Source organism: Hemiscyllium ocellatum, chromosome 39 (genome assembly GCF_020745735.1).
Source record: "Hemiscyllium ocellatum isolate sHemOce1 chromosome 39, sHemOce1.pat.X.cur, whole genome shotgun sequence".
Classification (NCBI taxonomy): Eukaryota; Metazoa; Chordata; class Chondrichthyes; order Orectolobiformes; family Hemiscylliidae; genus Hemiscyllium; species Hemiscyllium ocellatum.
Genome location: NC_083439.1, coordinates 6,705,904 through 6,827,799, shown reverse-complemented (window position 1 = coordinate 6,827,799; position 121,896 = coordinate 6,705,904). Strand labels below are relative to the sequence as shown.

The 121,896-nt window shown below is 41.9% G+C and overlaps 1 protein-coding gene across 2 annotated transcripts; it reads right to left on the bottom strand.

Moving 5' to 3' along the window:
• Window positions 1-1,098: 1,098 nt before the first annotated feature.
• smad3b (SMAD family member 3b) lies at window positions 1,099-109,079 on the bottom strand. 2 transcript variants are annotated; one of them, XM_060853043.1, is made up of 10 exons: window positions 108,919-109,079; window positions 108,362-108,593; window positions 38,831-39,024; window positions 31,199-31,333; window positions 28,366-28,440; window positions 26,241-26,294; window positions 18,143-18,355; window positions 13,733-13,870; window positions 12,479-12,623; window positions 1,099-7,564 (listed from the first exon to the last, which is right to left on the bottom strand). In XM_060853043.1, the coding sequence occupies exons 2-10, from the start codon at window positions 108,565-108,567 to the stop codon at window positions 7,441-7,443; spliced, it is 1,284 nt and encodes a 427-aa protein (XP_060709026.1). In that variant the 5' UTR covers window positions 108,568-108,593; window positions 108,919-109,079; the 3' UTR covers window positions 1,099-7,440. The 2 variants fall into 2 exon arrangements, with proteins under 2 accessions (XP_060709026.1, XP_060709027.1); XM_060853044.1 differs by lacking the exons at window positions 108,362-108,593; window positions 108,919-109,079 and adding an exon at window positions 67,296-67,343.
• Window positions 109,080-121,896: the final 12,817 nt, after the last annotated feature.

Below are 121,896 nucleotides of genomic sequence, written 5' to 3'. Positions count from 1 at the left end.
TTCCAAATTTGATTTTGGTTAGTGGAATTGGGTGCACTTACTCTGTCATTTGTTTATGGTATGGGGTGAGGAAAAATTAACTTTGCCACTCTTGATCACAATCTCTGATGGCTCCACCCTGTGCCAGTTTAACTATCGGAATAAGGTAAAGTTTTTAGTTTTGAAAACGTGCCCTTCGTTTATGAAGGGGCTCATCATATGGTGTTTTGACTTTCAATAACAGGGGAATAGAGTTTAAGAGCTGCGAGGTTTTGCTGCAGCTCTACAAGTCCCTGGTGAGACCACACTTGGAATGTTGTGTTCACTTCTGGTCGCACTACTATAGGAAAGATACTGAAGCTTTGGAGAGGGTGCAAATAAGGTTTACCAGGATGCTGCCTGGACTGGAGGGCCTGCCTTATGAAGAAAGGTTGAATAAGCTCGGACTTTTTTCTCTGGAGAAAAGGAGGAAGAGAGGAGATCTGATCGAGGTGTACAAAATAATGAGTGGAATAGATAGAGTCAATAGCCAGAGACTTTTCCCCAAGGTAGGACTGACTGGTATGGGGAGTCATAGTTTGAAGATATTAGGAGGAAGGTATAAAGGAGATGTCAGAGGTAGGTTCTTTACGCAGAGAGTTGTGAATGCGTGGAATGTGGTGGTGTGAAAGCAAAGTCATTGGGGACATTTATGCGACTGCTAGACATGCACATGGATAGCAGTGAGTTGAGGGGAGCATAGGTTAAGTTACTATATTTGACATTAGGATTAAACCTCAGCACAACATCGTGTGCCAAAGGGCCTGTTCTGTGCTGTACTTTTCTATGTTTTATTCACTAATTAAGCAAATAGTTGCCCATGTAAAATATTGACTGTTTTTAACACCCATGGAATTTTGGCCTACAGTGTACAAAGATTAACTTTTGGGTATAGGAAATGGGTAGGTGTTCACCACTCCTATGAAGTAGAGGTTTCCTTTGAAATCCATGAACACCTTATGTAATGACTATTACTCCAATTTTGTTGGTTAATATGATAAATTGAACTTTAATAATATTGAAACATTTACATAATGGAAAAGGATTTTTGGCCATTTCTGAACATTAAAGTAGAAAACAGAAACAATGTACAAGAAAGCACCATTTTTTTATGTAAAATGTGAAAGTAATGCAGTATTATCTGCTGGAACTAAAAAGTTTAATGTTACTTTGAAAGATTCACAAGGTACCTCTACAGAACTTGAAAAAAAACGCTGATGCGAGTCACAAGTTAATTGATCTAAACTGCATCTGTGGGATAGAACACAGCAAGCAATAATGGTGGACTTGTGTTCAATTGCCAACATTTTGTAAAATAAAAAGGCATACTTGCATGAATCACATTACATTTCATTAAATAGAAAAATACACATAGCATGGGACATTTTTTTTTAATTCCATTGATCATTATTCCATTGTTGTAAGCATCACAGATGCTGTGTGGAGGGTGCCTTATGCCATGATGCACTGCACCACAAAGCAAGCTAGACTAGAGAAAATACCAAAGTAGACCCATTGAAGTGGATTTCTATTTAAACCTCAACAATCAGAACCTGTTCAATAGTGCTTTAATCCATCTTGCAAAATATGATGCCCTTTTAGTAGTAAAAGATACTTTGTCAAAGCTTTTTGTTTTGAACTCAACAATTTACAGGAATGCCAATTGAAATGGGGGAAAAAAACTATTGTATGGGATGATTGCTGACTGGCTGGTAAGTGGACTTTAATTGGTAGAGGTGGTACCATGGAAATGCACCAGTTTGATGATGACTGACAGCTAACATTCAACCTTGCTTAAATTTAAAATCAGACAGTTTGACTCTAAGGCATTGCCCTGAGAAATTATAAAGAAACTACTTGTCACCTATTTTGTTGAGTTGAAACGGTGTAGTGTATGCACACTTTTTCTGTCTATAAAGAACAGGGTCCTGTGTATTAATACTTAGCTTCCAGTTAGTTCATCTGCACTACAATGTGGGCCCAAATGAAATCCTAAATTGGTTTTAAAGTAATTATTCTCAATTATTTGTTATTGTCCAATCATAGAATCACTTCTAATGTTCTGGAAGAGTAGGTTGGTTGGATACGGTCAATATCTTTGATATTATTTGATACAATCCACCAGTCTTTTGGACATATGGCCGATATACCTAGCATCACCCTGGCACTGAAATTCATAAACAACATTTATTTGTGATATGGGCTGAACATCTTTTGACTTGTGAGAGACACAGTTGCCAACAATCCTAGAATTCTGTACTACCAAATTACTATTCCAGAGGGTTCTGTTCTAATTAAAAACAACAAAAATTACATATGTAGTTTGTCTGCACAGAGCTTGTTTTCCCAGATATACTGGGCCAAGTTTGAGGTGCCATGGGCTATGCCTTTTATTCCTCAACTATAGGTTCCTTGATGGAGGGAAGCAACATACCCTAATTCTTCCCTTACGTAGATAACACCCTGGACGACATACCTGCTGGGGTTATCATATAGCTCATTTAGCACCAAGTCAATTGGACGTGTTCGGTTGTCCAACCAGACAGGAATATAACCTGTAGTTTACACAATCTGTACAGTACAAAGATGGTTGTTGAGGTGTTTGCCTTTTGCTAATAAATGTCTAAAGACGTACAGACATTAAGATTTAAACATTTCACGTTTTTTAATATTTGTACCTGGTTATAGGCAATTTCTTCTTTCTCTCCTAAATCATACTTGATTCGTGGACTGGTGATAAAAACCAGGTTATGACTTCAGTACAGATTTCTCTTTTTAAAAAGTATCATGAGTACCAGGAATCTAAAATTAAGCCAACACTGTCATTCATAGTTTTTGTTTGTATACTGGTGTTTCCCCAATTCTCTGACCATAGTTACAGGGTGAATCTTGGACTTCCCTAAGTATACTGTTACAATCCTGTATTTTCTGTTGTTTAGGTAATGGAAATACCTGTTAGTTGAGAGAAGTAGCAGATTCCAAGGTAAGCATTACACTGCCTACCTGTAACTGCAGTCACAAGTCATGGAGTCTGCACTGTAATAGGTACGATGATGGGTGTCTGAATCTTAAAGTTTTTATGCCTGGAACTACAGCCTTCTAGCACAGTATGTTGGATATACGTAAACTAGAAGCCAAGAATACTGGAAATAACCTGGGCAGTATTGATGTAGAATAACAAAATCACTATAGTCCAAGGGGCCATATGGCTGCTTTTTTGTTAGAGATGACTGGTGGTGGTTTAACCTGAAGGTCACCACACTGCAGGAGAGGAGCACAGCTGAGAAGGCAGAACCTTCATGGTTTGCACAGAATTTGAAACCATGCCTATTGGCATCACTGTCACAAATCAACCAGCCATTCAAGCTAAGCTGTGTAGAGAGAAATGGAGTGATGATTTCTGGTTGATAACCTTTCAGGGGTTCTGATTCTCTCTCCACAGATGCTGACTCACGTGAGTAATTAATGTACTTTGCTATTGCAGTACTAAATTATGAATGCATTGCAGAGCTTCTTAAATTATTTAGGGAACTGAAAATTAATGAGGGAGCGGCATTGTGGAACATGTTAATTCAATGTGCTGTTTTCTAGGCATGATATGGAGGTGCTGGTGTTGGACTGGGGTGGACAAAGTTAAACATCACACAACACCGGATTATAGTCCAACAGGTTTATCTGGAAGCACTAGCTTTTGGAGCACTTCTTTATTAGGCAAGTCCAAAAGCTAGTGCTTCCAAATAAACTTGTTGAACTATAACCTGGTGTTGTGATTTTCTAGTGGGGTTTTTAGAAGCATTCATTCCCCAGTTACACGGCTTTTAGACAGCAGTCAACGATAATCATCCTAGGAAATCCTGAGCAGACTGGTTTTAATCTTGCGTGTAATTTTTATTTCAAATGAAAGCATAATTCCACTCCTTAGCAGAACTTACATGTTTTTGAAAAAAAAACTGATACTAAAAGGTCAGTTATTACAGTCTTCTGTTTAAACCTCAGTTAATCAGGCTGGAATTTTCCTCCACAAAGAATAAGTGTTACCAGCTGCTTTAAAAAAAAAACACATGGAAATGTCTGTGACAGGCATACAGTAGTTTAAGGGGAGGTATAGAATTGAAGCCAGCTGCTTTTCCGACAGAGATGTCAAGAAAAATGGTAGAGAGAGTTAGTCTAATGCACACCCCCAAACATTGACTGCTGGCTGCACAGTGTGGATCCATCTCTCAGATGAGCCTGAATGCTAACTCCATTCCTCTGAAAGCGTATGATTTTTCTGCTGGGGAGAGAGGAGCTTGGTGTTCCCGTCAGCTGATGCAACTGGGATCTTAATCCTAATCCCAATTGCTTTATAGCTTTCCTCAATGCTGCCAATTTGAGTATCCCAAAAACAGTTGAGTTGAAATGCTGTATGATGTATTTATAGACATACTTTGCTGTGCCACTGCATTTTCATCATTCCACATGGAGCATGGTGATTGACCATTTAATCTGCTTTTTGTGGTGATAGTTAAGCAAGGAATGTTGGTACAAACAACTTTTGAATATGAAGATAGCCTCTGCTTAACCTTCCCTTCAAAAATAGGTACCTCCAAACTCTACTTACTGTACCAACGTAGCTATGATCTATTGGTGCAGGGCTTGAATTCAAATATTGACGAAAGCAAGCAAAGCTGACACTTAATGAATCTCAATAAAAATGTCTCAGGTCTGTCAGTTACTTGATATTCTTGGATTACGTTATAGCTTACTGATTTGGAATACATTGATGTAAATCTTATTTAATATGTACAACCCATCCCTAGCTTCCAATTAATAAAAAGTTGATCTGAAAATCAAGATTCCTTGCAGGCAGCAGAGAGGCAGAGGGAACCGGAAACATTCCATGCCTGTTCAGTGTGGACAGGGAGCTGTGAACACGAGATTAGGACCAAGAACGCAAAGGACCAAAAAAGCAGAAAATGAATAATTAATATTCTTACCCCTTCCCACTCCCCTTCATGCACTAGCTCACAATTAATCTGACCTCCCACCCCAACTTAATCCCCAAACATAGGTGTAAATTTGTAGGCAAACATACACCTATAAAACATACTCCTATAAAAAAAACACCATCAGAGCATTTTACAAAAGAGGAAGACATGAAGTCTGAGCAGGAGATTAAACACTGGGAAATTTTAAATGGTAGCAGTTGGATGAAAGCTACAAAGACTGGCTAGATGGAGGAAACAAAGACAAACAACAAGCTATTACAATAAATTGCCCTATAGATCCATTTGTTACCCTTATATTGAATGTAAATAGCCTCTTTCCAATAGGTTTAGTCCAAGTGGTCTAAGAAGCAAAGATAGTCATGAAGGTAGTTTCCCCGACCAATGCTGTAAGTTGCTTTTGAAACACTAGAATTTCTTACAGCTAACATAAGGCAAAAGTCAGAGTTTCCCCTCTGTATTGGCATCCAGTGATACTTACACAGAGACAATATAACTTATTGTGATAGAGAAATAATTCTCTATACTCATGGATTAACAATCTCCAGTAAGATTACCACTGGAATAGGGGAGGAGAATCATTTAACATCGTCTTTGGAGTAGAAATATTAATATAAAAATGAAAGTGAGGTTCCCATACCCATTGCTGAGAAAAGAAGTAGTATCAGTTAGCATCAGCAGCAAGTGTCAAGGTTGAGATTTGCATTTCTAACTTCCAAGTTCCAGTCCAGGACCAGGAATTACCACCATTAGATGAGGATACACTGACGAAAGCATGGATAACAACACGTGTACACTCCAGCTAAACCAAAACTATGCTTTACCATTTAAAATATATGTTTAATTGAATATATTGATTGTTTCAGTTCAGTCAGAGTCAAATGATGGTAACTTAGCTTTTGTTGTAAGTTTGAATTGGACCTCAGAGACAAAAACAAAGTTATAAACAATTACTATTAAGGCAGCAAGTTAGAAAACAAAGTCAAAATAAATTGCTGCATTTGTTTCTCCTCCTCATGCACACGGACTGTTTCAAGGATGCAGTTCCACAGATTGTTGTTTATCTATTTTCTTGTCCAAATAGTGGGAGCCTAGGTGGGTAACAATGCTACCTCATCATTGGTGAAGGATGGAGTGTTTGCAATCACAACACAGTTCCTCCTTGCCTCACCCCACTCCTCTCCCCAGTAATAGAATATCCCAGGGGAAAAATCATCCAAAGTCAACTATTGTGAACTAACCACTTCAGTCAACACCATTTTGGTTTGCATAAGCCTTTGAGTGCAACTCAGTGCCTCATTTTTCCAGGCATTAAAATGTTAGACAGCAATGATAGGCATACAGGAGACTGGAAGAACACAGCAAGCCAGCTGTGAGGCAGGGCCCAACTTTGTTTTTTGGGGGCAATTAGAGTTGGGTTAAGAAAATTAACATTGGATGCTACACACACATTTCCACAGCTGGCATTTATATAGCGCCATTTAAAAAAAAATCCCAGGCGGTGTATCAAATCCAATGAAAAGTTATCAGCCGAGGGGTTGGATTGTTCAAAAATAACAGCTGCCAGCTATAACCAAGTGCTCAAAATCTGTTTCGACTCTGACTAGAAAGCAAAAGCAGGTGGCCAATGTACAAGTCAAACTTTCATGATACAAAATATAAACACAATAGGAAAAATGGGACAGACAGAGGAAAAAAGGAAATCACAAGCTTCCAGTACATTGATGATGAGAATATGCTCTGGGAAGGACAGCTCCATTCTCCAATCCCCAACAATTGGTGCTGTACAGTGATGCAGCCTGCAGACCCATTGTGGGCTCAAAGCCACTGAATTTTGAGAGAATGGGCTAATCAGAACAGAACAGTTGTGATAGTTTCTCTCTTCGGAGTATAAAAAAAATGGCTCAAGTTACCATGGTAATCGCAGGCAGGAACGGACCTTCTTCCCTGGTGCAACCATCAACAGTTTCAGAAGGATGGTAAAGAATAAAAACTAGAGAGAGAGAGAGATCAATCTGTCTCTAGGCAACTGTACTATTCAATCTAGTTCTAGAGACAGGACATTAAAGTAGTCAATAATACAAAATGGTCAGATCTACAGTTGGCACAAAACAACCACTGACAAAATTGCCATCTGGTAGCAGGGTGAAAGTCTTTTCTCCAGTAGAAAACAAATGAAAAATTGATGTTTTTCTTCCTTTGTTTCTCAATCATTATGCAGTTTTCCCTTGTAACTATTTCCCAACAACATTGCCACAGAAAGTGCTTACAGTTATCATGGGAAGTGGCAATGATCATACCTGGTATCACTGCAGAAGAAGCCAGTTGTTGTTGTTTTGTTGATGATGATGATAATGAATTACATTTCTATAAATTAAAAGCTATAGCTCGACTGGTAAGATTTGGCAGGCATCTTCCCTGAGATAAATCCAACCTTTTACGACATGCTTGAGCATCGAATGGCTGGTGATCCCATTTGGGTGAGGACTTTGTCCAGCCACTGCAGAGGTCCGTTCAGGTGAAGCTCAATCCAGCAGGGAGTACTGGTCACTGTCTGGCGTCTACAGAGATAAAAGGCAAGTCATATTAACCTGAACCTTGTTCCCCATTTCTTCAAAAATATGTTCTATCCCATTCAATAAGGTAGCTTAACTTTGGTACTTAGGAATCAGTTCTAGCCAACAGGTCTTGCTTGTATAAACTCATTACATCTGAATCAAACCAATTATATTGTCATTATCACTATGTTATATATCAAAGCATGGAAAAATTGGTAGACAAGTTACCACATTACTGACCACACTCCAAGTACCTCACTAAGTTTAAAATGCTTTTGGTGTTTGCATAATGGCAGGCCATTCAGCTCCTAACATGTGCTCTGTTATTCTAAATCATGATTGATATCCATCTCAAACCACTTTCTCGTGCTATGCCTGTACCCAGTCTTTAGAGTGAAGAACGTACTCAATGACTAAGTCTCCACACCCATCTAAAGTAGAGAATAACAAGGATGCCCCACCTTCTGCATGAACAAATTTCTCTTCATCTCAGTCCTAAATAGCCTATTCTTTATTTGCAGACTGGGCTCTTGGTTCTAGACTCCATTAACAGCACTATCCTTTCTATATCCATCTTGTCCAACCCTTTAATCATTTTGTAAGTTTCAATGAGATCAACTCTCATTCTTCTGAACTCTGGAAAATACTAGATGCAGCACACTTTATAAATGGCATTTTTTTATTCTTTTCAATGCTAATTGAATGAAAAGTATCTTCAACATCCCCAACAATAGAAACTTTGATGGCTAAACCACATTGTATTCATGTTTCTCAAGTTGCAGTTAGAGGAATGTTATCAGATTATCTGCCAAAATGAAAAAGTCAAAAATCTCAGTTTGTTGGAGAATCAGGGAAATTGACTGGTATGATTTTTAAGATCCAAAGCAAAGGACTGGGGGAAACAGCTAACAACAGATACTACCAGCAGTATGAGAGCTGGTAAGAGACCCACATTGCTTTTCATGCAGAAAGTCTGCTTTGTTGGCCTTCCAAGACCTACAGCCACAGGTGTGGAAACCTTGCAACACTGGGCTTTCAGTGTGACTCTTTATGTTTAGACATTACCTGTTGAATTATCTTCTGTCTTGGGGCTGCATGACTTTTGCAAGTTGTCATGTACATTACTATGAAATAGAATAGGATAGCCACTTTGCTGTGTTCTTTCATAAAAATATGTAATAAGATGATTAGTATTTAATGGTGCTGCTAGAGATGTCAATATTAGCCAAGACACCAGGTCTTTGAGCAGTCCTGTGAAACTTTACTTTACCTGCTCTTCCCAAAGGATCCCTTACATCAAAATTGATCAAGTTCTGACGAGGTGTTTGATCTTGTGCTCCCTCCTTTCAATTACATGGTGTCTGGCTCCTTTTGTTTCCAGGAATGAGTTAAGGGAAATTTTTCAATACAACACGAGCTGAAAGTGTTGAGAGATCCAGTGTTCTATTTATGTGACAGTGCTACATACAACAATACACATCCTACCATTCCTTGATAGTGCAACCACCTTATTTTCCAGACCTGGTCTGACTCAATTTATTGAGTTATGACCCACACATGTCACATACTCATTTCTTTGAGAAGTAGTCAGCCCATTTGCACAAGGCAAAACACTGAATACAAACTGGCAAAATGGTGTGGCCTTGTCCAATGTTGGAACCAGCATCAGACGTCAGAGCCAGCTTTACTATCACTTGCCCTAGGCCCGCTGTAATGCCTCCCAACATGTGTGTCCGTGATCAGTTAACTCAGCATGAAATCTGAGCTGAAGCGTTCTAGCTTTTACAGAGCAATCACAAACTAAATCAAATTGTCTTTTACTCAGAAGGTCATCTAAGGTAGCAGCACTAGTAGCAACGTGCATTGCTGCACTGTTTCTCACATAGGGAGAGATAGCTCCAGGCACATTCAAAGGTAGCGAGTGAGAAAAATTAACACATAGTGGGGAGAAAATGAAGTTCCACTCCAGAGTTTTGACAGCAGCATTTCAAAGTAGCAAGGAAATGGGAGGCTGAAAAACAAATTAGGACAATGGTTCCAGAGAACGAGAGATTTGGAGACCGGAAAAGTGATCTGAGATGTGGGCAAAGCAACAACATAGAATCACTGAATCCCTACAGTGTGGACGTAGGCTATTTGGTCTATCGAGTCCACACTGACCCTCAGAAGAGCATCCCATCCAGACCTATTGCTCTATTCTGTTCCTGTATATCCTGCGTTTCCCAAGCCTTACAGTAAGTGCAATTCAGCATGGCCAATCCACGTAACCTGCACATCTTCGGACTATGGGAGGAAACCAAAGTACCCAGAGGAAATCCATGTAGATATGGGGAAAACGTGCAAACTCCACACAGTCACCCGAACCTGGAATTGAACCTAGGTTCCTGGTGCTGAGGCAGCAGTGCCAACCACTGAGTCACCCGTGCAAATATTGCTAGGGAAATTCATTATTTTGTTTTTAAAGAAAATGCTTCAATATTAGATTTTAAATTACCGTCTTGCACAGAGGTGACTTCCACTGAACGTCCAAATTAGACTTTTAAAAAACGTAACTAGAAAGATCAATTTGGGTTAACATGGAACAGAGAAAGGACAAAGCAGAAAACTGGGGCAAACCTCCTCACAGTTAATGATGAATTTACATACAAGACACAAAAAATTAATGGATTTTTTTTATTTGCCACCACAACACCCCTTCCTAACTTCTCAGTCCTAACAGAGTGCGTGTGTTTGTGTGTGTGTATACATTTAGCATCTGGTTGTGATTATCTAACTGGATGGGAGCCAACGCTCTCGAGTTTGGCTGTTATTTGAATGTGGGGAGAATCAGCAAAGTCTCTAAACATCTGGTGATTTGGAGGGTGGGTGGGAGTTGCTAATCAGAGGCAAATCAGAGCTGTTGCTGTCCCTCCTGTCTGCTAAACATGAATGTGCAAAAGAAAATATATATCTTGAATTACTGCGCTAATTTGGAGACATTACTGTGCAAAATTACAGTTTAATTTAGCAGAAGCGGTTCCCCCTTTCCTCAAAAGACTGGCATGAATTTTTTAAAATGCTGATGAAATTAACATCCTCCAATCGGGGTGCGCTGACAGGATGGTGTCACATTTGTGCACATACAGCTTCAAGTCCATCTGTTCCTTTAGGTCAATATTCTGGGCTATTTATTTTAGCAATAACTTCCTACAATAAAGGCACTGTAAATGCATTACATCTCAATGCATATCACAGGAGTGATTATCAAACAACTTTTGACACAGTCATTCAAGGAGATATCAACTGATGATTAAAATTTTGTACATTTTAAAGAAGTGGTGGGGTGGGGGAGTGAGAGAGATGGAAAGAATTACATGAGAATTCAACAGCTTATGGGCCTGGGTAATTTGAACCATGGCTGCCAATTGTTTAGGCTCCATTACTGCACAGTGTTGTGTCGATTGAGTGGTTTTGGTCGCATGACAAAATTATTGTGTGTTACTGCTACTTTTTTTTTGAAAAGATAAATATTTGGATCCTATCTGCTAGTGGTAGCAAAGGTGTCGGTTTATTTGGGGATTTCCACTGTGAAACCTGCCCTGGTAGCATACATTCAACCATTCAGTAATCTATTCCATCCTCAGGAAACCACCACGTAGGTTAAAGATGCAAGCTGTGAAGGCCACCCCTACCACAATAATGGGTACAATATAAAGACAGAGAAAGTGAGGACTGTAGATGCTGGAGATCAGAGTTGAAAAGTGTGGCGCTAGAAGAGCGCAGCAGGAGAGTAGACATTGAGGATGAGCTCTACATCAGGAATGAGGGGTGGCCCAATGTGCCTGAGAGATAAAATGGGAGGGGGGTGGGGCTGGGAGGCAACAAGGTAGCTGGGAATGCAAGAGGTAGATAAAGTGGGGGTGAAGGTGATAAGTCCGAGAGGAGGGTGGAGAGAAGAGGTGGGAAGGAACATGGACAGGGTAGGACAGGTCAAGAGTGTGGTGCCAATCTGAAAGATTGCATCTGGGATAGGGTGGGGGGGGGGGGGGGGGGGGGAGGAGGAGGAGAGGAGGGAAATGAAAAAACTGGTGAAATTGACATTGATCCCATGGGGTTGGAGGGCCCCAAGGCAGAAGATGAGGTGTTCTTCCTCCAGCCGTCAGGTGGCTAGAGTTTGGCAGTGGAGGGAGGCCCAGGACTTGCATGTCCTTGATGAAGTAGGAGGAGAAGCTAAAGTGTTTGGCAACAGGGCGGTGGGGTTGTTTAGTGCGTGTGTCCCAGAGATGTTCTCTGAAACATTCCGCAAGTTGGTATCGTGTCTCTCCAATGTAGAGAAGACCAATTTGGGAATAACAGACGCAGTAGATGATGTGTTTGGAAATACAGGTAAATCTCTGTTGGATGTGGAAGGGGTCTTTGGGGCCTTGGACAGAGGTTGGGGTTTGGGGGTTGTGGCTGCAGTTTTTGAACTTTTTCCGGTGGCAACCCCACCTTCATCTACCTATCCCACTTCCAGCTACCTTTCCCCAGACTACCATCCCTGGTCCCTGTCCACCGCCCCCCAACCCCCAACCCACCATTTATCTCTCAGCCCCCTTGGGCCACCCCCTCATTCCTGATGAGGAGTTTATGCTCAAAGTGTTGTCCTGCTCCTCTGATGCTGCCTGACTGGCTGTGCTTTTCCAGCACCACACTTTGACAATTATAAATACAGCCTTTTCTAAAAAATCTCCAAGCAGTCAGCCATCCCCCAAATGGAATTGGGGTGTAAACACCCCAACTGTTTTCTTCAACAAGCACTGAGACTCCTTGAGCTGCAAGATGTACAAACCTAATCACATAACCATTAGCACCTGAAGCACCAACTCCCTCCATTGCCAAAGCCCACTGTTATAAAAAGGCTAAGATACATCGGGCATTGAAAATTGTAAACGATACCTGTATTCTGCTCCCCAGCCTTTGACAAAGCTCATTCGGATCGTGCACATCCTGGTCAGCTGGTACACTGCTTCAAAGCCCTGGTTGACTGACTGAGCTAGCAAGGCTGCAAACTCCTGGTTATTAAAGATCTTGAGGTTGCATCCTGTCAAGGGAGAGAGCAAACCCACTGCAGATCAGCATGCACATCACTTGCCAAAAAACTGCCATTTCCCTCCCACAAAATTCCAATCCCCACCACCCTGACTCTCGCACGTACCTCCCTGCCAAGTACTTGTGTTTACCCATTCAAACCTTCTAAACCTTTTGATTAAGTGCCAACTCATAGCTCAGTCCTGGGTGACTGTTATTCCTGTAAGGCACCAAACAAATCCCTTGATTAAATTCCAGCCATAGTTTACTCTTAGGGAACCATTATTCTACTCAAAAATCATCTGAATCCAGTCTGCTGGGAATCTGTTACTCAATGGCATAAATTGTTAAACCATCTGTCTTTAAATTTAATGTCTGTTAGATTCCCCTACAGTGTGGAAACAGGCTCTTCGGCCCAACAAGTCCACACCGACCCTCCGAAGAATAACCCATCCAGACCCATTTCCCTCTGACTAATGCACCTAACACTATGGACAACTTAGCACAGCCAATTCACCTAACCTGCACATCTTTGGACTGTGGGAGGAAACCAGAGCACCTGGAGGAAACCCATGCAGACACGGGGAGAATGTGCAAACTCCACACAGACAGTCGCCCGAGGCAGGAATTGAACCTGGGTCCCTAGCACTGAGAGGCAGCACACTGAGCGACCGTGTCTGATCAGTAGTTTGCAACAGATCCATTACTGAGTGCACCAGAAACCACAAAGTGTACAGAATGTTGTGAATCCAATCTCATCACAAATTAGGGGGTAATTTGTGTCTTTGAATTACACTTGCAATAATTATTCCCTCTTGATACTCAGGGTGGTTGACCCTGGTTATGCTTTCCAGGTGATTTAACGTCACAGGCGTTTGACAAAGAACAGGCAGCTCTTGTGGCACAACAAACAGTTCCACAGCCAAATGTATGGCTGCCTTAATCAGCAAGGCTCAGTGAGGGCTACATGAACTTGTCAGATCATGTTACTAAGCAAGCAGAGATGAATAGATGACGAGGAAATACAACTAATAGAAAGTGCTCCTTTCCCCAGCTTACACCCAAAAGTTTGTTTTCTTGTTTAACAGGCAGCACCATATGAAAGCCATTCCATCGTGTTACCTGGCGGGATCTTGCAAACAGTTGCAGGGTGCCACCCGTAACGTTGGTTGCAATTCGGACTCTGGACAAAGATGGCGCTGTCACTCAGGCATTCAGCAAAGACCTCTCCCCCAATGTAGTATAGCCTGACTCCCCTGCCTGAAACGGACAGGATACATAACCATCAGCAGTCAAAAAACAAAGACAAAACACACGGTCTTTTTCATCCAGGTGAAGCAGTGTGTCCTTAAAGAACCCGACTGCAAACCGTATGGCTCTGTTCGCAAACTCAAGCTTGAAAAAACTATAATCATCAAGCATTTGGAAAGCACCAGAAAGGAATCAAAATGAGATAAGAAATAAAAACACTTTATATTGCCTGCAATTTTTAAAATAAAAATTAAGTCTTTAATGTGCCACAATGCAGGCCTTGAACTGCTGGAATGTCCTAAGTTGGAGCGTACATGTTATCTTGTTCTAAGGTAGGTAAATTCTCTCTGCCCCACAGTCAATACCTTAAATATACACTTGAAATGGGGTCAAAATCTCTACGTTGGAGTCAGAATCTCTCCTATATTTGTGAGTTCATCAGACCACAACCTGACGCATCAGATGACAACCCAGTCATTTTCATGTGAATGGACCATGCTAATGTATGTTACATACATATACCTGTACTGCATGTAAAAATTGCAAGCAGAGAAACTGACCGACGTTTGAGCATGTTGATTTAATGGATGGCTCTTGCTATTACAACAAATGTTGGGATGCTACAACTCCACAGCTACTGCAGAAAATGCTAGTGTATCCCATAATCAGATGAACTGCAAAGTGAAAAATTTGCAGTAATAGGAAAAGTTGAGGAACAGAAGTATTAAGTACCACCTGGCCATTCCCCAAGTTCGAGATAGGTATAACTTGTCACTTTTAATAATCAACTTTATGCCTTGGCCTCATGAAGTTTCAGCTACAGAATTCAAATTCTGATAATTACTAATTGATCAGCGCTGGTGAATGTGTGTTTAATAGGAAAGTTTAGTCAATTAACCGGTACAACAAATTGAAATTAAATACTACAGATGCTGGAAATGTGAAATAAAAGTTAAATGTTGGAGAAAGTGAGCAAGTCTGGCAGCATCAATGGAAAAAGAAACAGGTAATGTTTTGACTTCAGTACAACTCTTCAGAGTGCTGATGGACTAGAAACATTAACTCAGTTTCTCTCTCCACAGATGCTGCCAGACCTGCTGAGTTTCTCAGTACTTTGCATTTATTAATTGTACAAAAGCATAACTTTGTGCTTTGCAACATTATAAAATAGGAAAGATTATGAAGAATTTTCTGCCCGTCTTCAGGAGAAATTCTGCATACTACAAAATGCTTCCTCCCAGGTTGTCTCCACTCAGCACTCGTAAAATTACAAGATTTTTTTTAAAAAATCACGACGAATACTCTTTATTCTATGTTCTATAAATGCTGGCCAGAGCAAAGGTCTCTTCCCTTAATGGAACTTAGTGAAACAATCCCATGTTTAAAAGTTGGTTCCTGCAGTTGACTTTAACAAGGCGACAAACAGAAAAACTGAGCTTGCATTTACATATTAAATAGCGAGCCAGTCTGTTTGTGGAGATGTTGGTTAATGAAGAATGTTGGTGAGGAGTCCAGAAAACTCACTGTCCTTGTTCAAATATTGACTGAGAAAATTTATTTTCATTTTGGGCATATGTGGACATTGCTGCCCAGGCTGACATTTATTGCCCATCATTAGTTGCCTTGAAGATATAGTGGTGGGCCACCCTGTTGAACCACAAAGCCACTTGGTTCAGCTGAGTGGCTTGTTCGGCCACAACAAACAACAGTACAGAATCAACAACATCACAATCATAAACACTGCCTTTAAATGTAGTCAAATACCCCAAGGCTCTTCACAGAAGCATTATCAAGTTCAAAAGTATCTCAAAGAGAACAGAGGGCGAAGAGATCAGATTTTTGGGGGTAAGGGGTTGGAATTATACAACATGGAAGTTAAACAGCTGAAGGCACAGCAACCGACGATATCACTATACACAGAAGCCAGAACTGGGAGGTGCACAGATATCTCAGAAGGGCAGCTGTGCTGGAGGAGAAAGACATTTTAAAATGGAGAGATGGCTTAACCAGTAGCCAAAGTAGGTCAGCAAACAGTGGGCAAACATTACGCACCGATATTTTCTACATCTCACTGTTAGTCAGAGAATGGCTTCCATTTCTTTGAAAATCTCAATGATATTCCAGTTGCTATCATACTGGGAGATATAGAATAGTGGCAGCAATCCTTACAGACAAAAATGGAATCTGCAATACTGTTTGTGCTCTTAGCCTTTTCCACCCACCTACCTGGCTCTTGCAGGGAGATATACCCATGTATTCTGGCACCCTACCACCTCAGCCAATAGGTCATTGTTTTTGGGTACGGCTCTGGATAGCAAGTGTCAGACTGCTAACAATTGAATTCATCACAGCTGACTGCAGCCTCAACTAACACAACATTTAGGTTTCTGTTGATCACATTATGCAAATCCTTCAGGAACAGGAATGTTGGTTGATTGTATTGGCTTTCAGATCTTAAAGTGGTAATATGATGGGTTCATTCTAGCGAGCCTTTTGAATGAAAATCTCTGGTTACTCAAAACAAACTGACAATTAAACTTGGGACTGTGCCATGCATTTACCCACTGAGCTCTTAGAGTGGAACCCACTAGATCCATCTCTACATTATAGGTCATCAAGTCACAGATACACAGCACAGAAACAGACCCTTCAGTTCAACTCGTCCATGCCGACCAGATATCCTAACCTAATATAGTCCCATTCGCTAGCACTTGGCCCATATCCCTCTAAACCCTTCCTATTCATATACCAATCCAGAAGCCTTTTAAACGTTGTAATTGTACCAGCCTCCAACACTTCCTCTGATAGCTCATTTCCATACACATAATACCCTCTGTTTGGAAATGTTGCCCCTTAGCTCTCTTTTAAATTTTTCCCCTCTCACCCTAAATCTATGCTCTCTTGTTCTGGACTCCCCATCCCAGGGAAAAGACCATGGCCATTTATCCTATTCACACCCCTCATGATTTTATAAGTTCACCCCTCAGCCACTAATGCCTAGTCAGGAAACAGCCCCAGTATATTCAACCTCTCCCTACAAGGTCAAATCCTCTAACCTGGCAACAGCCTTGTAAATCTTTTCTGAACCCTTTCAAGTTTCTCAACATCCTTCTGTCTTTCATTGTAAGAATGATCATTTCAGCAGGTTACGTCTTGTTTAACTAGCGCTAACCACATAAATGTTGGCAGAATATGGTGACGAATATGATGCAAAGCAGGAACAATCCATGGGAGGTGATCTCCTTTTGCTCCAATTACAATGATCACGAGTATGGCCAGAGGCACTGCCTTACTTTAGCATGGAGCAGAGGAACAAGATTCTTCAAACGAAGAACCTCATTCTGATGAGTCATGGAATCAAAGTCAGGCTTTGATAACAATTTATAGTCTCAGAACAGTACTGGTGCAAAGCTGAAACCACAAAGTGAAGTGTGAATCCACCCTATAGCATTTCCAAGGCAACACATAAGAGTGTGTTACAAGTACAACCCACATTCATACAACTACAATCTAGCAAAACATTCCATGGAGAATGCATAACGTCTTCTACCATGATCCCAATGGTGACTGACTGTTTTTTGACCTATATCTGTTCCAGCTCTATGGACCTTTGAAATCCTTATGCTCTTCCAGTTCTGGTCTCCTGTGAGTGACCGATTTTAATCATCCACTGTTGGTGGCTGTGCCCCTTGCAGGGGTGTAATCAGACGAAATCTGACACTGAGTTGTACAAAGGGATATCAGGACAGGTGATCAAAAGTCTGATTAAAGATGTGGGTTTTACGGGAAGACTTAAAGGAAGGAATGAAAGATAGAGGGGTGAAGATGTTTAGGGAGGGAATTGCAGAGCTTAATGTTCAAGGCACAGCCACTATCGGTGGCAAGAAAAGCAATCAGGAATGTTCAGAGGTCAGAACTTGAGGAGTGCAGTAATCTCAGGAAGGCTGTAGGATGGAGGCAGTTACGGAGATAAAATGTGTGACGTCGCAGAGTTGAATTAAACAACAGGTTGAGAATTTTTAAATCCCAGTGGTGCTGGTGCAAAAGCTAATACAGGTCATTAAGCTCAGAGGGTAATGGGCCATTGGGATTTGAGTCAGAATACAGACAGCAGAGCTTTGGGATGAGCACAAATTGATGTAAGTAGATGGGAGTGATGGTTGGTCAAGGGTATGCTAGAATGAGGCATTGTCAATGTGCAACATCTAGGTGTCGAGTTTCGAGGACATCATTCTAAGGTGTATGAGGAAGAGGAATCACAATAGCGGTATGATGTATTACCAATGTGCCTTCTTGTCAGCTCCACAGCTGCATTCCTGTTCACATTCGACAGCAGCCCTAAGCAGAAGCGTTCAGAGTTTGATGGATCAGTAAAACCGTCGACAGTAAGAGAAGGCTGTGAAGCGTGGAAAGTTTCTCCCACTCGCTGGTTCAGTTCATAGTAAGCGATGGAGCACCAGAAAGCTGGCTCACAGTAGGTGACTGGCTGCAGGTCTGCAAGAGAGAAGAACAAAATAAAGGATTGTACAATGAGAGGCTACACTTGCTAGCTTTCTCCTTCCAAGCCCATTTGTTGTATCTCTACCAAATGTCTTGATGGCACCATCGATTGCACTACGATTCTCACTATCACTCACTTTCAACATCAGGAAGCTGGTACACAAATAGCACAAGATCTCAAAGTATCACTATCCGATTATTTTGAAATAGACCATTCATCCCATCCAGTCTGCAGTACAGACTTTAAATCCACAAGTTATCCAGACCAATTCCATTCTCCCTTCTACTTAATACTATTCCTATTTAGTGCAGTCAACAAATTTCCCTTCTCAGGAGTGGGCATTGATTAATGGAAGAAAGTTATACATTTGCACAACTCTTTGAAGACTTTTTTATCCCCCCTCAATCACTCCTTTAATAACATTTCACGATCACTTTAAATTTACGACTGTTCCTTACTGATCGTAGTGAACAATCCCAATGGACACTCCCTTTAACTCTCCTCAGGACCATCTGCTCCATTGAAAACATAGAAGGTGCTAGAAGCAGAGTGGTCAGCTTGAGTGTAGCAAGATCCCGCAAACAATGAAATAATTCACAAATTCACCTGTTTAATTAAGCTAGTCTGGGGTTAAATATTGTCCATGGCATTGGAGAATTCTCCTGTTCATCTTCAAAAGTGTCTCCATGGGACATTTAACACTTAAAATATCCATTTGCTACCTCATTCCACACCCCAACCACCCAGCTACACACACACACACACACACACACGGAACTCTTCCTCACTTACACATCTTGCACTAAATTCTCTTGCACACCATCCGACACACCTCACTCACTCTTTTACACCCAGTTATACACCCACACAGACACCCTCCTATAGACATGCGCCTGAAAATGTGTTGCTGGAAAAGTGCACGTCAGACAGCATCCAAGGAGCAGGAGAATCGATGTTTCGGGCATGAGCCCTTCTTCAGGAGCTCTTCTTTCGGACTCATGCCCGAAACGTTTATTCTCCTGCTCCTTAGATGCTGCCTGACCTGCTGCGCTTTTTTAGCAACACATTTTCAGCTCTGCAGTCCTCACTTTCTCCTATAGACATGCACCTCTCCACATTTCTCACTCTCACACCTCTCAATCTTGCTCTCTCAGACACCTCTCCATCTCCCTCATACACACAGACACCACAATTCAATGAAACAGCTGTTCTCCGTTGCAGAACAACTTCCTAGCAGAACAGGTGATTCCCATTTAAAGGTAAAAGCTCTTAACTCCAGAACAATGGATGCCTTTCTACAAGCTCTCCCTCCATATCGCCTCTTCAAAAAGCACAAATTCTCACTGACGTACAGGTGGGCAGGCCAACAATATCTTGAAGATGAACTACCTTCCTAACAGCATTGTGGCTGCTTCTACACCAAATGCACTATTGCAGCTCACCACCACTTTCGCAAGGGCAATTAAGGAGGGGTATTAAACACTGGCACAGCATCAATGAAGCCCATATCAATGAGAGAAAATTTTAAAAAGACAACTTTTTGCCCATTAGGACAAGGGACTGAGCTTGGCAGTAGCGAAGGTAGGGGTAGCAAACACAAGAGTCTGGAGCACATTCACACTCTCACAATCACACACTTGTTTGCACACACTCACCCAATGTCAACAAATATGTTGTCCGACAGCATTCAAAAGCAGTAAACCCAGCTGATATTTTAACCCCATCACACAGAGTCACCAATTTCTGAATAAAGAAAATTTGAGGTATGTTGTTACTGAATTGGAGATGCCGGTGTTGGACTGGAATGGGCAAAGTTAAAAATCACAACGCCAGGTTATAGTCCAACAGGTTTATTTGGAGGCACTAGCTTTCAGAGCACTGCTTCTTCATCAGGTGATTGTGGGTGAAGGAGCAGCGCTCTGAAAGCTAGTGCTTCGAAATAATCCTGTTGGACTATAACCTAGTGTTGTGTGATTTTTAACATTGTTTCTGAAGTTGGCATGGCGGCTCAGTGGTTAGCACTGCTGTTTTACAGCACCAGGGACGCAGGTTTGATTTCACCACTAGCAGCTGTGTTGCGTTTGCATGTTCTCCCCACCTTTGCGTGGGTTTCCTCTGGGTGCTCCGGTTTCCTCCCACAGTCCAAAAATGTGCAGGTTAGATGGATTGGCAATGCTAAATTGCCCCATCCAGGGATGTGTAGGCTAGGTGGATTAGCCATGGGATATGCAGGACTACAGGCATAGAGTACAGGGAGGAGCAGGTTTGGGTGGGATGCTCTTCGGAGGGTCAGTGTGGACTCAATGGGCCAAATGGCCTGCTTCCACACTGTAGGGATTCAATGATATAACACCAACTCTCTAGCTATGACACACTGCAGTGTTGCAGTACAAGCTATAAATGGTAAGGAAGAATTGTAGTTGCAAGTTACGAACAGGAAATGTAGTATTTCTGCCTAGCTTACTGAGTCATCACATTTCATTACCACATTTCCTGTTTACATTTTAAACATATACTGCACTCAGTTTTAGCACACACATGCATTCTATTTTGTGTTCTCAACCTGCCTCTCCACTCCATACTATCCCAGAGCAGCCATTCTTTAGATGGATAGCGAGCTTCAAGGGCCATACTCAATCCTGTAACTACATCCCAGTGACAGCCTCAGGATACTGATCAGGAGTTCCTCAATACAACCAGGTTATAATAGGACACAAGCATCATTGTTCTTATGATTCCTGATGAAGGGCTTATGCCCGAAATGTCGAATTTCCTATTCCTTGGATGCTGCCTAACCTGCTGTGCTTTAACCAGCAACCCATTTTCAGCACAAGCATCATTGGTAAGGTCATGCATTTATAGCCCATTCCTCATTGCCTTTAAGACGTTGGTGGTAAGCTGTCTTCTTGAACCACTGCAGTTAGGTACATGGGTACATTGGTACCCCTCATTGCTCTTTTCACTTGCAGTGATTTGATATAGCTGAGTGAAGTGCTGGACCATCTAACAGGGCTGTGGGACTGGAATCACATGTAGAGCAGAGCTACTAAGTACAGCAGATTTCCTCCCCTGAAGAAGGACAGAGAAGCAGATGGGTTTTTACAACTCATGATTGAGGAAACTAGCAGTTTATTCCAGATTAACAAATTCAATATATTTTAAATTCACCCAGCTGCCATGATAGTATTTAAATGGCACTCTGGAGGATTACTGGGTTAGTAACATTACCACTGTTCTACCATCTCCCTCTTATCTCCACTGGGACCAGCAGTACAACTGCCTGAGTGACCTCATGGTCACTCAGCTCCACAGCAAAGGCTTGTGAGTTTGGAGCAAGCCTGAGATGGAAGGACAGCAGGAATAAGGAGGTCCAAATAGGAAACAGAATTCAACAAAAGAGAGTGGTAGTCTATTTCAAACGGAACTATATCAATGTGTTGACAGCTGGATAACAAGGGATGTGCTTGAATCTAATTTAAATAACAATCACAAATACAAAACACGTTCAGCATGACATATTATTGATCAGGAGTAACAGCTAATGGGGACTGAGTGACAGGGTCTCAGGAGAACACCCAAGCTGCAAATGGTATTTCTAATACATCTGAACAATTTTGAAATACTTTTAAAATTTCTGATCCTCAGGCCGTCTCCTCACAAACAATCTCAGATCAGTTCAGGTTGGTGAGAAGGCTAGGATTCTGCACCTTAAAACGGTTTGTGGTTTGCTGCAAATGATGAAGGTTCATTAAATATCTGAACATTTAGCATCTCCATCCCACAAGGCACATGGGGAAATGGCATTTTCCATGGTAGCTTACAACTCTAAAAACTTGCCTGACAGCTAGCTCCAAAAAGTCAGACATTTAGTTCCAAGTGGAGTTCAGGTTACCCTGCTTTGCCCCACACTGCCCCCCCCTCTCTGATTCGCTGGCTGCCCATCTCACATGTCACGCAATTGCAATATTTCTACTCACTACAGCAAGAGCTAGTCACCATCTCCAGAATCCCCAGTGAACACAGATTGTTTCAAGTTGCTATACCTGCTCTTGGGAGACCCAGAGTACGAAGAGTACCCCATATGCTATAAAGCTATTATATCAGATCAATTCCATTCCTGCTCAGCCCAAAGTTAGACCGTAACTGTTTCATCTGTTCCTCAAACCCTTAGGTCATGGAAATGAGAACAATATCATCCCTAACCTCTATTCTCTCTCCAGTATTTGGGCATCGAAGTGGAAAGCTAAGATCTTCGAATATTGGATTCTATGCTCATCCAACCAGTTCAGTTGATTCGAGTGCAGTCAAAGACAGGTAAAGATCCTCTAATCCACACAACCTATTTGGCATAGTTACCAGATTTCTGTAAAATCTCAGTCTTCACTACACCCAAAATTTGGTAATCTCCTGGAAGAGACAAAAATCCAACAAAAAAGAAAACCTACAAAAATACATTTGTGACAAATACTACACAGAGATACCAAATAATAATCACCCTCCGTGAGGGAGAATCCAACCATCTCCCCTTGATATTCAATGGCATAACTACTGTTGAACCCCCCCATTATCAACTTCCTGGGGGTTATCATTGACCAGAAACTGAACCGAACCAGCATTTAAAATATGGTGGCTACAAAGGCAGGTCAGAGATTGGTCAGTCACTTCTGAACTCCTAAAAACCTTTTTACAAGGCACAAGTCAGGAATGTAGTGGACTACTCCCCACTTACCCAGATGACTGCAGCTCCAGCAACACTACAAGTTTGCCACCATCCATGACAAAGCTGTCCACTAGATTGACCTCTTTAACATTGATTTCCTTCACCACTGATGCACTATGGCAGCAATTCACCAAGGTTCTTATGACAGTACATTCCAAACCTGTCACCTCAACCACCTACAGACACCAGGGCAGCAGACATATGGAAACATCACCACCTGAAAAGGTCCCCTTCAAGTCACACAGTCCCCTGATTGGAACTCTATCAACGCTCCTCACTGTCACTTGGTCAAGATGCCGGAACTCCCTCTCTAACCATTTGCTGAACACCCACCTTTTTCAGGGCAATTATGAATGGGCAATAAATGTTGGCCTAGCCAGTGAGACACACAGAATTAATCAAAATAAAGCCAGCATTGATTGTCCACCCCTCATTGAGGGCGCCAAGACACCTTCTTGAACAGCTGTAGTCTGAGTGATGTCAAAACACCACAGTGTTGTCAGGTAGGGTGTACCACGGGTTTGACAATGTCCATCAGTCTCACTAGGGAATCAGGGGGTAAAAAATGAGGTCTGCAGATGCTGGAGATTACAGCTGAAAATGTGTTGCTGGTTAAAGCACAGCAGGTTAGGCAGCATCCAAGGAACAGGAAATTCGACGTTTCGGGCATAAGCCCTTCATCAGGAGTAAGGAAAGAATTTTATCTTAGCCTGCCTGGCACACTCTCCTCATTCCTGATGAAGGGATTATGCCCGAAACGTCGAATTTCCTGTTCCTTGGATGCTGCCTAACCTGCTGTGCTTTAACCAGCAACACATTTTCACTAGGGAATCATCCAATTCAAGCGGCTCTTCTCCAAGTGCAACACAAAGACAGTGAATGTTTGCAAGCAGAGAGCAACAATAGAGCATGTTACCAAACATCTACAGACATGTACTTTCCGGGCTGGATCAGCATAAGCAATGCCAAGTCCATAGATAGCAACCAACTCAATAAAGTCCAACAATCAAGCTGGAGTTCATGCTCATCTGTAAAGTTAGTGGAACAGCAACACAATCGAGGAACCTCCAAGCTACACACTGCTCTTTGATGACATTGTGGAGTATGAAATACGAATTTCACCATGTCAACATGCATTAGATCTTTAACTCAAATGTCAATTAAACAGACTTGGTGCATTTACATTGCTGGAAGCAGCAGTTTTCAGACAACATGCCCTGCCCAGCAGCGGTTGGTAAAATACAGGGCTGCCTTGAAACGTCTCCCTTCAGCCGCTGCTGTTCAACATCAAACAACGGTCTCTTGTTCACCGTGGGACGATGCACTGTAGCAGCATTGAGTCATGACAGGCAAACAAAGCTTAAACTGTAGGCCAGCTGCCAAAGTAAACTCTGTGACCCGGACGTGAACTTCCAACCTCTCTCGATTTTCTGGTCACTTGAAAAATACCAACTCTCAGGCATACCCTGTCAACTCATCCTGATATGAGCAAATGAAATGCACTACAAGTTGGTGCCAAGGCCACAGCTTCCAATTTCAGTCTCTGTTAGGCTGGGCAATGTCAGACAAGACAGTGTTTGTGTTGCACAATTAGAAAGATAGAAGAAATAAAGACTGACTTGTATTTCCATGTCACTTTTCAAAACCACAGGCAGAAGAAAAAGTTGTAGAGATTCTGATGTGTTTTCGGAAATGTAATTTGAGCAACGTGATCAAATTTGTACAGAGAAAGTTCCTTCTAGATCCTAACGGAGGCTTGAGGTGTCGACTGAGGGATACATTTTTAAAGATCACTCCTACTCGTCTTTAAGTAGAGCTGCTGAATATTTAAGCTTCAACTGAGTGGGTGGAGGGAGTTTCGTTTAAATATCTCATCCAAAAGACAGCACCTCAGACAGCGTACACTCCCACATTATTGCACTGGAGAACATAATTCAGACTGATGCTCTCAGTATTTGAAGTTGAAGTTGTACACAATATTCTATCTCAAAGTGAGAGAACTACTAACTGTGTCATAGCTCAGGGTTAAGCAGTTAAAGGCAAGGCCACCAATGATGGAAAAAAGAAAATTGGGATTCCATAAGAAGTCTTAACCGGAGAAGTGCAGAGGTTTCAGAGCATTATCTCAGAAAAAAAGGAGGGGCAATCCATGGCCTGAAAGGTGAGAATCTTAATACAAGGTGTTGCCAGGTTGGGATCAAGTGTAGGTCAGAAAGCAAAGAAGTGATGAGTCAATGGGACTTGTGCAAGATATGATCAATGGGTTTAGACTTCAAAGGAGGAAGGAACAAAAATGGAAAAAAATGTTAGTACCAAGATAGTGAAGTTGAAAGAAATATAATACCTTTGGCAACAGAACTGGATTTGACACTGCAGAGTTTTACTAAATTAAACACACACTTCCTTTGAAGAAAGTGTGGACTGCAGATGCTGGAAAAGCACAGCAGATCAGGCAGCATCCAAGGAACAGGAGAATCGGCGTTTTGGGTATAAGCCCTTCGTCAGGAATGAGGCTTGAGGGCCAAGGGGGCTGAGAGATAAATTGGGGGGAATGGGCCTGGGGGGTAGGTAGCTGGGAATGTGAAAGATAGATGAATTCACACTACAGGGTAAATTCATTAAGGCTGCATTCCTCATAAGCCACCTCTCTGTTCAACTTGTGGAGAAAATCAATAGTAGATTGAAGAGCTAAGTGTTTTCTCTTTGTTCTGCAAAGCAATATCTGCATCAGTCCAGGAGGACAAAGACCAAAAGCTGTCCTTCAGATCTCATCTCAGTGTGACACTGTCTAGGGCACACAAACAAGCATTTAGCCCAAATGATCTGTGCCGATGATGCTTCACATGAACTTTCTTTCACTCTTCATCTCACCAAATCATTATATCGTCCTACTCATTTCTTCTTTCAACTTTCTCTTAAATTCATCAATGTTTTTCACCTAACCAACATTCTATGGTAGTGAGGTCCACATTCTTTTCAGTCTCTTTGTAAAGTAAGTTCGCCTGATTGGATTGTGAGCAGCTATGCATTTTTGGATTTCCCCACCCATACAAATATTTTCACTACATCTATCACGTCAGACCAGGAAAACTTAATCCTTTAATCATCACGTGTTGGATTGACGAGCCCGAGGCCGATTCAGCGACAGGAGAACTTACCCAAGTTACTGTGCGTGGGCGACAAAGGGTTTGGAGATAAATCAGCTGCAGAACCTAAAGGGAGACATAGCAACAGTAAAGATCAATGCTAGCGGGCAACTGATTGCCTAAAAATATTGTTTCAGTTGATTTAAAGTATTGGAAATGCAATCTTTCTGTCTTTGGAAAGGCAATCTATAAGAGTGATTGGCTTTATTGTCTATTATTTCATATTTACATATTTAAGTTTGAAATTGAAAATAATGCCAGTGATTCAATGTATGTAATATACAAACAGTATTTTCATATTCCAGGGATTGATTAACATTATTGCTTTTGCCTGCTATCTTAGTCACCACCTCAGTCCTCTGGCTATCACTTTCCTCTAGAATCATCCTCACTCCCACTTTCTTCAATATTGATTGACCGCCTACACTCATTACCCTCTGCAATAAAATAAACTAGTTCCATTCAATTATGAATCATCACTCAATTGAGGAAATAACCACTAGCAACTAAGGAGTGGGTTGTGTGTCATTTCCATGTATTTGCTGATCTTAAAACCTTTTTAGAAAAAGGATATGATCATCATACTTTATTCTTTAATGGGTTGTGGTTATCCCTGGCAAGCCAACATTGGTGGCCCATTTCTATTTGCTGCTGGACGAAGAAGCTTGCTCAGCCATCTCAGACAGCAATGAAGAGTCAACCACATCACTATGGGTCTGGAGTCACATGCAAGCTTCACATGATAAGGCAGGAGATATCCTTCCCTAAAGAAAAGTAGTGACCCAGATGGGTAATTATAACAATCAACAATTTCACAATCCCAGTTCCAGAGATCAGCTTTCATTGCCAGACTATTTAATTAAATTAAATTTAAATTCCACATGGTATGGTACAGTAGAATTTGAATGTGTTTCTTTGCGAGAATGAGCCTGGCCCTCTGGATTGATGGTCAACAATATTACAACATATCACAGTCCTGGTCACAAAATATATCAATCTTAATACACTGGTCGAGATTTGAAATCAGCTAGCATCCCCTCACTCCAATTTCATGACTAGTGAGGGTCCATTATTGAGCTGGGGTGGAGGGTAGGTTAGTCAGTATTCCCCTTCCATTACAATATGACAATTGGGCTTTGGCAGCCTCAATTCTGGACAAAGCTGCAGCATCCTCCCACGTGGTCAATCTTAGTGAAGTAGCATAGAACGGTCTCCACATTAACAACCAATGCCCTCTAGGGTCAAACCTGCATAACTGTCCTGCAGTAATGTTCCCTGTGGGCTGGATGGGCGTGCAGTGATCTGAACATACCATGGTGTGCAAGAAACAGGACACATACAACAATGAAAACAGAGAAGGAACAAAGCCCTGGATTTAGTAGGAAGTCGAGATCCAGAAGGAACAATCAGTGGCATGGAAGGCAATGAAGGATGGAGACGTTGCCTAACCACTGACAAGTGGGTATGAGGGATGGAAAGAAGAGAGAGAGAGCGCGAGAAGAAAGAGGAAAGAAAGTGGGCGGGGGGGGGGGGGGGGGCGGAGAGAAAGAGAGGAGCCTTCAGGCATTTTGACACTGCACATGAGAAAAACAAGATTAGATTAGATTACTTACAGTGTGGAAACAGGCCTTTCGGCCCAACAGGTCCACATCAACCTGCACCCACCCAGACCCATTCCCCGACATTTACCCCTGCACCTAACACTACGGGCAATTTAGCATGGCCAATTCACCTAACCAGCATATTTTTGGACTGTGGGAAGAAACCCACGCAGACACGGGGAGAATTTGCAAACTCCACACAGTCAGTCGCCTGAGGCGGGAATTGAACCCGGGTCTCTGGCGTTGTGAGGCAGCAGTGCTAACTGCTGTGCCACAGTGCCGCCCATAGATGTAAAATAATTTTCCCTCAACCCTGCCAATGCAAGGAGCCCAATGTTTTAGGTAAAAATCTGATTTCAGAGGGAGAAACAGTGTTAAACCACAAGCTCATATTTCCTCCAATTCCAACCACACGTGAATTATGACTACAAAGTCAGCAGTTAGAATACTTGATTTGAATTGGTCAGTACACACCCACAACTCTCTTCTTAATTTGAGTCTCAGAGTTGACGTCCGACTGCCTTGTCACACATTACCTGTATCCATGCTATGATTCATCTGATGGTCACTAGTTTCTCCATCCTCACTTATGTAACCTGGAGGTGGTGTCTCTGATCAAGAGAAAAGGAAGTAGCATTTTAAACGCTTGAACAAACACACAGATCCACACTTTGAACATCAAGATTGGGCGAGATCTTATTTCAACAAGTTTCAGTTATAGAGTCATACAGCACAGAAATAGACCCTTCAGTCCAATTAGTCCATGCTGACCATATTCCCAAAGTAAACTAATCCCACCTGCCTGTGTTTGACCCATATCCCTCAATCTTTTCTATTCATGAACTTATCCAAATGTCTTTTAAATGTAGCAACTGCACCTGCATCCACCATTTCCTCTGGCAGTTCATTCCACACACCAACCACTGTGTAAAAAAACATTGCCCCTCATGTCCTTTTTAAATCTTTCTCCTCTCACCTTAAACATATGCTCCTTTAGTTTTGAATTCCCCCACCTTAACAAAAAGACCTTTGCTATTCACCTCATGATTCTATAAACCTCTATCAGGTTAGCACATGACCTTCTGCACTCCAGTGAGAGAAGTCCCAATCTACCTACCCTATTTTTATAATTCAACCTCTCCATTCCTGGTTAACACACTGGTAAATCTTTCTGAACCTGCCACACTTTAATAATATCCTTCCTATAACAGGGCAACCAGAAAACTGCATGCAGTACCCCAGAAGAGGCCTCACCAATGTCCTATACAGGCTCAACAGGATGTCCCAGTTCCTATACTCAAAAGGTCTGAGCGTGCTAAACACATTTTTGACAACCCTGTCTACCTGTGATGGAAATTTCAAAAAGTTATGTACTTGAACCCTTCAGTCTCTCTCTTCTACAACACTATCCACTTCAATAGTTTCTGCTCTTTTATCAGAAGCTCCAGCATCATCATACTGCACCTGACAATTCCAAAGTTCATCGTGACCCTATTATATTTAGACATGTGACATCCTGAAATGGTTACTTTACCACTGTCAAAGTTGGTTTACTGATGATGCATTTAATAAATTGGGTTTTATATTCCATGTTTATATACAATGAATTTGTTTAAATTATTCACATTCAGACTGAAATACGATCTGCTTTGTGCGTCATGCTTAAGCCAATTTTTAGCTCAATGCATTAGTTCAAGCAAGGTGTTCATCATGATCAAGCACTTCTCAAGCCCTGGACATCCTCTGGATTTGCGTGTCTATTTTTCATCTTAGAGACCAGTTGCCAGCATCTTATGTAAGCTAAAAACATAATCAGACGTGGAAAGAATACACTGCTTTGTACACAGTATTACGAAGACTTCTGCCACCCACTTACATTTTGTACAGTAACCATCAACTGCATGCTCATGATTACTTTCAAGTGTTATTTGCTGTTACTGAACAGAACCCTGAACTTGATATAAAAGATGGAAATGCTGATAATTTGAAGTAACAACAAAAAATAAGAGACATATATGTGAGTTTTTGAGTGGAAATCCTGTATCAGGGCAAATCTGATGCATGAATCATCAATTTAGGTTCTCAAGTGAAGAGAGGTTGAGGGGAAAGTTGTAAATTCAACAAGTAGGAAGAAAAATTGTCAAGAAGTCACTCCTCAGTGAGGTAATGTAGACATCAGACATTGTTAACTGGTGAGGAAAAGGAGTGAGGAGGATATATTGGAACACAGTGCTCCTTTGATGCCTTGTTCACATAGAATTATAATCTTTAAATGTTGGCTCAGTACTCAGTCCAGGTTGTGCAATAGCTGTCATAGATCTAATTTGTTACTTGTTGATTCATTCTGACCAACAAGTAAGTTGGCCATTTGCAACTCCTTTGCCCCTTCCATAGATATTGACTATTGGTGGGCTCCATGGTGACTGGTCACAGCCCAGCCATTTCTCATGTAGCAATTATCTCAGTGTCGCTGGATCGTAATCAGGAACAGTAAACCTCAACTATTTCGGTTCTCTCAGCTCAATTGTAGAGATTAAGCCACTTCTAGGACCAGACAACTCTGCATAGGTCAGGAACTGAACCCGGAACCTTAGACATTGAATGGCTACCACAGTTAGCTATTATGACAGTAGCTTGGTATACTTAACTCCCAGTTAGTCTGGATTTTCATGCAATCACCAACTTACAAATACAACACACATTACAGTTAAAAATGGACAGTGGTGAAAAATATTAGGCAGCTTCTTGCAGTATGGAGAGAATCAAAATTAAGGCTCCCTGTGATGTGTATTTACAAGCACCTCTGGACAGTGGAGCTTGGTCTAAGAAAAATATCATTCACCATATCAGAAAATACAGAACTTGAAAACTCTCAGCATAGAATAAATAAGCATCTTTTCTGTAGATTTTCAGGCTTACACATCAAAAGTTGAGATAACGGTGAGTGATGACCCCATTTTCTTTGCAGTCATACCTTAGATTAGAACACCAGCCCCAGTCTTGAAAGAAATGCTGCACCTCTTTTAACACTAAGTTTAAAAGACTCACCAAAAGCTGTAGTGCACCACAACAGCTGTGTTCCTTTTATCAATTTATCACAGAGAGAGATTTTAAAAACATTCACAAACTGTAGGCAATATCAAATATCCCATGCAAGTGCACAGCCGCTGCTTCACGTACTGTAATGTGTTGCAATCTGATAACAAGCTAAAAAGGTAAAGTTCTTCATATTCTGCTCCAAAACTGAGCCAATTATTTTCCTCTGTATTTATATTTTTTTCTGCCAAAGGAATAATTTCCATTTCTAATGTCGCAAATAACAGGAAAAAATAATTTACCAGAAATATTTTGTTAAGCACCATTTAGTACCTGGTATATAGTTGCTCTGTGGTTCGATACCTGCTGGGAAGTTTGTGTTCTCTGGGATGGAATGTGTGTAGTCATCCAAGGGTGGGAATTCAGAGGGCACCTCGGTGTGCCTTGGCACAAGAACAGGAGGCAAAACTGTGAAAAAAAATACACAAACAATAGAAAGGACTCTATCTTCTTTATATCTGAGGCCAACACCTCAACGTCTCTAAAGTCATGTTCGTTCCAGTCTCTACTAGGGCGTTCCAGTGACATGTGGGTGTAAGTTTGGCAAATCCTCATCTCAGTCATAATATTTTGGTTTAAGACCCTACTTCAAAACCTGAGTCATGGTATTGAGACTGGTGCAATACCGAGGCGAGTACTTAAAGTACCGCCCCACCAATTTGAAGGGCTGTCTCTTCAAGTAAATGTTTAAGGTCAATTGAAGCTATTTACAAAAGCAGGCGATTATTAATTAAATGGCATTCGAAATTACATTCAAAATAAGCATTGCTAAACTTACGGCACTAAGAGAATTAGGGGATATGGGGATTGTGCTGGAAGGTGGGATTGAGGCAAGTGGTTGGAAAAGCAGACCCCAAAAGGGCAGATTGCCCCATTCTGCTCCTATTTCATCTGCTCCTTGCATTATTTGTAGAACTTTGTTATGTGTACCCTGGTTAATACAGTTACCAACCCAACTTCAGCGAGTGCTCTTGAAAATAAATATGGGTAACCAGAGGGTCATGATAAGGGACTTTACAAATTATTTCTGCACATTATTTCTTCATTTCTTTCCTGCTCCATTCTTCAACCCCATATAAGGGTAGTCGGCATCAACCCAGTCCACACGGCAGATTGTCTGTGCATTACTATCTTTGTTCTGAGATATAACCACTTGTGGTTTTATAGTTTGTAATCATGTTGCCTGATCTTCACCCAACCATCTAAACTCAGTTTATCAATACAAGTGAGGTTGGTTAATGACCGAAAGGAAAGACTAAATTGACTGGAGCAAAGCAGTTATAGAGGAGTGGCCTGTAAAATTATGAAAGAATTCAAATACAACAGAGATAAATAGGATATTTCCATTTGGGGCAGATTCCAAAACCAGGAGGTTATAAAGCATTTTAACACGTAGAACAACAGTGGCAGGTATTTCTGGATATTATGCAGAAGGTGCAGGATCAGTTCATTCCCAAGAAGAAGAAAGATCCTAAGGGGATGCAGGGGCGGCTGTGGCTGACGAGGCAAGTTAAGGACTGTATAAAGATCAAAGAGAAGACATATAACATAGCAAAGATGAGCGGGAAGCCGGAGGACTGGGAAACATTTAAAGAGCAACAGAGGATAACTAAAAAGGCAATATGTGGAGAAAAATTGAGGTACGAAGGCAAACTGGCCAAAAATATAAAGGAGGATAGTAAAAGCTCTCTTATGTATGTGAAAATAAAAAAAAGGCTAAGACTAAAATTCGGCCCTTGAAGACAGAAACTTGCTTGACGTAGCTGACGTTCCTGACTCTTACACTTGCAAGAAGTGTGTTCAGCTGCAGCTCTTGTTTGACCACATGACGGCTCTGGAGCTACAGATGGACTCACTGTGGATCATCTGCGATGCTGAGGTGGTCGTGGATAGCACATAGACTGAACTGGTCACGCCGCAGATTAGACTTGTTGAGGGAGTCAGTGAATGGGTGACCAAGGGACAGAAAAATAAAAGAGTAGGAAGGCAGTGCAGGTGTCCCCTGCGGTCATCTCCCTCCAAAACGGGTATACTGTTTTGGATACTGTTGGGGGAGATGGGGCAGCAATTGCCAAGATCATAGCACCATGACAGGCACTGCTGTTCAGGAGGGCGGGTAAAAGACTCATAGGGCCATAATCATAGGGGATTCTATTGTGTTCTGTGGTTCTGTTCTGTTTTGGGGCTGAAAACGGGACTCCCGGATGGTATGTTGACATCCCTGACCCGAGTACCTGGGAGGCATCAATTGGCTGCACAGCATTCTGAAAGGGGAGGGTGAACAACCAATTGTCTTGGTGCATATAGGCACCAACGATATAAGTAAAAAACGAGATGAGGTCCTGAAAGATGAATCAAAGGTAGCGATCTCAGGAGCTACAAGCTAGCCAGTGGAGAAACGAAAAAATAGGCAGGATAAACACCTAGGTTGAGGGATGGTGTAGGAGGGAAGGGTTCAGATTTGTTGGACATTTGGACCGGTTCTGGGGAAGGTAGGACTACTACAAAATGGACGGTCTACATCTGAACTGGACTGGAATCAATGTCCTTGGGGAGGTTTTTGCTACTGCTGTCGGGGAGGTTTTAAACTAATGTGGCAGGGGGCTGGAACCAGCGGAGAAGACTATTAGACAGCGAGGTGGAAACTGGAGACTGTAAGAATCATGAAGATAACATTAATAAGGGGAAGAGTAGGCAAAGAGCAGATGAACACAAAATAACTGGTGGCCTGAAGTGCATCTACTTTAATGCAAGGAGTATAGTGTGTAAGGCAGACGAGTTTAGGACTTGGATTGGTGCCTGGAAGTATGACATTATTGCAATTGCAGAAACTTGGTTGAAGGAAGGGCATGATTGGCAACTAAATGTTCCAGGATATAGACGCCTCAGACAGGACAAGGAGGGAAGTAAGAGGGAGTGGAGTTGCATTGCTGGTCATGGATGATATCATGGCTGTGCTAAAGGAGGACACTATGGAGAGCATGAGTAGTGAGGCATTATGGGTGGTGCTGAGAAATAAGAAGGGTGCAGTTACATTGTTGGGGCTGTATTACAGACCTCCCAACAGTGAGCGTGAAGTAGAAGAACAAATAGGTAAACAGATTGTGGAAAGATGTAGAAGCAATACGGTAGTGGTGGTGGGAGACCTTAACTTTCCCAACATTGACTGGGATACACTTAGCGTCAGAGGTCTGGATGGGGTAGAATTCGTAAGGAGCGTCCAGGAAAATTTTCTAGAGCAGTATGTCAATAGTCCGACAAGGGAAGTGACCATATTGGACCTGGTACTGAGGAATGAGTCAGGCCAGGTGGTAGAAGTTGCGATGGGGGATTTCTTTGGGAACAGTGACCACAATTCTGTAAGTTTTAGAATACACATAGACAAAGATGAGAGTGGTCCTCAGGGAAGAATATTAAACTGGGCCAAGGCCAATTATATCAAAATTAGGCAGGAGCTGGGAAATGTGGATTGGACACAACTATTTGAAGGGAAGTCCACATTTGATATGTGGGAGACTTTCAAAGATAGGTTAAAGATAGTGCAGAATAAGCATGCCAATTGAAGGCAAAGGATAGGAAGGGCAAGATTCGTGAACTGTGGATGACCGGAGAAATCGTACAACTAGCCAAGAGGAAATGGGAAGTGTATACAAGATCCAGACAGCTAAGAACAGAACAGGCCTTGGAGGAATATTGGAAGAGTAGGACCAGTCTTAAATGAGAAATCAAGCAGGCTAAAAGGGGTCATGAAATAGCTTTAGAGAGCAGCATTAAGGAGAATCCCAAAGCATTTTATTCTTATACAAGAAGCAAGCGAGTAATTAGAGAAAGGATTGGTCCACTAAAAGATAATGAAGGAAGGCTGTTTGTCAAACCTGAGACAATGGGCGAGATTCCTATTGATTACTTTGCATCAATGTTCACGGAAGAGAGGAACATGATGAATGTTGAGATTAAAGATAGAAGTTTGATTAGTCTGGATCACGTTGACATAAGTAGGGAAGATGTGTTGAGTATGCTAGAGGTTATTAAGGTGGAAAAATCCCCAGGGCTGGATGGAATCTATCCAGGTTACTGAGGGAGGCGAGAGAGAAAATAGCTGGGCCCTGACAGATATCTTTGTGACATCCTTAAATACAGGTGAGGTGCCAGAGGACTGGAAGGTTGCTTATGTTGTACCTCTGTAGGGTAGTAGGGATATTCCGTGTAACTATAGATCTGTGAGCCTGATATCAGTGTGGGGACGTTGCTGGAGAAGGTACTGATGGATAGGATCTGTTTATATTTAGAAATGAATGGGCTGATCAGTGATAGACAACATGGTTGTGTGTGGGGGAGATCATGCCTTACCAACTTAATAGGATTCTTTTTGCAAGTGACCAAGTTGACAGATGAAGGAAGGGCTGTTTATGTCATATACATGGACTTTAGTAAGGCATTTGACAAGGTTCCTCATGGTAAACTAATAGAGAAAGTGAAGTCACATGGTATGCAGGGTGCTCTAGCTGGGCGGATAGGGAACTGGTTGAGCAACAGGAGACAGAGTAGTAGATTAGATTACTTACAGTGTGGAAACAGGCCCTCCGGCCCAACAAGTCCACACCGACCTGCCGAAGCGCAACTCGCCCATACCCCTACATTTACCCCTTTACCTAACACTACGGGCAATTTAGCATGGCCAATTCACCTGACCTGCATATCTTTGGACTGCGGGAGGAAACCGGAGCATCTGGAGGAAACCCACACAGACACGGGGAGAATGTGCAAACTCCACACAGTCAGTCGCCTGAGTCGGGAATTGAACCTGGGTCTCTGGTGCTGTGAGGCAGCAGTGCTAACCACCGTGCCACCCACAAGTAGTTGAAGGGAGTTTCTCGAAATGGAGAAAGGTGACCAGTGGTGTTCCACAGGGGTCAGTGCTGGGGCCACTGTTGTTTGTAATATACATAAATGATATGGAAGAGGGCACAGTTGGTATGATCAACAAGTTTGCAGATGACACGAAGATTGGTGGAGTAGCAGAAAGCATAAGGGACTGTCAAAGAATAAGGAGAATATAGATAGACTGGAGAGTTGGGCAGAGAAGTGGCAAGTGGAGTTCAATCCAGACAAATGTGAGGTGATGCATTTTGGCAAAGCTAATTCTAAAGCGAATTATACAGTGAACGGAAGAGCCTTGGGGAAAAGTAGATGAGCAGAGAGATCTGGGAGTACAGACCTATTGTGCCTGAAGGTTGCTGCATAGGTGAATAGATTGGTCAAGAAGGCATATGGTATGTTTGCCTTCATTGGATGGGGCATTGATTATAAGAGCTGGCAGTTCATGTTAAAATTGTACAAGACATTGGTTCGGCTGCATTTAGAATACTTTGTACAGTTCTGGTCGCCACATTACCAAAAGGATGTGGACACTTTGGAGAGGGTGCAGAGAAGGTTTATGAGGATGGTGCTTGGTACGGAAGGTGCTAGCTATGAAGAGAGGTTGAGTAGGTTAGGTTTGCTTTCATTAGAAAAAAGGAGATTGAGGGGGGAGCTGATTGAGGTTTTCAAAATCATGAGAGGTATAGACAGGGTAGATAGCAATAAACTTTTTCCCAGGGTGAAGGATTCAATAACGAGAGGTCAGAGGTGGAAAGTTTGAGGAGGATACATGCGGCAAGTACTTCACACAGAGGGTGGTAGGTGTCTGGAATGCATTGCCAGCGGAGGTGGTAGAGGCAGGCACGGTAGATTCATGGACAAATACATGGGTAGGTGGGGAGCAGAGGGACGCAAATGTTTAGGAATTGGACGACAGGTTTAGACGGTAGATTTGGATTGACTCAGGCTTGGAGGGCTGGAAGCATGTTCCTGGGCTGTAAATTTTCTTTGTTCTCTTTTGGGTGAATTTATTATGGCGGAACAAGGAAATAGCAGAAGAGTTGAATAGGTACTTTGGATCAGACTTTATTGGAGAACACACTAGCAAACTCCCCAGGCTGAAGGACCTAGGGTAATGGATGAACTGAAGGGAATTTGTATTAGGCAGGAAATGGTGTTGGATAGAGTGTTAGGTCTGAAGGCTGCTAAGTCCCCAGAACCTGATGGTCTGCATCCCAGGGTACTGAAGGAGGTGGCTCCAGAAATCATGGACGCATTGGTAATCATTTTCCAAAGTTCTATAGATTCAAGATCAGTTCCTGTTGATTGGAGGGTGGCTAATGTTGTCGCACTTGTCAAAAAAGGGATGGAGAGAAAATACAGGGAATTACAGACCGGTTAGCCTGACATCAGTGGTGGGAAGGATGCTGGAGTCAATTATAAAAAAGATGAAATTACAACACATTTGGATAGCAGTAACAGGATAGGTCAGAGTCAGCATGGATTTATGAAGGGGAAATCATGCTTGACTAATCTTCTGAAATTTTTTGAGGATGTAACTATGAAGATGGACAAGGGAGAGTCAGTGGATGTAGCGTACTTGGATTTTCAGAAAGTCTTTGATAAAGTCCCACACAGGAGATTAATGAGCAAAATTAGGGCACATGGTTTTGGGGGCAAACTACTGACTTGGATTGAAAATTGGCTGGCTGACAGGAAACAAACAGTAGTTATTAAATGGGTCCCTTTCAGAATGGCAGGCAATGACCAGTGGGGTACAAAGTTCAGTGCTGGGACCTCAGCTGTTTACAATATACATTAATGATATAGATGAAAGTATTCAAAGTAATATTAACAAATTTGCTGATGACACAAAGCTGGGTGGCAGGGTGAAACGTGAGGAGGATGTTCTGAGAATACAGGTTGACTTGGACAGGCTAGGTGAGTGGAAGGATGCATGGCAGATGCAGTTTAATGTGGATAAATGTATGGTTCTTCACTTTGGTGGCAAGAACAGGAAGGCAGATTACTGCCTAAATGGAGTCAAGTTAGGTAAAGGGCGAGTACAATGAGATCTAGGTGTTTTGTGCATCAGTCAATGAAAGTAAGCATGCAGGTACAGCAGGTAGTGAAGAAAGCTAATGGCATGCTGGCCTTCATAACAAAAGGAATTGAGTATAGGAGCAAAGAGGTCCTTCTGCAGCTGTACAGGGCCCTGGTGAGACCGCAACTGGATTATTGTGTGCAGTTTTGGTCCCCAAATTTGAGGAAAGACATTCTGGCTATGAGGGAGTGCAGCGTAGGTTCACGAAGTCAATTCCCGGAATGGCGGGACTATCATATGTTGAAAGATTGGAGCGACTGGGCTTGTATACCCTTGAGTTTAGAAGGATGAGAGGGGACCTGAATGAGGTTATTAAAGGATTGGACACTCTGGAGGCAGGAGGCATGTTTCTGCTGATGGAGGAGTCAAGAACCAGAGGACACACAGTATAAAAATAAGGGGTAGGCCATTAGAACAGAGTGGAGGAGAAACTTCTTCACCCAGAGAGTGGTGGATATATGGAATGCTCTGCCCCAGAAGGCAATGGAGGCCAAGTCTCTGGATACTTTCAAGAAAGAGATAGATAAGAGCTCTTAAAGATAGTGGAATCAAGGGTTATGAGAATGAGGCAGGAACAGGATACTGATTGTGGATGATCAGCCATGATCATAATGAATGGTGGTGCAGGCTCAAAGGCCAAATGGACTACTCCTGCACCTATTGTCTATTAATACATGCAATATAGTGACTAACAAGCCAATAAAGGAATCTAGGAGAAACTAAACTACTCAGACAGTGGTTATAACATAGAATTTGTTACTACAGGAAGTAGCAGAGGTAGACATAAAGCATGAAGCTACATAGGTGCGAGGAGGAGAAAGGAATGGCAGACTATTCTGATAGCATTCGATGAAGTAGGGCTTTGTAGAGGTTCGTGTGGAGCATAAACATTAATATGAACCTAATAGATTGAATGAGTTGTTTCAGCATTGTACACACACCTGGTGTTTCCACTCTTTGGTAATGGTAAGGATTCACACAGACCTCATCCTTCTTCATGTGAAAGGCAAACTCACACATTTCCATGGCTCGAAGTTCATGGTGACTGTGGAGATCTGGCCAACGCCAAAGGCGACAGTAGATGACATGGGGCAGACCCTTCCGATGGGAAACTTGGAGCCTTCCATCAAGGGACCTAAAAAGCAAGTGTTACAAGTCAGTCACAACTCAGGTTCAACAACAGGACACTTGCTCACAGCAGTGTGTGCACCTACACCAGATGACTGCCATGGTAGAAGGTGGCAGCACACTATCAACCTCTCAAGGGCAATAAATGTTGCCTTTGCCAGTGTTGTTCATATCCCACGAAAGGAAAAAAAAAATCTTAACTTGCATCAAATTTTATGATTCATATGAGTAACTCTTAAATAACAATAAAGATGTGATTTGCCCAAAAATGAGTCACAAAAATACCAGTCAATTACTGCTGCTTAAAACAGACATAATGTAAATTACAAAATACATTGGAATGCTGCAGACACGCACCATTTCTTTCCATTTTAGTTTTGTTTGGGAGATTCGTGCTCAGAGGTGAAGAAACGTGGTTCCTGAAAAAGGAACACGTTTATGGCAACATCTGGACTACGTCAGGCACAGCAAGGCTCACACCTTCCATGCACCACAGGTGTAGAATTGTAATTACAGTGTGACATGTTTACATATGTAATTCCCCTTATAAAGCTAACTATAATCATGGAAGAAGTTGTCAAGCATGTAGATAAATAGTAAACGGAAGCAAGCAAGTGGAATTAAATGAGGTGTCTCAGAAAAATACAATGGCACACTCTTGAAGGGTTGAATGGTCCAATTCTGTACTGTAACATCCTGTGATTCTATTACCAGTGCTGATCTTCCAATGCACTGAATGGTCATTGAGACACTTTTAAAAGCAGGAATGCAGCCAGATGCAAATACGGAGTTCGCCCTTCCCATGGCTACACGTTTATAGTGTAAATAAACCCAGAGTTCCTGGAACCAACAGAATATTAGCCCAAGAATCTGCGGGGCTACAATTCTTAATTGGAAATTGGGCGGCACAGTGGCTCAGTGGTTAGTACTGCTGCCTCACAGCATCAGGGTTCCAGGATCAATTCCAGCCTCGGACGACTGTCTGTCTGGAGTTTGCACATTCTCCCAGTGTCTGCGTGGGTTTCCTCCAGGTGCTCCGGTTTCATCCAAAGATGTACAGACCAGGTGAATTGACCATGGTAAATTGTCCAGAGTGTTCGGTGCATTAGTCAGAGTGAAATGGGTCTGGGCGGGTGTGGACTGGTTGGGCTGAAGGGCCTGTTTCCACACTGTAGGGAATCTAATCATAATAGCAAGTGGTTCTATAACATCATGAATATGAATGAAAAGCACACAATGTCCTGAGTGGAACCCGGGAAGCCCTACTAATCTGTATTGCCAACACATTCAATGAGAAGGGCAAGATTGGGTAAAGAAGTCCCTCTCCACAATGAAATGCAAAATGCATCACCTTCAGCATACACTCTGCACACCATAACAACTCTCAACTTATTACTGTGCCCTTTCTCTGGACAGTATTAAAGCTAACAGTAGTGTATAACTACCAAGATTAAGTTCTACAATGGCAACAAACCCATTTCAGCAGAAATCTCAGATTCTTCCTTAACGAAAACTGATCCCTTAAAGAAATGACATTGCTGAACTAAAGTCAGTACAATTCATGGTGAAGTGGTTAGATATAGCTCAGGGTTAACACACCTGCATCTAAGTTAGAAATATGTGGGTCAAACCCCTCTCAAGAAACTTGAGCATCTAAGCAGTATTGAATAAAAATGAATTCTGAGCAAGGCTGCACTGTTAAAAATGCCGTTGGACAACCTGTTACATAGATGACCCATCTTCAAATCTCAGGTGGACAAGTAGTCTGAAGAGTGGAGGACTTTTTCCCAATGTCTTGTCCCATACTTATCCATCATTCAATACAATGAACAGAGACTATCTGATCATTTTCTCATTGCTGTTTGTGTGCATAAATTGGTTGATACTTCAAAAAGTGCTCAATTGGCTGCAAAGTGATTTGGGTCACCCTGGGGTGATGAACAACATTTACATCTTGCAAGTCTTTCTATTGAACAGAATCAGGTGGTCTCATGGTTCATTATTCAATGAGTAAAAAGTAATTCCATCAGCACAACAGAGTCACTGTTCATTTAGTTAAAAAAAAAGTGAGAGAGAACATTTCAAGTCCAAATGACTCTTCGCCAGACCAAGAGCACAACTCTGTGCCAAAGATGACTCATGCTGGGCTAAAAAAAATGAATCTTGTTTCTCTTTATTTTGAAGAGTGTGCGTGTGTGTGGATGGAATGACAATGGTATAGTGATAAATTCAATGCACTAGTCATTGCAGGCTAATGGCCTGTCAGCTTGGGCTTCAATTCCATCACAGAAACTGGTGGAATTTAAATTCCATTAGTGAGTAAAATAAAGTTAAATTGCAGTAATAGTGACCATGACTGATGTTGATTCGTATCAAACCTCATTTCATTCACCAATGCCCTTTAGGGAAGGACATCTACTGCCATTACCTGTTCTGCATTACGTGCCACCTACGTGACGTGGTCAACCCTTAGCTGTCCTCTGAAATGAAGACAGACAGACACTCAATGGTCCACAAATTCTGACCATCACAAATATGAGGCCAGCATCAGGAGCATTTTTTGATGGGGTAGAGGAAGGAATCAGATGTATCTCAATGTCTTTTGGAAAGCTGCAGAAACTTTATGTGGGGCAAAAAACATGGAATTAATGGTTTGAATGGCCTCTTTTTATGCTGCAAAAGGCTGTGTGACATCCTCATCAAGCAGCACCAAAACTCAAAGCATAACTTCTGTTGTAGCTGACATGACATTACATCAAAGTGCATAAACTAGGAACACAGCCAGCGCACAATTAGCCTGCATAGCTGAGGCCCGTACAATTATTGAGTCACAGCAAGTTTTATTCAGAGATAAGACAACAAATATTTTTCTCCTTAGTAACAGGGGAAACAAAACTACAGAATGTGTACACATCACCGGCATTTTTCAGGCAACATACAACTGAGCCAAACTAACCAAGAGCTGACCCTCTGCAGGTATTAACTGATAGTTAATAAGAATTCATCAGAGTTACCTAATCTCTCATCAGGGAGGAGAATTAAAGGCATTAGTTTCAGAAGTACTATTTATTTATTTTTCATTCATTCACAGGGCTGTAGGCATTGTTGGCAAAGCCAGCATTTATTACCCCTCGGTAATTGCCAAGAGTTCAGTTATGAGTCAACCATGTTGCTGTGGGTATGGAGACACATGTAGGCCTGACCAGGTAAGGCCAGCTGATTTATTTCCCTAGTGAACCATTTTTGAACCAGATGAGTTTTTCAACTATCACTCCACGGTCATCATTAGACTCAATTTCAGATTTTATTGAATTCAAACTTCCACCTTCTGCCATAGTGGGATTCAAACCTGGGTGCCCAGAACATTACCTGGATCTCTGGATTAATAGTCTAGTCATAATACCACTTAGTTGTCATCTCCCCCATTGGTCAGGTTACCAATATCTGACCACAGTTCAGCATCCTTGCTCAGAAAGGATCCATGTGTGGACAGACCGAGTTGTCTACTCCTGCAAGACACAGTTTGTCTCAAGTCAGTGCTTTTGATCTGTGTCTACTGATATATTTACAATTTGCAGAAGCCTGATAACACTCACCATTACCCATTGGACAGCACTTAACCTAACCCAAAAAAATCAACACATTGATAGGAGAATGTGAGACGGAAAAAAAAATCTTATGGACAACTTAAGTCACACAGAGAACAACCAGATATTAAGGTAGCAATCCACCTCATTGAAGCTAGATCAAGTATTTCAAAGCAAGAATGCGCAGGATATGGGCATAACACAAATAAATAGAGATTTAGATTTCCATCACACCTTTTATAAGTCCAGGACATCGTAATGCATGTTACAGCCAAGTAGAGATTTTGAATTTTAAGGACAATAAATAGGAAATGTAGTAACTCATTTGTTTACAGCAAGTTCCTAAAAATAGCAACTTGATATAAAGACCAGATATAATCATCGAAAATCACTTGCCAACAAGCCAGATATGATATCACTTGGGGTATAAATGTTAGGCAGGAAACTGGAGAGAACTTCCTTGCTCTGGTTCAACAAGCGATCAGGAGACATTTATATCCAGGTGAGGAGACGCACAAGGACTCAGTTTAACAAAAGTTCAGAAAGATGGCATCTCCATCAGTGTAGCAATCCCTCAGCCTCGAGTTTTGTGCTGAAATCTCTGAAGCGGTTTCAGAGAATGCTACCCACTGAGCCTCAGATAACGTTAAACCAGTGAGCCAAATGGCCTCCTTCTGTGCTTTGAAACCCACATTCCTACAAATGTTGTAGGACTAGCCATCAAGGATATGTAGCACTGACCTGGTTTCCTTTGAGCAAACACAACAGAGTGCAAATCAGTGTTTGCTGATACACCACAAAGCAAGCTGTCACACATCATAGGAGCTTAAACTCTTTCTCAAATGTTGCCTAATTATTAGGTTCTTTAGTGCTCTGGGATTTGTGCCAAGTCTGGGTCAGAGTTTGAAACATTTTTCAATATTTTTAAAGAAACCAGGAACCCAGACAAAAATATATTTTCTTCACATTTTAAATAAAAGTGAGACTTGAAGTGTCAGAGTTAAGTTGCACGAGAACTCATCCTTGCAATCTAATCTATGCACCTTTGTATTCATCTTGGTTCACCTTTTGGTGTTTTGTTCCAAGCTCATTGATTAAAAAAAGCCATTGCCTTTTCCTTTGCTGTCTCCTGCAGCATTCCCCAACGCCAGCATTGAAGGCACTGGCGCATGTTGCAAATTGGAATTATGGAGTTTAGCTTTCTGTACTTCGCACAAAAAGATGTTCTCCACTTGTAATCCTGGACATTAAGTGATGATGTGCTATTCAGCCAGGAAGGACATTGCAATCATTCATACTTAAACTTAAAAAGGAAAACAAATTAAAAGAGTCATTTAGAAAGTGTGGGACTTATGGCTATTCAATTAGCAGGCAGCAGCACAATCGGCTGACTGGCCTCTTTCGGTGCTCTGATTCTATGTCCTCACCCTCCATCCACACAACATAATTTTCACAGCTGAGCCAAGGTGACAGAGATCAACTACTTCAGCTGACAAAGGAATCAAAAGCACAGCTAGGCATCACATTGCAGAAACCAGCTGCTCTGCTCTCACTCAAAATGGCTGAAGTAAAAATACATATAGTGACAAAAAGAGAGAATGAAATAAGGAGAGAAAAAACTGAAACGAGAAAGGGAGAGTTGAGAGAGATGAGAATTAGGAGAAAAGATAGAGGTTAGCAGGGAGAGAAAGGACAACATATTTACAAGGTGAAAGATGAAGAGGAGAGAGAAGTCAAGAAGTGAAGGAATGTGAGAGAGAGAGAGAGAGAGAGAAAGGAGCCACAGAAGAAATATATTATTGCTACAATGATTTCTTTTGCAAACCATGTTACACGTGCAGCCGCAACTTTTACAACAATGATATGTGCACACAACTCACTGCTGAAACCAAAAGGATAGAAATTACTGTGCCACGCAATAACACAAAAGCTCAAATTGTTCAATTGGCATTCCTTTGTTCTCCGTTTTAGCAGCAGCATGTAACCCAGCCTGTCTGCCTCAGCAGCCAGAATTAATCCAATACACATATCTGGTTCATTCCAACCATTTAAATATTGAGTCACCACCCATCCGGTTTTGGATCAGACACCCAGAGTTTTCTCAAGACTATTCTGAAAATAAGAAAATCCACTGTTTCCATGATTTGGAGATGCTGGTGTTGGACTGGGCTGTATAAAGTTAAAAATCACACAACACCAGGTTATAGTCCAACAGGTTTAATTGGAAGCACACTAGCTTTCGGAGCGACGCTCCTTCGTCAGGTGATTGTGGAGGGCTCGATCGTAACACAGAATTTATAGCAAAAATTTGCAGTGTGATGTAACTGAAATTGTACATTGAAAAATTGATTGTCTGTTAAGCCTTTCAGCTGTTAGAATACAGTGATAGTTTCACTTCTTTCATGTGTAAATCACAAAACCCTTTTTTTAAAAGTTGCATTCTCGAGTTAGCTGTTCACAATGGTGATAGCTAAACAATATGTTGAAGGTGTTAGCCCCCTGTGTTCTCTGTCTATGGCCTGATGTTTAGATTGATTCTAATCTAAAAAGTGAGATAAAGGAGTTTTACATAAATTCCTGCAGTTTTTGAGCTCAGAGTTCTACCTGAATGTATGCAGTTTTTGAGCAATGTGCAATGTAACTCTGCAAGTACAAATTCACCCCACAAAATATATGTGTGTGCATGTGGGTCTTTGTCTGTCTGTGTGCGTGTGCGTGTAGTGAGTGCAGAGCGTCTGTGAGGGGGTGCATGTGTGTGTGTGGGTGGGTGTCTGTGTGCGCGTCTGTGTGTACCTGTGTCCGTGTGTATAGGAATGTGTGCGCGTCTGTGTGTACCTGTGTCCGTGTCCGTGTCCGTGTCCGTGTGTGTGTGTGTGTGTGTAGTGCAATGGTGACCACCTGTAATGTGACATGAACCCAAGGTCCCCTTTGAGGCCCTCCCTATGGGTACCGAACTTAGCTATCAGCCTCTGCTCGGCCACTTTCCTCTGCTGCCTGTCCCGAAGTCCACCTTGGAGGATGGTCACCCAAAGGTTCGAGGCTGAATGTCCTGGACCACTGAAGTGGAACACTGTTTCCACAGCGGCAATAATGGAGATGCTCTTTCACAAAATTTATTTTAAATGAACGGGAATGTAAATTTTGTGAAATCACACCACAATGGGTAAACTTCCCTCATCCAGTCACTTGATTCTAGATTTGGCTGAAAGGTGGAAGTTCAGAGACTCATTCCGGGGTGAAGGGGTTAACTTATGAAGGAAGCTTTGAACAATTCGGACCTGAATCCACTTGAGCCAAGTAGAATGCAATTTACAGATCCTGAGGGGACATAACAGAGTATACCAAGAGGACACTTTCTCTTGTGGGGAGACTAGAACTAGAGGACCTGGCTGAAGAGGTCTCCCTTTTAGATGGAGATGAAGAGAATTTGTTCTTCCTGAGGGTAGTTTTGGTGGAACTCTCTCCTCCCAGAAAGCAGTGGAGGCTGGATTATTGAATTAGGTAGATTTTTGATAGGCAAGGGAATCAAGGCTCATGGGAGGGTGGACAGGTAAGTAGAATTAAGACAATCACCAGGATTAGCTACAATCTTGTATCGAACAGTAGAACAGGCTTGAATAGCCAAGTGACCAAAACCTGCTCCTAATTCTGATGTTTCAATTCAAACTAAATGAACCACAATTTGCTCCAATAATCGACAAAGAACTTCACAGGCAATTGCACAGGATGGGACACTATCCATAGACACAGTACAAACAGACAAGCACATGCTGAACAACATACCAGTTCATTTGACTCGAATCACATGTACATTTCCCAAAATCTGGGTAGAAAAACACTCAAAATTGGTGGCAGATATTGATCGCTACTTACACGCCTTGAAACTGACATGCAAACAAATAGCAAGAATACTTGGGGTAGACTTGGAGAAGCTAATTCTATTATTTGGGAAATCTGTGGAGGGTGGAGGGATGGTGAAGCAGAGAGAAGGTGAAAAATTAAATGTTTAGATTCAGAACTTGCAGTAAGTTAAAAAAAATTTGTACACAAAACAGGTGACAGATCTTCAGAACTCTTCCGCAAATAGTAACTGGCTCTCGATCAACTAAATAAAGTTCAAAACTAAAAATGACAGGTGTTTCTTATCCAAAGGTATTAAGGGATGGGGCAAGGGAATGGAGTTGGGTTGTAGCTCAGACACTGTTCTTAGGGAACTTCACAGAGTAAATATGGAAAGATTACGGGTGAGTCTTGGACCAGGGGCATTACCAGAATATGGAGTCACACATTTAAGACTGAGATGAGGAAGGTTTCTTCTCTCAGAGGCGAGTGAGTCTTTGGAATTCTTTCATGCAGAAGGCGGTCAAGGCTGGGACAGACAGATTTTTATTCAGGAAGGAAATGAAAGGTTTCAGCAAATTGGAAGTGAAGTTGAAGATTATCAGATCAGCCATGATCACACTGAATGGCACAGAAAACCTTATGGGTTGAAGGTCTAATTCTGCCCCTACTATCCTTATCTTATTAGTGGAACAGGCTCAAGTGGTTAAAGACCTATGCCTTTCCATGTTTTCCTTTGTAACTGGGCAAGGAGAAAATGAGGACTGCAAATGCTGGAGACCAGAGTTGAAACATGTGGTACTGGAAAAACAGCTGGCCAGGCAGCATCAGAAGAGCAGGAGAATCGATGTTTTGGACATAAGCCCTTCTTCAGGAATGAGGCTGGTGTGCCAAGCCCCTATCAGCATTCCAGAGAGACCACTCCCTTCGCGACTCCCTCATCAGGTCCACACCCCGCACCAACCCAACTTCCATTCCCAGCACCTTCCCCTGCAACCGCAAGAAGTGGTGCAAAATTTGTGCCCACACCTCCCTCCAAGGCCCCAATGGATCCTTCCATATCTGTCGCAAATTCACCTGCACCTCCACACACATCGTTTACTTTATCCACTGCACCCAATGTGGTCTCCTCTACATTGGGGAGACAGGCCGCCTACTTGCGCAACATTTCAGGGAACACCTCTGGGAGTAAAAAGTGAGGTCTGCAGATGCTGGAGATCAGAGCTGAAGATGTGTTGCTGGTTAAAGCACAGCAGGTCAGGCAGCATCCAAGGAACAGGAAATTCGACGTTTCGGGCCAGAGCCCTTCATCAGGAAGGGCCTCTGGGACACCTGCACCAACCAACCCAACCGCTCCGTGCTGAACACTAACTCCCCCTCCCACTCTGCCAAAGACATGCAGGTCCTTGGCCTCCTCTATCGCCAGACCCTGGCCACACGACTCCTGGAGGAAGAGCACCTCATCTTCTGCCTAGGAAGCCTCCAACCACACCGGATGAATGTAGATTTCTCCAGCTTAGCTCCATCACAAGGAGATAGGGTGGATTCTCTGCTGCAATGGATGCTGGGTAGAAACTTCCCAATTTTTATTCATGTGGCATATACAATGACCATTTTGGAAATAAGGTTAAATTGAAAAGCTTTGTATTTTGGTCCTTTGCTTTACAGAAAAGTGCTGTTTGCCACAAAAGATAGTTCATAAATTACTGAAGGCCAGGAAAGCCAAAAGGCAGTTGGATGTTTTCAGGATACAAAGAGATAGTAGGATAGGAGAAGCATAAACACCAATCTGGCTGAATGGCCTGTTTCTGGGCTGCACTTCAGGAGCCTTCCAGGCATTTGAATATTAAAAGTAGCTGAGGACCTCTTGTCTAACTTTAGATTAGATTAAATTTACACCCATATCCTGTTCCTTCCACCAGGAATACAACCCCAGATTCATGTGACTAGTGCTATCTAAAATCTTTTACACTATACACCTACAATGATTACAACCAGCTCCAGGTCAACACAGATGACCAAACCGCCTTAATCCCTCCTGAAAACTTGAGTCTGATGGTGAGTTGGACCTGCATTGAATGGAAGCTGAGTTAGTCACATTCAAATAATTTTCAATGAGGTTCAATCAACATCAATAATAAAGGGTTTACCCCATTAACTTTTCAAGATGTTGGTTTGAGGTGGTCAGAGATCAACCACGATACACCAAATGGCATAGTGGGATTGAAGAGCCAAACGGCCCATTGCTGTTCCCACTGCTTAGCCTGATGCATGTTTTGAAGATATTGTACTCATAATGATTACCTATGATTAATTAAATGGGATGGGAAGGGGTTCGCATGGAGCCCAAATACTAGTGCAAAGAATAGCCTATTTGTATGCTGTAATTTCAATGTACTATTAAAACGCTAAAGGCAGAAGCAGAAGTGATTGTTGGCAGCAATAGTCAACCAGGAGAAAAAGTGAGGTCTGCAGATGCTGGAGATCAGAGCTGAAAATGTGTTGCTGGAAAAGCGCAGCAGGTCAGGCAGCATCAAAGGAACAGGAGATTCGACGTTTCGGGCCTGAAGAAGGGCTTATGCCCGAAACGTCGAATCTCCTGTTCCTTGGATGCTGCCTGACCTGCTGCGCTTTTCCAGCAACACATTTTCAGCAATAGTCAACCAACACAGTACATTTATTGGACAAATTTCTCTAATATTAATGGAGTTGCATTAAAATGAATAGAGCTCAATAACAAACAGGAACGTCACTCCAATTTGTCACCCAACAACAGACAATTAATTGTGCAATTTTAACCCTTTTGAACAGGTTTAATTTTTTTTAAAAAACAAAATTACACACTGCTTTTTTTTTAAAAAATGTAGAAAACTTCACACTGATGCTCAAGGTGCTTTCTGGAGCTGGGACTCCAAAGAGGGAGAACCCATGATTGGGCAGAGGTCAGGTTGATTGGTAAGACCCTAAGACAACAAAGGGAGCAGACTGTCTCGAAGATGTCTGCCAATCTTTGAGATTGCATAAAGAGCTTTCTGGAACTAAAACAATTTAAACCATGCAGCCTCACCCTAACCCAATTCTTCCTCATGAATGTCAATATATCTTTCCCTTGCAATAACATGAGTAACTGCATTTCTTCAAAAGACTATGAGGAACACTTGGCTAATCATTAAGCCAGCCAGTGCAAGGATCGGAATGACAACGTATCCTGAGGGCCCAGCCACTAGTGGTTCAATAACACTATTTTTAAAATGTTCAAACATTGTAACTTCTATTTTAAGCTTTCAAAGAGTTGGAAAAATAAATACACACATACACAGAATCAGCACTATTTAAAGACTTCAAACAACCTTTAGGGCTGAAAAGAACACAGTTCACTGTTTGTAAAAATAAAGCAGCTTTGAAGTGTTCATCTTCTAAGTATCCTCAACTGGACCACACATCTGTTCCTGAATTTGCACCCCCTCCTTTCCTAAAAGCATTGACTCATGTGGAGGCCTAATAACAGGCAACAGCACTATTTCCAGTGGTCAACCTGCACACACTAGCCAAGACGGTCACCTGGCAATTCAACTGTGCCCAGAATCAGAATCAAGTTCAATATAGAGCTCACTAAAAAGTGAACGTGTCAAACCACTCTACACCTGCACCCGGGTCAGACAAGGTCTCTTGTCAATGTCTCATTTCCAAGATTTTAGAGTTGGAGAGTGGGCAAAGCCAACGTGGGGGCCATTGACTCTACATTCAAAGATGCATTCTCGAAAGAGAATAACTCCAGGGGGAACAAGGAAGGAAACACTTTCTTCCCCACCCTACAAAAGAATCTGTAGCTTCCTCAGACGATTTCAATCTTGGACAAGCTATACCAGCCACTCAGCTCATCAAAACTTTGACGTTTGTGCTGTAGCAGGTTGACTTGTGGTAACTAGGATGGCAGTTTAAGTTGCTCCTCCTTCCTTTCAGAGCTAGAAAGTAGCGAAATAATCCAAATTTCAACTTCGAATCACTGCCCAATTGTTTTGATCAATTCGTGCACAGGATTGAGCATGCCTCTCCTAGAATCACTAGAATCATAGAACTCGTACATTGTGGAAAGATGCTATTCAGCCCATTGCATCTGCACCAACCCTCCAAAGAGTATCCCATCCAGACCCAAGCCCCACTCCATAGCCATAATTTCCCGAGGCTAAGCCACCTTACCCACACATCTCTGGGAGGAAACCGGAGTACCCAGCAGAAACCCATGCAGACATGGGGAGAACATGCAAACTCCACAGGCAGTCACCCAAGGTTGGAATCAAACTCAGGTCTCTGGTGCTGTGAGGCAGCGGCGCTAACCACCGAGGCATCCAATATTTCATGAGTAAAAGAGATTGAGGGTTGACCAAGTTTGACAGAATGAACACTTCCCCCTTGAGAAGGACAGAAAAAACCAGAGGTCATCAATACAATATAGACATCAAGAAATCCAGTAGAGAGTTTAAAAGGATTCTTCTCTACCCTAAAAATGTTGAGAATATGGATCTTGATACCACAGGAGTGGTTGAAACAAACAGTACAGATACATCAAAAGCTTGTTTAGCTTGTAAGGGAGAAGAGAACAGAGCTTATGGTGCTGGATTTTTATGAAGAAATAGGAGAATAAAAAACTGGTTGGGCTGCAGGCCTTTTATATTGGGATGTCCCATATCAGGTCAGCGTGGGCGAGTTGGACGGAAGGGTATGTTTCCGTGCTGCATAACTCTCTGCTTCTATGCAATCCTACCTATTTGTATTCCTTTACTGTCAAATATCCCTCCATACCCACAGGGCTAGATTAAGCAAGGACCAATAGGCCAGAGAAATATATCATGGGAAACATTGGGAAGTTACGAAAGAGAAAAACTTTCAGATGAATTATTTGCAGTCTGAAATCGATAATATACAAAGCTTTGTAGACACTGAAATATAAATCTTATTGGCTTCTGATGGGGACAGATCTCTCTCTACCCTCCAAAGTCAGTTACCTTAAAAGAAAAGTAACAATTGGAAAGCAGATAAGTGGTTTTGTGGTCTGAACCTCTGACAGTTCAAATACCTTGGAATCATTCCACTTTCCACAGATACAGCAGTGTTGCTAAGCACAGTTCTATGGGAACATGCGGCAGAGTCCAACAGGCTCAACCATGTTCATCGTTTATCTCTGCATCTGATCTTGGCCAGAACACAGGCCTCCCAGGAGCTTCTGGACAAAGTAGGCAATATTCTAAATTTATGCCGATGGCTATAATGATGTTGGCCTCATTATGCTGCTAATGGATGCTTGTAGAATCTGCTGAAGTAAGGAAAATATTAACTTTATCTAAAAACCATCTTACTGTGGCTTCATCTTACCACAAGGCTGTTAGAGGCAACAAAATCGTATGACAAAATATCACTTTCTGTGATGATGTCATCTTGATCCCATCTGATGATATTACTGGACAAGTTCGATCCCAGAATTAAACCTGGCTTGATAAGATTTTTTTCATGTTTTAGATACCGTGGTGATCAGTCACCAAAGCAGTTACACAAGGCTGCAGTTTCTTTAACAGAACAGATGTTTATTACGCAAAGAAGATATAAATAATAAAAACCAAGCTAAATATAGAAGTTCAAAAGATCTTAAAACACACAGCAAAACAAAGTTTCAACCTGTTCCTCAGCACCATCTGTTACAGAAATTCAAATCCAAAGAAATTACTTCCCTAGATTAAATTTAAATCTGATTAAATGGATCTTCTTTTGTGTCCTTTGAGCTGTGGGGTCTTACTTAAATACTTAAAACTGGAAGCTTAGACTACCTCACTTTTAAAAACCTAGAGATCACTAACTGAATACTTCTGATTTGAAAGCTGAATTTTCTAAACCAAAAATCAGTCTGTGATTATACTAAACTGAAAACCAGCCAATGGCTATCAACGTTTACTCCAACTATCTTAAATCTTGCTAATATATGCAACTTTCCCTGCTTTCTATCATATACTGGATAAGGTCTCTGTTCCAGAAAGACTAAGTTAGGAAAAAAAGAATTCCACAAAAGTATCCAATGCCCATTTGCCACTACTTTGAAATCCAAACCGTAAAACGATATTAAAAATGTTACTCACATATTTAACCGAGTCAGACTTAACCCCTTCTACAACAATGGCAGCCTGTGATACAATTCTCATTCTTACACTCAAATCTCTCTCACTTCTCTTCTACTCCACCTCAAAAAGAATCATGTCACTCCTCCCAATCTCTGCAACCTCATCAGTCCTACAACTAACAGAAATCCCCAAGCTCCTTAAAGCCTAGCTCCTGGATCATTTGAGTCCTCCACCGGTGGCTATGCTTTCAGTTACCCAGAATTTAAGTCCACCACCCTCTCCCCTTTTAAAGGCGCTCCTGCCTCTGATCACATTTTTAGACACTATCCTTTAGATGACCCTAACCCTACTACACAGATAATTTTTGTCTCATAATATTCCAGTGAAATGCGTTTGGATGCTTGCCATATTGGAGTTGGAATTTACTATATTCTAAAACAGTCGGTCATCTGCTTATGGAGAAATTGTTCATTTATACAATTATATACTTGGGAATTTTGAAACTACCTCACCACCAATGGTAAGCACTCTGAAAAATAATCTGCTGTACATCGGTTTGAAATTCTACAGCCCTGTGGTTATGAGGTGAGAAAAGGAAGAGGAGGCTGCACCTAATGGCACTCTTGAGACTTTTCTATCGTGCAAATTATAGTCTGTTGAAGTATTCTGATTCACAAAGGGCAAAGGGATGCAAGGCAAAAGGAGATGGTAAAGGACAAGTAAAAGCTGGTCAAGAGGAAATTTTGATAACAACAGAGTTATCACCAACAACTGCTGTCCAAAAAAAATATCAGGGGTGGTTATGATGCAAATTCTGAAAGACCGCAAGTGATAATAGAATTGTTATTCCCATCCCCACTTCAAGCACATTAACCTTGGTCACTGATGTTATCCCAATAACTCAATAAACTCTAGGGACAGCACATCATCTTTCAACTCCCACCCTCAGACCCACCATTTGTTTCATTTCCCATTACCATCCTTCCCTCTCTAGCACCACCACCGCAACCTGTTTTGACATCTCTATGCTCCTACCTTCTATTCTCTTACAGTAGTTTATAGGGAGAACGCAGGTCATATCAATAGCTTCCTGAGCCACAAAATGAATGGGCTCTTTAATGGAAACAAAATGGACCATTCAACTCCTCATGCTCATGCTCATTCTATCATTCAATCAGAGCATAGATCCTTTGTTCCACAGCCTTCAGTGGACAGAAAAAGTTACCAGTCTAGGTTTGGAACTTTCCTGTTGACCCAGCACCCTCATGCTATCCTAGTAGTGTGCGCACATGTGTGGTGGTGTTTTGGGTGGGGGGGGGGGCAGATTCCCACTGCTCTGTCTGAAATGCTGGGATCTGACTTCACTCCTGATTATTTACAGATATCTATCTATCCTATTGAATATTCCAGTTGTTTTAAGAAAACTTTTAAAAGGACAGGAGAGATGTGGGTATTTTGTTAATGCACAGAACCGACTGGATGGACTCTTGTGGCACCATTGCAGTGTCACTGCCTCCATACCAGAAGGACAGGGTTCAAATTCCACATGTCCTGGAGGTGTGTCAGCACATGTCCACACAGGTTGGTTGAAAACCAATCAGAACCCACTGACTATACTACTCTCGCCCAGCAGAATAATTCACAACCAATGAGGTTTAGTCAACTGCAGCGAGCATAGGAAGTACTTCCTGAAGTGGCAGAAAGTGACAAAAATAAATTCTTCAATACAAAATTCTACCACAAGGCTAGTTGGCCATTCAGAGCACAGGAAGTGCTTCCCAAATCAACAGAAAACTATTCTAGAACAAACACACGTTATCAACGCACCAAATTTCTAATATTTCAAAAAAAAGTGTACTCTATTGTAGCAGAACCAAATTAAATATTCAATAAATCTGTCTGAATTAAAGAGAGAAATACAAGCTAATGGCCAAAGGTTGGAATGCAAAGATGGTCAACACTGCTTAATGCTCACCAAGCAATCTCAGCACATGACCTCCCAATTTCCACTGGCCCGACCCCAAACATAACTTTTCTTTTCAACTCCAACATTCTAAATCTATTCTATGAAAGACATTCCAAGGAAACAATAAAGAGTTTTTACAAATATTTTGTATTCATCTCCTGGGGGTTTGCCCACCTTAGCATCCTGGAGATCAATCACAAATTCTGCAATTTTTGGGGCATCTTCAAAAGTCCTTCCAAGTCATAAGACTGTAAACACAGTTCTCAGTTTGTACGGGTTTGTATTTCAGCCCTTTTTGCTGGATATTGTGGTCACCTTTGTGTTGAGAATAGATTTTAAGACCATAAGACAGTGGAGTGGAAGTAAGGCCATTCGGCCCATCGAGTCCACTCTGCCATTCAATCATGGCTGATGGGCATTTCAACTCCACGTACCTGCATTCTCCCTGTAGCCCTTAATTCCTTGTGACATCAAGAATTTATCAATCTCTGCCTTGAAGACATTTAGCGTCCCGGCCTCCACTGCACTCTGCGGCAATGAATTCCACAGGCCAACCACTCTCTGGCTGAAGAAGTGTCTCCGCATTTCTGTTCTGAATTTACCCCCTCTAATTCTAAGGCTGTGTCCTAGTCTCCTCGCCGAACGGAAACAATTTCTTAGCGTTCACCCTTTCCAAGCCATGTATTATCTAATAAGTTTCTATTAGATCTCCCCTTAATCTTCCAAACTCTAATGAATACAATCCCAGGATCCTCAGCCGTTCTCCGTATGTTAGACCTACCATTCCAGGGATCATCCGTGTGAATCTCCACTGGACACGCTCCAATGCTAGTATGCCCTTCCTGAGGTGTGGGGACCAAAACTGGACACAGTACTCCAAATGGGGCCTAACCAGAGCTTTATAAAGTCTCAGTAGCACAACGGTGCTTTTATATTCCAACCCTCTTGAGATAAATGATAACATTGCATTATTTTTCTTAATCACGGACTCAACCTGCATGTTTACCTTTAGAGAATCCTCAACTAGCACTCCCAGATCCCTTTGTACTTTGGCTTTATGAATTTTCTCACCGTTTAGAGAGTAGTCCATGCTTGTATTCTTTTTTCCAAAGTGCAAGACCTCACATTGAATTCCATCAGCCACTTCCTGGACCACGCTCCCAAACTGTCTAGATCCTTCTGCAGCCTCCCCACTTCCTCAGTACTACCTGCCTGTCCACCTAACTTCGTATCATCTGCAAACTTCGCTAGAATGCCCCCAGTCCCTTCATCCAGATCATTAATATATAATGTGAACAGCTGCGGCCCCAACACTGAACCCTGCGGGACACCGCTTGTCACCGGCTGCCATTCTGCAAAAGAACCTTTTATCCCAACTCTCTGCCATCTGTCAGATAGCCAATCCTCAATCCATGCCAGTAGCTCACCTCGAACACCATGGGCCCTCAACTTGCTCAGCAGCCTCCCGTGTGGCACCTTATCAAAGGCCTTTTGGAAGTCTAGATAGAGCACATCCACTGGGTTTCCCTGGTCTAACCTACTTGTCACCTCTTCAAAGAATTCTAACAGGTTTGTCAGGCACGACCTCCCCTTACTAAATCCATGTTGACTTGTTCTAATCTGACCCTGCTCTTCCAAGAATTTAGAAACCTCATCCTTAATAATGGATTCTAGAATTTTACCAACAACCGAGGTTAGGCTAATTGGCCTATAATTTTCCATCTTTTGTCTTGATCCTTTCTTGAACAAGGGGGTTACAACAGCAATCTTCCAATCATCTGGGACTTTCCCTGATTCCAGTGACTTTTGAAAGATCTCAACCAACGCCTCCACTGTTTCCTCAGCCACCTCCCTCAGAACTCGAGGGCGTAGCCCATCGGGGCCAGGAGATTTATCAATTTTAAGATCTTTTAGCTTTTCTAGCACTTTCTCTTTTGTAATGGCAACCATACTCAACTCAGCCCCCGACTCCCTTTAATTGTTGGACTCATGTCTTCCACTGGGAAAACTGACGCAAAGTACTTATTAAGTTCTCCGGCTATTTCCTTATCTCCCATCACCAGGCTTCCAGCATCAGTTTGAAGTGGCCCAATGTTTACTTTTGCCTCTCGTTTGTTTCTTATGTATTGAAAGAAACTTTTACTATCATTTCTAATATTACTGGCTAGTCTACCTTCATATTTGATCCTCTCCTTCCTTATTTCTCTCTTTGTTATCTTCTGTTTTTGTAGCCTTCCCAATCTTCTGATTTCCCACTGCCCTTGGCCACTTTATAGGATCTCTCTTTTTCTTTAATACATTTCCTGACTTCCTTTGTCAGCCATGGCTGTCTAATCCCTCCCCGGATAATCTTTCTTTTCTTGGGGATGAACCTTGTACACTGTCCTCAATTATACCCACAAACTCCTGCCATTTTTGCTTTACTGTCTTCCCCGCTAGGCTCTGCTTCCAGTCTATTTTTGTCAGTTCCTCTCTCATAATTACCTCTATTTAACTGTAACACGATATACATCCGATTTTGCCTTCTCTCTTTCAAATTGCAGACTGAACTCTACCATATTATGATCGTTACTTCCTAAGTGTTCCCTTACTTTAAGATCTTTTATAAACTCTGGTTCATTATATAGCACTAGGTCCAGAATAGCCTGCTCCCTTGTGGGCTCCATGACAAGCTGTTCCAAAAATTCATCCTGCAAGCATTCCATGAATTCCCTTTCTTTGGATCCACTGGCCACACTATTTACCCGGTCCACCTGCATATTGAAGTCTCCCATGATCAACGGGACCTTGCCTTTCTGACATGCCTTCTCTATTTCCCGGTATATGTCGCGTCCCTGGTCCTGACCACTGTTAGGAGGTCTGTACATAACTCCCATTACGGTTTTTTTGCCTTTGTGGTTCCTCAATTCCACCCACACAGTCTCCACATCATCCGACGCTATGTCATTCAGTGCCATAGCTTTAATTTTGTTCTTAACTAACAAGGCCACCCCACCCCCTCTGCCCACCTCCCTGTCTTTTGATAAGTTGAATATCCTTGGATGTATAACTGCCAGTCCTGACCACGTCTCTGTGATGCCTACCATATCATAAATCATTCACGGTGATTTGTGCCATTAGTTCATCTGCTTCATTACCTGAATGCTAGTAGCATTCGTAAAGTGCCTTAATGCTAACTTTCTTATCATTAGCGATATTGGAAGTCATAAGATGTCCTAAGTTATCCTTCCTTTTTGCTGCATTCCCAGTCTGCCTCAAGATTAAACCCACCTGCACACATGCTATCCTGCTGCTTATCTTTCCATTAACCCCATACTCCCTGTCGCTTTCACTTTCCCTTCCATCTGATTTTGAGATCAGATGCAGTGGTGAGTAAGGAATTTGGGTCTTCATCTCTTTAATGATGAGGTATAAAAGGTGTAGCTCTCTCCCACTTATCAATGTGTGCTTACTGAAAAGGGATTGCCACAAATTGCTTTGACAGTGTCTTTAGCTCCCACACCCACACTAACCTAACAACCAGCCACAACAAAAATTCAATGGCTTCCAAAAATAGGGAGGAAGTGAAGACAAGCCGGCACATTGCTACATTCATTCCACTCCCACACACTGTCTGGGATGCAGAGACTGAATTCAGAGGTGCTATAGCAGGCATCAGCTCAGCAGAATGATAGCCTGTGGGCTGGGATGTACTCCACTCAGGCAACGATTATTTCACACCTTGGGCATCAAGCTGTGATAGGTAAACTATGTGATTAGCTAAGAGAATGCATCAGCATCCACAGTCCTTTCAACTGTGGGAGTTGCAATTTTCTTCACTTTCACATTCCACAATGAGATTTATTAAAAAATTACCACCAATGATCTCTCAGGGTTACGACAGAGCTGGAAGGAAAGCTATGCCTGTGGGGTGGTGATTAGAGTTTTCATCTCACTCACAAAACAATTGGTTGACATACCAGCTAACCTGGCAATAGGAGCAACAGGGAAACCAATACTTTGAATACTTTTCAAACATGGGGAAATTCACTACCTCCACATCTGGCTGCAGAACTGGGCAAATAGAGAGAACCTTTCTCCACTGACAGAGCAAGTCAAGGGGGATATTCAACTTGAAATTTAAAATCAGGTCATTCAAGAGGAATTTTTAGGGAAAAATAAGAAAATTTGAACAGCTGATGAAAAATCTCTTTACAGAAAGAGAGTGGTGGGAGAATAAAACTCTTCACTAAAAAACTGGCCGGTGATAGTTCAAGCAATATTAAAAGTTGAGATTCACTGATCTTTGCCAGACAAGGCTAAACAAGTCAAAAGAGTGGTGCTGGAAAAACACAGCAGGTTAGGCAGCATCCGAGGAGCAGGAAAATCAATGTTTCGGGCAAAAGCCATTCGTCAGGAAGGGCTTTTGCCTGAAACGTTGGTTTTCCTGCTCCTCGGATGCTGTCTGACCTGCTACGCTTTTCCAGCACCACATTCTTGACTCTAATCTCCAGCACCTGCAATACTCATTTTCGCCAAGGCTATAAAAAGGATGAAGAGCTAAGACAGGTAGATGGGGTTAGAATACAGATCAGCTATAGTTTCATTGAATGATTAGTTAGGGTGGAGACTGAACGTCCACCTCCTGTTACTATGGCTACTGGGAAAATAAACTTTTTTCCAAGTTCATTCATTGGATGTGGAGTCGCTGGTTAAATCAGCATTAATTGTCCATCACTCGTGTCAACAGGGCAGAACCGTGACTGCATCGCACAGCAACTTAAAAGGTTTGGTATCCCTTAGAGGAAAGGAAGCAACAAGGCTGCAAACTTTTTCCCTTAGAATTTGTCCACAACATTTGTTCTTACCACAGGCCACTGGGATAATCCCCTTAATCCTTTCACATCTGGTTTTTAACATCTCTACAAACACCAAAAACCACGACTGCTGAAAATCAGAGATAAAGACAAACCACTCAGCAACTGAAGCTTCATCTGATCCATTCCCCTGACAATTAACGATTTCATGGATAGTGAAGTGATGCAGGAGAAGCAAACGGTCACACAGGAGCTCCCAATCAAACTAAATACTTTCAGACACTGACTTGGGGGCTCTTGTGGTACAGCGATGGCGTCTCTACCTCTCAGAAGATGATCTGGGTTCAGGCCCCCTCTGCTCCAAAAGGTATGTCTGAACAGATTGATTTTAAGGACTCTTGGGGCACTATCCCTATCTCTGGGCCAGGAGATCTATGTTTAAGACCCACCTGCTGCTCCAGAGTGTGCAATAACATCTCTGAACTGTTTGATTCAGAAATATTCAGACACTGACTGTCTTCTGGTGCATTTAAACAAACATATGATTTAGGAGCAGGATTAGGCTATTTGGCCCATCCGTACTGCTCCATTATTCAGTAAAGATTACGGCTGATCTGACTGTGACCTAATCTCACTTTCCTCAGAATCTCCAGATACACTTTAGATCCCATGTCAATCAAGAATCTATCAAACTCTGCCTAAACAAACATTTGATGATGTTACCTTCACTGTATTTTAGGGAAGAGAGTTCCGCAGACTAACAACCAGAGGTAAAAATTTGCCTGGTTTCCATTTTAAATGGGAAAGACCTTATTTTCGAATGATGTCCCACAGTTTTAGTTCCTCTGATAAAGGACAATATCCTTTCAGAACATATTCTATGATGTCTCTTAAAGATCGCTTGGCTGAAACTTTCCTTTTTTAGACTAAGGGTGCAATTTTACCCTCTATGTCGATATGAAAAAGGAGTTAGTGTTGAGTGTGTTTGAAAGCATTGAGATAAACAAGTCCCCAGGACTTGATGAGATCTATCCCCGAATACTGAGGGAGGAAATGGCTTGGGACTTGTACAAAATCTTTATATTCTCTTTCGCCACAGGAGAGATCCCAGACTGGAGAATAGGCAACAGTGCTCCTTTATTTCAAGTGTAATGTGGATAATCTGGTAAATTATATGTCAGTGAGCTTCACATCAGTGGTAGGAAAATTACTGAAGAAAGATTCTTAGGGACAGGATTTACTGACATTTGGGGGGAAAAAAGGGCTTATTCGTGATAGTCAGCATGGTTTTATGCAGGGGAGATCACATCTCACAAACCGGATTAAGGTTTTTGAGGAAGTGACAAAGATAATTGATGTGCGTAGGATAGTGGATGTTGTCTACGTTGACTTTAGCAAGGGCCCTCATAGCAGGCTGATGTAAAGGATGAAGTTACACAGATCCATGATGAACTGTAAAATGGATATAGAAATGGCTTGGTCACAGAAAACACAGTAGCAGTGGAAGGGTATTTTTCTGACTGGAATCATTATTGGGACCTTTCTTTATAATATATATTTATATAGGAGGATGTAGGTGGTCTGATTATTAAGTTTAAAGACAACACAAAGATTGGGGGAGCTGCGGACAGTGAGGAGGATTGTCAGATGGTGGGGATGAGTCTGGGTGGGACGGTCTTTGGTGAGTCAGTGTGGACTTGTTGGGCCAAATGGCCTGTATCCACACTATCGGGATTCTATTCTATTCTATTATTAACTCCACACCCACCCCCCCAACCCCATCTTCAGCATATACCCCAACCTTTCCCTAGCTACAACCAGTTTTGCTTCATCTCCACAGATGTTGCCAGACCCGTTGAGGTTTTCCTGCAATTTCTGATTTTGTTTCTGATTTCCAGCACCTCCTGTTCTTTGGCTTCTCATTTAAAATATTGTTCAATGAGAACATTTTAAGGACCATCTCAAAAGGAGGAGGGAGGTAGAGAAGTTTAGGGAGGGATTTCCAGGACCTAGTTTTCAGCCAGCTAGTTGCCCATGGTGAATCAATGAGAAGCTGGGATGAAGATGAAGTCAGATGTTTAGGAATGCAGTGATCTAAGCGGTTGTAGGGCTGGAGGAGATTACAAAGATAGGGAGAGGCAAGTTTTCTCAAGAAATCACATGTTCAAAATACACATCCTGGTAATCTCATTATCAAGCAGTGAATTATAGATAAAATGCACCCAGAGTGCAAGCTATGGAATTCACCACTAAGAAAGTCTTTGAGGCCACAACATTATGTATTTCCAAGATGGAGGTAAATATAGTTCTTCAAACTAAAGATATCAAGAGAAATGAGGGGAGGGCAGGATTGGGGTAGTGAACTCGATGAATGGCCTACTCTATATTTCTACACTAATAGAAAAGTGGCCTTTATCAAATGAGGATTAAACAGATGATTCAACTCACCTATTCCCATCTCTGTCTCTATCACTTAAATGTTTATATTCTATTGGTAGCTGTGTTATCATGCTTGCAATTAATTTAATTTTTAATTGAACCCTGCAGAGCTTCATTACCTATGACTGACGCAATCAACTAATTTAGCCATGTATGGTAAGACATAGGATCGTAGCTATTTAACCAGGATAAATCAACACAGTCTGTCAGTGTGCATGCAGGGATGCGCAAGCACTATGTTTCCATAGACCACAGAGTTTCATGCCAAAGATAAGCAACTTAGTCAAACAACAAATCCAACTGCGCAAGCCCAAAGATGAGGTAGACACAGGAGTGACTAACGGTTGAGTGATACCAGGATTGGACATGAAAGGCTGTGGGTGATAGGGAAGCTGGGGCAAGATGAGGAGATCAGGAGTTTCTACAGCCTGGAGAGACTGATTTGTGGAGTAGGAACAGGGGCAATGATACTGAGTCAAGCTCTGGAGAAAGACAAATAAATCTCTCAAAATGACAAGCATTCATACAGCAGCTCAAACAAAGAAAAACAGCCTAGCACAACAGCTATTACCAAATAAAACTGGACACCAAACCCACATGAAAAAAATTCATAAACATACTCAAAACAACTTTTAACCAAACTTTTAAGGGGGTATCTTCTGAGGAGAGAAAGATGGAAGAGCATCGGGAATTCCAGATCTTAGCATAGCTGTCAATGGTGAAGCAAAAAACTTTGGGGCTGTGCAAAATGCTTTAACTGGAGGATCACAGATATTGGACATGGTGGGATAATTGTTTTCCTCAATTCAGTCCCTCACTTCCAAGCTGGGAAATGTTCTAAGCAAATTAATTTAAGAGCAGCTGAACTGTGGGGCTGGGGGGTTGGTGGAATGAAACAAGATTCATTCCCTTGGTACAGATCCCAGACCACGGTATGGAAGACACTAGGAAATAGATTCCACAAATGCCTGTGTGTATGTGTTTACCTAACAATATCTTAACCATCAAGACCACAGATTCCTCAACCCTGTCCTTGCCATGTAGAACTGTGAGGCTAATGTGTTGTATTGTGACTCATTACACATTCTCCAACTCATTCCATGTCAGGGCCTTTAAATGACAGAAATTCATCTCTTTAAGCCTCTGCTCCCAGCAGCTCGCATGTCTACAATACAACATGAAGGAGTTCAATTTCATAACACAGATCAAAAACAATAAATGAGAAATGAATTGTATAAATCCAGCATAACTTCAAACACCACGGAAAATAAACATCTGGAGTGAAGAGTCAAGATTAGAGTGGTGCTGGAAAAGCACAGCCAGTCAGGCAACATCCGAGGAGCAGGAAAATCGACATTTCAGGCAAAAGCCCTTCATCAGGAATGCGATCGATTTTCATCGATTTTCCTACTCCTCGGATGTTGCCTGACAGGATGTGCTTTTCCAGCACCACTCTAATCTTCAGCATCTGCAGTACCCACTTCTGCCAATCTGGGGTGGAGTGAAGAGCCTAATGATAACTATTGCCGATTATCAGAAAAACCCACCTAGTTCGTTAATATCCTTTAGGGAAGGAAACTGCCATCCTTTACCAGGTCTGGCCTACATGTGACTCCTGACCCACAGCAATGTGACTCTTACAACAGCCCTCTGGACATTTAGGGATGGGTAATAAAAATGCTGGTCTAACCATTGAAGCCCTCATTCCACAAATGCATTTTTACTAAAAAAAAAGGCTATATTTTTCAAGACATTTTCTTCCCAAAGACAGTAAAGAACTAACTTCAAAAGAACCAGTTGATTTATGTGTATACAAAATTACTGCTGTTCTGTAAATGACACATTATACAAAGTAGATGGGTTTATTACTGAGTAAGATCGGATTCACTGAAGCCTAGAATGACAACAACTTAGAGTTAACATAGCACTTTTAACATAAAGTGAACCAATTTGTTTCAAACGAGCATTACTAAACAGAGATACATCACTTAGCCACAAAAGGAGGAAAGGAAACCAAAATCTTAGAGTCATACAGCATAAATAGACCTTTCGATCCAACTAGGAGTATGCCAACCATATTCCCAAACTAAAATTAGCCCCACTCGACTGCACTTGGCCCTTGTCCGTCCAAACCTTTCCTATTCACAAACTTATCCAAATGTTTTCTGAATCTTGTAACTGGACCTGCATTCACCACTTTCTCTGGCAATTCATTCTACACACCAACCACTAAAAAAAAAGCTGCTCCTCATGCCCCTTTTAAATCTTTCTCCTCTCAACTTAAAAATATGCCTTCTAGCTTTGAACTCCCAACCCTTGGGAAAAGGCCCTGGTCATTCAACTCATCTATAACCCCTTCATGATTTTATAAACTCAATAAAAGGTCACCCCTCAAACTCCTATGCTCCAGTGGAAAAAACTTGCAGTCTATATTTAGATCTCAAGCTCTCCATTCCTGGCATCATCCTGGTAAATTGTTTCTAAACCCTCTCCAGTTTAATAATATCCTTTCTATAACAGGGTGACCAGGGTGTGGGCGGCACGGTGGCACAGTGGTTAGCACTGCTGTCTCACAGCGCCAGAGACCCGGGTTCAATTCCCGACTCAGGCGACAGACTGTGTGGAGTTTGCACGTTCTCCCCGTGTCTGCGTGGGTTTCCTCCAGGTGCTCCGGTTTCCTCCCACAGTCTAAAGATGTGCGGGTCAGGTGAATTGGTCATGCTAAATTGCCCGTAGTGTTAGGTTAAGGGTATGGGTGGGTTGCGCTTCGGCGGGCCAGTGTGGACTTGTTGGGCCGAAGGGGCCTGTTTCCACACTAAGTAATCTAATCTAAAAAAACACTGCACACAGTACTCTGGAAGAGGCTTCATCAACTTCCTGCACATCCTCAACATAACATCCCAACTCCAATACTCAAAAGATCTGAGCAATGAAGACAAGCATGCCAAATGGCTTCTTAACTACCCTGTCTACCTGTGATGCAAATTTCAAAGAACTATTAACCTCAACTCCTAGGTCCCTCTGTTCTACAACACTACCCAAGACCCTAGCATTAACTGTATTACCAAAATGCAAGACCTCACATTTCCAAATAAAGCTCCATCCGCCACTATTCAGCCCACTGACACAAATTAATCAAAATCTCTTCGTAATCTTATATAATCGTCTTCACTGTCCACTATACCACCAATTTTGGGGGTCATTCACGAATGTACTAACCATGCCTCCTACATTCTCATCCAAATCATTTATATAAAACGACAAACAAAAGTGGACCCAGTACCAATCCCTATGGAACACTTAGTCACAGGCCTCCAGTCTGAAAAATAATCCTTCGTCTCCATCCTCTGTCTCCTACCATAATGCCAATTTTGTATTCAATTGGCAAGCCCACCCTGAATTTCATCTGATGTAACTTTACAAGTCTACCACATCGAACTTTGTTAAACGTTTTACTAAAGTCTAAGTAAGTAATGTCTCCCACTCTGCCACGGTTTGGCTACTTCATTAAAAAGCTCAATCAAGTTTGAGAAATATTTTTTTTCCTCACAACACCATGCTGACTATCTGTAATCAATCCTTGCCTCTCCAAATGGAGATCCTATCTTTCAGAAGCAGCTCCAATAACTTGGTCAAATAAGTAGGTTCTAAAAAGTATTTCAAGAAGGAAAACAAGATTAAGGCAGAGAGGCATATGGAGGGAATTCCAGAGCTTAGGGAGAAGATGGCTGATGGTGTGACAACCAAATGATGGCGCATTAAGACCATGTAGCCATTGTAGATTATCATAAGATCCCTTCTGATTCACTAACATCTTTAAGGGAAGGAAATCTGCTATCCTTACCTGGACTGGCCTCAATGTGATTCCAGGGTCAGCGCAATGTGGTTGCCATTTATCTGCCTTTTGAAATGTCCGAGAAGCCATTCAGTTCAAGGGGCAATTAGGGATAGGCAACAAATGTTGGCCTTACTAGCAATGCTCGCGACCCATGGAAGAATTAAAATAACTGACCCAAGCTGCGCAGCTGTCATGAAACAAGACAGGCAAGCTGAAGAGAGGTGCAACAAGAACACCAATTTCCCAATTCCAAATGTGTCTCCTGCCAAGAGTGCAATAGTGTTTTCATCACCTTACTCACACTCTCGAACAGAATAGAGAAAACATGTTTCTTTGATCAGATGGCCCGGTTGTCCTTTTGTTGTCACAAATCTTTATTGATTACAGTCCCCTAATCCAACAAAAGTACCAACTGCAAAGCTTTATTAGCTTTCTCTTTATCATCCCTTTACCCCCAGCCCTGTTTTATTGATTGTTTTCAAGGTAAAAGAATCACTCAAAACAAAATGTGAATCAGATTATTTTTGAGCTGAGAGAGGTTTCAAGTTGAACTGCAGAGGCAACCACATCTCGTGTTATTCTAATCCCCAAAGGTTTGCACTTCCCCCTGGAGCTGTTTGTTGGTTAGAGTGTGGCCACCTCTATTATTCTCACCACCAAAATCATACCACAGTTCCAATTCTCTAACTTATCTGATTACCACCTCTAATCAGTGCCAGAGCAAAATGAGGTTTAGCAAAATGTGTCTTTGGGTGGCACAATATGGTGACCTTAGATTTTGCTCTAGAGTTCAGAATGATACAAATTGAAGTCTCTCACATTCTGAGCCTCTCTCCCCAAATACCACACACCGTGCCCCCTCGTTAATCACAAGTTGCTCTATAACCTCTTATGGACCAACGCCTTCAGTCACCCCTTCACACCAGCATTGGACTGCTCCCCCATCCACTTAACCTACTTGATGTATAGTTTCATTTCCATGAAATGTCATGCAACAGACACGTTGATAACATTATTTAAATACAGGTTGTTGTTCCAAGTTTGCTAATCACATTTTATCTCTATCTAGATCTATAACAACTTCTCGGGGGGAGAACCTGAACTTGGTTCTAAACCGGCAGTTGTCTGAATTTTCTTTAGGTGAGAGTGCAGAGATAATGTCTCTCTATACACTCACATTCTTGTTTCTAATTAGAAAGTGCAAGGCTTGGTTGTTCATTAGTTTTGGATAAATAACTGTAAACTAGTTAATGGGCTCGTCACAAAGATTAAATTTCTGAAAATTTTAAACACACGTTTTCAAAAGATGTAATTACAATATGCTTGCAGTGTATGCACCAACTTGGAAGGAAGCGGTTTATGTAAGTAGCCCTGGAAAGGAAACAAAATGCATGCCTTGCTTGGGGATGGTCTTCTCATATGCTACAGTGTTTTAGGATTAACTTTTCTCCCTAGCTACTTAGTTGACTAAGGTATTTCAAAGCAAATGGGCATGCTGGTAATTGTCAGTCAGCCATTGTGTGTAATTTGATTCAGGTAATTAGAGTTTCACTTGAACACATCATAACTTGTCCAAAAGGATTTTGTGGTACTATCCCTACCTCTGGGCCTGATGAGTTCCGGTTCAAGTCCCAACTGCCATGGGAAGTTAGTCTTAACATGTCCAAACAAGTTGATTAAATTTTTAAATAAAAAGACTTACTGAGATTGTGGTGTAGTTGAGTTAGGAGATGTATGCTTGTAGTGTTCCTCTCTGTAAATAAATGTAAGACTAAGTAAAGATCAGCCCTGAAATCAGTCCCCCTTTCTGAATTACAAACATACATGGTCTCCTGACATCAGCCACTATGTTTGGCAAGGCAGAGATAGCACATATTGAGAGCTGTGTAATGTTTAAAAAGGGAAAGCTTCAGATGCTGACTGGCGTTTTGATTCTCATTTGCGTTCTCACATCCCTTACTGTTGCTTCTCCATCCCAAAGTTTCACTGGTTTTAAACGGTTTAGGAAAACTAGCATATCAATCAGGAAAGTTTCTCTCCCTATGGAGGCTGCAAGTCCCTGCTGACCGTTTACAGTATTTGGGGTTTTTTTTGCAGATTTCCAGCATCTCCAGTCCTTTTTTTTTTGAAAAGGTGAAGACACAAAATACAGTCACCAGCAATGATAGATTACTAGTTTGATGAGACATATATTGCCATTCATTCACTATCACTGGTTTAAAATCCTGGAACTCACTTCTTAACAGCGTCAGAAGAGGTTCCTATTTCACAGAAACTGATGGTTTAAGGTAGTGCACCAGCACATTCATTAGGTCAATTAGGGATAAGTAATAACTGCTGGCTAAACCAGCAACATTTAAATACACAATGAACCTTCAAATAAAAAAACCCACAATAATACTTTGTTGTTAATTCAAGAACGGATTTTCTTAGTCTAGCTTTCCTCTTAAGATCAATTATTTTTACTTTTAGATTAATATTCATAAGTGCCTAGAAGTAATGGAGAGCAGTTTATTTATTATTTTAATTTTTAAATTTTATTATTTATTTATTTTATTTATTCCAAATTTATTTCAATCTTCTAGTGGTATTAGCCATACGGATAACTTTCAAGGTGATAAAGTTATATGAAGTCTTTCCTAGACCAACACATTTATCCAGGGTAAAAACAATGACTGCAGATGCTGGAAACCAGATTCTGGATTAGTGCTGCTGGAAGAGCACAGCAGTTCAGGCAGCATCCGAGGAGCAGTAAAATCGACATTTCAGGCAAAAGCCCTTCATCAGGAATATAGGCAGAGAGCCTGAAGGGTGGAGAGATAAGTGAGAGGCGGGTGGGGGTGGGGAGAAAGTAGCATAGAGTACAATAGGTGGCGGTGGTGGGGGGGGGGGCGGGGGGGGGGAGGGGAGGGGAGGCATCCAGTTCATTATTCTGATCTTTAAGGCAGCATTGTACTATTCAAATTGCACCTTTCCATTCAATCACAAAGTATGACATCTATCCTTTCACCTCTTTCTCCTCACTATCCAAGGCCCTAAATACTCCTCCCAGATCAAGCAATAATTGTATGTTTAATTTAGCATACTGCATTTACCAATTAGTATTTTACCTTCACTGTGAACAATGTGGTCTGCTATACATTGGGGAGACCAAACATCGATTGAGTGACCAATTAGGGGAACACCTCCCCTCAATCCATTGGGCTTCTGGTTGCTTGCCACTTTAATTCACCATCTTCCTATCATGCTCTGTCCTCTACCTGCCACTGTGTTCCAGTGAGCCTCAACACTAAACTTGAAGAACAGCACCTTATCACCCAATCAGGTTTCTGGAATTGACACTGGTGCTCAAATAATTCAACTCAGTACTCCAGTTGATTCCCTTCACGTGCCTATTCAGGTCTGGACCATCATTGTGTTTTTGCTTTTGGATGGAATCGTTCATTATTCTGCCTTCATATTCATTCTGGATCGATGCTTTGTCTCTTTACTACAACCATCACGTCTCCCTTTGCCTTCGGTTTCTTTCCCATTGAATCCCTACTAGCCCCTGCCCTATCCCAGCCATAACCCCTATTGTTCCTACTCACACTTTCCCATTGACAACATCATCCATCCCACCTCTACCCTCTAATTCTGAAGCATCTTGTTCAACTTGAAACATTAACTAGTTTCTCTATTCACAGATGTTACCAAACTACAGTTTCTCCAGCAGTTTTGGTTCGTATTTCAGATTTCCAGCATTTGCAGTATTGTTTTTACTGTAATACTATTGAGAAAGGAAGGATATTATTGAGTAGGAGAGGATTCAGAGGAGGTTAACCAGGACTTTGCCAGGAATGGAAGATTTGAGTTATAATGGGAGGCTGGATTGGCTGGGTCTTTTTTCACTGGTATGTAGGAGGTTGAGAGGTGACCTTATGTGGTATTATAAAATCACTTCACTTGACGAAGGGGCTATGCTCCGAAAGCTTATTTCAAATAAAACCGTTAGACTAAAAGCTGTGGTCATGTGACTTCTGAATAAAAATCATGTGGGGCATAGATAAGATGAATAGCAGTTATATTTTCCCTAGGATTGGGGAGTTAGAAATTGGCAGGGCATTTTTTAAGCGAAGAGAAGTAGGATTTTTAAAAAGACATGAGGGCGAGTACTTTTTTTTAAATAAAAAGAGTGGTCAGTATGTGAAATAAACTTCCAGAGGAAGTGGTGGATGCGGGTATGGTTGCAACATTAATGTACTTATCCAAATGACTTTTGAATAAGAAGTGTTTGGAGGGATATGGGCAGAAGGGACTTGTTTAATTTGGGATTATGATAGGCATGGAATGGTTGGGCCAAAGGGTCTGTTTCCGTGCCGTACAACTCTATGACTAATCATTTAGTAAATACAGATCCAAAAGTGTCACATTCACTATTAAAATGCAGTCAGGTTCTAAGTATTTATCAGTTCAATAGCCGCATGGTGAGCAGGGAGAAATACACTTGAAGCAACTCAGCATTTTGGAGTCTAAAGTGTGATTAGTTCAAACTTATGGGAATCAGAAGACATAACATTTATTATAGTAGATTAGACAACTTGGCCACCTGATTCAACAGATGGCACTTCCAAAGTCCCATCAGCTTCCAGAGTATTTAATCACCTTTGTCCATATGTATTTCCACTGCCTTCAGTCACATTCTGAAGCAGATGTTTATCCAGCTTTTTAAACAAGTTAATCAACATGGATTTATTACTGTTATGTGGATAGTTGGAGTTTTGCTCAATTTATCTTTGAACGAAGGAACACTGGAGAACCTTTCCTCAGGAGATTAAATCAACTGGGTACATTAAACTTTTACTTCTGAGACAATTTCTGTTTGCAGTGTTCTTTAAGCAAAAGATAGGAGGGAATAAAGGTAGAGAAATAGGGCACCGTCTGCTGAAATCTTCTTTAAAATATCTTAAATCACTTCTATGAAAAGCAGAAGGAGATTCTGTGCTTCCGAGAACTCCAAATTCTCCTTTAAAAACTGCATCTATGTAAAATACACTGCCTTACTCACTCCAGACCACAGGTAGCATTAGAACATGAGGGACTGGCTCCAAATTGGATGCACTGCATATTTTTCAATCTAAATTAAGCCTTTGCTTGTCTCCAGATACAGCTGCATTTCCCAATCACAGGTGTTGGGCCATAAATCTAATGAAGTGTCTAGTTAACCTCATTTTGAAATCTCACAACATTTCCTAAGCAGAATGACTGGATGTGTGGCAGCTGAAGTTCAGCTTTTTTAACCAATGTTTCAAGAGTCGCAATTGTACTTCCATTTTTTTATTAAACAAACAAAAAAGGTGAGCTTGTCCCCCAACAAATGTTCTATTGAGCAGTGAGCTTTTCGGTAAACATTTCCCAAAACTATGACATACATTGCTAAGCTGTCCCTAGGTGGTTTAGTAGAAGCTAATGCATATTTATCTGCACTCAAACTGCTCCAAACGTGGGGCAAGAATTTTCATGTTTGGCACTCCATTCCAATGCAAGAAGCACACCGACATTTCATAGATCAGAATTTAGAATGCTAGAGCTGGTAGCTCTTCCTAACTTAGATAAAACAAAAGACATAAATCACACCTTGTACCACAGTCCAAAATTTATGGCTTCAAGCCCTGCTCCAGATGGACATTTCAGTGTAGTACTGAGGGAGTGCTGCACTGTCAAAAATGTTAAACCACGGCCCATCTGCCTTTCAGATAGAAAGAACAGATCCCATGTCAACATTTTGACAAAGGGCAATATTTATCACTCAAATCTACATCATAAGAGCTGATTATCCGGTCATTTTCACACTGCTTTTTGTGGGAATTTGTTGTGTGCATATTGGCTGCCACACTTCCTACATTACAATAGTGAATATACTTCCATTGAGAAGAGCACCTCTAATGCAAGACTTTACAACATTTGAAACACCAACCATTACATTTTAAATGAAGTCCTAGTAAAGTATTGCTACAGCTGCACATTACTGAAACTGCCTCTGCAGTTCTGACAGAGCTTCTAATTGATCGCATACAGTCTTCGGTAAGTTCATTCTAGCCTTGTGCAGAACGATAACCATATCACTTTTATATTTCACTTAATGAGCCTTGACGTAATTGCCCACAATGTAGGTCAATTAATGTCCCTGTGCAATTTTCTGCCCCTATCTACATAATCTGCCAACTGGCTTAATGAAGGTACAGTATTAGCATAAATGAGAAGGGGAGAGAGCGACAGAGAAATAAAGAGAGGGAGAAAGAGAGGAAGGAAGAAAGAAAGAAAAAAAAAGGGAGAAAAAGAGAAAAGCAGGTAGTACAATTTCAGCATGAAAATTCGGTATGACCATAAGGACCCTCATCAACTTTTACAGACATACGATAAAAAGCATTCTGTCTGGATGGATCATGGGTTGGTTAGGCAACGTCACTGCCCAGATCCGGAGGAAACTAGAGAGTTGTGACTTTGTGGGTGACACGGTGGCACAGTGGTTAGCACTGCTGCCTCACAGCGCTTGAGACCCGGGTTCAATTCCCACCTCAGGCGACTGACAGTGTGGAGTTTGCACGTTCTCCCCGTGTCTGCGTGGGTTTCCTCCGGGTGCTCCGGTTTCCTCCCACCAGTTCAAAGATGTGCGGGTCAGGTGAACTGGCCATGCTAAATCGCCCATAGTGTTAGTTGAAGCTTTGGCGGGTCGGTGTGGACTTGTTGGGCCGAAGGGCCTGTTTCCACACTGTAGGTAATCTAATCTAAAAACAACAACCCAGTCATCACTCAAACAACCTCCCATCCACTGACTCCATGTACACTTCACATTGCCTCAGAAAGGCAGTCAATGTCAAAGACCCCTCCCCCACCCCAGTTACAATCTCTTCCAACCTCTTCTGTTAGGCAGAGGATACAAAAGCTTAAACACATGTATCAGCGTGTTCAAGAACAGCTTCTTCCACGCTGTTATTAGACTTCTGAATGGACCTCTCAAATTTTAGAGCTAATGTCGATCTTGCTTTTTGTGCACCATCTTTGCAGCCCTAACATTGTATTCCTCACTCTGTTCAATCACCCGCTGATCTTAGCCTGATATGATTTGCCTGTACTGCACACAAAACAAAACCTTTTACTGTACATGACAATAACAAATCAAATCAAAAACTTCATTTTGTATAAGGTGAAGAGGATAACTTCAGGATCAAGGACACAGAACTTAATGAAGCTCCTCTAAAAAGTACCTTCAAGATTTGAACACCTCCCTCATTTTTATTAATACAGACCTAGGTATCTGCATCATTACATCAGAAGGGTGATGTAAATTTGCTACATGGATTTCCATTCCAAGAAATCAGTATGTAAGTAATTCTAAAACACATAAAACACCCCACCTTAAAGTGAAAGCACGCCAAACAATAACAAATCTTAAACAAAAATCATCTGATAACAACCCAATTCTTAATATCCAACTCCTTTAGTCATTTAATGATTAGATTAGATTAGATTACTTACAGTGTGGATACAGGCCCTTCAGCCCAAAAAGTTCACACTGACCTGCCGAAGCGCAACCCACCCAGACCCATTCCCCTATATTTACTCCTTCACTACCGGCAATTCAGCATGGCCAATTCACCTAACCTGCACACCCCCGGACCGTGGGAGGAAACCGGAGCACCCAGAGGAAACCCACACAGACATGGGGAGAATGTGCAAACTCCACACAGCCAGACGCCAGAGGAGGGATGATGATCACATGGATATGACATATGCAATCTCCCAGAAGAATCACTTCTTTAGGCCACAACCAGAAGGTATTAAAATTAACTGCACTAATAAATCACTTAATAACACAATCAGAACAATACATTTCAAATCCATAATTAACTAGAACATTACTTATTCCAAGTTAAACAAGGAGTTGAGTTTAAAACTATATTATAGTAGAACAGCTAGTAATCCTACAGTCAATGTATGTGGACCAATTTTAACTCCGTGATTGAACTCTCCCCAGTGTTAACTCCAACAGGTAGTGGCAAAACCAAGCACTAGCACCTCACAGATTGCCCTCACTTCTGAAATGTTCTTGGGGGAGTGGTGGGGATTTCCAGTACACCTGGTAAATATGTGGATGGAGGTGTTACAATGCATCAGGTCTTTGTCAGCACTGCCATGGTGAGTAACCTGTCTGTAATGTCCAAACATCTTTATGAATCATATAGAAGACACCAGTTGAGTGCTCTGAATCTTCTACCCTCTCCCTTTTCATACAACTGATTCTCTCTATTATTTAAGCAATGCCAATTACATCACTAATAGATGTAATTCAGGCTGAACGCAAAACCAGAGAATATTTTTTAGGCACTGTTACAAACAAGTGATACCACCAGTCACCTTGAACAATACCTCAATCTACAAGCTTAAGCCAAACGTTTGTCTCAAGATATTTTCCACTGTTCTACTTACCAGACCATGATTTAGGTTTTTTTTCTAAATTAAAAGGCTGACTGCTTTGTTCTTCAAAGACTTGAAACGCAAACTGATTAAAAAGGAAAAAGATGATCCCTAGGGCCCTGAGACAAGCTGCAGAATTTATTGTTGAATTTACTTCATCCATTTCAAGTGGTTTAGGATCTGGCCTCCAGCTTGATGGGTTATGCACATTTCAAACTGAACCTGCTAGCACTGGATCCTTATACTGTCCTTACAGTTATATTGAAAAGAGGCACAATACAAGGTACAGGGTATTGCAGTGGAGTTACAAATTATATATATTCATTTCATGGGATACAAGGGAGACTGCTGGGTGAAAACATTATACAGTTCCACCATGATACCTTCTACAGCAGTGGCTGTAAGACTGGAGTCACTAGAGACCTCTTAGGTGTGCAGGCCATCTATGGAGCCACAAGATAATGCACAAAATGCTCACCAGTAGGGTCAGCCTAATGTTGGGCAATGCCTACTGTACCAAGGAAAGGGTCTGGATCTCACCTCACCATTACAGAACCACCTGCTGCTTCAAATTGCTGAGCTTTTCGGTTCAAATGTTTTGTGAAAAGTAGTAAATAGGAGTCTGCAGTCCCTTGCTTTGGTGCACTGTCACTTAAGAAAACTTAATAGCATGGGAAACCAGTCTCAAAACTCCCTTGAGCTGCTTCCATACTGCTCTACAGGATCACAGTTTTGCAAGACTGAGTCAATCAAGTTCTATTTTAATTGCATGGAATATTGCATGGGAGTTGTGTGGACATTTTGCAAATCTGCTGTCCTCACCTGGTCTGACCCACCTGCATCTCCAGACCCACAGCAATGTGGCTGTCTTTTAACTGTCCTTGAAATGGGCTTTCAAGGCACTTTATACAATGGTAATGAGGGACAGGCAACAAATGTTATTCTTGCCAGTGACACCCTGTCTCATGAAAAAAATGATCATTTTTTAAATTCCCCTTTTATAAAAAAGTAAAAAATAACACAACCTTGATACCCTGAAACAGTCTAAATCTGTTTCCCATATGAGCTGAAATAATGTTAGCTGTTCTCTATTAACGTCAAATAAATGTCTTTTTAGATCATAATAATAGACTTCAATGGTAAACAGATTACCTACTCCATGTGTATGGTGTAGGCACTCTTGCATGCTAGCCAAATCTGCTTTCATTTCACAGACACACATTCTCCCATGACTTCCAAAACTGTCTAACACCTCGCCTCCACCACTCGCTCATACCTCATTTTGTCTATAGGCTTTACAAATCTATCACAACTCTCAAAAACATTCATTTCAATAGTAGTAAATTCTTTGATCTTCATAATCTGATCACAACTCCTCCAATGGAACATCAGGCTGACATACGTTGCCCACAGGATGAATGTAATAATAGAGCCATTGAGAATGGCTGCTGCCCTCTGTTTAAGTTGAACTTAGCTAATTCACTAGCACTTTACAAGGAACTAATTTACTTGCAAACTGGCAGTAATATTCCTGCTAAAGTAAAGTTTCAAGTCCCCTTCAAAGCAAGATAGCTGTCTGAGAACGTTTAAGAGTAGGAACGTTTCCAGCAAATTTTGAAAGGCTTGGGCAATCTGGGATTGACTGTGATGCTACGAGATTTTCTGCAGTTAAATGTCATCTTAACAACAACTTACATTTATATAGTGAACACAGTAAAGCATCCTAATGCATGTCACACCAGACTTGACACCAACCACATAAGGAAGCCTGATTAAAACATATCAACAAAGACTTAGTCAATAAGACAGGAGCAGGAGAAAGTGAGGTCTTAAGGAGCACCTGAAAAGCAGGAGTGAGAGATTGCAAGTCAGAGGGGTTTAGGCAGAGAATTCCAACACTGAATTGCTACGCATACTACTCACCATCACTATAAACTCTTCCAATTCTAAGACCCTCCCAGATTTCTGTGCTCTTCTACTCTTGGTCTCTCGTGACTAACAATCAATCATTGATTTTAATGCTTCCTAAACTCAAATTCCTTCCCCAAACACCTACAAATCTCTCTTCCTGTATGACTACTTTTTTGCCCCATGCTATTTTCATTGTTTTCTACAGTCAAAGTCAGAAAGTCAGTCAATCCTGTAAAGGGTTTTAGGACATGTCACATTTTCAGGTGTAGATATACAACTGTTGTAGTTGTCTCTATAGTTCAAAACATATCACGAAATAATCCACAAGGAAGTCATGTTTTAAAACAGAGTATTTTATTTAATTAAATCATTTGGATGTAAAAAGACACTTACTTTTCCCTTGGATTATTTCAATCACTGACGTTATTGCTCACACTCAGTAAGATTTCTAACATGGAATGTATTATTCTCTTGCAGACAGAAGTCCTCTTGTGGTGCATTGGTTGCTTCCTTACCTCTGTGCCAGGATAGCTGGGTTCAAGTCCTTACTTCTTCAGAGGTATGTAATAACATCTCTGAAGTGTCTATTTAGAAAATATCTAAATCACTCATCCACTACATTTTTCAAAATCTACACTGGACTTCATCCTCTGCTATCTCTGTCATTGTATCCTACAAACCTCCAAGACCACTGTATACCTTCAATTCTGCCCTCTGCTTTTCATCAATTCACTCTTGATCACCATATCTCCAGCTGCCCAAGCCCAATTTCTCCCTAAATGTTTGCATCTCTCTCTCTCTCTCCTTTGAAGACATTCCACTCTAAAGTCCCTCTCTTCCTATTGCAATATCTTCTGCTTATGGTTGAGGGAATCATTCTGCTTTCCAGGGAGACTGAATGTAATGATAATGCTACTGCATTAACCTAGAGGCCCAGGTTAATTTTTTGGGGTTATTGGTTTGGGGCAGGGAAGGGGAAGGTTAGATAGATTCAAATCTTGCACTGGCAGCTGGTGGAATTTAAATTCAAATAATGAAATCTGAAATTGAAAGTGAGGTTAGAGATTTAACTAGTAGCTTTATAGGAGAAAGTGAGGACTGCAGATGCTGGAGATCAGAGCTGAAAATGTGTTGCTGGAAAAGCGTAGCAGGTCAGGCAGCATCCAAGGAGCAGGAGATTCGACGTTTCGGGCATGAACCCTTCTTCGGGAATGAGGAGAGTGTGCCAAGCAGGCTAAGATAAAAGGTAGGGAGGAGGGACTTGGGGGAGGGGCGTTGGAAATGCGATAGGTGGAAGGAGGTTAAGGTGAGGGTGATAGGCCAGAGTGGGGGTGGGGGCGGAGAGGTCAGGAAGATGATTGCAGGTTAGGAAGGTGGTGCTGAGTTCGAGGGTTGGTACTGAATCAAGGTGGGGGGAGGGAAAATGAGGAAACTGAAGAAATCTGAGTTAATCCCTTGTGGTTGGAGAGTTCCTAGGCGGAAGATGAGGCGCTCTTCCTCCAGCCGTCGTGTTGCTATGTCTGGTGATGGAGGAGTCCAAGGACCTGCATGTCCTTGGTGGAGTGGGAGGGTGAGTGGAAGTGTTGAGCCACGGGGTGGTTGGTCCAGGTGTCCCAGAAGTGTTCCCTGAAACGTTCAGCAAGTAGGTGGCCTGTCTCCCCAATATAGAGAAGGCCACATCGGGTGCAGCGGATGCAGTAAATGATGTGTGTGGAGGTGCAGGTGAATTTGTGGCAGATATGGAAGGATCCCTTGGGGCCTTGGAGGGAAGTAAGGGGGGAGGTGTGGGTGCAAGTTTTGCATTTCTTGCGGTTGCTGGGGACGGTGCCGGGAGTGGAGGTGGGTTGGTGGGGGTGTGGACCTGACGAGGGAGTCACGGAGGGAGTGGTCTTTTCGGAACGGAGGGGAGGGAAATATATCCCTGGTGGTGGGGTCCATTTGGAGGTGGCATAAACGGATGATATGATGTATGTGGAGGTTGGTGGGGTGGTAGGTGAGGACCAGTGGGGTTCTGTCCTGGTGGCGATTGGAGGGGCGGGGCTCAAGGGCGGAGGAACGGGAAGTGGAGGAGATGCGGTGGAAAGCATCGTCAATCACGTCTGAGGGGAAATTGCGGTCTTTGAAGAAGGAGGCCATCTGGATTTTTTGGTATTGGAACTGGTCCTCCTGGGAGAAGATGTGGCTGAGGCGAAGGAATTCGGAATATGGGATGGCGTTTTTACAGGGGCTAGGGTGGTAGCTTTATATGCTGATGGTTCATAACAGTTTCCTGTAACTAGTGTCTTTTTCAATATGTAATAAATAGTAACCCGTTATACACAGAAGTTTGGCCCGTGTTTTTGGTCAACCTTAGTCTGAAAGACAGGTAAAACAGAGAATTCTGCATACTTTTTAAATTTTTAACTTTTGTGCATAATGGGGCTTGGTTGTCAGTGCTCTACCTCAATGAAACATCAGAGGAAGAAATGTTCTGTCCTTACCTGGTCTAATGTATGTGTGACTCTTGATCCATAACAATGTGCTTGACTCTTAACTGCTTCTGGAATAACCCAGCAAGGCAAAGGACATCTAAGAATAGGCACCACATGCTGGCCTGGTCAACAATGCTCACATCCCGTGACATTTGGTGATGTCATTAACCCAAGGAAATCTAAATACAAATTAAAAGTGGGCCATACCACCAGTGCTTCACTGGAGGCTCACTGATGATTTTACCTAGTATGGTGACAAAACGTTTGAAAACAAACCTTCCAGCTCAGCGAGCAAACTTACATCCAGATCAATGCTAGTGTGCTCCATGTAGAATCTTTGGTCTGCACCTTTGGTTTCATAAAGAGGGAAAGAGGAAGATAAGGAGTTCCTTTTAGTTCAGAAACAGTGTTTCTTCCATTTATTGTTTCAACACTGAAAGGAGACAAACCAATCTCTGATATTGCTCAATGTTCAGTGAAAAGCTTAGTCTGTACATAAACGTTTTTGGAGGGAATTCATTATTCACAGGCAGAGACTATGAATGAGGTGGGTGGGGAAAGAAAACATTCGTGTGTGAGAGGTATACTTTAGATTAACAATAAAAATGCTTCGGGATTACTCCCACTCTCACATAGACACTACTGAAGTAGTCCCGTTAAGCTTCATCAAGATTTGCTCTAACTCTGTATATTGTGCAGTGCAGTTTCAACACATAGTAAACAAATTTCTCCTTATCATTTGTAGACTACCACCTTCATACACAGGACTTTGTAAATGACTTTTGCCTTAAACATAAGCACTTTTAATAACAGGAAGACAGCACTAACTCAGCAAGCATGTGTCACTTCAGCAGATCAAAGATAACTGCCCACCATCTCTTAAATATCCCTCTCACGAATAAAAACAGATTTCCAAGTAACTCCGTTCTTTGTAGCTTCCACAGATTGTGCTGTATTTCAAATGGCTGCTACATTTGCCTGCAAACTATGGCCTCATTTCCTAATATTTAATTGTATATAAAACACACTGTTTTTAAAAAAAACACACATGATGAGTGGTGATCCAAACACAGTCCCTTCACTACTCAGTTGGCGAAAAAGGCAGACTTCCTCAAGTTCCACGAAATTAATTTTGCAAGAAGGGAGGGTAACCAGGAATAGAAAGTTTTGGCTTCTGTTTTAGTTGTGGCAGCATCAAAGATAAATACACATACTGACAACATCACTATGGATAGCTCAATCACCAAACCTGTCCTGATGACGAAAAACTTTTAAATGGAAATAATCTTGAGATGGCTCTTGAAGATTTCGTGCGATTGGGTCATTATTTTTCCTGAAGAAGGGCTTATGCCCGAAACATCGATTCCCCTGCTCCTTGGATGCTCCCTGATCTGCTGCGCTTTTCCAGCAACACATTCTTCACGTCTGATCGCCAGCATCTGCAGTCTTCACTTTCTCCTCATTACTTTTTTGTTTGCCAACTTCATAGAATCCCTGCAACGTAGATGCAGCACACTCTGTCCATCGGGTCTACACTGACCCTCCAAAGAACAGCCCATCCAGACTCCACCCCCTCCCCCCCCCCACCACCACCACCACCACCACTCTATCCCTGTAACCCTGTATTTCCCATGGCCAGTCCACTTTACTCGCATTTCTTAGGACTGTGGGAGGAAACCAGAGCTCCCGGAGGAAACACACACAGTCTTGGGGGAAAAGAAAAGATTGTCGAAGCCAATAGCCTTTGTAGTTTGGGTGGATGGTTACCTCATGCTTTTTCATTGCTGAAGGGCACCACATATTTGTTTCTGTTCATTCCCAGCAGTTGGTTCCCTATTTTAAAGGGCATTGTCAGTCTACTTTTACCCCTTCTGAATTTTAGTAATTGCCATTGCAAATCTTTGATCAAGAATATAACACTGGTGTATTTCTCAGACCAATGTATGTAGAATCATGCAGTGCATCTTTGAATAGCTTCATTATTATTTATGCCTCACTGTATGATGATCCCACACATAATGTGCATGCACCAAAATCTGATGGACAAGTGCTGGATATTTTTGCTGCAATACCAAAGATTCTGCCTTAGAAATCCAAGAACTCTATTGCTATTCATTGTTCCACAGGTAAATGAGAAGCCCCTTAGAAAATTGTTTATAAGATTAATAACCCCCACCCCCACCGCAAGCACAGCTGTGCATTAACCAGCTGGTGAATTATAACATGGACAGCAAAGTTAAAAGAAATGGGAAGAGGCTTGTGTGGATCATCGACACCAGCATATATCAGAAGGGCTGACTGGCCTATTTCAGTGCTTATAAGCTCTATAATATTAAGATTGCAGTGGAATTACTATTGCTATGTGGGCAATTTCACCACTTTGCAATGTCTAGATCAACAAACAGAAAAATAAATGAACAATTAAAAGTTAATCAGTATAACTGAACAGCCACTTGTTGCATCGACAAACACTCAGCGTAAATTTCTGAGGCAAGATGAGGGTGGTGCTGGAAAAGCACAGCAGCTCTTCATGCCTGAATGTCGATTTTCCTGCTCCTCGGATGCTGCTTGACCTGCTGTGCTTTTCCAGCACCATTCTGATCTTGACTCTGACCTCCAGCATCTGCAGTCCTCAGGTTCACCTAATAAAGTTCTGAGGGCCAACACTCCAGAAATGGACTTGATAACATAGATGATGTTTCCAACAATATCCATCCATTAATTTTAAATCAGGGAATGGAGGAATCGAGTGCCAAATTGGAGCTATGGTGTGGCAGTACCATCTATGAACTAGTAATGCCAAACCCCAGACTAATGTTCTGGGGACACAGGAAACCTTCTATACCAAGCAAGCCCTCTTCCTTCGCACCTATCTATTCCACCCTTCCCATCGACTTATCACAATCACCTCCTACCTTCATCCAACTATCACCATCTGACCTAGCTTTCCCCTAGCCCCAAACCCCCTTCCCCTGTTTATTTCTCCGCTCCCTTCCCCCTTCCCAGTCCTGATGAAAGGTTCTGCCCGAATCATCTCTCCTGCTCTTCAGATGCTGCCTGACCTGCTGTGCTTTTTCCAGCACCACACTCTGTCCACTCTGACTCTCCAGCATCTGTAGTCCTCAGTGTCTCCTGGCAGCATGCAACTACAGGGCTAAAAGTTCCCAAAGCCAATGAGTCAGATCTAACCTTCTGCAAGGAGAAAGTGAGGACTGCAGAAGCTGGAGATCAAAGTCTAGAGCGGGGCACTGGAAAAGTACATCATGATGTCCCCTCATCAGGAGCATTCCTGATGAAAGACTCTAGCCCGAAACGTCAATTCTCCTGTTCCTCGGATACTGCCCGACGTGCTGTGCTTTTCCAGCATCCCACTCTCAACTAACTCTCCCTGGCATCCTGCCACATCCAGTCCTGAATGGTGGTGGTTCCACAAATATTCCAATCCTCAGTGATAGGTAAGCCAAGGCAATTTGCATTAGAAAACCAAGGCTGAAACTTCAGACAGAAGTTTTCAGCTGATGCATCTTTGCCTCCTCCATTGGTCCCCAGCATCGCACCTGCAAGCCTTCAACAAATTTGATTCACTCTATATAATGTGAAGAAACACCTGAAGAAACTGGAACTGGGTCCGGATAACATTCTGGCAATCGTATTGTACACTTGAGCTCCAGAACCAGCTGCGGTCCCTTCAGAGTTGTTCCAGAGCAACTACAACTCTGGCATTTACCAACAATGTGGAAAACTGCACAGGTATGTCTTGTCCACAAAAGGCAGGACATCTGAACCCAGCTAATTACTGCCTTATCAGTCTATAATCTGTCATCAGCAAAGAGATGGAAGGTATCATCAACGGTGCTATTAAGCAGCACGTGCAAAGGAATAACCTGCTCACTGACACTCCATTTGGGTTTTGCTAGGGATGCTCAGCTGTGGACTCACTGTAGCCTTGATCTCAACATGGATAAAACAACTTGAACTCCAGAGGTGAATGGAGAATGGAGATGCCTTAACATCAAGGCAGCATTTGACTAAGTTTGGAACAAAGGAGCATGAGCAAATAGGGGTCAATGGAAATCAGGCAGAAATCTATCTACTGGATATACCCACCACAAATGAAGACGGTAGTCAACAATTACAGTCCCACATCATCATTGCAGAAGTTCGTCACAATAGTACACTAGGCTCAACCATCTTTAGCTGCTTCATAAATGCCTTTCCCTTCATCACAAGGTCAACATGGAGAAAGTGAGGTCTGCAGATGCTGGAGATCAGAGCTGAAAATGTGTTGCTGGAAAAGCGCAGCAGGTCAGGCAGCATCCAAGGAACAGGAAATTCGACGTTTCGGGCCCTGTTCCTTGGATGCTGCCTGACCTGCTGCGCTTTTCCAGCAACACATTTTCAGATCATTCACAACATCTCAGATAAAGAGGCAGTAAGACCCGGATAACATCCATTTACAAGATACATTACAGTACCTCACCAAGACCTTTCTGATAGCAATTCCCAAACCAGAGATCTCTACCTCCTAAAAATATTCAAGGCGAGCAGATACATAACAACCCCACCACCTGCAAGTCCTCATCCAAGCTGCACACTATCTTGACTTGGAAATATATTGCCGTTCCTTCAGTATCACAGGGTCAAAATCCTGGAACTCCATCTTGATCAGTATTTTGGGTACACCTATGCTCCAAGAATTTCAGTGGCTTAAGTTGGTAGCTCAACACCAGGGCAATTAGGCAAAAGCAACAAATGCTGTCCTAGCAAGTGATACCCACACTCACATGTGGAATCATGTGGTGCTTTGTGCTGAGAACATTAATTTGGAAAGATCATTAACTGTTACAATATAAAACTGAAACAGCAGATAGTGTGTTTTTTTTGGAAAACTAATTTCACTTAAAACCCCCATCACTCAAGGCATAATAAATCTGATAATCTATATGAAAAGATCTGTACAATTTTTAAGAAAAATTATTTTTGTTCTTTTTATCTAAAAAAAGGTAAGAGCACCTTTCTTCAGGCAAGCTTTTTATCGTCAGTTCCGAATAGCTATATGCACATCCACCACTGCCTTCAGGCATCTTCCACTAGACAATACAGGAGAAGTTGCACAATGGATGCTATCAACCAAATATCTGATCCTTGCTTCACTTTTCACCTCTGACCTCTTAACATTTGCAACCTTTCTTATCTTTCTCTTTTTAAAAATAGATTTCACTGTGGCCAGCGATCCCATGAAATCTGCCCTCTTGATCTACCCCCAGGAGAAATACTGCCTCCTGAAAAATTCCACTCATTTGAATCAAGGTAGGTCACATTATCATCTATTTCAATGCATTCATTCAAAGCCTCTAAAACTGTGGAAATCTTCACCTCTCTGCAGCTTCTTCCTCCTCCAGAATTATTCCAGACACATAATCCAGGCACGTACCATCTACATATTGCTTCCCAAATTTACCTTCTCTCTCTCTCTACCCTGCCAAAGACACATCTTGCAAATAGCCTTTCAGATTCATTCCTGAATAACCTTTATTTTTAAGAAATCCAAATTCTGGTATCCTGTCTTGAGGGAGCAGAGGTACACAGGAACAGCTATTGGAACATCTACAGTACTGATCAGATACCCCCGCCCCGTGACCTCAAAGCATAAGGCAGAGATCACGTTAAAGCTTTGGGGATATGGATTCAAATCACACTACAGCAGAATTTAATCTGATTAATTATAAAATAGTGAGCTACGCATATTAACAGTGACCATGACAGGGTTGTTGTGACAACCCATCTGCTTCCCTCAACATCTTTTAAGGGAGGAATCTGCTATCCTTACCTGGTCTGGCCTAAATCCAATTCCAGAAACAGAGCAGAACGAGGTGGTCGATTTTTAACTGCTCTGTGAAATATACCAGCAAACTAGTCCATGTGCAACAATGGTAACAAATGCTGGCTTTACCAGTGATGCCCAAAACCTGTTAAAGAACGAACAAAATTGAACTCTCATCAGTCACACTGTGTAGGAGTTCCACATTCAAGATCGGAAAGCTGGATATTAGAGCTGGGAACAGAAGAGTGTTTAATCTCCTTTGTGACGCTCACCGCTATTTCATACTTCCTCATTGTGTAACTCCTTACTCGTCTGCTTTGACACTGCCCTAAATATCATTGGTCTATTTTATAAATGGCTTGGCAACAAATAGAAGGCAGCATCCACATCACTACCCGTTAACAAAGAAATAGAGCACTCTCAACTATAATGACATTTATTCAAAAAGGTCTGCACATCTTTGGCCCACACTTCCACCACTTTCTTCTTCCATTGCTGAAGATACAGACTCATATCAATGCTCAACTAAGACATCAGCAGAGCAGGGAGATAAAATATTAATTTGTAGCCAGTTTATTTCAGTATTAGTTGGATGAGGTTTGGTAGCTGGTCTAGATGCGAGAAAAACATCACAAAATGTATTATTCCCCAATTAACATATCATTGCCTGATAAATAAATACTAATACAGCAGTTTCACAAAGTAAGGGTGCCAGAATCCTATACCTCTGGGGATACTGAGAAGATATGCCATGAACCCACTGATCAAATTCAGAATTTTCTGCATCTGACGACTTGCTGTTATTTTACTGTCACTTTCTTGTGAATGAATAAAGAATCCTTCAGAAAATGGGACTCTGCTCCCAGAGAGGTCATCAACATTTGGAGTGAATCCCAAAGTGTTTGCAGGAGTGGGTTCATCCCTGGGAACATGTCAGTGTTTGCAGGGTAGATGTTGAAGGCTCACTGGTCTCCTTGGGAGTGCATATGTGTTTGGGTGGGGTGATTGGGGGGGGGGCGGGGGGGGACGGGTTCAGGATGTTGAGAGTACTGTCAAAATGTCAGCGCTCTCCTGGCAACAAACTTCAGAATTGACCACTCAATGCAAAGCCAAGCGCCAGCAAAAGGGACCAATGGTATTTTGTTGAGAAAGTTCCAGTTGTTGAGAAACAACAGTATTCAGAGACAGAGTGTGTGCACGAGCCAAACAGAAAAGGGTTATCAGCTCAAGTTGACTGGAGGAGTATAAAGAGAAAGCCAAGTGGCACTAAGCTGTCTGGCAATTGTCAGTGATGCTGGAACACTGCAAACACAAAATACTGGCTACCGGAAGGAGGAACAGCGCTCCAAAAGCTTGTAGTTTCAATAAACATGTTGGACTATAACTAGTTGTTGTGTGATTTTTGGCTCATTATACAAGGACAACTTGCACTTACATAGCACCTCTAACACAGAGTAACATTGCTAGGAAACGACCTGGAATATTTTATCATTCAAAATTTGTTAGCAAGCTTGAGAAGATGACATTAGGATGAGTGACCTAAAACTTGATCACAGGAACATTCTAAGGAGCACCTCAAAGGGATGGCAAGAAGTAGCGACAAGAGGTTTAGAGAAGGAATTTGAGAGTTTAGGGCCCAGGCGCTGGTGGAGGAATGACTAAAATTAGAGACACATAGCAAGACAAAACTAGAGGATCTCAGATATTGGAGGATTACATAGAAACATAAGAACATGGAGCAGGAGTAGGCCATTCAGCCCCACAGGCCTGCTCCACCATTCAATACAATCATGGCTGATCTCACCTTGGCGTCAATTTCACTCTCCTGCCTGCTCCCCATAACTCTTTACTAATTATAAAAGTCTGTGTATCTTCTCCTTAAATGTTTTCAGTGTCCTGGGACATTCTGGGGGAGTAATTTCCAGTTTCACTGTCATTTGAGAAGCCACTCTTTTTCTGCCTTAAATACGCCACTCCTAGTCTATGACCTTTCACATTCTGAAATACTGTTCTCCAGCCCCTGAACTCAAAGATGGTGTGCATGTTTGTTTATATGCAGCCATGCAGGAATTTGAGAACAAGAATGAGAATACAGATACAATTATTTTTTATTATATTGCTGAAAGATCACAAAGTGTTAAATTGCCTCTGGCTGCAGTGGCTGCTTATCAGTGGAATAGTGAGGAGAGTGAAACCACCTGTTTTTAAGGACTGTTTCTTGCTCAATACTCACTGGAGAGAAATAGAATCATGAAATTATTAAGTCAGTGAAGGCAAGTAAGAGTTAAATTCATCGGGAATTTGTTGCATCTGCCGAGCGATCCCAGGAGTTAGCCAAATATCTTGGCAGGCCCCAGACTGCTCGAGTAGATCTTTCATCATGTGTTCCTGGTACAAAAGCAGATTGATGTCCTTGTGTCTATTTAAAATCATATTATGTAATTGCTTTGCCAATATTGCATGTTCTCTAATTGTACTTGTCATCATCATAGGGCAGCTCCTGTTGATCAACACCATATTTGCTTTTTATTGCTGTGACTTGCACTGAAATAGAGTTCAGGCAGTGTAAGTAAATCTGTGTGCATTATAGAAATGGGAGTCTCTTAGAGCAGTTCTATCTTGGTTTTTGCTCCCTCATTTCAGGTAGTGGGATTGTTGGCCTGGCTCATGAGTTCTAGTCCCCACAGTCAAATTTGAGCCAACCACCATCTGGTTCAGCTACCCTCTGTGCTACAGATATAAGGAGGCAACAATAGATTGGAAAGAGTATTGATAGCAGGGGTCATTGACAGAGTACACTGAGCAATGGTCAGAGCATGCATCATGCATTCATCTTCCTGCTATGATCAAACAAAGAAGCTGCAGCAACATATACAGAATAGTCCATTAGAGTAGCTTTTCAGGCCTCACACTCCCTGAAAGCGCTGTGCTGGACGAAATCAGCAAGATTTTGGCATTAGAAGCACCAAATAAACTGTCTGATATGTCCAGCTGCTGCCAGATAACTGCCTCTACCATATTGGAAATGAAACAACATGAGCTCAGAAATGATGTCGTCACTAAATCCTTGCCAAAACAACTGACTCTATCAACGATCTGGCTCAGAATAGGTAAAGTGACGAATCAGATGTAGTCCGCAGTCACAACAATTCTCTGTGGGTTTTGTTTTTGAGACCTACGAGTGCAGTAACATGGTTTGTACGGGTACGATTTGCATTTATATTGTACTCATCATGCTCACAAAAACAGAGGGTTTCTTTCCAGTGAATAATGGAGAAGAGTGTTACACTTCAAGCAAAAAACAAAAGTGGGACAGAGCAGACAAGCTGGCATGAACAAAAAGGAATGCAGAGTCGATAGGAAGACAATTCAGTATGATGAGTTTGGAAAGAAATCAGACATTGGACAGAGAATGGTATAGAATCGGTGGAGCCAAAAGGAGGCAGGGGTCGCAAGAGTGATGTTTGTTTACTATCAGTAATGCCTGGTGTGTCCATGTTTATGAATGTAACTTCTACATTCGTGTAAGCAACATATTGGAAACTATGGATATAACTAAAATAATGAAGTCCTAGAGAGGTATCAGGGACTGTGTTCTACACAAGAGAAGTATTTCTTGGAGAGAGTTCCTAATACACAAATGGTCATGATTTATAACCTCAGCAAGTTACATGGGGTCCCATAGACCACAAGTAAAATTCTAAACCACGTTCCTAAAATGTTTCAAAGTTCCTGAATATAAACAAACAGATGGTAGATCTCCCGAGTCAGGATTTATTCAGGTGACGATGCAACAATATCAAACACAAAATCCTTTCAAACCTCAGAGTCCCAGAAAATTCAAAACGGGACAGAACTGGAAAAGTGGGTACCCATTTTCCTCTGCTTTGGGCTTCAATTACTTGAGGTTAGCAGTTGCAGGACATCTGCAGGCCAACTTGCAGCTTTCCATTTCCCACATTGGCAGACTGTCTGGGGGTGGGCAAGATGCAGACAGTCAAGCTCTGTACCATGTCAGCCACTGGACTGAAAACTGTCTAGACACTTTTCACATGGTTGCAGCAAACTGGAAGGGGAAGAGGAGGAGGTGGTGGTGGTGTGTGTAACGACCCCAAGTCTCTCGCTGAAGTGACCCGAAGGGGAGACAATTCAAGGGGTGCAAGCCAGCTGAGGCACTTTCTGAAGTCCTCCCAAATTCAGGTCATGTTTGAACAACTTACTTGCGTCTCGTCTCAAGTGGCAATCTGCCAACACGTGCTGGTAAATTTCCCGACTTGTTGGCAAGTTTTACAGTTACTTTAAGCTGACTGAATATCAACACAAAACCCTCACTCAGAACAAAGCCAAAATGACTTAGTGAGCGAAAATATAAAAACAAGAGTTCTCACACCTGAGGCCAAAGCTTTGATAGGGCCCAGACAGACGGAACAACAGGACTCTTTTCTATAAAAGAAGACTTTGTTTGACCTTTTCCCTAACTGGGAGACAGCCAGCACACAGAACAAAGCAAGCATCACAACACAAAGCAAGCAAAATGTCTCTTTCCTCCTCCACACAGTTTCTTTTATAAAACACATACATACACAAAAAAAAAGTAATAGGCAAAATTAAAATAGATCTTTCTCAGCTGCTGATGTAAACAGGAAACATTGAAAGGCCTAACTCAAGAAGTGAACATACAACCATGATTGCCTGGCAACTTTGAGAAGACACCAGCTGAATGTCTTAAGCATGAACAGCTCCAGCTTTAGAGTTATGCAAGGGCTTCAGGATTCTAAAGCAATCTTGCACCGATGTCCCAGTACTGCACATAACCGAACATAAATAGCAGAATGTGGGTGGAGTTTGAAAGCTAGAAGACTCACTAAAGTGAGACTCTTAGGAAAAAAAGCACAAGACATGGATATGAATAGACAAAGAAGAAAGTTTAGTCTTTACTTAAAATATAGTTATAAGCCAGAGCCTGAAATATCAAGGATTAATACTTTACACAGTAATATATTATAAATTGTATTTTTTCATTCATTCATGGGATGTGAACATCACTGGCCCGGCCAGCATTTAACAACTGTGTGTCAACCACATTGGTACTGGTCTGGAGTCATATGTAGGTCAGAGCAGGTAAGGACAACAGTTTTCTTCCCTAAAGGAAATTAATGAACCAGATTTTCTTTCCCCCAGTAAACATTTCATGGTTACTATTAGACTCCTAATCCTAGATATTTTATTAAATGCAAATTCTACCATCTGCCATGGCAGGACTCAAACCCCGGTCCTCAGAACATTACCAGAGTGTCTGGATTAATAGTCTAGCAATAATCCACCTATAGGTCATCATCTCCTGAGTGTGACTTCAAATTCTAAGCCTGAAGACAGTCGAGTAGTCTGTCTTGAACTCTAACTCAGTGTGGCAACAAAACACATGATAAAAAATATAAAAGAATACCACAAGGTGAGAGAGAATTACTGCCCATGATTCAAGCTCTTGACAGCAACAAGGAACATACAGCAAACATAGCACATGACAAGTTCACACAGGATACCTCCCATCACTTAGGTGAACTTTGTGGTTCTCCTATTCTAGTCTTTCCTGCATTTCTAATTCCTGTTGTTCCACAACTGATTCCTTGGTCTGTAGTTCCCAAAACCCTCTGCTAAACATTTCCAGTCCCCTCTCTTTCTTCTTAGGGTTAGTTTACAGGTCAATCTCCTCAACTGTTACAAGGTTACAGGGATAGGTGAGTCTGAGTGGGATGCTATTCAATGGGTTGGTGTGGACTCGACAGGCTGTAGGGATTCTACGATTCTATTTCAAAGCAGAGGCTGGACTACCACAATTGGCTTCTATGACCTCAAGCTAAGAAGGGTGGAGGAAAGTCAGCCAGGATTCTTGCTCCAGGTTTGTTTGACTGTTGAAAAGTGACAACATGCATCAACTAAAACAATTTGCCTAGATATAGCATCTTTATACTTGAAAGGAGCAAAAACTCTTGCAAAACCACGCGGGTAGTAGAAAAGTTGAACAAAGAAGAGTCATTTGCTCTTGAAATGTGGGTGTTGACTCGACAAAAAAAGGTTTAAAAAGCAACTAAACAAAGGTAGAAAGATTTAGAAGCATTTTAGAACTTGGGGGCTATATAACTAGAACAACAGCTGCTATTAGTGAAATGAAGGAAATAGGTGATGCAGCTGAAGCCAAAATTGGAGGCACAGAAGGTCTGGAACAGATAGCGACTCCATGGATTTGGAATGGAGTCCATGGACCTTTCCATATTTGAAAACAAGGATGAATATGTTAAATTTTTTTTTGTACCAAAAATAACTACATCCTCAGTCCAAAAAAAAACTATCAAATTGTCAACATAAAACCTTATATTCTGGGAACCCAAGCCCTAGTTAATGCAATCTCTGCTCATAACCCAATCCATTGCCTGGGTAACATTCTGAGCAGGTCATGGCCCTGGAGTGATACCTTTAGGGAGGGAGGGCAGCTTCAGTGACACTGAAGTCTTTTTTGGAAAAGGATTTGAAGGAAGAAGAAAACTGACAAGAAGCAAAAGAGTGGATTTTCCACATTAAACCAAAACTAATTTTACATTTATCTGTAGTTTCAACTTGTACCTCAATGCTGCTTTTGAAATGGGTACGAGACCCAAGTGAAACTATTAGTACTGGCTCAGCTACAATAAAACTTTCCCCTTAAACACAGCAAAAATAACCTAAACTGCTTCAGGAAGGGTTATCTTCTCGACAGAAAGCCAAAGTATACTCGTGCGTGAGTCAGGGTTGAAAGGCAATCAGATCTCTTTAACATATGCTGACTACTCTCCTCGCTTGGCTGCCGTTACCTATCTGCAGAAATCTGATATTACCTGCCAGCCATAATCTCAGAGTCATCTAAGTATGCATGACTCACTCCAATAATTAAGTCATTATGTGGGGCTTTCAGCTGAACTAAAATAATCATTTCAATGCATCCTCTTTTGCCCTCCCTCAAAACCAACACCAGCCTATCAGCAAGGAGATAGCGACAGGCATCTCCACAGACTATAGGACCCCAGTTCTAATAAAGATGAGTCATTCTCTGGAACAAGTATCATTCTGGGAAACAGGTCCAGACCTCTGACTCCATGACAGATAGTGGGCTCCTGATTTCAGTCAACACACTGCCCTTTTTGCCAAATATGAGTGAGGCACTCTACGGGAAGAGCAAAAGGAAAATGCACTTATAGATATCTCTGTTTCAAGGTGGCTACTGACTTTTGGATACAGAGATTAATGTCCCTGCAAATGGCACTCACTCACTTTCCCTTTTCAGACTGCGATTGTTCAAAGAAAGGAGAAGTGATCTCTCATATGTGGTAATGTTCCACACTGGCATGGGGGAAGCCCAGAGTCCTGGGTCATACAAGGTTCGCCAAAGTGGGTTGCAAACACTTCTAGGGCTACAATTCTGAATCACTACCTCTGATTACTCCTTTAGGACAACACAAAAAAAAACAAACTAAACGTAAAACTAGAACCTGATCTCAGTACTGTAAATCTAATAGTGTGTACAGTGCAGAAGAAAACATATTGAATCATTATTTGCAGTGTGTACACTCAAGCTGCACTTTAACCTTAGGCAAAAGTGAGGACTGAAGATGCTGGAGATTAGAGTCAAGAGTGTGGTGCTGGAAACGTACAGGTCAGGCAGCATCCGAGGAGGAGAGTCAATGCCTCGAGCAAAAGCCCTCCTGATGAAGGGCTTTTGCTTGAAACATAGACTCTCCTGCTCCTCACATGCTGACTGACCTGCTGTGCTTTTCCTGCACCACACCCTCGACTTTAACCCTAGCGCAAAGTGACCCAGATACAACTTCAGTCAATCGAGACTTTTGAGCAGTTTTCACTGAGCAGACATTTTTAAAATCAAAATTATTCAAAACGTGTTATGAAATGTCTGGGGCAGATAGGACTTTAACGCAGATCTTCTGACCTAGAAGTAAGGACTCTACCACTGGGCTAAAAGATCCCTCTGAATATATTTGTATACTGGGTACACCAGCCAATGAAGTATTTTTAAAAATTTGATCATAAGATCTGGGCATTGCTGGCCTGGCAAACTTTTGTTTCCCATCCCTAATTGCCCTGAGGGTGTTAATTGTCACATTGCTGCAGGTCTGGATTTACATGTTAGCCAGACTGGATAAGGCTGGTAGATTTCCTTCCCTGGAAGGGCATTAGTGAACCAGATAGATTTTTACAATAATTGTCAGTGATTATATTGCCAGTATTAGTTTAGCTTTTAGTTCCAGATTTTTCCCCTAATTGGAATTCAAATTTCACCATTTGCCACAGAACACCAGTCAGGGGTCACTGGATTACACATTAGTTTGACTGAGGCAGTAGTATGGTGGCAATCAAATATATTACAGAGTGCTCTCACTCTTTGTTAAATAGGCAAAAATGGTGGCCAATTTGCATACATAATGCAAACATTTGCATACAAGATCCCATAAAGTTAAAGTCTCCACAGTCCCAGGGGACCATTGGGCTACTCGCTTAATGGTTTAACCACAGGGTCACCACACCTCAGGTAGGGAGGCAGATTGAAAAGGAGAGTCCTTCATATTAACCTCAACTGGTGGAGGTATTGAATGCTCACTGCTGGCATCATTGTGCATCACAAATCTGCCATCCAGCCAACTGAGATAATCAATGCCATGGTAAGGGCGTGGAATGCCCCATCTGCTAATGTAGTCAACTCAGCCACATTAGGGAGATTTAAACAATCCTTAGATAAGCACATTAGATGCTGATGGGATAGTGTAGGAGCACGAGCTGAGAATAGTTCACGGGTCGGCGCAACATCGAGGGCGAAGGGCCTGCTCTGCGCTGTATTGTCCTATGTTCTATGTCGCAAGCTCCAATGAGCAAAAGGCCATGTTAAAAATATCTAGCTATTGAAGTTTGTTATAATATTAATTGAAGGATAATTGCTGCCCAATCACCACTGAACGAAATTCCATTGCTCTTCAGATAGGGTCAATGAATCCCGATTAAGTGCTTCAAGTATTTACGTTTTAAAACTGTGATATCCAGCAACATGTCACAACTGTCAGCCTACAATACATGTGGAATTCTATGCTACAAACCGTCACTTTCAGACTCAAAGAAAAGTTGGTATTTCCTCAGCAGTTAAGCTGTTCGAGTCCGATAAATATCCAACTTTGATTTATACACTTGAAAAGAAGTTTTAACTGTAACTCATGATTGACAGGTGTTCTTCCTGATGAAGGGCTTTTGTCCTAAACGTCGATTTTCTTGCTCCTCGGATGCTGCCTGACCTGCTGTGCTTTTCCAGCACCACTCTAATCTAGACTCTGAATTCCAACATCTGCAGTACCCACTTTTGCCTGGTGTTTTTCCACAGACAGACCCAATTGTTCTGAGGAAGGGTCACTGCACCCAAAACATTAACTTTGATTTCTCTTCACAGATGCTGCCAGACCTGCTGAGCTTTTTCAGCAATTTCTGTTTGTTTTTGAGCCAATTACATATTCAGTCATGGTCCTGTTTAGCATGGATGTTTCAGGTCTTTAAAGGGGAGGCTTCTTTAAGCTACACACACGAGCTTGTAGATCAAAGGACAGGTTAAAAAAAATCAAAAAACATTAAAGTTAAATAATACAGCACAGAAAGAGGAGGCCATTTGGTCCATCTGTAGCTTTATCAATTCTTATAGGATATGATTTGATGAATCCCACTCCTCCACTTTCCTTGTATCCCTGGTGTTTTTTTTCCCCTCCTTTTTTTTTTGAGTAGTTTCCTATTGAATCTGTGTCCACCACCTTCCAATCCTAACCACCTGCTGAGTAAGAAAGATCTATCCTCACATCAGCTCTGGCTCTTTTGTCAATCACTTTAAACCTATTTTCTCAGTTGTCAAAGTTCCAAGCAATGGAAATGGTTTCTATTTGCGTATTGGATCTGAACTCTTGGTGATTTGAGACAACAGGTCAGGGAGAGCTGGTTCATCGATTTTCCTTCAATTCTGTAGGCAGTCAGTAAATCATTGCTGTAGAGATAACAGACCAGAAATTGTACTGCCTTCGAAATTGCAGTTTGATGTACCTTACTCAAAGCACGATTCACCTCAATCTCAGGTTGTTTACGGGACCCAGTCAATGGCTCTTTCATCATCCCCAACCTTTAATTAGGGTCAGGAGTTCTATGGACACCAATGGCCACTCCAACCAAATAGTGGTTCTTTGTGCAGGAGCTTGCACAGTGCATTTGTGAGGCTTACCTAACTGTAGAGACATCATCATACTGATGCCAGGTCCTGTTTTCAGTGTACATTCACACACATACCCAGCAGGGAAGCTTATGCATTGTAATTCAAGACACTGTAATAATTTGGAGAGGAAGAGGTCATAATTGATTCCAAATTAAGATCCACTAACTCAGCGAAGGACTGAACTTGGATCTGTTGCAATCCGCAGCTCAATTCCAGGCAATATTTTGCAGTGACCACAAGCAATCGTTCCCTCAAAATTTTCAACACAGCTGTTTAAATGTTCGCCCAGATCTCCTTTAACAAAAGGAAATGAACCACAAGGTTCAGAAGGAACCAAAAAAAGCACAAGGTTTTAAACAAGAGTTATGCCAAGCTTAGTAAGTGCGTTCAGGATGTTGCTATGACCTACAGTTGAGTATTGTTGCATAGATGTCACAAATCTGAAGTACGTTAGGAAATCAAAAGGCCTAGATGCATAGTGAATTATTTCCCTGTTGAATTTTTATTACGCCAGTTCCATTAGCAACGTTGTGCACACTCCAATCTGCACAATCACCCATTCATACTGCAGACCACAGCAGTAAACCACTTCCCCCTCCTCCACGTGTCAACACACAAAAGGGTGTTTGCAATCCAAGCACGAATTCTGCCATTCCTACTTTCCCAGTGGACAAATCGCACTCTCAGAAAAACCATGGTTTGGAGTAAACACCATAAACTCAGTCACCCCTAAAGACAGTGCAAGATTAAGGCAGCCGTGGTCAGCAGGTTGCACTCTTGTCTCTGTGTCAGAGTTTGTGGGTTCAAATCCCACTCCAAAGACTCGAGTGCAGACTGTCAGCTGACAATCCTCTACAGTATCGAGCAAGTGCTGCACTGTCGGTGGTGCCATTTTCACAGGTGAGACCATAAGCCGAAGCCATGTCAGCTTTCTCTGGTGAACGCAAAAAAGGTCACGGGACAATTTCGATAAAGAGATGGGATGTTCTACCCAGTATCCTGAGCAATATTTTCTCAAATCAAAATCACAGGGCAGATGATCAGATCAAAGTAAAGAGCAAAGTACTTCAGATGCTAGAGATCTGAAATAAAAACACAGAATGCTAGAGAAGCTCAGAAGATCTGGCAGCATCAGTGGAGAGAGAAACAGATAATCGTTTGAGTCCAAAATGATTCTTCTTCAGACCTGATTATCAGACCACCTTGTCTGACAGAATTTCTTTTGCAGAAACTAGCTGCCACGCTAAATCACATTAAATGGAGGCAGAGTTCAAACAAAGTACTTCATTGGCTGGTGAGAGATATTGTAAAACATGTCGTATAAATGATATTCTTTTTCCTGTCTTTACCCTGAGCCGCGGTGCACATGTAACAACTTTACAAAACATTAAACAAAGACTTTGTTACATGCTAATGGCAGAAAAACATACTAATAATGAAATGCTCTAGATAATTTCTAAATGGGCACAGCCACGCATTAGTTTAATTGTGATTCCTGTGTAAAACAACAAGAGACAACAGACAAACAGAAAAGGAGGTTGTCGATTGATATAGCACCCTAACACATCTCCCAGAAATTCCTCCATTATTTTAAGTGCAGTGGTTATTATGTAAACAAACACTCAGGCACTTTGCATACCACAAGATCCCAAATACAGAATGATTTCGTTATTCTGATAATTTGCGACTTTGGCAAATTGTTGGTGAAGGTAATCGGAGGATTCTCTGTTTGTTTTCCATGGGATAATTAACCTGAACCTCAAACTCTCAAACAAGGACAGCACGGTGGCTCTGTGGTTAGCACTGCTGCCTCACAGCACCAGGGACCTGAGTTTAATTCCACCCTCAGGTGATTGTCTGTGTAGCTTTTGCACATTCTCCCCATGTCTGCCTGGGATTTCTCCCAGATGCTCCAGTTTCCACCCACAGTCCAAAGATGTGTGGGTTAGGTGGATTAGCATACTAAATCGCATATTAGATAAATTAGCCAGAAGAAATGCAGGGTTACGGGTAGGTGGGATGCACGCTGGAGGATTGGTGCAGATATGATGGCCTGTTTCCACATAGTAGGGATTCTGCTGAGAAAAGAAAAAGTTAATCAAAGTAGATGGGATCTTGTTAGACAATTTAATCTGAGAAGGTGATGGTCTCCCAATACAACAGAGGGGTCAGCCAAGGTGATATAGAAAGTTCTGAAATGACTTGTTCTTTAAGTAACACGGATGTAATCCACAGGTCATACCAACAATGGGGTTTCATTCTGAATATTATCAGTGACCCAATCATGTTAACTCAATAAAGTCACCAGTTAATTCGTCAACTAATTAAACTGACCATGACTTGAGTCACTGACTAGATGGCAGATGAATTCAGATCAAGGACTCAACTCCTATTTTCTTAAACAAAAAGCAGAAAATGCTGGAAGAACTCAGCAGGTCTGGCAAAGAGAAAGCAGAGTTAAGATTCTTCAGAATAGATTTTGTTTAATGCCCGAAAACATTTATTATTCCTGACTCTTGACGCACTGGTGAAACAGCTACCCTCTGAGCAACAACTTGGATTTATACTGCACTTTCATGGAGTAAAATGTGCCAAGGTCCTTCACTAGACCATTAAAGAAAATTTGGCTCCAGAATCTTATAAGATATTTAAACAGGTGACCAACAGTTAAGTTAAAACAAGGAGAGTCATAAAGGGGGTGGGGGAGGGGAAAACAGAGTGAGAGAGAGAGAGAGAGAGAGAGTGAGAGAGTGAGAGAGAGAGAGAGAGAGAGAGAGAGAGAGAGAGAGAGACAAACTCCAGTATTTGTCATGCACAAGTCCAAACAGAAAGTCAACATCAATCGATCAGTGATTTGTGAGATGCATCTTCACAAATTTGGATTCCAGCCTTACAATGTCTGCACCATGGAACCCCTGTTCAGCAAATACAAGCAGCAACTTGTGCTCATTATATTTTCTCCTCCTTAACAGAAGTGTACTAGAGTTTTGTCTGTTGTCAACTCACCCATGTTCAGTTAACTCAGTACAGAAGGGTGATCTAAAGGGCTTTTGTAGGACAGTGGTAAATGTCCCTGCCTCTGAACCAGAAGGCCCGAATTCAAGCCCTACCTGCTCTAGAGATGTATAATAGCTTCTCAGAACAGTTTTATTAGAAAATATCTTGGATGAGGATCCATTTCCTTTCATGATCAGTGGGCTGCACAGGCACTGCGGTACATCATAGCACCTTCCAAAGATGACATTTTAATTTGAGCATGATACATTTCTGTTCTTATTTTGGAACTTCCTGTTGACACTTTGATCTTTTGCTGCACTCCCTCCAACTGTTTGGTTATTTTAAAATAAAGAATAGAATAAGGATCTTCCAGCTCTGCACAGTCATGACTTCACTGACCAAGAACGTTCATCAACATCATAAACCTATGTGACCACATTCACAATCTGACAAACCACGGACGTCTTTAACTCTTCTCCAGAATAACAAACCAGATTCAATCTGCTTGGCAAATGAGTAATTACTCTGCTAAAATAAGGGTTGCATCCCCCTCTTATAATGACGTCTCCTTCCTACATGGAGGAAGAGAGTAGTGTAAAGGGGTTGTGCATCATGAGAGTTAGGATCCATTTAGGGTTCCCTCATATTTTAAAGCTTTTGTTTCTTAGGTCTCCAAACTTGTACCTTCTGCCAGTTTGAAGTGCTCATTCTAAGTTACTTAGTCTTCCACAAATCCTACTTGATTAACTTGAGGTTCACTCAAACACAGCTCAAAGTGCAGTAATTTCCTGGTCCTGAACTCTTTGCATATTCCCACTTTCAAATCCATACCTCCTCATTTCCCTACAGAACCAACCCCCAACTCCCATTGTCCAGGGAGAAGCAGTCATGCCTCGAGAGTCAGAGTATTATGGAATAAAGTCTTCATCCAGAGACTGCAACGAAGATGTCTGGATGGCATCTGAATGATATACAGAGGGAATACTCCTTGTTGGATGGTATGAGTTTGCCTCCACCAGTTACTTCTACCTAATGTAGCAATGCTTATGTTGTCTCCAGGAACATAAGAAACCACATGCGGAGGCGCTGAGTTGCTACACTGTCATGTCTCTCAAAAGTGTGCTCTGCTATTTAACTGTCTTTGCTGATTTTCTACCTCAAAGCCATTTCTCACCATAAAAGGAGCCTCTAACAGAACAAAAGCTATATACTAAAGGTGTGCAATACGGCCTAGTATGCATTGCGGTTTGGTGCATTGGTCAAAATGGCTATTCATATTAACACCAAAAAGAAAACACAACAGGGATAGACAGCCTATGAATTTTAACACAGTTGGTAGAATCACCAACATGTTTTAGGTGTTTCTGACTGATTACAGGCAAGAGTTCATTTATCAGGACAGAATGAACAAGCTAAAGAAAAGAAAATGCAAGGTTGACCTAATAAAGATCTTTAAAATTAAGGAAGACTTTAATATGGTGAATACATACAAAATGTCTTTCCCCTTGTGAGAAGGGTAAAACCCAAGGCTATGGGTATAAGGTAGCAACTGAGAAATCAAAGAGAGGATTTCAGGAGACACCTCTTTGTCCAGAGAATTCTAGGGAATACGGAACAAGTCACCACAGGGAGTGGTGAAAACAAAGAAAGTATAGATACAATTCAGGACAGCCTAGATAAAAACAAGAGGCAGATGGGAGTAGAGCGTAATGCTGATAAGGAAGAAGGATGGAGGAACGCTCAAAGAGTCAGACTGTGCCTATCTTTGTGCTCTACATTCTGACACTGGTGAGACTGGGCTCATTTGTATATTGTATGCAATTCTATGAAACTGTTGCACTTATGCAGCAAATGTCTGCTTGTCCTTCTTTCCCTCATCACCACCCTTGGGGAGTTGAGGTAAGGTATTTTTATCTTTTCACAAAGGTTTTGTTTGCCAGGAAGTACAGCACTTGCTCTTGGGCATTGCGCCAATGAAGGCAGTGGGATCATCAGGTGCTAGGATAAGCAGCTGATAAAGTACGTGAGAGTCAACGAGCACAAGCACAGGGCAGGTCACCACATTCTCGACAGATTAATTCTTTATCTTTTACTGCACGAACACTCACTCAAGGCAGTTTCTTGAAAATTTAGGTGGAAGAGTAAGTTTGCAATACAACCACTGATTCTAAAGCTGGGAAACAGCTCCTCAACATGAACCTTCCTGTGATAGCTTACATCAATGTGACTACTTAGTGCTGAGACATCACTTTGTATTGTTTTAAAAAAAGGCAACTCCTGGTCTAATGATAGATCCAGCCTTCACATCTACAATACACAGAGTCTTCTACCAGCGGTAGCTGTGGGTTAAATGAAAAAGTAGGCCTGGATTGGCAGATGGGGGTACAGCATACCTATGAAGTGCAAATGAAAAGGCGAAATTTCAATAAACTTGAATTACAGGGTGTGAAGCATCTCTCAAACTCCTCCCATGATCATCTAGTTGGGTCTGGCAGAGACACCAGAGACCAAAAGGAACTAGCAAATTAATTGTTACATGTAGGGATAATTGGGTGAGCACTTGACTGATGTGTACAAAGAACAGGTAAATCACCTGGTAAGCTAAGATATTGAATGTCAATTGGTTTCTAATCACAGTTGATATTTTACTTGGGGCTAATTCTATACTTAAACAGCCAAATAAATATCGCAATGAAAGGTACGTCCTGCAAGGTCCTGACCAACACCGAACTTTGTGAAGTCTAAGTGGAAGCAAAGAAACTTTGACCAGAAAAATGAAACTCTAGACTGTCTCTGTAGCATTTAGTCTCTGGCATTTAACACCTTCCAGTCATATGTCTTCAGATAATTACTTTCTCCCAATCATCCTGCAACAGTCGACTTCTTACTATGAAATAGTCCCATAAGCATCCCTCTTAACTTCCTTAAGTCACCAAGTTTCACTGACTAGCCTATATTTTGAATATTGATTGGCTTCTAACCACAGTTAACATTTTACTTGGGGCTAATTCTGTTCTTAAACAACCAGAGAATAACATTTCTCCTAGATCCTGATCAACATTGCTTCCCAGGCAAACACTGTCAAAAAACCTAGATAAAGCTATTACAAACATATATTGATATATTTACAGCAGTGGTGGATAGACTTTTGGATATCAAAGGTATTAAAGGAATTGGTGACGTGCAGGAAAGTAAAAATGTAGAATGGATACACTGACCAAGGTCCAATGGTCTACCCTTGCTCCGACCCTCATGACCTTAACTGCTAATTCATCTTAAATCTGTTTGTGGTTGACTGCTTTCACAAAGTGACTATTCTAATCACTTATGAACAGTGCATTCAGTTCAGAAGTAACTCATTTTCACATTGTGCAAAAGCATCACAACCATGAAGTGGTTTTATACTCAGCAGTGAATCTTCAATAGCACAATCCAAACCCATGAACCCTTCAATCTGGAAGGGCCAAATCAAACACTATCTTGACATGGAACCATATTATCAAGCCTTCATCGTCAGTGGGCAAATATTCTGGACCTCCCTCCCTATAGTACTGTGGGTGTACTGACATCATCTAGACTGCACCAGTTCAAGCCAGTGGCTCATCATCACCGTCACAATGACAATCAATGCTGACCTTGTGATCAACATCCCAAATTCATGAATGAATAAATTTTAAAAATAACAACATTGTTATCCAAGATGATTGTCAATTAGAAAGTGGAGACACTAAAATTATAGGAGATTCCAGTCATTACTATCTCCCTGAAGAACCTGGTCCAACATTCAATATTGGTTACTTCTGCTCTGTTCAACTTTGACTTTCTGCAAGTCAAAGAAATATGGGATGTGGTTAGGCCGGCACTTATTTCCAGTCTCTAATTGCCCAGAGGTGATTGCGAGTCAACTACATTGCTGTGGATCTGGAGTTACACGTAGACCAGACCAGGTAAGGATGGTAGATCTTTTTTCCTGAAGGACATTAGTGAACCAGATGGGTTTTTACAACACTTCACAGCAGCTACACTAAACTGAGTCAACTGATGGAATTAGCATGCTCCAAGATTTCCAAGCTGATTACCTTATTCTGCCAAAAGATGCTGAGGATAGGTCTAACTCAGAAGATAGAAACTGTTGAGCCCGTTTATCGCATTAATCCTCTCCTATAGAGGAGTGCACAGAGAATACAGGCTTGGTAGAATCTCAGTTTAGATTAGATTCCTTAAAGTGTGGAAACATCACTTCGGCCCAATAAGTCCACACCGACCCTCTGAAGAGTAACCCACGCAGACCCATTCCCCTCTCACTAATGCACCTAACACTATGGGCAATTTAGCATGGCCAATCTTTGTGACTGTGTAAGGAAACCAGAGCACCTGGAGGAAACCCACAATGACACAGGGAGAATGTGCAAACTCCACACAGATAGTCCCCCGAGGTGGTAATTGAACCCGGGTCCCTGGCGCTGTGAGGGAGCAGTGCTAACCACTGAGCAAACCGTGCTGCCCTGGCCACTTAGTATCTGGTCAGGTTGCTGTTGTAACCAATAGGTGCTGATTTCAGCATCAAGTGGTTGTGGAATGGAGATATGTGAAGTTATCACCAACACTAAGTGTCACGCCTGCACATACACACACAACATGGAAAAAAAGAACAGGAGGGTCAGACATCCTGCTGACTCTGAAAGCTGGCTCTAAGGGAGCTGGATCAGTGTCAAGGACTCTCCATGTGTGAATAAAGGGTGACTTGGTGAAGGGGTACCAGCCTCTTTGGAATTATGTTCTCCAATGATTGCACAATGATCAGCCCCATTCATGAATCGCAGATACTGAAGCAGTAAAAAAAAAGTGTCACAAGGTCAATGATGACAGAATGGCGATATGGCAACAACCTGGATGGACCATGACATTTCTCTCTCTGATGGTCAAACCAAACTCTTCACCTGCCAATGAAGGTTATCCTCAAAGAATGTTACTGCAGCATCATCAGTAAAGAGCGAATAACTAAAGGTCCAAAGCAATGGTGTGACCTATTCTGAACACACAATAGCAGTACAAAAAGACTGAAAAATCTTGAAGATGCAATTGTTGAAAGGAGAAGTATTGGTGGATGCTTGAATTGTCACTTTCTTAAAGCTAGCTTGCCTCAGTTCCTAGTGATCCTGCTTTTCAAGCCCCATCTGGGACAGAGTCATAGAGAGGTACAACACAGAAACAGACTCTTTGGTCCAACTTGTCCATGCTGGTCAGATGTCCAAATTAATCTCGTCTCATTTGCCAGCATTTGGCCATTACCCCTCTAAATTCATCTGCCAGCACTTGGCCATTATCCCTCCAAACCCTCCCTATTCATATACCCATCCAGATGTCGTTTAAATGTTGCAATTGTACCAGCCTCCAACAATTCCTCTGGCAGCTCATTCCATGCACGCAACACCCTCTGCGTGAAAAAAATTGCCCCTTGGGTCCCTTTTATGTCTTTCCCCTCTCACCTTAAACCTGTGCCTGCTAGTTTTGGACTCCCCTACCTCAGGGAAAAGACCTTGTCTATTTACCCTATCCATTTACCCTATCTTTATGATTTTATAAACCTCTATAAAGTCACCCCTCAGTCTCTGACACTCCAGGGAAAAATAGCCCCAGCCTATTCAGCCTCTCCCTATAGCTCAAACACTGCAATCCTGGCAACATCCTTGTAAATACTTTCTGCACCCTTTCAAGTTTCAAAACAACTTTCCTAAAGCAGGAAGAGTAGAATTGCACATGGTATTCCAAAGGTGGCCTAACTGCTGTACAGCCGCAACAGTCCCAACACCTATACTCAATGCTCTAACCAATAAAAGCAAACTTTCAAACACCTTCGTCACTATCCTATCTACCTGGGCCTCCACTTCAAGGACTATGAAGCTCCAAGTCTTTGTTCAGCAACACTCCCAGGACATTACCATTAACTGTATAAGTCTTGCCCTGATTTGCCTTTCCAAAATGCAGCACACCTTACATTTATCTAAATTAAACTCCATCTGCCACTCTTCGACTCAATGGCCCATCTGATCAAGATTCCTTTGTACTCTGAGGTAACCTTCGCTGTCCACTACACCTGCAATTTTAGTGTCATCTGTAAACTTACTAACCATACTTAAGCTCACATCTAAATCATTTTATATGAATGACAAAAAAAACAGTGGACCCAGCACTGATCCTTCATAAAGTTTTACAGCATGGAAACAGATCCCTCAGACCAACCGGTTCACACCGACCATAACGCCAAACGAAACTTGTCTCGCCTGCCTGCTCCTGGCCCATATCTCTGCAAATGCTTTCTATTCATGTACTTACCTAAATGCCTTTTAAATGTTGCAACTGTACCCCCATCCACCACTTCCTCCAGAAGTTTATTCCACACGCTGTGTAAAACGGTTGAGTCCATAAACTTACATTGGTGCTTATGTGACATCGGTGAGAATGTGTTACATTGTTGGATACTGTGTCTTTTGACTAAGATGTTAAATCGATGCCCTGTATACCCATTCAATTCCACTGCATTATGCAAATTGGAAAGTATTGTTTTGGTGACCTCACAAATATGTCACACCAATCAAAACAGATATGAATAAGTAATTTACGTTTGAATCGATTTACTGCATACAGAATGGCCACCGTCCTGCAACAAACTACACTTGCATAGCACCTTTAACATAATAAGTCATCCATTGGCATTTCAGAGGAAAGAACACAACAAGTGATGGGAGAATTAATAGCAAAGTTGACCATATTCTCATGAAAACAGATAGATGTGAAAAGAGAGGTCACTAGATTAGCATTCAAGAACTAAGATTCAAATCCCACCTTGGCAGATGATGAAATATGATTTCAACCAAACAAAATCTATAAGTAAAAAGCTTGCTTACTGGCGACCATAAGATACAGGAGTAAAATTAGGCCATTCAGCCCATTGAGTCTGCTCTCCCATTTGATCATGACTGATATATTTGTCAACCCCATTGTCCTGCCTTCTCCCTTTAACCTTTGATTCCCTTCCTAATCAAAAATCTGAATTAGACTTGACCTCCATACCCTTCTGCGACAATAAATTTCACAGATTCACCATCCTCTGGCTGAAGAAATTCTTCCTCATCTCAGTTCTAAAGGGTCATCCCTTCCCTCTGAGACTGTGCCCTCGGGTTCTAGTATAAACTATATAAAACGGTCATTTGATGTAAAAACCCATCTGGTTCACTAATGTCCTTGAGGAAAAGAAATTTATCGTCCTCATCGGATCAGGATTACATGCGAATCCAGAGCAATTCGATTGACCTTTAACTGTCTGGGCAATAAATGCTGGCCTAGCAAGTGATGCCTATATTCAAACATAACTTAACATAAGGAACTGTAGTTGGCCATTTAGCTCTTTGAGTTTGCGTCACCTTTCCACAAGATCATGGCCAATCTACATCAACTCCAATTTCGCACACTATCCCCAAATCCTAACACAAAACAAACTACACCAGACAGCTGGAAGATCTGTCAGAATTGAAGAGGTCAGGGAAGTGGGAGGGTGAGAATAAACAGGAAGCCAGAGTCACCATCAGAAACTCAGGAAATGTATTCTACGGACCAATATTTATACAAGTGTATGACTCAATGTAGTTGTGTGTTGTGAAGATGGTGATAAATGGGTTGAGGTAATGATGGATTACTGCTGAATTCCAGCTCGTGTTTTCCACCACTGGAGGCTGACCCTTCAGGTCTAACATATACAAAGACTGAAGAACTTTTCTAAGATGTTGTCTTCCTGGTCATGTTCTCTTTCACCATGTGTTCACTCATTTATTTTTGGAGCCCCCACTAACCCTTCCAAAAGATGTTAAATGAGAGGGACACTGTAGAAATACAAGTTATCACTGTACAAGAGGTCATTAAAATGCCTCAATGCTCAAAAGAGGACCTCACTCTCACTGGCTCTCCATTTAGCAAAAATTGTCACCATCGAAGCTAACTAAAAAGGATTAATTTTACTAAAAAGTAAATCATTGAATTAAGCAATTAAATGGATTGAGAACAAGTCGTTAACATTACCGGTGTTCCTGAATCAGCAGTGATTAACAACAACAATCTTCCTTGTATTCCTGCCTTTAATGTAACAAAGCATCTCTCAGCATTTCACAGAAGAACAGCATTAGGAATAGTCAAGTAATCCAGTGCAGAGAGATTACTAAATATTATGAAAACTGGAGCTTTGAGAAAGTTCTGTCCTCATTAAAATAGCTCGCTGTTCAAGATAAACCATAGGAATACAAGAACAGGAGGAGCTGATCTCGTTCTCAAGTGTATGCTGTTTTTCAATGAACAACAATCCAGCTTGATTTCCTATCTTCTGCTTCAATACCCTTGGGCTAACCAAAATCTATCTTTTGGAGTTTTAAAATTATTACTTGGTAAATGGCCACTTACAGGAGTGGGGCGGGTCAAACTTTCTGCCATAATGTGTGAAGAATTATTTTCTAATTTCACTTCTGAAAAAGATCTGGTCCCAACTGTTTGACTGTGCCTTCAATGCTATTTCCCCAATTTAGGATCGATTAACAGAGACTGTCATTTCCCAGTTCATCCAGAGTATCTTGAAATAAAAATTTGATCATTGAGGTCAGATACCAAATTCAACCAACACCTGTCCTTTGGTAACATGAATTTGTGGAAAAAGTGAGGTCTGCAGATGCTGGCGATCAGAGCTGAAAATGTGTTGCTGGAAAAGCGCAGCAGATCAGGCAGCATCCAAGGAACAGGAAATTCGACGTTTCGGGCATAGGCTTATGCCCGAAACATCGAATTTCCTGTTCCTTGGATGCTGCCTGACCTGCTGCGCTTTTCCAGCAACACATTTTCAGCTAACATGAATTTGCTCCAACAGGGTGACTTTACCTGATGTGGCAATGCTAATGTTAGCTATTATAACATATGAAACTGGGCATGGATATTGAGAAATTGAAGAAGCCAAGCTTAAATGCTTCCATGCTACACTGTCTAGTCACTTACTTGCACAAAGCACATGTGGAACAGCTAAGACAATGTTTAAAAATTAAAATTAGAAATCTTCTAAAACAGCTAGAACTGTACTATTAAAAGAAAAATTCAACAAAGCATGATTAATTGTTCCTACCCCTTTCTCTGACATGTGCCAATCCACCTCAAAGTATATTCACCAACTTTGTAACAGTTTCGGCTTTGCACAGTTGCTAAACTGGTGTATGCAAATTGAGTATTAAGATGACTCCTGGTCATGGAGCAGTTTTCTAGGTGTCAGCCTAATACTACGCTACTCCTGAGAGGCTAGAACATGCCTTTGTCTTCACCCTAAACACATGCCTTTTAATGGCAAAGCAAAAACTGACCTCATTGTAAAATCCATCACTTTGCAAATTGTTAACAACTCCCAAAACCAAGTAGCTCTGACCCTCTACCAGTGGATATGAGGTCGGTGGCCCTTTAATCAGTTCCTCACTATTAATATCAGTAATAGTATAAGATTACACCACGATAGTGTTTCAGTGCCAGTCTGGTCACATCTTGACTGCACCATGTGCTTATGACATCACAGCATGGGCTAACAAACTGGGTTCTACAATCTCTACAGGGTTCATGGTAACCCAGCAGCCTGTCTGCCCATCCAGAGCTTTGTACATTCTTCCCATAAACAGTGACACTGAGTCCACGTATCTTTCAACTCTCTTATTAACCCCGTTTCACATGGATGCTGTGCTATAATAAATAAGTGTTTCTTCCAATAACAGCAATTTCCTTTTGTCTGGATCACCCAGCCTCCAATAGGTAGGAGAAATGAGTCACTGAGAGTATGCTATTATTTGGGGCTGAGGGGGTCCCCAAATGTCCTCCGACATTAGGGCAGCATCCCAGCCTCTGAATCCCGTTCCAGGACTCAACGGCCTCAAACAATGTGCTCTCTAAGCTCTACAGTCACAGTGCAAGATTCCATGGAGACTCTCTCATCATTGATTCCCAGTTTTAGAATTCACTACCGTGGATGGATGTTGGATGCCCAGCAGAAAAAAAATTGAGGAAACGTTGGCCATGGAAGAGGCCCACTGTAACATGCCCAAATTGTTCTCAGCCTGTAAATCCTTCTTCCAACACATGACAATGGCAGGCGCCATGAACAGGAGAGATTCTTAGTCGTCCAGGTGATGGGAAAACAGTTGGATCTTCTCCCATCAATATCCATAGTCCCAGGCTCCAATGCACACATGTTGCCAATGTAACTGAAACCTCCTAAGTAACACACCACCGCAAACCCCAGGGGTATGTGAAAAAAAAAGTGTCACGGTGCTTCCCCCACACACTCACAGATACAACACTTAGACACACATCACAGTTACCTTGGTACAGATAACTTGTCAACGTTGCTCACTTTAACAACCCATCTAAACGTGCAGTGCCACTCTACAACAGGCAAACTATCCTACTCTGCGTCCTAAGGGTACATCTAAGTGCAACTTCCAACTGTCAAATAACACGCTGGGCGAGAGCAGTTGCACACAAAACATTCCATGCTGAATGCAGGTGGCTTTTTGACATTCCTCACCTTCCTTAACCCTCAGTTCCAGACATCCAAAATAAACTCAAAAAGGAGACACCAAACTCGAATAAAATTTGGGTTGCGTCAACAGCAAAATTCTGGAATTCACTTTTGAAATTGAGAAGTAGTAACCTTTTAAAAGACAATTTGTTCGTCTGGAAACTCCTACCTCTTTCAAGAATTATTTTTTTCATTATCAGAATTTTCTTTTGAAATCAAAACACAGCATCTTTACCTGGGGATGGTTATGCATTTCGTGTTAATACTCTGCGTGGTAATTGCTTTCTCCAACTCGTCCAACTGGCCGGTTTTCTTCAGCTTTTTCACCAAACTTTTAACCGCTTTCTCACACCATTTCTCCTCCTGTCCGTTTTGTTCTCCTTTCTTCCAGCCCAGGAGACGTTTGACAATCGGTGGAGTGAAAGGCAGGATCGAAGACATTTCCTGCACGGGCTGGCTTATTCCGTCTTTAATTTAAAAACAAACACAACAAAAAAAAATTCTATTTTAAAAAAACACGCACGCACAAACTCCGAGCCCAAGATCACGTCCCCTCAAAACTTTTCCGAAGTTCCTTCAAAACTTTTCCTCTGTCTGACTGCAGCCTGGCCGCAGCACCCCTCCTGAAAGGGGGAGGAGGGGGGCGCGAGCTGCGTAACCCTCCGCTCCCTCAATCGAGTGCCTCCGCCTATCTTGGCCTTGCCGTCGCTAAACGCACCGGCTTCTGCCCCCTCCCTCTCTCCTTTCACGTTTTACGCAAGCAGGGGAAAATTCAAAAGGGAGGAAAGTTACTTTTTGTTTCAAACAAAAAAAAGTTGCTCCTTTTTTTTCTTGTCTGCCTGTCTCTGCTGCTGAAATCACTCCGCCGGAGTTGGTGGGGGGTGTTGATGTGATCCGCCGCCCACTCTCAGATCAACTTTCGAGACTGTGTCTGATGTAAATTACTTTACAAGCCGGCTGTAGCAGAGGAGACTGAGCAGCGAGTGTTGTGTGTGTGAGAGAGAGAGAGACACACAGGGAGAGAGAAAAAAAGTGTCATTGCCTAGACCTACCCCCCTCCCTTTCAACACCAATCACAGAGAAGCCTGTGACAGCTTCACATTTTAACCCAGCCCAGAATTAGAATTTCACTGAGACTCTACACATCTCCTCAAAAATGCAGCAGTAATTTCATGACCACATTCTTAAACTGACCTGTTAAATGCTAATCAGCGAGTTGGGATCAATAACCTTTTTTTTTAATTGGGGTGTGGTTCATACTTGCAAAGGAATAGATTAATTGTGCTGCAGTTTATCATTGGAGGGAGGCAACCCATTTTTTAAAAAATTACATTTTAGTCTGTTTTCATTTCCCAAACAAAATGGTTGCTACTAAATCTGGTCCAGTTAGTTATGTTCTCACTGAAGGCTAAGAGGTTGGAGGTCTGGGTTCCCTGCTTTTCAACCAGGATTGATAGGTGGTTTGCTGACTTGTTCGAATTGTTATCTTTCTGATGGCACATTTCTCTCCAATTTTCTGGTTAACCAATTGATGTGAAACCAAGATGCCACGTGTTGCTGATCAAAATGAATGAGCTGTAATAAAAGTCTTTTTTTAGAAAAGTGGAGTTGAGGTTTAACAAAACAACTGTGATCTCATTGAATGGCGAAACAGACTCGATGGGCTGAATGGCCCACTTCTGCTCTTATGTCTTATGGCTTTAACGTTAGGCAAAACATCTAAATCATGAGCAGTACACAGGAAATATCTCAGAGTAAACAGCTATTTTAATCAGCCTGTTCAAACACAAGTATGACACACCTTTAGGCCAGGTGAACCTGGACCTTCTGCACCAGAATTGGGATGTTAACATGGTACCATGATTTACACCCACATCTGTATAGGACAATGGATTAACAATCCACTACCTTAACCTTGGGCACCACTTTGTTACACACTGATTCAATAAACTCTGCCTAAATGTTAAAGATTGTCCTCTCCTGAGTGGTCTAAGATATTGAAGAAGACAAGGAAGTTCTCCTGAGATCGCTGCGCCCAGCCAGTCGCACGTCCCACCACCCAGCAACACACTCCCCCCTTGCCAATCACTGCAAAAATAAAACCTTTCATTGCTGTTTGTTAGATATTGTCAACACTAAATGGTAATGAGTGTTGACAGCAATCAGTCGATTCTGTAAGTCAGCAAGATATGTCAATGATGTGATGAAGTATTAGATGAATGTGAGAATTCCTCCAATTGAAATGATCATGCACACAGGAATAAAAATAGGAAATAAAGCTTCATTTATACATTCACAACCTCAGGATGTTCCTGAGCATCTTACAACAAATAAAGTACTTTTGAAGTGTAATCACTATTGTAATGTAGGAAATGCAGCAGCCAATGTCTGCACAGCAAAATCCCACAAACAACTTGGTGACAATGAACAGCTAATCTCTTTTTGTGATGTGGATTGAGGGATAAATATCGGACAGGACATCTGGCACAACTCCCTTGCTCAGCTTTGAAATATCACCAATGATTTTCTACATTCCACCCTGAGCGGGAACAATGGAGCCTCAGTTAATTATCTAATCCAAGTTGTTAATGTTGTTCAAATCTAGTAAAATATCATAATTCTGTACGTATCCTTCACACCACAGTGGTAATGGCAAAATAGGAAATAAGTGTTTTTTGCATGTTTGCATTCAGACGAGCAGAAGGAGGAAACTGAAGAGAACCCCAACACATAGGAGAAGTATTAGGCCATTCAGCCCATCGAGTCTGCTCTGCTATTCAATGATCTAATAACCCTTAATTCCACTTTCCTGCCTTTTCCCTGAATCCTCAATTCCCTTACTGATTAAAAATCTATCTCAGCCTTGAATGTATTGAATAACCCACCCTCGACAGTAAAGGATTCCACAGATGCACCACCCTATGAAAAAAAAATTCTCTTCATCTTTGTCCTAAATGCGCAAACCTTATTCTGAGATCAATACCTCTGGTCCTAGAGGTGATAAAAAATGTGATGAACATTGCTAATATCTCATTGTTTTGGTTGTAAATACAGATTGATATGAATAACATTTTAATATATTTTTTCAGATGACCCACAAATAATGAAAACAAAATATTCCAGTTCAACATACGTTTTCAATTTATCTTCTTAGGATGTGAGCGTCATGGGCCAGACCAGCACTTGTTGTCCATCTCTAATTGCTCTTGAGAGCAATTAGAGCAATTGCTCTTGAATTATTGCAGCTGATGTGGTAAAGGGCCACCTAGATGCTGTTAAGGAGGGAATGCCAAGATTTTGACTCACTGACAGTGAAGGAGGGGTGGTATACTTCCAAGCTAGGGTGGTCTCTGGCTTGAAAGGGAACTTGCAGCTGTTAATGTTCCCTTCCATCTGCTGCCTTTGTCCTTCCAGGTGTGAAAGATGGTGGGTTTGGGAGATGCTGTTAAAAGGGAGTCTTGGTGAATTTCTGCAATGCATCTTGTAGGTGGTACACTCTGCAACTACTGTATGTTGACAGTGGAATGAAAGAACATTTGATGACGCGGTGCCATTCAAGTGGGCTGCTTTGTTTTGGATGGCACCGCACTATTTGAATGTTCTTAGAGTTGCATTCATTCAGGCAAGTGGGAGGTATTCCATTACATTCCCAATATGTACCTTGCTGATGGTGGACAGTCTTGGGAAGACAGGAGGTGAATTACTCAGAATACTGCATTCAATTCTGGGTCTCCCTGCCATTGGAAAGATGTTGTTAAACTTGAAAGGGTTCAGAGAAATATTTACAGTATAAGGGTGTGCGGCGATAGGAGTGTCTGGGCTGTCGGGTGTGGTGGAATAGGCTGGCACCTTTTTCCCTGGAGAGTCAGAGGCTGATGGATGACCTATAGAGGTTTATAAAATCATGAGGGGCATGGATAGGGTGAACAGATAAGATCTTTTCCCTAAGGTGGGGAAGTTCAAAACTGGTGAGAGAGGAGAGATTTAAAAGGAACCTAAGGGGCAATTTTTTCACGCAGAGGGTGGTGCTTGTATGAAACAAGCTGCCCGAGGAGGTGGTGGAGTTGGATACATTTACAACATTTGAAAGGCATCTGGATGGAGATATGAATAGGAGGGGCCTTGAGGGATATGGGCCAAAAGCTGGCAAATGGGGTTAGATTTATTTGGGATATCTGGTTGCTGCAGAGGAGTTGAACTAAAAGGTCTTTTCTGTGCTGTATCACCTATGACTCTATATCTGTATAATCCACAGCCTCTAACCTGCTTTTGTCGTCACAGTATGCATAAGGTGGGTCCAGTTCAGTTTCTGGTCAATGACAACACCCAGGATATTGATAGTGCGTGATTCAGTACAGGGAGTTCCAATGAATGTCAAGACATATAACATCAGCCGCCCAGTACAATTCTCTGAATCTCAGTAACTAAGCTCCAATATTCTGTTTCACCCCAGAATTGACCCCAGGTGGCGAACTTGTGTCAAAAAATAATCTGGGTATCGGTTTGCTGCTGAGGGATCATATGTTCAAGGTTCTCCAGGGGAAACTGAGCTCAGCATCCAGACTAATACTCCAGTGCAATGCCGAGGGAATATTGCAGTGTTCGAGGTGCTGCTGCTTCAATTAGGTGAAGGAACTATCTGTATATTCAGTTGACGAAGAAGATCTTGTGGCTATTGCAACAGGATCAATGATTTCTTCTTGTGTCGTGGACAACATTCATCCCTCAATAAATGCCAAACATCTCACTATTATTTGTGGGATCATGCTGTGCATAAAAAAACTGCTACATCCACATATGTAACAATCATGCCTGCGTTTCTAAGTCATTCATTGATGTTATGTGTTATGAGTGTTAAAACTCTGCTTAAATTCAGGATATTTCCTTTAAATGTTAGAACAAGGCAGACTTGCCCATTCACACTTATAAAACATTAGATGTGAACTTTGGAGGAAACCTTTAAAGAATTCATCTGCAGTCATCACTTCACTATGTTGACTGCAGTAGGTCATATCAAGGCAAAGTAATGCAATTGCAATTTGTAGATGTAACCTTCAGAAAACAACTTTGAGCAAAATGGGAGAAAATGGCATTATGGTAAATGATCAGCTGTGATCTACTTGAAATATAGGGCAGGCAGGTAGGGCGGAATGACCTCCTCCTACTGCTATATTACTTCCATTACAACAATGGCCTGGATTTCTTCCACTGACTCAAAGTGAGAGCTGATGAAATGAATACCTTTCAGCAACTTTACCAGCAGTGATGGTTCCACCTAATTTGAAACATTATAGTATTCTGCCATTGTCGACAGGCAGCTTGCAGAATGCTTCAGAGAACATCACCGGGACACCCGCACATAGCAACCCCATTGCCTCATGCCTGAACACTTTAACGCCCCCTACCACTCTACCAAGGACATGCAGGTGCTGGGCCTCCTCCATTGCCAAACCCTAACTATCTGACACCTGGAGGAAGAACAGCTCATCTTCCACCTTGGGATCCTCCAACCACACGGGACTAATGTGAATTTCACCAGTTTCCTCGTTTCTCCTTCCCCCACCTTATACCAGATCCAACCTTCCAACTCAGCAGCGCCCTCATGACCCATCCTACCTGTCCATCTTCCTTCCTACCTATCTGCTCCACCCTCCTCTCTGACCTACCATCATTGCCCCCGTCTTCATCCATCTGTCACACTCTCAACTACCTTCCCCCCAGACCCAGACCCTCCCAGTTATCTCTCCAAACCTCACCGGCCCATAAGCCTTATTCCCGATGAAGGGCTTCTGCCCAAAGCATCAATTCCCCTGCTCCTCGGATGCTGCCTGACCTGCTGTGCTTTTCCAGCACCACACTCTCGACTCTGATCTCCAGCATCTGCAGTCCTCAATTTCTCCTAATATTCTGGCATACCCTCATCTAAATACTCTCACCACTGACTAACTCAGTGCTCTTTTGTAATTGATCCATTGCCACATATCTTGACTTTGGCATAACAAGTTGCAGATGAAGGTAATTGCAAGAAGCATAGATGTCTCTCTGCCTAGTGTCTGATTAGGCCCAAAGTATAAGCTTTGTTGTCAATGGGCTTGCCCAAAGCCGATCTCTGATCTCTGGGCACGGCCCAGCAGGTTTAAATTCACAGTTGTTGCTTAGTTCTATGTTGAATTTTCAATAGATAGAGCTCCAGAGGCAAAATTAAAACTAATACTTCGCCAAGACAAGATCAAACTGTGTACACAATTGGAATACAGAAGACATGGCGAGAAATTGATTGGGTAGAAATGATTTTTGCTTTGCTGAGGCATTCTGAGACACAGAGAAGTATAAATAAATGATCTCTATATATTTGAATTTCAGATTTTGGTTGTCCTAGTTTAACCTGAAGTGTGCAATTCAATACTGTACAGCAACTTGAGAAACAATGTCAAGAACTTGGAGAGAGTTGCAGAAGGGTTTTTGAGGAAGGCAGCAGAGAGGGAGTCTTGTTAGAATAAGATGGTGAAAAGGAGATTAAATAGAGTTGTCCAAAATTATGAACTGTTTTAATAATATAAATAACAGGCAATTATTTCCAGTGACAAAATGATCAATACTCAGAAGACACTGAATTTAGTTAATTGCAAAAAGGATCAAGGATAAAAAGGAAGCTATACAATGAATTGTTAAGATCTACAATGTGCTGTCTGGAAACAGTGGCAGAGTCAGATTCACTAACAACTTTCAAAAAGGAATTATGTAAATACTTGAAGCTAAGAAATATTGCAAGGCTGGGAAGAAGGGATGTAGAAGTGGGACTTATCAGACAACAGTTTGCATCAGCATGATGGAATGAATGGCATCCCCCATTACTCTATTAATCTAGTCTGTAATGGCTGAGAGAGGCTTCCTCTGAAGTGGTTACAAAATTAAAGTCCTAGCATTCAGGATTTACTTTGATGACCAATGCAAACTCTGAACAACAAATTTTGTATGTAGAAACGTTTGCATTGTATCGCACCTTTCACGATACCGAGGCATCCCAACTTGCTTTACAACCCGTAAAGCTCCATTTGAAGAGTAGTGTTTTGAAATACAGTTATTGCAACAGCCAATTTGCACACAGCAAGCTCCCACAAATAACAATGTGATAATGGCTGGATCACCTGATTTTATTTGTATGATGTTGATTGAGGAATGAAGACTGACCAGGATTCACTTCTGTGCTTTTTTTTCACAATGGAACCATGGGATCCTTTAAATCCAACCAGACAGACTGACAGACAGATCGTGCTTCTCATCCAAAAAAGATTTGTCCAAAAGACAAGCACTGCAGCTCTCTCCGTGCTGCACTGGAGTGTCAGCCTTGATTTTTATGCTTATGCCCCGGATTAATCTCAATCCCAGAACCTCACGAGTTAAAAGTGAGTGTACTACTAACTGAACCACAGCTGAGGGATATATTATGTTCAGGACATTGTGGAAGTCCTTCCTAATCTGCTTAGAAGCAGTACCAGGGGATCATTTCTGCCCACCTTACCCAGTCATAAGCTCAGGTTAACTTATCCTCCAAAAGATGGCATCTCCTGTAGTACAGCTATATTGTTATTGTTCTGAATATGGAGAAAGTGAGGTCTGCAGATGCTGGAAATCAGAGCTGAAAATGTGTTGTGGAAAAGCGCAGCAGGTCAGGCATCCAAGGAACAGGAAATTCGACGTTTCGGGCATAAGTGATTCCTGAAGAAGGGCTTATGCCCGAAACGTCGAATTTCCTGTTCCTTGGATGCTGCCTGACCTGCTGCGCTTTTCCACAACACATTTTCAGCATTGTTCTGAATATGTCAATTTGAATTCAGTACTCCAGTTCCGAGAGTGAAAAACAGAGTCAACGTTTAGAATCCAGTGTCCCTTTGTCAGAACAGTGACTGGACTTGAAGCATTGACTGCATTACTGTCTCCACAGATGCTGCCAGACTTGCTGAGTTTCTCCAGCAATTTCTGCTTCCGTTTCAGATTTCCAGCATCCATAGTTCTCAGTTTTATTTTGTACCTAGAGTGAGAGTTGAGTTCACCTTTAAGATAGTGAAAGAATCCATCCACGGAGTAACAAATGCTGGGCTTTACTGGGGTGAACAATTCCTATGACAGAAAAAATAAATGAAAACTACTCTAACCTCTCTCCTTTTCCTGCTCATCCTGCAAAATATTTTTAGACATGCAAGTTGTTGATTTTGATTAAATTTCCTTTCAGAATAAAATACAACACAATGGTCAATTTCTTTGCACATATACTCCAAGTATGATATTTGTTGGCTGAGAAATGATTACAGTGTCAAGATCCAGCTGTATTTGGAACATGTATGTGAGCAGAAATGAGTTATGAGTGGATGGAGATTTGGGCTTTGAGATGGTGTACATTGGTTTTAACATTTGTGAAAAGCTCTGGGGATTTAAGGTATGTTCTGTGGTTCCTTCAAATGGGTTGCCATGGGTTACCACTGCGCTGACAATATTCCTTATTCTCCACCTATTTAGGCTGTCATTCAAACCTGTCAAAAACTCCAGTGTTCAATGCAACAATGCAATTGAAAATAGTCCCCATCTCAGCAGGTCCCTGCATCCATACACAGGTTCCTACAGGGACATCATCTGGAAACTACTAATGAAAAAGCAGGATATAGGAAAAAGCAGCTAGTTACAGTATTCTAACAGGGCACTTACATTATACTGCTCAGTATAGAACATCAAGTTTTATTCATAGGAAATTCCAGCCATTTCCGTCACCTCTTAGATAACATTCTGCCCATTTCTAACTTATTGGTGTTCAAACTTATGATAGATATGGATGACCTGAAGATCATGAAGCAAGGACTATTTATTCCACTGGCATTAGATCTTTGCAAACATGAAAGTAAATTAAAGTAGGAAAACAGAGTATTGACATAGGAAATCACAAATTAATCTCCTCATAGAGCTTGTTGAGTGTGAATTCTCTTGGTAATAGACAATGGCAGAACAATGTTCCAGATTAGCCTACATACTCTATGAGGAATGACTGTATTTTAGAGTTCAACAATAAATGATTTTCCTCTCCAGTTGGACTTCCTGAGATATTGCAGGTGATCTGGTGGCAGAGTGGATGTTCTTACTTCTGGAACTGAAGGCCCACTTCAGAACTTGCTAGCCATTGACAATGTATTCATAACGTAGATAAACAGGTTGGCTTTCAGCCATAAGTCCTTCCAACATTCCTGTGGCAGCCAGTAAGAGTGGGAGAGACTCTACCTGAACAAAGTGGCATCCCTCAGCCTACAGGCTCTTACGATAGGCTAATAATCTGTTCCAGGGGAAATAAACTAGCTATAGGAGACGGAGGTAAGTGTATCAGAGTACAACGGGATCTTGATCAGATGGGCCAATGAGCTGAGGAGTGGCAGATGGAGTTTAATTTAGATAAATGCGAGGTGCTGCATTTTGGAAAGGCAAATCAGAGCAGGACTTATACACTTAATAGTCATAGAGTCATAGAGATGTACAGCATGGAAACAGACCCTTTGGTCTGACTCGTCCATGCCGACTGGATATACCAACCCAATCTAGTCCCACCTGCCAGCACCCGGTCCATATCCCTCCAATGGTAAGGTCCTGGGGAGTTTGCTGAACAAAGAGACCTTGGAGTGCAGGTTCATACTTCCTTGAAAGTCGAATCGCAAGTAGATATAATAGTGAAGAAGGTGTTTGGTATGCTTTCCTTTATTAGTCAAAGCATTGAGTATAGGAGTTGGGAGGTCATGTTGTGGCTGTACAGGACACTTTTGGAATATTGTGTGCAATTCTGGTCTCCTTCCTATCGGAAGGATGTTGTGAAACTTGAAAAGGTTCAGAAAAGATTTCAAAGGATGTTGTCAGTGTTGGAGGATTTGATCTATAATTGAGGCTGAATAGGCTGGGGCTGTTTTCCCTGGAGTGTCAGAGGCTGAGGGGTGACCTTATAGAGGTTTATAAAGTCATAAGGGGCATGGATTGAATAAATAGACATGGTCTTTTCCCTGGGGTGGGGGAGTCCAGAAGTAGAGGCCAGAGGAAATGGTGGAGGCTGGTACAATTATAGCATTTATGAATAGGAAGGGTTTCGAGGGATGTAAGCCAAGTGCTGACAAATGTGACAAGACTAGTTTAGGATATCTGGTTGGCATGGACTAGTTAGACCAAAGGGTCTGTTTCCATGCTGTAATTCTCTCTGACTCTTATGACTCTATGTGCTTTGTCTGCCTCACATATCTCTATATGCAGAAAATCTTCTAATTCTACCTTCCTTTATCATACTGGTCATTGTCAGTGCAACATTAAGGGCCAAAGGGCCTGTAATGCATTGTATTGTTCTCTGTTCTATGAATCAGTATTACTGATCATTTAATTCTTTCTTTTTTATACTCAGAAGTGCTCTTACACACAACTGAATGTTATTTTCCCCCATACTGAATCACCCGAGGTATTTTTATATCTATTAATCACCACAAATAAGCCACCCGTGTTTTCTGATTGATTTATTTATTTGCAAAACTCATTAAGGGCATCATTGTAGATTAACTCAGATTATGTTGAATTAGACTAGATGGTTTCTGCAAATTACTGGATTGACACTTAACCAATCTGTTATGTGGGATTAACGCCAGTAAACAGTAGCCCAAGGGTAATATCACTGTTTTATTAAATCTCATTTCTGTTAAACTTTAGGACAAATTGAAAGAACCTGGACAATATCCCTTTAAACAAGTTATGTTAGTATGACCCACGTGGGGAAAGTATAAGAACATAAGGTAGAGACGCAGGAGTAGGCCATTCACCCCTCAAACCTGCCCAACCGTTCAACAAAATTATGGCTCATCCACCTTCAGCCTCATGTCAGCTCACTATACCCCTCAGCTTCCTGGTATTTCAAAATGTATCTGGCTTTTCTTTAGATACTTTCAGTGATCTAGCCTCCACAATCCTCTGGGATAGAGAATTCCAAACATTTACTCCCCTCTGAGAGAAAAAATTCCTTCACATCTCATTTTTAAGTGTGCATACTCTTATTTTGTAACAAGGAACTGAGTTGGATGATCACCCATGATCCAACTGAATAGTGGAGCTGGCTTGTAGATTAGATTAGATTAGATTCCCTACAGTGTGGAAACAGGCCCTTCGACCCAACCAGTCCACACTGACCCTCCGAAGAGTAACCCACCTAGACCCATTTCCCTTCTGACTAAAGCACCTAACACTACGGGCAATTTAGCATGACCTAGTGACCTGATTTGCACATCTTTGGACTGTGGGAGGAAACCGGAGCACCTGGAGGAAACCCACGCAGACACGGGGAGAATGTGCAAATTCCACACAGACAGTCACCTGCGGCTGGAATCAAACCTGTGAGACAGTAGTGCTAACCACTGAGCCAAATGATTTACGCCTGCTCCTAATTTCTATGTTATAGTTCTACTATACTCCCTAGGTGGAAAGTGAGGACAAGGCAAACCCCATTGCTGTTCCAAAAAGGGAAGGGAAGGTGTGGAGGCAGAATAGTGGGAAATGTGTCAGACTGGCTGACGGTCCTATCAACCACAATGGGAGGATAGAATGAGTGGGAATCTTCATTTGACGATAAAAGAAAACAATCAGGAGTATTGTTGTGGAAGGTAACATCATCACAACACATACAACACACATATAGAAACTGGGAGAATGGTATGGAGTCCACACAGGAAGGCTGGGTGTAAGGAAGTATGGTCAAGAGAGCTGTAGCAGTCATTAAGTTTGTAATGAATAACAGTAGACAGCCTATCCCCAGAAATGAAGACAGAGAAGCCAAAGAAGGGAAGGGAAGAATCAATGATGGAATAGGCAAAGGTGAGAGAATGGTAGAAATTGGAAGCAAAATTGATTAATTTTTCTGTTCCAGATGAGAACAGGAAGCAGCACCAAAATGATCATTGATTTAGCAGAAAAAGAGTGGCAAGAGGGGGTGTGATTCGACTGGAACAAGGAATATTCCACGTACCCACAAAATGACAAGTACAGCTCGGGCCCTTATGAGATCCCTTTAATTGGAGGAAGTGAGACAGGTTTAAGAAGAAACTGATCAATGAGGGGACAAGCTCAGCCAGGCAGAGGAGGATTGTGGATGGGGAATGTTCAGGCCTCTGTCAAAGGAAGGTGCAGAAAGTCCTGAGGACATGCTGGTGGGGGACAAAGATGTGGAAAGCTTGCAGGTCTATGGAGAAGCGGAAATTGTTGGAATGCCATAGGGCGTCAGAAGAATTGTGAATATAAGTGACGAGGGGCTAGACACGGGGAGAAAAAGTAGATTCAAAATAGACAGAGTTATGCTCAGTGAAGCAGAGAAATGCAAGATTCTTTGGGGACTTGGCAGGGTAGTTGTTTCCCCCTGTGGGAAAGTCTTGGACCAGATGGCATAATTTCAGACTAAGAGGTTGCACATATAAAATAGAGATGAGGAGAAATTCCTTCTCTCAGAGGGGAATGAATCTTGGAATTCTTTACTGGGAAAGTTTGTTGAGGCTTGGTTCTTACTTACATTCAAGGCTGAGATAGATAGATTTTTAATCTGTAATCAAGGGTCATGGAGAAAAGGCAGGAAAGTGAGGTTGTTGATTAACAGATCAACAATGATCTCATTAGATGGCAGAAGAGACTCAATGAGATGAATAGCCTACCTCTGCTCCTGTGCCTTATGATTATGGACAAGCTGAAACAATGGGTCTTGCAGAGGTGGAAGTGATCTTTGAAGGTTTGGGGTCTGTGAGGTGGTAATCTGTGGAAGCAAGATCTCTGAAGGAGATGAAGTCAATAACAGTGGTGTTCAGTGGTGGGGTCATGGTCCAGGGGAAGATGAAGAATTAACTGAGAGTTGGCACTCAATATCTGCAAGATAGATGTCGGTATGTCAGCTGAGAAGAGCACTACGCTTGCCAGCAGGTTTGATAACAAAGTCTGGGTTAGACCTGAGAGAACAAAGACGTGAAGAAGACTGGTTAGACTGGGCCTCAGGGGAGTCACTCGATTCAGGCAGCCAATGTCATGCCAACAGTTCACGATGAAAAGATCAAAAACGGGTAAGAGGCCAGAGGAAGGGTTTCAGATGAAGAGGGAGTATTTGAGATGGGTGGAAAAGTCTGTGGATAGAGAGAGGTCTGTTGCCCAAAGAAGTGGGCACGGGTCAGAGAAAGGTCAGTTTAAAGTTTGTGAGAAGATTTGTAGCTCAGGTGCTCATTGTTGTGGTTCTGTTCGCCGAGCTGGGAGTTTTTGTTGCAAACGTTTCGTCCCCTTTCTAGGTGACATCTTCAGTGCTTGGGAGCCTCCTGTGAAGCGCTTCTGTGCTGATTCCTCCGGCATTTATACTAGTTTGAATCTGCCGCTTCCGGTTGTCAGTTGGTGTCCGCTGCAGTGGCCGATATATAGGGTCTAGGTCGATGTGTCTGTTGATAGAATTTGTGGATGAGTGCCATGCCTCTAGCAATTCCCTGGCTGTTCCCTGTTTGGCCTGCCCTATAATAGTGGTGTTGTCCCAATCGAATTCGTGTTGTTTGTCATCTAAGTGTATGGCTACTAGGGATAGCTGGTCGTGTCGTTTCGTGGCTAGTTGGTGTTCATGGATGCGGGTTGTTAGCTGTCTTCCTGTTTGTCCTATGTAGTGTTTTGTGCAGTCCTTGCATAGTGTACAAAATCCCATGCAAGGACTACACAAAACACTACATAGGACAAACAGGAAGACAGCTAACAACT

Bases quoted from the DNA above. Each gene is read 5' to 3' on its own strand.
- smad3b (XM_060853043.1), bottom strand. From the start codon at position 108,567: ATGTCTTCGATCCTGCCTTTCACTCCACCGATTGTCAAACGTCTCCTG. The intron at 26,295-28,365 runs GTAATGTGTGAC...GTCTCCCTTTAG, and splicing joins GAATCATAGCATGGATACAG to GTTCTGCAGCTGATTTATCT. The intron at 18,356-26,240 runs GTAAGTTCTCCT...TCTCTCTTGCAG, and splicing joins GCCCACGCACAGTAACTTGG to ACCTGCAGCCAGTCACCTAC.